Here is a 127,609-nt window from a genome sequence, read left to right on the forward strand (position 1 = left end):
GATGAGATTTTAAGAATTCAAAATGTAGTGCCAAATTATGATATGTAATACTATTGTAAGCATGATGACAATACACCACCATTACTAAACCTTTATAAAAGATTACTATACGGCTGTATACATTTTGTAAGCTACTTTAACCCATACATTCTTGAAACAATTTCTTTTATTCACAAAAAAAGAAAAGCAAAAAGGGGTTAACCTAATCACAAGCAATGACTGCCTCAGCCATTGTAGCAGGGGTTGACCACCGAAATTTCAATTTCAAATTTCAAAATTTTCTACACCTGCTCGGTCGACTGTACATTGACAAGACACCGCCGTTGTAGTCCCACCATAGCCTCCACAGGATGGGTCGGAGCCTCGTCACTGACCTTCTCACCTCTTCTCTCAAAGCCCCAGGTTTCACACTGGGTACGGACTCTTCAGAAACTTCCCTGTGAAAGAACGACGAAGGATTAGCCGACTTGAAAAATGTCTGCTTGACTTCAGGGTCTCATCTTTGAGGGGGAATAAAAGAGCTTTTGTCACTGTGTGACTCGTATTCGTGTGATTACTTAGGTGTCATTATTTGTCATATGTAAAAGTTCAGATCTCACAATGTTAAGTTCTGTGTTCCATTTTATATAGTTACCTGTTTGTCTACTTTTATGGTGACAGTGACAAAACACCACAAGCAGAGCAATCAGCATGGTGATCAGCAGAACAGCAGTAACGGGGACACTGGAAAGAGAGAAACAAGGGCAAAGAATCATTATTACCTTTGTAAATCAATTAACTAACGGTATATTTCCTGCCAATTGAATTAGAAACAACAAACTAAACAAAGCACTTAAAATGGACTGCCAGGATAAAAATGGCATCTTTTGTGAATTATGATTAAAGCAAATTGCATTATCACTATCGAAGTAGTACAATTTGTAATATTGCATTATAGGGAGAGTGATTGCTAGTACTGTATAGCTCGTTTTGATAGCTAGATCTCTAGGTGACATTTACCATTTTCAGACTAACTGTGTGGAAAATACACGACTATGCAATAAACAAATCTTACAGGATATTGACTGAAGGAACTTGTGCTGTACACTCTGGACACAACGTTGGGTCTGTCACTGGAAAACAGAAATGAGAGAAACTTAAACCACATACACGGTTATGATTTACTTTGCATTCCGTGTTCACATTTTCAGCACCCTGAATAGGCCCCTCATGCTGTACCACAGTCCAAGACAAGTGAGTGATAGAGTGTTGTGATTCACAGGGGCACATCCAGGTGCAGGGAGTGATTGTTTGGACATTGGCACCGAGCAAAAGCGAGGAAACAGACTATACAGTAATGGCAGTTTGGGAGAATAGGTCACTGCATTTGGATTTGAAGAGCAGCAATTCCCTTTCAAAAACGTGTCTGCCAATTTCTGCACAAATGCCGCTCCTGTGAAATCACCAGATTCTTAGACGAATCCGAACAAAAATCCAGCTACTGCACAGGTTATTTCGTGCTGGTAAAGGGAGTCGAAGCAAGCCAGTGAAGCTGGTTGCGCACTGACAAGAGCAGACTTGGCCATATTTCAAAGAGGAGAAGCTATTTAAGCCTCACGTAGAGCATAACGTTGGGAGAAACAGGCAGCGAGTCAACCATGCACTACCTCTTACGGCCTGGACTGTTAAAGCATTGTCTGGTCTTCAAAGTCTGCCCATGTCTACTTTTTCTTGCTGGGTGTGACCAGTACCCTTTCACCTCGGGACACCACTTCAGTGGCAGAGCGCCGATTGTAACCATGTCCAAAAGCACCCCCCTCCCCCCGCCCCCCAACCTTGCCTCACCAGTCTCGTTTCTGCAACCGTCCGCACAACCGCACTTGGTGTCTGAGAAACGGGTGCAGTTGGCCAGGATCCTCATGTCCATCCCTGCAGACGCAAACACCGTGGAGTCACTTCTGTGGCTCTGTATGCTTATCAGCTCGAGGTTGTAGAATTTACGACCAGCTAGAACACGTCACATTGACAATAGATACTGCTGTTTTTCTGGGCAATACTGCCAGTGGTAGACAGGCACTCATTTTCCAATGCTCAATCACATAGTCAGTTCGTTTTTTTAATTCAATACACTTAACATACTGTGTGCACCCAAATAGATCTGCGTTCCATACACATACAATTCACACAACGTTAAAAAAAGGGGGGGGGGGGGGGGGAGTTCAGTAAAACTGAAAGTCAGGAGATGGAAGTCAAGCATTTCTTAGCGTCACTCACAGTGAAATACTTTACCTGTGCATGTGCTGCATGGCCTTGCTGAAATGCTACTCTGAAGGGTGCAGTTCTTGGTAACGTAGAAACCTGCAAAAATAAAAACATTGAAATATTCATTAAAAAGTCAATTTGGCGGAAAACCACCCAAACCCTTTCATACAGTAAAGCTTTTTTTCAAGCAAGGCAGTGTAGATGACGCAGTCTGTAGGGAGGCTGATTCTCAAACCAAATTCTGAATCCCCCAGTGTATTTGGGGCTTTGGTCCCTGCCTCACCACCTAGTCCAGGCTCTGGTATTCTCTCCTCTCAGTCATCCCTGTCTGCACTGACCCCGCCAATGGTGGAAGGAACTTCCCAGGGTGGTCACGTAAACTAAAGACCCAAATCTTCAGACTGCATTTTGCTTCCCCTCTCATCTCACTCTCTCCCCCCCTTTATAACCTCGATTTTTACAGGGAAATCACATTGAGACTCCATGGGTCTCTTTTTCAATGGAGACTTGATTACAAAAATTGAATAAAACAGAAGTAATCTAACAGTCAAATGTTAAGGGTTACACAACATAAAATATCATTTAATTATTATATTAATTATATTATATCAATATATATTAAATAATAATAATAGTAATTCAATTCAGTTGGATCATTTACATTCAGTGATTACTAGGTCCATGATCAGGGTCCTGAATTGTTCCATGGTAATCAAAGAGTTCAGCTTTAATGTGCACTGTAACTCATTCTAGGTGCAAGGAGCACTAAATCTAAATACAGGTTTACCCAATTCAGAGCAAACCTGCAGCATCTGGAGAATCAAGCATTCCTGAAAATTACAGAGATTTAATATAAGGAGGTAGGTTTGAATAAGTCCTTTATCAGGAACCAGTGTTGGTCCCTTCTCCAAGACAGGCCTAACACGCATACCTATTGTACAAGCTCAGGTTGTGGTATTTTATTACGGTTTGGGGTTTTTATTCTTAGGACTCGTTATGGATATAATCAGTTTTCAATCACTTTGATGAGCATGCTCAACTGCTTACGAAGCATTGACTGACATACTTGGCTGGGGGTTTCTGCAACAGAAGCCTCCCTCGGTGAGAAATTCACTTGAAGAACACTTGCTGCTCACCAGGGCCGGTGTGAGGGACATGGCAATGATCTGCAAAGAAATAAAAGAAAGATCGTTTAGTGCTCAAAAGCAGCAGTAGGATCCAGTTTTAAAGGGCTCTGCACTGATCTTATCATCAGACTGTTGTGCAGACCTCAAGTCATGTATCAGGGTAATTCCTGTGAGGAATAAACCCACACTTACACACCCCTACTCCCAACAGAAAATAGGCTAAATTTGTGGGACCATTTGGATTTTGGAATCTTGTGATCTGTGTAGTTCCTTGCCTAAACATGGCTTCTGCAAGCCTTCTCTGGTCATATTCAGATTCCTCACATCGTATAGTATTCTCCACCCATGCACTCTTTTCACCTTTGACATGAAACTTTTATCTGACACTAAAAACCAATGATAACCTGTCTTTTCTCCTTAGTTACAATACTCCCAACCTTCCCGAGTTCTATATTGGCTACACTGTTAACCAGATTTGTACAGTATTTAAGCAAGAAAGCAGGCAAAAGAATTTAGCTAAATGTTCCAAATATATACTAAATGTTCAATACTACTGTCCTAACAACATTTGGGACATCTACTTAGTTGTGTCTTATGTACAATTCAGTTGTTGTTAAATGTGAGAAAAATGGGGATTTTCTGGGTAATTGTAGAAAGGAATCCATAAAATAATCGCATTTTATGTTGCATTCAGCACCCCATACAGTCTGCAAGCACTGTGTAAACATTTCTGAAAATTACAACTGCTGGAATTGGGATGCCAGCTATGCCACCCTTGCCAGGTTACGCCTTGGCGGGGCATTCCGCATACCCAGACAGCAGACAGTTCAGCAGACCACACACTCTCAACCCTTAAAACATTCATTTCTGTACCTTCTGACCCCATTCCAACAGAAAGAATTCAAAAACACACATCTACACAATAACGTCCCAAACTTAGGGGATTTTGCATTTTCTCCTTCTTCTTCTTTGTCCTGCCAATCACATCATCACAAATGCTCCAGGCCCACAAAGAATACGTCTCACCATTGGACGTTTAGGTACATTAGCCAATAAAAACATTGGATGCACACGCATGGACACAGAAGTGCATGCATTCAAAAGAACAAAACTTTGCAGCCTCGTAGCTCACTGAGTAGCGCGTTTGCCAATGGGACTACTGGACGGGTGACAGGCCCAGATTCAAATCCCTCCTCGAACTAAAGCAAACCTCAAACTCATTACACTGGCTCACTAACTAATTAAAAATAAAACATTTCAAACTATTGCTTTTGTATCTGTATAATCTTTGCGAGAAACTCATTTATGTTTCTGAAATCCAAATAAAATACAGCCACACTGTGCACAATTCCGTTTTCAGCATTTTGACAGAGTTTAACCTCAGCTGCCTTTCTAATGAGATGACAGACCGATTGTATAACATTACTATAAATCAGATACATTCTAGCCTACATCCAATTTGTTTACATAGCCTGTGCTCACTGCAAACCAAACAAGGTGAAAATGCAGTATGTTCCATTCCAGTTACTTTTACATTACTTTTCAGTTAGTTATTAAATAGCTGTATCACAATTAAATTAGCATGCTGAGTTATTCGCAATTTGACATATTTGACATATATTGTCTAACATTCAGAAAAAAAGACACAAGGCAGTATTTCTAGAACTCAGTCCCAGGCCCCCGTGTATGCTGGTTTTTGTTCCAACCATAATTGCAATAACAGAAATATAACAAGATGTTCGTTTTTTTCTTAATTAAGTGTTTTTCAAGTTTAGAGGGATTATTTACCTTCAGTGATAAGAAGCAAAACCTGCACTGCATTAATATATTTAAGAAAACATTTAAAAAAACACGTGATTAACAGCCTAATTAGAAGACTACTAATTTTCCTCAATTTTTCATTTGATCTGTTAAAATGCAATATAGCACAATAAGCACAGTGGGAACATCAGACTTTTTCATGGAAAGGTTACCTCCGTGAAGTTGGGTTTGTGCTGGTTTTGGGTTTGTGCTGTTTGTTTTGTTAAGTGCCGTTGTTTACACACTCCTCTCTTGAGCGTCTAGCAGCGATTATAGCCTAACTATCGAGATTCTAAGTAACTGGAGATAAAACTTAGCTTTAGACATGATGATAAATATGCAAACATAGGCTACATTTTGAGGGCACGTTCATGTAAACCAGATATGCGCACATTGTGCGCAAGCAAACTGATCTTCATAACATTTGCAAAGGTTTGTTACAGGAAAAAAAGTAACCCATAATATAACGATTAACTAATTTGCGCAGAATCTGCGTAGATCTGGCTTACATGAACGCTGTCAGTGATGAGAATAGCTACGCAGCACGAACGATGCTCGGAGGTAGATGACCTAGCTAGCAACCTAGCTGAGAGGCTGGATGATTATTCAGAAGTCAAAAAGTTTAGGCTACTATCTCAGAAAGAATACCGACACAAACAATCATTTTTACAGCGCAAACGAGCACAAACCCAGCACAAACGAATGACACCAATTTGGATTTTGTCATGCCTTATAATAAAACGCTTCATATCTAAATAAACATAACGGCACTTAACAAAACAAATACAGCACAAACGCAGCACGAGCGAGACTACTTTAGAGCGATTTGGACAATGATGGAGTGGGAAATGACGTCACTGGTAAAAAAAAAAAAAAAGTTTAATATCTAAAGAATAAAAATAGCACATTTGTTCCTTTCAACGGCATAGGCTAAATGAGCACAGACATAGAACAAACGACCGAGACTACTTTGGAGCGATTTGGAGTTACTTGGGGTGGAAAGTGACGTCACAGCTCATTAAATATAATGTGAAATATATGAAAAACCATAATGGCACAAATTATGATTTTTACGGCACAAATCACGCAGCACAAACGAATAATAATATTTTTTATTAATGTGCTGATCACATGGGGTGGTAACTTCTCGGAGGTTATATAGGCTAACTACTTCTGACAAGAATATGGCTTAAAGGGTTAGTAATCACTCTAAACATGAAAAGCACGTAACTGAGAAAAATTGCTTGATAAAAATTCTGGGATTGCAATAGTTGTTGGAACAATTACAAAATTACCATACGCAAGGGAACCCCAGGAACGAATTAAAGGCATTACAGCGATCTAGATAAGTTCGTCTGAATGACTTCTAAACCGCAGAAGTTGGCAATATTTTTGTTCTATCAATATAGCAGTAAGCAACAGACAATAGCTCGCTACTCACTGCGATTAATTGCATCTTGTAAATCAAAGCGTTTTCCAGCGTTTTCGTTGCCTTCGAAACAGAAGTAACCTTTCAATCAGCTATACGTCCTCAGCATTTTGAACAGTCCAGTGTGACCTTAGAGTAGCTATATAATACATGTGACTCATTTGGTCGACTCCACCTAGGCCTACGTATTTGTTACGCATGTGTTTCATTACGCCCCCGTCTTTATGAATCGCAACGCAGTTGTGCCAAAACCACACCCACCGGCTATGACAATTGATAAAACTCAAAAGTAAAGCCGCTGTCCTGGCCGTTATTGCTCCAATGCCCAGACTTCATGCAAGCAAAAAATTAAAGCCTATACCGTAGCCACAGCCTGACTGCAGTCGAGCGCAGCACATACAGGCAGGCGCCCTCTCTAACAGACGACTGGTATTATCTGCTACTACTTTTCTTTTTATTGTTAAATTACCTTTTTACAAAGAAAAGCATAATGTCAATGAAATGTTGCCAAATTGGTCCACAAATGGTATGGGAGCGTGGTAACGTTGTTGACATTTATCAACGTTATCGACCGACATTTGTCCACAACAGCGCCTCATATGCCTCTAAGCGTATGGACCTTCAAGAGTCTTCCGCATAGAAGAGGGGTTCCCATTTCATCCCTGGTTTTTGGAATACTGCATACTGGTTTACTCCTCAGCTTACTTGCAATACCTGAAGTCTAAACTGTTGTTGACAGACACTTTTGACATCGAATGAGGGATGATTTAGCCTGTTAGAGCTACAATATAACAGAAACATTCATATTACAAATAATTAATATCCAATATTCATTTAAGCACCCTTAATCAAAAAATGTTTTCAAGGGTGGCCTCAAGCCAGTCCCCCTATAAGTACGCCTCACCAACTTTTATGCCTGTCTTCATCTGAATTTTTTGCATTGAAATAAATCTGTTGGTAATATATCTTATTTTAGTGTAAATTATTCCACATGCGACGAATGGCATTTTTCTCCATTGACAAATGTACCCTGTCATGCTGACCTTAAAACAGCATTCACATGCAATACATTTTAAAAGGATTAAGAGGTAGAGCAGTCGCAATTACAATTACAATGTCCACAAATAGAAAGTACTGCATGTCCGTTCGCTTGGTTACTACGCAACCAACTGGCTCAGGTGACAACAAACATTGATTAACTATACTACAGAAAAACATGGCTTGTTTCCATGGTAATTTAAGATAAGCAGGCAGAGCGGGTAGAGCTATGACGCTAGTTATGCAGAAGTTCAAGTCATCTTGGAATGTGTACGTGCATGACCTGAGAGACTAGTGACTGCAGTTGTGTCATTGCAAGCATTATCTATAAAAGTGTTCATTTGCAACTGGGTTTGTGACTGAGATTTTGCAGGTCCAGTTTCCTAGTGGGTTACCCTTGAACAAGGAACTTTAATTTATTTTATTTTTTAATTTGCAATTACAAGATACAACAAAAGGCATCAGCAAAGTAACACCTGGACAATCACTGCACCACATAGTAACACAGATCACATCAACCACAAGCTCGACAGATGTATGAAGAAATGAGAAAAGAAATATAAATAAAATAAACAAAAAATACATATAAATAAATGTCAGATGGTTTTCATAGTAAGCTCATAGGTCTTTAGAAAATGATGTTATTCTATTTTTCTTATGCCCCGGGCGATATAGCTCAGGAGGTAAGATCGATTGTCTGGCAGTCGGAGGGTTGCTGGTTCAAACCCCGCCCTGGGCATGTCGAAGTGTCCTTGAGCAAGACACCTAACCCCTAACTCCTAACTGCTCTGGCGAATGAGAGGCATCAATTGTAAAGCGCTTTGGATAAAAGCGCTATATAAATGCAGTCCATTTACCATTTACCATCTTACTGATATCAGTTTTTTTTTCCATTGCATTTAGGAGGAAGTTCAGTTCTATTCTAAAAACATGGAGCCTAATAAATAAAAACTTTTTAAAATAAAAGTCTTTCCAATAGAATATTACAAGAATACCAACTGCGGAGTGGGTGGAATTCTCCATGGACTTTTGCACCCTCGCAGCAGATAGTGGATGGAATGAGGAGGCACTCGTAGCAGTATTCCAGCAGGGCTTGTCACTAAAGGACAAGCTGGCATCAAGGGACCTGCCCAACAGTCTGGATCCACTCATTGATCTTGCTATCTGGATCGATGGTTGCCTCCGCGAGCAAGAAAGTAAGGGAACAGGTCTGCCATGTGCTTCTGCGAGACACCACTGTCCTCTGCAGAGTTCTGCTTCATTCACTGCCTCTCCACCATTCAAATCCCTACCAAGATTATCCCCCTCACAGCCAGAGGGACCATGCAGCTGGGAGAAACCAAGCTGTCGTCCCAGGATAGAGAGTGATATGTGTGTGAGAGGCAAGGATTTACTGCGGTCAACCTGGTCACTTCCCTGTCTCCAGCTCGGTCCAACTCGTCTGGGACCGGGAGAGTTCTGAGGAGTCAACTCCACTTTCCCAACCTCTGTTTCCAACAACCTATTCCCTGTGAATCTCCATTGGCTATCCACTCAGCGCAACATCCATCCATCCATCCATCCATCCATTCATTCTCTAACCGCTTAGTCCAGATCAGAGTTGTGGTGGCAAGGGGGCAAGCAGAGCAGCCCAGACGTCCCTCTCCCCAGCGACTTCCGCCAACACATCCCAGTGGATTCAAAGGCGATCCCAGGACACGACCCCATTTGATGAATGAATTGCTTCATGATATGTGCAGTAATTGAATTAATTAAAATAATAGAGGTCTCCTTTAATGCAGACAGATACATTTAATTCACACACTTGACATGAGCAATAAGAAGGGCAGTGATATATGCCAGTTCTTTGGTCAAAAAAGAAAAGTATGTTGAGAGAAGTCAGAAATTAATAGATGATAATGCTTTTGGTTTAGCAAGGTTTGAATCACAGGAGAGCTCAGAACTACCCCCCACCCCAACCCCTGCAAAAAAGCTATAACAGTGATAACAGCCTCTCTCTCCCCCTCACTTCCCCCCCCCCCCTCCCCGAAAGTGTAATTCAAACCCTGCTTACAAGTTTCTTCATAATTATACCCCATTCATCACTCCTTTCACAAGACCTTCAACTCGGGTTTCATAGGCTTTTATATTAGCAATGGACATGAGAAGACTTGTGAAGACATGTCATTTGTCAGCGATCAAACAAAAAGTTAAAGTAAATATCACACAAAACTGGGCTGATGAGAGTTTTGGTTTACCTAAAAAAAGATTTTAGAAGAAACCTTAAAGAAAACACCAGTCACTGTAATTTGTGCATTACAGTCAGATTAGTTATTAGTTACATATCCCTAAATATTAAATACACCTTATTTTTAGTTATAATTGATCAAGCACATATTGAAAAATGATGCCTTAATAACTTTTGTAATTAAAGTGGCACATCTGATTACAAATGCCAGACAAAAACAATATGGAGGAGCCCTAATTGACTACTCCATTTCTCACATGATATTTCCATTTTCACTTGTTTATCATTAAGCCATTTTTGAAAAGCTGTTTCAGAGCTACTCAGAGAAAAAAAAACACACAGAGAGAAAGAAAGGAAAACTTCAAAACTGTGTGAGACTTTTATTTTGATGAAAAGAGTGAGAGTTTTATGGATGAAGTGGGGGAGGCTAGAAAACGAGCGAGTTGCAGTACGTCATGCTTTACAACAAGGTCCCGCACTTTGGCGTGGAAAAAATTATTAGTAAGCCAATTGGTTGTACATGAAAGATTCACTGTTATTGCTGTTAGAGATAGCGATATAGATGTATGAACAGCTCAAATAATGCCAAAGAAAGCAAAGGCTTTCAATAAGTAATCCTCACAGACATGGACCAAAAAAAAGTCATGTTTAAACAGGCAGGGAAATGAGCCTGCCGTTACGTGTTTAACAACAGCAGACAACTTTTTGTTCCTGCACCTCCACCCTTCCACACCTGAACCATTTTCCCCATCCCTCTCTGTCACCCCCTCCGTTCTTGAACAACTTGAAAAAAGCAGACATTTCTTTACTTTGTTCAGTTTTTTTTGGGTGCTTAACATGAGGCAGCTGACATCTGTTGTGAGGACATTCAGGAGTTGATCTCTGCTGTTGCGTGTGGAGAACCGGAACCTTGCATCTGGGCCTGGTCTTTCTTGGTGTTTGGTGTGTGCAGGGTCTGACATTTTTGTCTTTGGTCTTAATCTGGCATTTTTACATTTTTACCCCTGGTCCTTTGGAGTGTTCTTTTGGTTTTTGGACTTTGGTTTTGGGGTTCTTCAGACTATTTGGGAGAAACAGGCTGGTTTGGTATTTTCTTTCATTAATTTCTTTTGTGGCTGAACTTATCTGTGTCTGTAACATTTTTTTAAGGTAGTCAACCTTCATCTTTAGATTAGACATTGCATACTTGTTGTAATTTAATAAATCTCTAAATTTTAATCTGGTTGTCAGTTGTACATTTTGATTAAGGTTGATCCAACAGGTTGCTCTGCCTATCAACACATTTGGTGAATTAATAATTGATATATTTGATAACTATTGTATTGTATTTCTGAGTTTCTGTGACAGCTCAGACAGTGCGAAGGACATTGCATAACGTCAACCTCTATGGACGGCGTCCAAGAAAAAAAACCCTTGCTTGCTCTTCGGCACAAAACTGCAAGTTTAAACTTTGCTAAAGGACATGAAATGAAGCCTGATAAATATTGGGAGCACATTCTTTGGTCAGATGAGACCAAGCTAAATTTGTTCGGCTCAGATGAGGTCCAGCATGTTTGGCGTGAACCTGGCCAGGACTACCACAGTGAATGCATAATCCCAACATTGAAGCACGGAGGTGGGAGTGTGATGATATGGGGCTGTATAAGTGCAAAAGTGTTGGGGAGATGACGTTTATAGATGGCACCATGAATGCCTGTGGATATATCAAAATACTGGCTGACAAGATGACTCCCAGTCTCCAGAAGCTTGGCAGAAGAGGAATATTCCAGCATGATAACGATCCAAAGCACACTGCCAAAATCAAACAAGAGTTTCTAAAGGAGAAAAAAGTGAAAACTATGACCTGGCCAAGTATGTCGCCTGACTTGAATCCAATAGAACACCTTTGGGGTATTTTAAAGAGAAAGGTAGAGCAACACAACCCCTCCAGCAAAGACACTGGTATCCTCTATGCCGAGGAGGATTGAGTCTGTCATCAAAAATAAAGGTGGACTTACGAAGTATTGAAAAAAATAAAAGATTTGAATCTCAGTAATAAAAGATGTACTGACTTTTGTTGCATTGAGTTCCTACTGTGGGGCCTGTATTTTTAATATAGTAAATCTAAACTGTTAGTTTTTAATTTTACATAAGAGCAAATACCCTACTGTTCAACTTAATAGTAATGCAATTACTGTAAGGTGATACAATTTTGAATCATTTGACATTTAAGTGATATTGCACAGGGGTGTACTCACTTCTGTTGCATACTGTATACATATAATGTAGGTGAAAACAGACAAAAGCTGCTGAGGTTTACAATGTCTAGCAATGGGGTTCCAAGAATCAGTCATAAGCCGCGTTTCCACCGCAGGAACTTTACCCCGGAACTAGGAACCTTTTGAGGAACTCAGTGCGTTTCCACCGCAGGAACTAGGGTCTAAATTTAGTTCCGGGGGCTTTGTTTTACCCCCCAAAAGTTCCTGCTCGGGGGGTAGTACTTTCCGAAAGTACAGGAACCTTTTGGGTGGAGCTTGCAGCGCTGAACATTTCTGATTGGTCGAGTACTCGCAGCATTTTTTTGTGTTTATTTTCAGGCGCCATGTTTAAAAATATGCAGGCGCAAACCGATTTATTTTCATAATAACTTCAAATCAAACTTGTATGTTATGCGGCGCAGTAGCCTACTTTTGGTTATAGCCTGCCAACGTCTTGGAATTATAACGTGTGCTCTTCTGTTCTTTTCTTGCATTAGTATTCGTTTTATAAAATGCTAAGCATTCGTGCTGGGACAGCATATTACGTACCAAAACATTCAAACGGATTAATTCGGTTGCTGAATATTTTCTTCCGGATTTTCTTTGTTAGCCCGTTGTATTGTATTTTCTGAGTTTCTGTGACAGTACAGTTATGTGAGGTATGCGGTAGTTCTGCGTAATTCACATTGGTGATAGAGTAAAAGCAAACTGGAAATCACCTTCTGCACTTTTTGTCAGGGTAAAATAACAGGTTAATTCTAGTAATCATACCTTTAGCTTTTTCAGACTGCCGTAATTTTACTCTGCCATTCTTCAATTCCAGGTCTGCCATGTGCTTCTGCGAGACACCACTGTCCTCTGCAGAGTTCTGCTTCATTCACTGCCTCTCCACCATTCAAATCCCTACCAAGATTATCCCCCTCACAGCCAGAGGGACCATGCAGCTGGGAGAAACCAAGCTGTCGTCCCAGGATAGAGAGTGATATGTGTGTGAGAGGCGAGGATTTACTGCGGTCAACCTGGTCACTTCCCTGTCTCCAGCTCGGTCCAACTCGTCTGGGACCGGGAGAGTTCTGAGGAGTCAACTCCACTTTCCCAACCTCTGTTTCCAACAACCTATTCCCTGTGAATCTCCATTGGCTATCCACTCAGCGCAACATCCATCCATCCATCCATCCATCCATTCTCTAACCGCTTAGTCCAGATCAGAGTTGTGGTGGCAAGGGGGCAAGCAGAGCAGCCCAGACGTCCCTCTCCCCAGCGACTTCCGCCAACACATCCCAGTGGATTCAAAGGCGATCCCAGGACAGCCTTTGGATATAATCCCTTTGGCGTATCCTAGGTCTGCCCCTGACTAGGGGCACACAGGGTAGAGGCAAAAAAAACAGGTGTGGCCATCTTTGAAAGATGTAGGAGAAAGCAGGGTCCGCTATGACATGGGGCCAGTTGTTACGCAATGTTTTTGCCCACATCAGAAACAGCATGCTGTCAGTCACATTGCACATCCCCGTGTACGCACCTTCTTTCACTTCGTATTTCAACTGACACGACCCCATTTGATGAATGAATTGCTTCATGATATGTGCAGTAATTGAATTAATTTAAAAAATTGAGGTCTCCTTTAATGCAGACAGATACATTGAATTCACACACTTGACATGAGCAATAAGAAGGGCAGTGATATATGCCAGTTCTTTGGTCAAAAAAGAAAAGTATGTTGAGAGAAGTCAGAAATTAATAGATGATAATGCTTTTGGTTTAGCAAGGTTTGAATCACAGGAGAGCTCAGAACTACCCCCCACCCCAACCCCTGCAAAAAAGCTATAACAGTGATAACAGCCTCTCTCTCCCCCTCACTTCCCCCCCCCCTCCCCGAAAGTGTAATTCAAACCCTGCTTACAAGTTTCTTCATAATTATACCCCATTCATCACTCCTTTCACAAGACCTTCAACTCGGGTTTCATAGGCTTTTATATTAGCAATGGACATGAGAAGACTTGTGAAGACATGTCATCTGTCAGCGATCAAACAAAAAGTTAAAGTAAATATCACACAAAACTGGGCTGATGAGAGTTTTGGTTTACCTAAAAAAAGATTTTAGAAGAAACCTTAAAGAAAACACCAGTCACTGTAATTTGTGCATTACAGTCAGATTAGTTATTAGTTACATATCCCTAAATATTAAATACACCTTATTTTTAGTTATAATTGATCAAGCACATATTGAAAAATGATGCCTTAATAACTTTTGTAATTAAAGTGGCACATCTGATTACAAATGCCAGACAAAAACAATATGGAGGAGCCCTAATTGACTACTCCATTTCTCACATGATATTTCCATTTTCACTTGTTTACATTCTGCATGCAGTATATCATTAAGCCATTTTTGAAAAGCTGTTTCAGAGCTACTCAGAGAAAAAAAAACACACAGAGAGAAAGAAAGGAAACCTTCAAAACTGTGTGAGACTTTTATTTTGATGAAAAGAGTGAGAGTTTTATGGATGAAGTGGGGGAGGCTAGAAAACGAGCGAGTAGAGATAGCGATATAGATGTATGAACAGCTCAAATAATGCCAAAGAAAGCAAAGGCTTTCAATAAGTAATCCTCACAGACATGGACCAAAAAAAAGTCATGTTTAAACAGGCAGGGAAATGAGCCTGCCGTTACGTTACGGTGATACAATTTTGAATCATTTGACATTTAAGTGATATTGCACAGGGGTGTACTTCTGTTGCATACTGTATACATAAAATGTAGGTGAAAACAGACAAAAGCTGCTGAGGTTTACAATGTCTAGCAATGGGGTTCCAAGAATCAGTCATAAGCCGCGTTTCCACCGCAGGAACTTTACCCCGGAACTAGGAACCTTTTGAGGAACTCAGTGCGTTTCCACCGCAGGAACTAGGGTCTAAATTTAGTTCCGGGGGCTTTGTTTTACCCCCCAAAAGTTCCTGCTCGGGGGGTAGTACTTTCCGAAAGTACAGGAACCTTTTGGGTGGAGCTTGCAGCGCTGAACATTTCTGATTGGTCGAGTACTCGCAGCATTTTTTTGTGTTTATTTTCAGGCGCCATGTTTAAAAATATGCAGGCGCAAACCGATTTATTTTCATAATAACTTCAAATCAAACTTGTATGTTATGCGGCGCAGTAGCCTACTTTTGGTTATAGCCTGCCAACGTCTTGGAATTATAACGTGTGCTCTTCTGTTCTTTTCTTGCTTTAGTATTCGTTTTATAAAATGCTAAGCATTCGTGCTGGGACAGCATATTACATACCAAAACCATATTTTCTTCCGGATTTTCTTTGTTAGCCCGTTGTATTGTATTTTCTGAGTTTCTGTGACAGTACAGTTATGTGAGGTATGCGGTAGTTCTGCGTAATTCACATTGGTGATACAGTAAAAGCAAACTGGAAATCACCTTCCGCACTTTTTGTCAGGGTAAAATAACAGGTTAATTCTAGTAATCGTACCTTTAGCTTTTTCAGACTGCCGTAATTTTACTCTGCCATTCTTCAATTCCACAAAAAGACCAGGAAGCCTATGGACTAATTTATGGTGCATAGTTCGCATCTGGAGGGCACACTTCACTGCTCGGCTAGCAGTAACTTCGAAGGAAAGCAAACAGTGGCTGTACCACTACTAATTTAAATTTTCACGCAAGCCCGAGTTTTCGTTCTATTCTTGTCATTTTGCGATTAGCCTATATAGAATTGACGATGAGAAAGTAATCAAACAGCAAATTGTTTACAACGTGTGCATGTTTTCTGCTGTTGTTGCCAGTTATACATATAAATGTGAATGCATTCTGTCGCTTCGGATGTCAAGACATGAAAGCGAATGTTCGCATAAAAACATAATGAATGTGTTTGAGAGGATATATAAAACAGTTACAATCTGACTATTGGCCTATTATATCCTATTTGTTGCATAACAACGGTCCAAGTTCAACTACCCACGACAGTTTTGCTTGACAACGGTAAAATATGCCCAAACGGCTGCAGAAGAATATTTCAATTCCAGGTGATTAAATCAATAAAAATCAATAAATACAAAAGTAACAATATATAGTCATTGTTGGTAACCCATTGTATATAAGTGGAATAAACACCTCCGGGCTGTCCCGGTTATTAGAAAATAATGTAGGCTACTTCGGTGGTAGTATGGGGTTACAGAAGAAATCATATGACAGATGGACCGACGACAACGTCGCTTTTTCATACGTCAGTGGGCTAATTTGCCTAATCTTCGCGGGACTTTAGACCGCGGTGGAAACGCAAACAACCACGGGCTGAAGGAACCTTTTAGTTCCTGGTAAAGTAGTTCCTGGGACTAAAAGTTCCGGGTAATTTTGGTGGAAACGCGGCTATAGAGAGCCGTGGTGTGCATTGGTTTTCATTCCAACCAAAGTCTTCATTAAGGTTATTGAAAACATTCAAATGACAGAAATTTGTGCTGACAAATATTCAGGTTTGACTTGTTCACCATTTGCTTAATCTTTGCACAGTTATTTTTCCAGAAACAGTTTTGTTTCAAAGACCCCTTTAAATGACTACACTGATTCCAGCTATATATATAGTTAAACGAAAAGTATTGGGACATTGACATAGTTTTAATTGATTTGGCGGTACCCCAGCATATTGCATTTAAAATGAAACAATATGAGGTTAAAGTGCAGACCGTCAGCTTTAATCTAAGTGTATTTACATCCATTTCAGGTGACCTGTGTAGGAATTACAGACCTTTTTTATAACTTCACATTTTTTGCAGTTATTTTCCCTGTTTAACTAACATAATAAATTCAACACATTCATGATACAAAAAATAATTTTCCAGCAACATTTTCTAAAAATGAGACTTGTGTTTCTCATTTACATAGCATTTACTGGGAAGCTCCAGGTGATGGCATTTCTCTCTTTCTATGTGGCTTCAGTCTATAGCTATCAAATCCATGAATAGATTGATCTCTGTCAGTCTTGTAACTGGCCACTTGGTAACTGTTTTGACAAATGCCCTTCTTGTCCAGTTCAGTTTGGCAGGATGGCTCGATCTTGGCAGTGTATGTTATATATTTTTCCCACTTTGTTGCAGTGGACTTAACAGTAATCCTAGGAAGGTTCACAGCTTTGCCAGTATTTTTATAGCCTTGTCCAGATTTCTGTCTAATCAGCAGTTTCTGAAATACTCAAACCAGCCCGTCTGGCACCAACAACCATGCCACGTTCAAAGTCACTTAAATCACCTTTCTTCCCCATTCTGATGCTTGGTTTGAACTTCAGCAGATCGTCTTGACCATGTCTACATGCCTAAATGCATTGAGTTGCTGCCACGTGATTCGCTGATTAGATATTTGCGTTAACGGGTGCAGTTTGCAGTTGAACAGATGTACCTAATGAAGTGGCCGGTGAGTGTATATATACTGCATATGGGGGTTCTCCAACACTAGGGTTTGGAGTCCCTGTCCTAGGGTAAAATGACATCTGTAATTATTAATTAAATAATTATAGATTTATTTCACTATGCTTGACAAACAAAAATAAGAAAGCTTACTAAGAATATAATTAAGAATAGAATATAATTAAGAATATAATTTAAAATATTCTTGATGTTCAGGAATAAAATTCTGCATTTTTAAGTGCATGTTTTTTTTCCAATTGAGATTTTGAGCCCCACAGTCTTGTAAATTAATTAATTAATAAAAGATGTGCATTTACTGCTTTCAAAAATATAGACCTGGGCCTTGACATCTGACACAAAAGGAAGTTGCACATTAGTCAGTACATTCTATTTAACCAACATTAGGGTGAAACATTAGGTCAAAACGCCTGTAAAATAAAATACGGACTGACTAGTGCAATTGATGACTCTGCATTGGAATTTGCGACTCCTTGGTTGTTAATGTTGCAATTCTGCTGCTGCTGGCGTCAAGATTCGCAGACATATGTTCATTTCATCACAGCAGGCTTTTACATTTAATGCAATTTTGGGTGTTACACAGCTATTTTGTACAACCCATCCAAAATTAGATGGTTTATCACTGGTTGAATCCAGGAAACTTGAAATACTGGATGCAATAGAATTAGATAAAGGCCAAACTAACTGAGAATGGGAAACAGTAAATAACAGTACGGGAAACTCTCGCTCTATGGGCAGGATGGGCATGGGTCGGCAAACTCCAACCAAAATGGAGGACAGGGTGGTGGTCGGTCCTCTCACCTTCTTCAACATGGCAGCCAACCCTAGCTCGTTTTTCTCCAATCACGTGGCAGTCCTCTCCCCGGGGAGCACTTCCGGTGGCGTTTCCTGTGTTTGTAAACTGAGAAAAACTGGAACTCGGGCGAGAGATTAAAACAGCGAAATACGAGGAAACCAAAAAGGTAAATAAATCATTCAGAACGTCAATTGGTTTCAATCATGGCTTACTCTCTACGTTGTTAAATCGACTTTAAAATAGAGTGGGAAATAAGCTCCGCAGACTTATCTAAGGGGACTGTAGGTCGCACGATTTGTGTGGCTAGACTGGCGAGGGGGGTGCAGTACGCAACCATCATCACAAACGTCTTGCATTATCGCGAAATCTCGCTCGAATTGTGCGGTGCTCGTGTAGACTATCCTATTTGAGTCAATGGCGGGTCGTGTTTAGTATTCTTGCATTTCCATGTTGTAGGTCTTTAAATACGCGCGATCGAAACACATTCTTTTTTATTTTATTCGGCTAGATGGCGAGATAACGAACTCGTGTCTGTTTTTGAACGTAGAGCTGTTTGCGAGTTAGCTAGCTAGCCAGCTAAATTGCTAGCTAGCTAACGTTAACTGCCAGTCAACACAATTCAAATGCATTGTTCTACGTGGAGTAACTTATGCATTGCTAAAAGTGTGGGATAAAATAAGGGACGATGAAGATGTAGCGGCCATTATTCAAAATAATGTATCGACTGTAACTAATTGTACATTAGACTAACTGAGATAAACAGCGATGTAACCAACTGCCATATGGACGAAACGAACTAGGCTAGTGTAGGGTTTAGCAGTCCCGGCTAGAACAATAGTTAGTCTAGGACTTGACAGAGCTAGCCTTAGCTAGCTGGCTGGCTAACGTTCGTCAGCTGGTTCAATTTGTTTGCGTTAGACTAGTGTAGATAGTTGTTTCAGTCTTGACCGGCTAACTAGGCATGTGTTAAAGAAAATTAACGTTAGCAAACAAGTTATGTCGGCTAACGTTATCTTCTTGCGTTGAGATGGCAGGGTTATTTATAGTTTTAATCAGGAAATTAGGCAAATTAACCCTAACGAAGAAAAGTGAGGCTTTCTTGTATGGGCAGTCAAGGCTGCTACCTAGCTGTCACTAATTCACTGTAATCTGAATACTTGTCTCGCTAATAATATGTAGTCTAGCTAGGTAGCTAGAACCAAGTTAACCGGAGTTACAATATGTCAATGTTGTACTAGTCGAACATAGTTGTAGCTTAAGTATTGATTCGAGGCAGACTGACGTACCTCTGTGGGCAACTGCTTGTTTCCCAGAACCGAATTTAAGATGAAACTCTCCAGCAGAATCAGACAGTTTGTTTGTATTTGAAAATACAACCCACATTTCGACGTGCCTCATTAATGACGACAAATGACTCCTGAAGGTGATCCGAAAAGCTACACTCAGTGGATGGCTGTAGGCTATAACAAACTTTAGCACCTGCAATGAACTGAGTGTTAACAATAGCAGGTTACATTGTTTAGCTAATGGGACCTAAATATCAATTGTGAGGAAGAACTTGTGAATGGCGTTGTTGTGTCATATGAGACTATAAAGAAGACAGGGAAGCGGTTCTCTTTGGTTTTTGAGGCACGTTCATCTGAGTTTACCTAACGTGGTGCATTTAAAGAAAAGCAAGATAACGGCTTGGGAACAATTTGTTTTTGGTTAAGTGAACTGGGAGTTTCTTTCCTGAATCGTTTTTCATAATGAATTGTATTTTTCTTGGATATACACCCTTTTGCGAGTTAAAGAGACGTTTTGTTTCAGTGAAGAGAGCAAGCAGTCCTTATTGGATGATAGCTTGTAATTTTGTACCAGAATGCCCTTATATGTGCCTTATTTCTACAATTAGCATTTTAAATTCAGCTGATTCATTAGAAGTACTTTTATCTTTTGTATTGTTAAAGTACACAACTGTCAGTCTAATGAAATGTAAAATGACAATACCCCTATGAATGTGTGTGTGTGTGTGCGATAACATGCACTTGAGGTAAACATGCTTGTTCTTTGAATAGTGATCCTTCTGTGGACTAAAGAACTTTTTGTGATATTTCTATTCCCCTTTCATAGTCCAGTTTTCATAGCTTTGTTTAATGCTCCTTTTTTGTTGTAGTTAATTTAATGTAAGCCCTTGATACTATGACTCATTGCGTGGTTAGCCTCGGAGCTTACCTTCCTTTTGTTCTTCTTGGCCAGATCCCTGGACTTTTGTTTTTTCTTATGTTAAAGTCTTTTTCTTTTTTGTAAGAAAGTAAATGTTTATTTGTCCCTTTTGTCTCAAGTCTAGTTTTGTAGTATATTACATATATGCCTCATTTTTAAATGAGTTTGAGGCCGTAACAGTAACCATGAGTAATGGTTTTTCTGTTTGCCTTCCTTTCTTTTGTGATTATGTGCTTTAGCTGGAACTGGCTTGATTCAAGTATAATCGATAAAATTAACAGTCTTTCATATCATAAAATCCTGGAAGTCATATCATGTATAAACTGAAACCCGTGTATTGGTTAGTCACATTTACCTGGCCCCTCCCTCTTACTGTGGTTTTGCCTTCAGAAGCCAGACGAGTCTTTCGGCAGTTGTGTAGACTTTCTTGTTCCGGGGTCACGTGACATCCGGTCTTTTTCTTCCAGGGATCTGGTGCCAGATGACCGGGGTGGGCGAGTCCTCCCGTCAGACAGACCATCCTGAGTGACGGCTCTTCAGGCAGCTCCGTCACCGCCCCCCCCCCACCCCCACGCTTAGGGACCGCGGCGATGACACACCTACCAAGCAGCTCAGTCCGTGACCACATGAAATGGGTTCGTGTTCCCGCCATTACTAATACTGTGATTTTTGTCTTCTGTTCATTGAAATTGATGGCAGTAGTCCGAGCAGGCCGCTGGCCTAAATGCTCAATGCAGTCGTTTAAGGCAGCGCACTTAAACTCTGTTTGTGTGAGGGTGCGTGTGTATGTAGGAATGCTTTGGGGCCACCAAAACCCAAGGGCGGCTCTGGTAATAGTGCTGAAGTCAGTTATTGGTATCTGCCACGCACAATAACATGTTATAGCCTAGCCGACATTAAGAAGAAGCCACATAATCTTATGCTGCCAGATGGCTGGGCTGGGTTTCGGTAGTGCTTTCAATGGGAGCCCCCCTGGGAAATCTAAGCTGTTGGAAGAGGTGTGGGTGGGACAGTGCAGGGTAGTCATGCCTCTCTGGACTAAGCACATACTCGATGCACACAGTGTAGTGATGGGGACACTGTGCCATTGAAGAGGCTATCTTCTGGATTATGCAGTCAACGGATGTCCTAAAAATGGGAGTATACTTGCTGCGAAAAACGAACTTAGGCTGGTTTGTGTGAACTAAATGACGTAAAATGATGCGTTTGTGGAGAAAAGTGAACTCTGCATCGACTTCGGCCACTGCGGTGTGAATGTCCCTGCAAGCCGAGCTAGCCGAGATGTTAGCACACCGATGTCAGCATGGACACTGCCTGCAGCTGAAGTGTCTACTCATTAAAAAAAACAAAAAAACATATATATATATATATATATATATATATATATATATATATATTCGCCTTCTTATCAAGTGTACTCCAACCTTAACTCCCACAGAACTCTTCACAAATATTAGGGGGGTTCCCTGTTGTCCTTGCCAGATTCCCAGCCTGTCTGACTGATTATCCGCGAGTAGTATCCCTCTTTGTCCACCTCTGCTGGTGTAGGGTTAGCACTGTAGCAAAATGGCAGCTGTGCATCATCGAGGCGGCTGCCATACTTTGGTCACCTTTCAGATGAGCCGCACCCCTCACTGATGCGAAAACACGTTAACATGCGCTAACGCCGCTATTTAAGCGTGGTCCATTCGACCAAAAGTCCGACCGTACTCCCCTCGGTCTCATTCTGTTCCCTCCTTCCTCCCCTGACTACGCACGTTTCCCGCGGCTGTCTCCGCCCCCGGGCCCTGACTGGCAGGCGGGGTTGCTGGGCTGTGAGGCGGTTTTGTCAAGCATGGCCCTGATGCAGGCGAGCTCCATGGCCGGTCCGAAGAAGATGATGTCACCGCTGAGTCACGGGCAGCGGGAGAGCGCCGAGCGCAACGCGCCGGGTCACATGATCCTGCCTTCTGGAATGAGCTGCCCACCGCTGGTGAGAGACTTGTGGGGGAAATGCAGACCATTTATTCAGCCCAAATGTATTTTAGTAATTTATTTAAATGGCACATTGGGCAAAATCAGTTGCCTTGCCTACATTTCTGTAGTACTTGGAGGTGAACTCTTTAACTCTTGAGACAACTGGATTGTGGGTAAATGGGGGGGTACTTGAGTATTGTCATTATAGAGTTGAATGTATGAAGTGGCAAAAAAGATGTTTTTGCTCTCCTTGGAGCATAACACAAATGCTAAGAGTGCTTCACTTTCAATGCCCTGCCAGTCACATGTACACATACAGGTATTTGACCTTATCAGTAGAATTAGCATGCCAGTAAAATGCACCTGTCTTTTAAACCTTATCTTGAAAAGCAGCTTATGCAGTGATTTTTACACGTTTTCCTTTTCGCAAACTCCCATAGTTCATTGCACAATCTTTGTCATGTATTCAATCAGCAAACAACTTTAACTTTGACTTTCATGTAAAAGTAAGCATCACACATTTCCTTCACAAATCCAGTTTTAAGCAGTGTAGCTGTAGAATGAGGCTGTAGTGTTTCTGTGGTATGGTTTGTGTAAATGTTGAGGTTTTGGAGGGCTTTAAATACAGCAGTTTTAGGTTCCACTTCTCTAGCACAGTTAATTTAGGCCACCTATCTCTCAGTGTTCCTCTCAAAGGGCTTTAATCTCTTAATCACATTTTTAAGGAACTCAGAGAAACACAGTGGTTTTTGGTTTTAAGGTGCTCATCTAAATGCAGTAGTTCTGATTTCTGGACACTTTTGCGTACGCCTGTTGGTTGTGGTTGTAGGTCACTTGTCTCGAAACACAGTGATTTAGGCTGTGGGTCGCTCCTCTGTAAACACAGTGGTTTTACAGCACTCCCGTCTGGTTGTAAAGTGACTGCCTTCCCCCTGCAGCTCATCAGAAAGGAGGGAGAGTTCCATTCCTCTCGGCTGTTGGACGATAAGGAAATGCGGGACAGCGACGACATGCAGCTGAAAAAGAAGAACAGGAAGTCAGGAACGCCCTGCAAAGTGAGAGCGTGGGGGAGGGGAGCGGGGGGGGGGGGGGTGGCGAGTGGGGGTGAGAGCGTGGGGGAGGGGAAGCAGAGTGAGGGGGGTGGTGGGGGGGAGAGGGGGAGGGGAAGCGGAGCGAGGGGGGGAGAGGGGGAGGGGAGCGGTGGTGAGGGAGGGGGTGGGGAGCGGGAGGGAGGTGGGGGAGGGGGGGCACAGGGAGCTGTTGCACTATGGAGGGGGTGGGGGGGTGGAGACACTGGAAAAGAAAGGGGGGGAGGGGTTGTGCAACACAAACTTCTGTGTGTAGGTGCGTATGTGTGTATGGGGGTTGGTGGGTGGGTGCGTGGCTGCACATGTGTGTTATTTTCAGGGAAGCTTGTACTGTATATTTGGAATGTACCCTCAGTGCTTCTACTGACAGGCCACTGAAACCTGTTCTGATGAATAATAAGTGTGGCAAAAATATTAACTGGAAATATAAGAAGACAAAATTCAAAAGCACACAGGTCCCTTCAGCATACATTGTGTATTTTTGATTTTGTATGTACGCCCACACACATGCACACATCATACATGCATGCACACACTCCATATATATGAATATATAGACACAGTTGTATCACGCGAATGTACGTGCATCTGCATTAATGTGAACCATAAACTAAAATGCATATTATTCTTCAAGCAAAATACCAATGAAAAATGCTAATTGTTCATGAATCTGAAAGTGATTCAATTAAAGGCTGTGCCTCATCTTGAGGGCCTGTCATTACACGCCTGTTCTGAGCGCCTCTCTCACTGTGACTCTCCACCCCCACTCCCCCCCCCCCCCCCCCACCCCCAGGTGGTGGTGGTGGACGAGAACGGCGACTGTCCGCTCAAAGTGCAGAAGAACTTCATCTGCGAGCACTGCTACGGCGCCTTCCGCAGCGGCTACCACCTGAAGAGGCACATCCTCATCCACACAGGTGAGCGCCCACCGCCTTCCACCAGCCCCGCGCGCCTGGGCCGCGGTGCGAGCGGGGGGCGACGTCCGTCACGATTTGAGTGAATCGCGTGTACACGGACACGCGCACGCTTTGAGAAGGTGGGCTTCAGAAACACGGCGAATACTTTCGGCACCTCTGTCTATGGCTGTTCAGCATCACTGGAGTGGGCGTCTTCACTCTAGTGGCAGTCAGCGATTGCAAGCGATGCAGGTTCATTACACTGTTCCCCTGCAAAAAAAAAAAAAGAAAATGGTCCATTATTAATGTAAAATTGAAATAAATATATAATTTGAGGCAAATGATGATAATGTATGATTATGGTCAGAATGCTCTCAGCTCGCTAACTGGCACTAGCTTTTTTTACACGAGTCAGGGCTTGGTTTTTTCACAGCTGATGGCACTAGAAATCTTGGGCTGTTCGCAGTTAAGAGAATGGGTGTCAGTTTATTGGTGCTTTTTTTTATTTTAAAAGCCTTTACTGTTGCAAGACGGTCGTTGACATCTTAGGGCTCTCTACCAACATATAGGCAACATACTGCTAATTGCCATCCACTGTATGCAGTCCCTATCAAGTCATGCAATTTTAAATGAACTTCAACTTTATTTAAAATAGAACTTGCAACAATAATAACAAATCAATGAAGAAAGCTAAAGGCTTGCTAAATTCTAATTGCTGAAACTTTTAAACATTAAATGATAAACATCCTAACTGTGTGCAGATGTCAGTGAAGCTTATCGTGAAAACCAGTAATAAACAGAATCCTACCATTAATAGAAAAACTACCCACGGTCCATTAAGTCTCTCTGACTTATTTCTGCTTATCGTTAATGCTCAACATGGCCTTTGTGAAGCTCAATAAAAACAATTTTGTTGACAGCTAGAAGTACAAGAATGCAGACGTTTCAGTCAGTGGGCTTCATTCTGCATTGAATATGGAAATGGTGATACAAGTGAAAATGAGAGAAATGACAAAAGAAGGTTGTTTACTGCTGTTACAACAGACATCCTTAGCTTTATCCTTAACTGGCTGTCAGCCCCAGTCCATGAGACTTTCTGTTACCATTAAGTTAATGTGGGAAGGGCAACAGTGTAACCGATTTTTAAGTAATGGGTCGAGACGTGTGCTGCAGTACGTAGGGAGGCTGACTCTTACCCAATATGCGAATCCCCCGCCCGTGTGGTTGGGGGTTCGATCCCCCACCATGGCACTCTCTGCCTTGGGATCCCATCGCTGTCTGTTGACAGTTGGGAAGTGTCCTCTCTCCTTTTAAGAAGCAAAAACAACTGTTGAAGCGTTAGCCGTTGTTTTTTGTTTGGTGACGCTGTGTGTGTGTCGTTAGCTTTGCGGGTTAGCGGTTTTGATAATGTGTGCCTCTGTCCGAAGAGCATTTCCTTACCAGGCTTTCTGTCCTTCTAGGGGAGAAGCCGTTTGAGTGCGACCTGTGCGACATGCGGTTTATTCAGCGTTACCACCTGGAGAGGCACAAGCGAGTTCACAGCGGAGCGATGCTTTGTAGGCCTCACTTCTTTTTAATTTTTTTTTTATTATCAAATACTTTATTTGCTGGATTAAGCGTGCCTGTGCATGCACTTGGTTTAGAATGACACAAGTAGGATGAAATGGTTGAATTTTAACTAGTGTTTACCAGGGATGTTAAACAATGGATGATTTTTAAAAGTCATGGTCAGAAGTTAAAATGCTTGCATGGTGCTTTTCACAACATTTACCATTAGCCATGTAGCTAATGCCCTGACGTGCAGAAAAAGCTATTGCATGTAGCTAATGCAAGAGATTATGTAATGTTAGTCAAGTGAAAATACAGGTGTGCCCCCAGTACAGGACTTATTCATGATGCTGTTGCCCTGCAGAACGTCGGTTATAAAAAATAAAATCCATAGTGAGTAAAAGGATTGGCTCACTGATTGCCACTAGCCGTATTCATATGATTTGACCCTGCTTTCTGTCGCTAGCAGTCGTGAGCCGAATCAGTGAACAATATACTATTTAACTATTCAGTCAAAATTACAGGTGTGCTCGAAACACCAGCAATAAATGGGAACTTGTCAGTAATAAACAAACCAGCCTAAGTCCATAAAATTTTTCTGTGCCTAGGCTTACCTGTGCTTAGCATTGATAAACTAAATTAGCCGTTCACGAAGCACGGTCCGCTTTTCGTTAATCCAGAGACAGTCCGCGCACCGCCGCGCCGACGGGTAACGAAAAGCCGACCGTGCTTCGGTAGCGTTACCGCTAAGCTGCTAACCCACAGCGCTAACGTCACGCTACGCGCGCGAGCGGAGGCGCACGGGCCCGCGCGGCGTTAGCGGCTTTGATGACGTGTGCCTTTGTGTGGGGAGCGTTTCCTAACCAGGGTCTCTGTGCACCTAGGGGAGAAGCCGTTTGCATGCGACCTGTGCGACATGCGGTTTCTTCAGCGTTACCACCTGAAGAGACACGAGCGAATTCACAGCGGAGAGAAGCTTTGTACTTACCCCTATTTGATTTTTTGCTCAAACACCGCACTATGTATACAAGGACGTAGGGGAATAATAAAGCATGTGTGAATTTCCTGTACTGAAAACGAATACACTGTTGCTGAGAATATAAAATTTATGTAATTTTAGTCCAGGAAAAATCAGAGGAAAAGAATTTAACAAAAAAAAAAACATGAGTCAGTTTTAATCAGAACACTCACAGCTCGCTGACTGCCACTAGCTTTGTTTACAGAAAGAGTCATAGTTTGGCTTTTTGTGGCCAGTATCTGCAAACAAACACTTACAGAACCAGTGAAGCAGAGACCAATACAGTGCCATAAGAAAGTATTTGCCCCCTTTCAGAGTTCCTGTATTATTTAATATTTGTCATACTGAATGGTTTTCAGATGAAGTAATTTCATTAATTTAATGGAAAAAAAAAAAAAAAAGATCAAACACCCACAGCATCCATGTAAAAAGATAATTGGCATGTGAAAATAGTAAACTGAACTGGTTGCGACACCTTTAGCAGCAATACTTGCAACCAAACCCTTCCTATACTATGATATCAGTCTTTCACATCGCTGTGGAGGAATTTTAGCCTGCTCTTCTTTACGGAACGTTGCTTTAATTCAGACAAATTGGTTGGTTTTCGAGGATGAACTGCCAGTTTCAGATCCTGCCACAGCATCTTTGTTGGGTTCATGTCAGTGCCTTTGACTAGGCCACTCTTCTTTACAGCCATTCAGATGTGGACTTGCTTTTGTGTTTTGGATTGTTAACTCGCTGCATAACCCAATTACGCTTTTGCTTTAGTGCATGGACAGATGACTGGATATTCTCTTCAAGAATTTTCTGGTACTGAGCAGAATTCATGTTTTTTTTTTTTTTAATAATGGCAAGTCGTCCAGCTCCCGAGGGGAAAGCAAAAAAAAAAAAAAGAAAAAAGCATCCCCACACCATCACTTACTGTGAGATTCTGTATTTGTTTTACACCAGACATAATTGGACCCGTGTTGTCCAAAAAGTTCCACTTTTGACTCATCTGTACATGGAGCATTATCCCAAAAGCCTTTGGGATCATCCAGGTGCTTTTTTGCGAATTTGAGATGAGCATTAATGTTTCTTTTTGTTAGCAGTGGTTTCCTCATTGCTAATCCCATGAATCCAATTTTTGGCCAGTCTCTTTATTGTTGAGTCATGAACAGCTTAATACATGACCTTAGCTGAGGCTAGAGAGGCCAGTAGTTGTTTGGATGCTCTTCTGGGATCTTTCGTGACTTCCTGGATGAGTTGTTGCTACGCCCTTGGAAAAAATGTTGGCAGGCTGGCCACTCCTAGGGAGATTTGCCGCAGTTTCAAGTGTTCTCCATTTGGAGATAATGGCTGTCAAGTGAGGTTTGGTGGAGTCCCAGAGGTTTAGAAATGGCTTTGTAACCCTTTCCAGACTGCTTTTTTCCTCATCTCTTCTGGAATTTCCTTTGATTGTGGCATAATGTGCTCGTAGAAACCTTCTGGTGACTACTACACTCTTATGGAAAGGTTCATTATGAGTGAGATTGAGTCTCAACAAACCTGGCAGCAATTAAGCATGGCTGTGTTCAATCAGCTGAATTTACTTACCAATTAAATTTGTTTAATTGGTTGATCCATCATGGGTGATAGATAACTTTTTTCATTAAAATGAAATGATAACTTTAAAGATGTGTTTTGTGTTTACTCAGGTTCCCTTTGTCAAATATTACATTTTGTCTAAAGATCTGAAACCGTTCACAGTGACGAATATGCAATTATAGAAGAAATCAGGGAGGGGGCAAATACTTTTTCACGGCACTGCAAGTCGTTATTTATTTATTTATTTATTTATTTACGACCCCTCACCAGAGGCATGTTCAGTTACAATGCAGTGCAATGTAGTGTGGCGTTAGTGTTGGTTGGTTAGCGGCTTGATTACATTAGCCTTGTGCCTGTGGAGCGGTCACTAACGAGGTTCTCCGTGCGTTCAGGGGAGAAGCCGTTTGCGTGCGACCTGTGCGACATGCGGTTCATTCAGCGCTACCACCTGGAGAGGCACAAGCGAGTTCACAGCGGAGAGAAGCCCTACCAGTGCGAACGCTGTCAGCAGGTGAGACAGACGCCCCCCCCCCCCCCGGCGTGCGTTCTCCTCCACGCACGTCTGCCGTAACGCACTCGGGGCCTGATTCACTAAGGCCCGTTAGCATATTCAAGACCTTTTCGCACATGCAAAACCAGTAACGTGACCAATGATTGGTCTTGGTATTTGCTTTGCGCCAGTCGTTGGTTTTGTTATTAGTTTTGCATGTGCTAAAAGGTCTTGAATATGCTAACGGTCTCCGTGAATCTGGCTCCCTATGCGAACAAAAGCGTTTCATCACTCTGCTGATTTAGGAGGTGACTTCGTGTGACAACGACTGCGGTCGATCCGGCTTTACTGCCACCGTCAAATCACCGTCTCCCTGAATTTAACTATGTTTATAATGTTAAGTTCTGATCTTCAAGAGACCTGTTAATTGACCTGCTACACTGGGTGCTGTTAAATCAGCGGTTAATCAGTATTCGTCATCAATCAATATCGATGCTCCTTGTCCCAGTGCGTTTGAAATGGGTAGAGCGCGTCCTCGTTCCCTCGGCTCTCGTGCCCGTTAGCTTTACCCGCGTCTCCTCCCGCCCAGAACTTCTCGCGGACGGACCGCCTCCTGCGACACCGGCGGCTGTGCCAGGGACGGGCCGTGGCCAAGGTGGAGAACCAGTCCTGCTGCGACGTGAGGGCCTACTCCCAGGAGCCGCCGCCCCCCACGGCCGCCTGGAGCCCCCTGCACCCTCCCCCCGGCCGCCTGGCAGTTTGACAGACCCCCCTCTCCTTCCCGCCCTACCCCCCACACCCACACCCCACCACCACCCTGGAGAAACACAACACGCCACAGCTTCACGGGCTAACAGTCTGGAGCTCACTGGCGCCATCGCCAGGTGCTGACTGAAATCGCAGATCCGGTCATGAGCTTCCGGGAGGAGACACATTTGAACGTGCTTTTTGTTTTCTTTTCTTTTTTCCCCCTCCTTCACCCTTTTTTTGTCATCTAGTTTCTTACAATAGATGGTGGATAATTTTGTACTTCTTCTATTTGATTTCTATATTTTTTTATTTTGTTATTTCGACTTTACCGTTTGTTTTTATGGTACCGAAAGGTGGGGAATGGAAGGGTGGGCGTCAACACCATGGCAACGGCTAAAGCTAAGTTTATACATGCATATGGTGAAGCTATGGAGGGAAATTATATGTAGTTATCTGTAAAAAAAAAAAAAAAAAAAAAAAAAAAACCCTGTCAGATGATGGTAGAACCGTAGAGGTTAGGTTTGTATACCAGGCATTGGTTGTGAAACTGAGGGAGACGAAAAAGCTTTTTTGACATTTACAAATGAAAACCATCCCGTTGACAAAACAGGGCTATTGTTGGTCATAATGCCATAATGCTCTGTAATGGAAAGGAGAGGATCAGTTATCTTGTGTGGTGTGGAGACGACCCATTTAGACTCCAGTGTAGAACAGCACTGAAGACTCAGGACACTGCACCAGGAGGCAGCTTTACCAATATATGTCAAATGTTTTCTTGTTTTAATATATACAGACAGACTTACCGAATAACAAGTAAGACACAAAACCTTGTGGCCTTCATACATGCTCACAGGCGTTTGTATTCTTTTTTTGAGGTTTTAAAAAAAAAAAAAAAAAAATTGTTTTTACGTTAGCTAGAGAATGTGACTGGCAGTTATCAGTGGCGGGTTTTACAATTCCGAAATTGCGATCGCGAGACTGCCGCTTGCCGCATTGCATTATAAAGCCTGCAGGGGGCAGCAAAGGAGTGCAGTTCACAGGATGGCGACGCCCCAAATGGCACACCTCTGAGGGGAGCACGGTTTTTCCTCATAAAAAAACGGGCCACCTCAGAGCGGCAAGCCAAAATGTAGGTTTCCGTGTCGTGAAGCGAATCCCGTTGGGGCAAGCGCCCGTGGATCTCCGCGCAGCTGTCACAACCGTCACAACCGACTGTTAATAGGTTTCCTCTCTTAACACCTGTATCATTCAAGCCAAAAGGAAAGCGAAAATCAGGACACAATGCAGAACTCCTCATCCAGAATAGATGTGCAGATGTTGTGACCACAGCCGCGACCGGTTTGGGGTCTCCGTAACGCAGAGCTGTGGCGGCCTGCTCTCTGACGGTTACGCTGCAGTCCGCACTCTTTCTGCCAGAGGTGCGAGCACATGCAGCAGCAGCAGCACCGAACAGGGGCTGTTGGGGCGGGGCTGCGGGATCCGTAGGCGGGCCCTAGTCGCCGCGTCCGGTTTGAACATTCGCAGCCTTCTTTTCCGCCAGTCTGAAAACGACGAAACGCGTTTGTGAAATCCCGACCACCAGCGGCGTTTTCAGTTTGAGGATCACGTGCTGCTGCGCTACGGGCAACCCAGGGGACAGAAAGCGGGGGGGAAAGCACTGGGTGGACACCCCCCACCCCCGCTTCTGTCGCTTAGCAACGTCCCTGTCACCGAATCTCAAGGACCTTTTTTGTTTTTCTTAGTATATTCTTAAACACTGGAGCGAGAAAAAAAAGCTGGAGCTGATAATGGATGTATTGTTTTTAAACGGCTATAATTTTTAGTCCATTGAAAGAGAGACATAACCTCGCTTTAAAATGGTGGAAAAAAAGAAACAAATGACCAATACTTGGATTAGTATTGTTTTGAGAAATCAGATTGTCTTGTATTTAAGTATTCTTAGGGACCTAGAGTACCTCAGAAGATTGCAGTGTTTTAACACTGTTCTTACCCCCTTCTTACCCCTAAAACTGTAGTGAATAATCTTAATAGGAATACTAGAACAACTGTGTCTAGAGTAGCAATCACAGATTAGAGTTTTTTAATAGTCTTGCATGCAGAGCTGTGATCCTCGGTTTAACTAAAAGGATCATATATTAATTATTTGTGTAGGTATGAAGATTTTTTGCGTTTAAATAACTTTTTTTTTTTATTGTTATCGCCATTATTGTTAAAACGGGCAAACTAATATTTACCCTCATGATCCAGTTAGTGACAATGGTATGGAGTGAAGAGCAGGGCTTTCATTAAGCTGTAATAAACGCCTTTTTAAAAAAGACATCGCTTTTGGCCTTCGTTTTTATGGGGTACCTTGTTAAACCTGAATGCAGCGGTCATTAGATGCTTAATTAAGGATGTCATCACTAGCAGCGGGGCTGTTAGTGTAAATAGTGAAGGACGATTGTGCGCGCACGCGCGTCGCGGTCGCTCCCGAATGCGCCATTTTCAATCACAAGATGAAAGGTTCGAGGACCACGTGTCTCCATCAGGTAAGGTGAAAAACACCAATGCCCATAAATTCTTACCATTGTGCTGACGTTGTGATTAAGTAGACAGGGCACAGGTTTTCTTGGCCTTTAAACTATCTTGGATTAACCTTGGACTGTCTATAGTCCATAATGGTCCCCTTCCTTATGTATTGTTCCACTCATACCCCATATGTTATTTTCAGTCTAAATGTTTTACATTGGAAGTACTGAAATATAACTATTTTCATGAATTTATTCCAGAAGCATTTTTTCAGTTTGGAGTAACCTAATAATTTTCTGATAGCATAAAATGCTTTCTATTAGTGTTTTTTTCTTTTCTTTCTTCATTTATTAAATTCTTACAAATGTGTTCAAGTAGGGCCGCCAGTCTGTCTCCCCTTGTTTTCTCGCATGGTATTTCAGTCCTCCACCAGCTAGAGGTTACGATAGCCTATTCCTGAAGCCCCTTCTCAAACAATTATTCCATTTCGACCACCTCAGTAATTTGTAGTCAACTGCTTAAATCGATCAGTTGCTGTGCTACTCGAGAGCTGAGTAACAACGAAAGCCGGCAGACCCTGCAGCTCTCCAGGACCAGGAGTGATAACCACTGGCCCAAAGACATGCTTTTCACAGCATTTAAATTAAATTTTTATATCCCTGCAGGTCACATTTTGGAGACAAACTGGTGGCCCAGCTTATAAGGCCTTATGGGCATCTGCAGGACAGTGAAGTCCAAACAAAAGAACAAAGTAGCATGCATTTATACACACGCACACACATACATATGGTTAGATTAAACCCTGACTGGATTGAAAGGCAAGGGATAAATGACTTTTGGTCTAAAAGAAGACACGGGGTTACTGCAATTTAGATTCTTCATTAATTGCATCAGAATTTATTGTCTCCGGAGTGTGAACCTCGTGGCCTTCCCTCTTTACCGTCAGTTCTCCACTTCCATGTAAGGAAATCTATTCCCACAGTGGCCAGCAGAGTGCAGAAGTGTCCGTATGAAGTGAGGAGGGCCTTTTTAAGTGCTTTCATGTAGGCCTTTCACCTTGGATAAACCCTGGATAATCCCTCCAGAAAAGGTAGCATTTATTCACCCCAAGAGGGCGCTTCTCTCTGCGGCGCTGGAGAGTGCAGGGCTGCCAAGGCCATGATTTCACACGAGACGGACCATTTGTCAGGATAAATGGCTGTTTTAGTGTCGTTGGAGACGGGAGCATTATATCTACCCGCACGGTCTCCGTTGGGGCGTTGCGCTGAGGCTCTGTGAGCCAGACTGAAACTTGGGAAATGGAGGATTGATTTTTATAAGTAGTTGAAAGTTAACGATATCCCTTCACTTTTGTGACAGTAATGGCCATTTATTATTAGCAGCCAAGGCATGACTCCGGGATTCTGTTTTCCCCCCAACATTCGTTTTGAGTTCAATCACGATACAACGAGCACCAATGTCGCATCTTTCAGGGGAACTGTGCAGCCACGTGTCACAGAAGTATCAAAATCCAGGAAGACCAATGAAGTCAAAATTGGCTGAACATCCAAAGTTACAGGAATACGTAAACAAGAACGGGTAGCCGTTAAGGCCAGTCTTGGAGCCAAAACAGGTAGGTTTTCCACACCTGTACATGCAACTACAAAGGGTCATCGATTGAGTTCTTGGAGAACGCACAGTGGGACTGGGCGAATAACATTCAATGTCCTAGTCAGTGAAGTTGCAATATTAATTTGGGCCTTGAATTTAACATGAAGCCTGGACAGTGAACAGGGGTGTGTCACATGTGGTGGTTTGGGGTAGAGACGCCCGTTTCAAAATTCTATTCTTGCCTATATGTATACAGGACCACCAAAAACCTAAACGGAAGTTTGACTGGTATTTGACTGGTATGACAAATAATTTACCGGAGCCTACCCCACTGTATTTGCATAGGCATAGCGTTTACTAGCAATTAGCTGTCCTTTCTGACTGCTAACAGCATCACCGTTCTTCCCAGTTGTCAGGCTCCCAATTCACTACCATTTATTTTCAGAACCTCGCCGAAATGAATAGTTTTGTAGCACAAATCAACTGGAGGATAATTAATCGAGATTTATTTTTGGAACTGATGTGTTTCAAGCGTTTCATTTACTTTTAAAGGGAAAAGAAGGTCCGGCAAAAAAGTTTCGTTATTTTACCTACGTGATGTATCATTGTGCACAAAAACAAAGTAAATCAAACGACGGCTTGCCGTATTTCTACGCAGTAGCCTATCTAAAAATAGTTCCTCTGTTTATTGATAACCTAAACCTGAAAACAGCTTGTCAACTCACAAAAAAAGGTACCTAAAAAGTTATTGGTGTATTATCCTCTGTAGATTAATTTTGGCGAGGTCTCGAAAATGAATGGAAGTTCGAAGCCTGCCAACCGGGAGGAAGGGCTATACTGTTCGCGGTCCGCAGGGACAGCTGGTGTTTTTTTCATGCTTGCAAATACCATTTCGGTAGGCTGCAGAAAATAGCTTTTATATACCACAGTGAAATATCCCTTTAAGAAGTAAACGCTGAGCCTTTTCCACAAAACCTAAAAGCTTTGTGTTTCTTCTTTCTACCACTCACAACTGAAATTTTGAAAAGCTCTATTTAAAAACAAACAAACATGAAATGTGCATTGCAGACAGGCTACCCATTTCTAGCTTTTGGGAATGACAAATGAGGCATGACACTCGCTCTGAGGAACATGTGAAATGTTTTTATTAATGTGAAAACAAGCTTTAAGAAATGAAACACCCTTCTACTACTAACAAATGTAAATATAATGTAGGAATTTATATTTATAGGAATAATGGCCAAATAGGCCTATAACATTTTAACAGACTATAACACATTTGAAACATAGGCCTATAAAATATATCACATTCAGAGATTTGAAGCACGTGCGTGGAGCTCCTCATGCAGTACGGGCGGAGCTGTCCTTGGAAATAAAAAGCGCAGTTGAGTGATTTTCTGAAATAGAGAGGGGATTTATGTTGCCATGAAAACTTGTTGCATGGCTAGAGATCGGATTAGACAGGTGTCATTCAACTACCTTAGCCCAACCCCCTGCCTGATTGACCGCTGAACTTCAAATTGGATTCGCTCGAAACACAAACTAAACTTCTTGCCTCTGGTGAGTGGCGAGGTTAATTTCCAGCCCTTGTTATGAACATTTTTCAAAAATTCTCTTGGGCGTTTTTGGGGCCTCTCTGCTGGTTGGCCCTGTTTCATTTGAAAATTGAGACGGCACGCCTATGGTTGGGGGGGGGGGGGGGGTCAGCACTCCATCTGCTGAATTTTTTCACTAGATTAAGTTGCAGTGTAAAGTTGGGCAACCAGGCATCACAAAGACATGCACCGCCCTTAAGTTCCAATGTCTTTAGCCTACCTGACAGCCTAATCTGTCTCAGTTTTGCTATACTATGCAAGTGACAATAAGGTGGCCGTATAAATGTCTTGGTTGAGCCATTTAGACACAGCTCAGGGTCCACTCTTTATTTTTTGTTTTAGAGAATGACCACCCAAAGCTGTGCCTTGAGCCAGCCAACAGTATCTGGATCACATTTCAGACATTTGCCATCTGTTCCTAGGTCATACCGGAACAATGAGAGATTCGATTTCATTTGCAAATGAGCCAGTGCGCACTTTAGACTAATGTTAGTCATTTACGTGCTATAGCCCTGGTTATAAGCAGTGCTCTGGAACCAGCATTAACAGTAGCGTACATCCTGTGGATGAAAAAGTCATATGTGACATTGAGGGAATATTTTCATCGTTTGGAGGATCATACAGTTCCATTATACGTTTAGATGCATTCTGCATACTGCCCAGTAAGTGAAAGGTCCACCACCAGCTTTGATCCCTCAAGCTTATATAATTTAAAAATAGCAAGCTCGCTAACTCTGTAAGATTGCAGTTTATAGGCCAGTTTTGTATTTTATAAACAGACATGGTGGATTTCTCTGTTTCCTTGCCCTGCAGGCAGGCTGGCAGGCTATAGCCACAGCTGGTTTACTCACTAGCTGAAGATGTTCACAATAAATACAACTCATAAATGTGCTTTCTTTCCAGTTTTTTTTAGCAAGCTGGCTAAATAAAACTGCAGTTTATGTGGCAATGTTACAGCTCTTCTTTTTTTAACCTGGCTTTCTTGATATATCAGAATAAAAACCAATCAGTTCCTCCAGCTTCCAGTTGGGGGCAGGATGCACCAGGAGCAGGGATGCAAGGTAATTTTAACACAGCAGATGTACATTTCAGCGCTTCAAAGGCGTCTGTACTGTAGGTCCTTCAGGGCTGCACATGAAATCTTGATTTCATGCCCTGTATGTTAGAGTCTTTGTTTTTTTCCCAGAGTTCCTGAAAAAAATGTACAAGTAGGTCGGATGTGACTGAACGCACCAGCTTTTATTCATTCTGTCTGGAGCACAGATAAGCCTCAAAAGGTGAAGTGCTGACGGGTGTGGTGCCATCATTTTGCATCTTGAAGGGAAGTAAACTTTGGTAGAATGAGAAAGACGGTTGTATTTTTTGTAGAATCAAAATGAATTAATCAGTGAAAGCTCTCTAATACCCATGTTGCCAAAAATACATTCTGAGCCTCCCCCCCACCACACACACACACACACACACACACACGCATACCATGGAAACACTGGTTTTGACGAGTCACACCACTGATCTATATTTCAAAACTGCCTAACACCAGCATGCCTCTTATTCACTGTTCACATCAATTCACAACCGAGCAGCAAATTGATGTAAAATTCCTGGCATTTTTATGGGAACCAATATAACCTGAGAAGTGATAGACTAACACCCAGTAAATCTCGGATCTGATTTCATCTCGCGGGATGGTAAATATTAATACGTTAGTAAATGTATTACTAAATATAGGGCCAGGGTGGCCAAATTAAGAAACTCCAGTAAAGGTTACAATAGGCATGGAAATGGGAATTTCAATGGTATTTAAATATAGTGCCATGGAAAAGTATTTGCCCCCATCATTATTTCCTCTATTGGTGACTTATGGTGACTACTTCACTCTGATGGTAAGGTTCAATATGAGTGAGGTTTAGATTCAACAGGGCTGACTGCAGTCAAGCCTGGCTGTGTTCAATCAGCTGAATCTAATTATCAATCAAATTTGATAGATGGTTGATTGAGTTACTGATATGGGTGTTTGATACTGTAACTTTTCTCATTAAGTAAATTAAATAATAATAATAATAATAATAATAATAATAAAAAAAGAAAATGTGTTTTGTGTTTACTCAGGTTCCCATTTGTCTGAAACATTCAGTCTGACAAATGTGCAATAGAGGATATCAAGAAGGGGCCAAATACTTTTTCACAGCACTGTATATTACAGTGTGTACTGTCTAAAATTCCTCAATCTGGAAACCCTGTCTGCCTCATAAAAGTGCTATCTATGTATTTACTAAATATCAATAAGGAATATAATGCAGTTGTTAATGCTTTATTATTCATTGACGCTTGACGCCTTAGGCTAAAGTGTTAGCGGAGGAATATTGCTGAAAGCGTGGGAATGCTGTGTATTTGATGTGCTGATACACAGGAGATGGGCTCGAGACATCTCGCATGCGTTTAGTGGTGCCGAGTATTACGGTTCTCTGCCGTAGTTTGTAATGAAACCGCGTTATTGCTGTATACCGGGAACCGCACGGAGCCGGGACACGCTACAGGGACCCTGCAGCGCCCGCGCGGTCCAAATTCCATCTGTTCAGCAAAAAAAAAGAAGCAGAAAGAAAAGATGCGGAGGAGAAAGGCTCTCCCGAGGCTCGGCGCGGTTATGCGCCGGTAAATCAGGCGCTGGAGCAGATTATCGGCCACGGCGCTCGCCGGTTTGAGAAACGACACGAAACAGAACACCGCCCCGGGAGGCTCCGGAGGAGTGAAGCGCGGCGGGGGTTTTTTTTTTGGCCGCCGCGGCGCTCCGCGGTAGCCTGGGCAGCGTCAGGGCCGGTCTGCGGCGCCCCGTCGCGCGTGCGTGTCTGAGGCGCTCGCCGGTCCTCCGGTGGAGGAGCGCGCTGGCCTCTCCGGGAGTCTGGCCTCGGGGTTAATGGAGCGCCTGCCCCGTTTCAGGGGTCGGTTTTCAGCATTACCCAGCGCGAGTGTGCTTGTCTTTCATTCCTAATCACCCCCCACACCCCACACCCACGACATCGCTGCGCTTTCTCTATCTTCTCCCAAATCTGCCCCCTCCTGTTGACGCGGGGTGCAATCAAACATCCGGAGTGCGATGAGATCAGCCTGGCTGGCGGGAGCTGGAGGGGACGCGCTCCCGCCCCGTCAGGCCGGGCCGTTTCCCCTGATTTGCGGCGCCCCCGGGGCCCGGCGTGCTCGATGCGGTGTCATCGCCAGCGAGGGGGGAAGTCTCGGGCCGGGCGGCGCAGCGCCCCTGCGGGGGGTTAGCGGGCCCCTGTGGCTGCGCTCCGCTCTGTTTACGCGCTGCGGTCTGCGCAGCCGAGCGATGCGACGCCGTTTCAGAGCGCAGGTTCCATTCCCGTTCACGCTGGGCACGCTCAGTCCATCACTTACAGCAGATCCTGTGGCTCTCCAGGACCATAATGGAGGACCATAGCAGTACATTACAGGCCTTTAACAGACTCTTATACAGAGCGACTTACATCGCATTTACATTGCATCCATTTGCAGCTGGATATATATGAAGCAATGCAGGTTAAGTACCTTGCTCAGAGGTACAACAGCAGTGTCCTACCCATGAATTGAAACTGTGACCTTTAGGTCACGAGACCAGTTCCATACTTATAATACTACACTGCCGCCCACTGTACCACTGTACCCTCTCAGTTCAGCCACCTTAAACACAAGGAACGCTGCAGCTGCAGCACACAAATGCCACCATTGCACTTAGCTGAGGGCAAGTGACTGCTTTCAGCCATACGCTGAACAGGTTCCAGCCAGACAGCCAGCGCTGATCAAATGAGAGGCTAATATATCACTGATGACAGCTGGTAACCAGTGGCTGGTGGTTGGTAAGCAGGTATGCAATGCTAACCCGAGGAACCGTAAACAACTTCAGCTTTCCTACTTTGGCATAACACAAAGCCGAAGCCTCCCAGCTAAAGTTGGCTGTTGGCATAATACATTAGCTGAACTAACATTATCATGACTAGATAGCCTAGCCTGAACTTGTTGCACGTGCCTTTACTGACTGAGTCATTCAGAAACCGCATCCCTAACACTTTCAACCCCACCACCCTGCCCCAATTTATAACTGAACTACTAACTGTTCACTTCAATCCGGCAATCTGCTCCAAGTTTAACAGGAAGTGGATATTTTTGCCGATTGCAGCAACTTCCTCCTCTTTTTGAAGAGATAATAAAACCTCTGCTGGGACAAGATGAGAATTCTCGCCCCCCCCCCCCCCCACACACATCTTGCGGGAAACGGCCGCTGCAGTTCTGAAGCGTTTGCGGCCGCAGATTCTCCGCTGCCGCGCCGCTGCCAAATGGACCGTTATGAAAACTGGCGAGAGAGCGCGAGGTACGGTGGAGGAGGTTTTTTTGTCTGGGCCTGTTTCTGGTTGTGGTAAATTAAAATTCAGACAGTAAAGCAATTTATATTTAATTTACATCTTCAATTTCACCGGGTAACTTCCTTTTTTCTCCTCTTGGATGGATACAAAGTTGTCATAAATTAGCTATCACTCCCCAGGTGCCCAGCTGACACACACACACACACACACACACACACACCTCCTCCAGTGGACCCCCTCCCCCACCCCTCCCACCGCCACCGTGCCTGAAAAGGTCTAAATCTAAGAGCAGCTCCTTGTTTAATGTTTAATTAATAAATTAATCTGCCTCTCTCTAAATGCTCCGGTCTACTCCCTGTCATCCATCATCGAGCTGTCAGCCGGCCTCTCTGTGTTAATTAACAGTGATATTTAAGTGAGCAGAATGTGTTCTGTGGCTGTCAGCGTGTCAGCACACCTCATTAACATTTAAACCCACCTCCAGCCACCCCCTCATTCCAACCCCCCCCCCCCCCCACCACCACCCATCTCCAAGGACACCAGCGCACGCAGTGCAAATAGAGACAGATAATTGTATTGTCTCCGAGATCTAGTGCACGCTGATCTCATAATGGCAAAAATGACTTATATATGCGAGGCGCAGCTATATCTGCCACTGTTAGCCATCTGCTTGTGCTTATAAAACCTGACATGCTACCTCTGCATATGGAGGCCGTGAAATGGACTTTAAAGGGATGCTTTCAGAGATGCCACACAGCTCCACGCACTCTCCGTCTCTCTCTCCCACGACAGACTAAAAGGATCCCTGATTGACAGTGATGCTATTACTATTGCTATCGTCGTTTAGCGGATACCCTTGTCTTTTGCGACTCGGGCTGTGCGGAATGTAAACATTTATCCGCTGCTAAAATGGAACGCACAGCCGAGGACCGTGATTTCATTTCCTTGTCCCGCGTGCATAATTTCTTGGCAAAACGAAAAGGCGAATTCGATAATCAAATTAGCGTTTCCATTTCCTTGTTTGAGTGCGCATCATTTATGCCAAGGTGAAAAATTTAAGTGCAATAGTCAATTTGATGGTCACTTTTTCTGTGGACTGCCAGGACAGCCCTGCCGTAACTCTGACGCAAATGCAAATGCGAAACATGCTTTCATTTTCATTTGTCTTTTTTATTTTTGTCCTTAGCTCTCCACATGTTGACTACCTGTAGCGGGCTTTTTCACCTAAGCGGCTAGAGATGTGTGAGGAGATGGACGTGTAACATTGCTGGCTAACTATTTTTTCTGCATTGCTGAATTTGACCAGGGTGATTCATTGAGAAATGTATATGTAACAGTAGTTTTGCAGACCTTGACATGAGAATAGCTACATGTTTATATGATGCGTAGTCTATTGTTCAGCACTCTAACACTGCCAAGCAGTGACACTTAATGGTTTAGTTTCAGAAATCATGGTATGGGACATGATCAACTGGAGTTCGGCTCTTGCCACCGCTAAGCTTGTTTAATTAAATACTTTTAAAAGCTACAAAAATATTATGTGCTATCTGGGATGTAATTGGTCTTCTCCTGCTCTCCAATAATTTGTTGTGGACAGAACCTAGTCTAGCTTTTAAGGTGCCATACACTACAAGCACATTTTTCAACAAACCAGGACTGCTCATTTTTATAGTGATGAGAAATTGCTAATACCACCTTTGTGTTCCCATACTCTGCAAGAGTGAAATTCACCAGTGCAGTAACACTTTTGGGCAACAGGGGGCAGCGTTTTCTGTTCTGCCTACTCTGGAAGCACCGCCGTATGCCAAGAATTTACATTAGTGCTGTAAAGAGGTTGTTTACATGAAAAAGATTAACTGCAACTGCTTTGCCCGGGGCTAGAGAGAGTAATCGGGAAAATGAGAACAAACAAGAAAAAGATGACAGGAACACACGGATTAAATTCAATCTCGCAGAAACGTCGGCCCCTCGGAAACCCGAATCAGAACCTTATCACGGCGAGCATTGGCTGTCCGCTTGTTTACCCTGCATTGAGATGAATGGGTCCGTGAGAGGATCTTAAGAGAGTCATTGAAGTGTTTATATCTACAAACTAATCTCCATTAAGAATGGCTTCAGGAGTGAATTAAGCTCCTCCAACACATGCGTAAATATGGAGGCGGTCTGGCAGCTTCAGCAGGTCTGAGTCACAGAGGCCTGTGCGAAGTTGCCACATAAATTCACATTCAAGTAGCTTTATGGCCAACTCGGTGGGTTCCGTGGTAACTAAACTTGTAGTATATTACGTAGGGCATTCGCAGAGCATTTTAGAACCCATTATGAATGGGCCATGAATGGAGGTATGAATGTTTTCAGAAAATAATTCATTCGGAAATAATGAACATAATCCATGCTGTGAATATATTTTCATCCGCCATGAAAAATGCAAACATTTTCTGGATATAGAGCATATGCCTTTCTTTTTTCTTTTTCTTTTTTTTACTGTAGGCTTGTGTAATGCCAAAGCAGTAAATTAGTCAAACAACAACTGGTCCCCTTACAGAGGACCAAAAGGAGTATATTAATGAATAACTGCAATAACATAAGTAATGTTCACCTGAAATGCATCTCTGGCATATAGCTATTCCCTTGGTGCCCTATGGGCCCAATTAAAAGTATATTAATGTTTAACACCGTGAGCAAGCAGAAAAGGTTTATTTTAAAAATACATATATAAGCTCACCAGCCCAAGGCATGCTGAAGTCTCAACTCCAATTAATATTTCATTACCTCAGTATTAGAAGACTTAAGTAAGACCAGAACACATTATACACGGAGTTGCATTGTTGCCATTTGCCAACATGTTGTTTTTCATATAATATTAATTGGGTTGAGTTGTGCAGGATTGCTACGGCCAACAATTCCTTTGAGTAGAGTCTTGGCAATTGCTTATTTTAATGAAAAGATATAAATTAAAGGCATATTCTAAAGATAAAAGTCCCAGTGCAATCGTTTTGAAACAGGAGATCATAAAGGAAGAAATCCCTAGCACATAAGAGGGAAGACATCCCTTGGGATGTTATAAAAAAGGCGGCCATTTTGGCTCACTCCTCTGACTGCAGCAACTGCCTTAGAGACAAAATGGCTTACAACCTGGCAGAACTTAATAATAAGCTCAGAGCTTATATTATTCTGCTCCTGTAGAAAAATTACTGAGATACTTGTAACTACCTGCTTCTTCATTTTGAAGATTGATGAAATGATTCATAAAGCCCATATTATAGGTTTGCCTCCTTAATAACATTTGTACACAGTAAGAAATCTTCCGTAAGAAGAACTGTATCGGTCCAACCCCTGGATTGGAGCTCACTGAATTTATTCTGTCTGATAACCACACCATTTTCAAAGCTATAATATAATTCTCTCACTATAGCTGTGCCTCGCTAAAATGTTTCAGTATCAATATAGCAATAATGATAATAATAATAATAATAATAATGATAATAAATGCAGATAGACAGGGCTTTTCATAATCTCCAAGTGCTACACATGCAATGAAGGGGTGAAGCTCATCTCAACAACAACTGTTATTAAGAAGGCAGACCTAAAATATTGGCTTTCTGAATCATTTAATCAACCTTTAAAATGAAGAAGCAGGTAGTAACAAGTACCACAGTACTTGGCTGCTTTGTCCTAGAGTGCTCAGCGCACATCATCATCTTTTTCCCTACATTTAGGGGACTGTCTACATAGAACATTTTTTCTTGGTTTCATGTTTATTCTGAAACATTGCTTATTTCCGAGGTAGCATTTTTTAAATTCACCGTTGTCACCTTTTTATTTTGTTAAGGTGATGTATGCTTCACAACCGCAAGGAAAGTGCGTGCCTCTCCTCAAGCCGGACCCAGGCGTGAGGCTCATTGTGATTAGTGAAAAACACCGCGCCGCAGCAGAGGAGAAAAGCACAGGCCGGGGATACTCCAATCTGGCCCTGGAGGCCAATAGCGCTGCTGATTTTTTGTTCTTGCCCTCTAATCAGGGACTGATTTAGACCTGGCGCGCCAGATGAGTGGAATCTCTAGCCAATCAGTGGCATTAATCAATCAATTAACTTTCAGGTGGAAAGGAAAGATTAACTATCAGGTGGAAAGCACTAGTGGCCTCCAGGGCCAGATTTCAGTGTCCTTGGTGCGGGCTATGTTGAAGGGTGTGAAGAATGGTGCAGCCTGTGTTGGGAGGGGAAGGGAACGGAATGAGCCAGCGGTGTTTATCTTTCTCTTGCAGAGGTACGGGGTGTGCCGTTTTTTGTTTTCGCTTTAAAATCAGTAACCAATTCAGACCCAAGTAACCAGGTGAAATGAGTTATAAACTGTAATGGACTGCTTTAATCGATCAGCTATGCTCTGACTAACACTTGGGTTGCTTTCACATACAGTGATTTTAAAATGTACAGTACTCAGTTCTTTTAAAGTGAACTAAAAGTGATCCAGCTGCAAATGAACGCAGTATTTTTTGGGTTCACGTTGTAAGTGGGCTTGGGCTCAGCTCTTTCTGGTCCACTTTAAGCACTGATAAGATCGCAGACCACCTGTTGTTCACACCACCGCTCCTTTAGAACTCAGACCCTACTGCTGTAACATTGGATTATGGACTGGGGTTGGCATAAGTGTGGCACGCAAGCATGCATTCACGACAAAAAGACTTAATATGCATGCAATTTTATGTCATAACAGAATACCTACCGAAAAATATGGAGGCGCTGATGGTTGAGAGGCGGAAAGGAACCTAGTATGAAAAGAGTCTTAAATTCTGAAAATGTTCCAAAGCAAAAGTTAATACTATTGGCACGGACTTTGTTTGAAGGAAGAGGAGCATGGCGAAGGCTCTATTGGAGGAGAAGAGAGTAAAGTAGGGCAGGGGTGCACAACAAGGGCTGATCCATTTCAGGTTTTTGTGTTTTTCTCATTAATTTAGCTCAATAATATCTTGATCTGACATTTTGAATAAGCACCAGCTATGGCCACAGACTGCAAGTGTGTCCTAAAGATTTTACTGTGCTCAAGTGAGTGAGTCTGAGTTCATAGAGCTGTCAGAAAATTAAAACTAAAGTAACCGGTTGGAACTAATAAAGACCTGGACACCGCTGAGGTAGAGTCTTCTGGGATAGGAGAGTGGTGTAGGTGTCTGTCTTGGAGGAGAGGAGAATGGTATTGTCTCTACTGGAAAGAAGACAGAAATGGCAAAGACCATTAGAGAATTAAAACGGTGTAGGTGCAGTTACGGAAAGCTCGGTTTTGGCCGTCGCTTCGGTTGACCTCACTCTAATGAGCGAGTGTTTGCCTGATGATAACAGGATGAGTTATAGGTTAACATTTTTGTGTGCCCAGTCATGCTGATCAAGATCCATTAAGATATCACACAGACACCCTCCTTGTCTACGGTTACCCTAATTGACCCTCACACATTTTTAATCGGGACACAATGGGCCCAACACCTGTTATTCAAACACATAATCACCTCGACGACTGTTATTCAAACACTCAATGACTCCCAACACCTGGTTTCAAACACGCTCCCACCTCAAACACCTGTTTACTCGAACACAGCGTTAACCTCAGCGTGTTTACTCTTCTCTTATTATGGGATGGCCGACCCCGCTATCAGATGCCGTCGCCAAGCTCAAACCTGGGTGGAAAAGCCCGTCGCTTTAGCTTCTCAGAGCGCACGGCCAATTTACACATAGCTGCACCGCCGTACGGCTTCACCGCCGAGCTTCTTTCGTCTCCTGTGAGGGGAGAGATGAGCTATTGTGACTGTGCCACACTCTTGCCTTAAACGCTGTCGCGCGACACTGTGTCACGCCGACGCTATTTCGCACGGCTGCATGGGAGACCGCGAGCCCTCTTCCCTCTCCATTTCCCTTCCTCATAACTCTCCCTGACAGGCACTGACGAAATCCCATACCTACTTCATCACCTGCTATACTCCGGACCTACAGAAGGCTCCTCTGATTGGCACAGATGAGTCGTTTTGCTCCCACAGAAGACGGATGGTCGTAGGAGGAAGCTAGCTTTCTCAGCCAGATCGATTGCCTCTGTCTAACAGCTTTGCTTTATAGAAGCCTGTGGCCATTTTCTTCTGTTAATAACTGACAATACCGTGGCTTTTCAACTTTTTTTAGACGAATGTAGTTCTCACAACTGCAGAAAAGCAAAGTAAATTGGCTCTTAAAGTTCATTTTGGGTAACCATTAGAGGACCGAAGGAACAGTTTCCCTTTTAGTCTTCTAATTATTTATAGCGGGAAGCTTCAAGTAAAATCATTACTGTGTTTCACATAAATTTTAAGTGTTGCATTAGGACTTCCACCAGCCAGCTTTAAATATGTATCATTGCAAATACTATTACGCAGGGGTGAATGGTTCTCTTGTCTTTGTACAATTGTTTTGCCCTGATATAGGGTAGCTTTCAATGTCTTTGTGAAACACTGGTTTATTGTTATATTGATATGACCATTTGAGCCGTACACATTTTGAAATAAATGGTATATACACCGTTAATATAAATAGTACATACACTGACGTATTTGTATAAATTACAATAACACCATTGCTATAAGTGCTATACTCACCATTGCTATAAACAGGATATGCACAATTCATAAAATGATACAGTACACACATCATTAATGTAAGTGGTATATGCGCCATTGCTGTAAGCAGTATATACCCTTGGTATAAATGCTTTGCACAGCGCTCAGTCTTTTCAGGGTCCAGACCGAGGCAGCGCGGAGCTGGAGCGCGTCAGCGGCGCTGGCGGGGTGCTGGGCGGCCCAGCGATTGGGCAGGGAGATTTATTCCGCGGGAGAACCATCCACTCTCCCCCCCCCCCGACAGGCCGGACACCCCCTGCCCCCTGCAGCCCGGGTATAAAAATCACTTTTCCCCATTGACGCGCGCCGAGCCTCGACAGATCCATTAACACGGCGCGGCCTCTCGCGGCGCCATCAATCTGCGGCTAGTTGGAGTCCGTCACCGCGCGGCAGCCAGCGCTGCGCGGGCCGAGGCGGAGCTGCCGCCAGCGACGCCACGCAGGCCTTCTGCGTTTGATCCCAAATACGCTTCACGCGATGAACCAGACAGTTAACATTTATCCCCCCCCCCCCACCACATTTCAGTGTTCCACATTTAGCCACATTTCAGTATTCCACATTTAGTCACATTTCAGTATTCCACATTTAGCCACATTTCAGTATTCCACATTTAGCCACATTTCAGAATTCCACATTTAGCCACATTTCAGTGTTCCACATTTAGCCACATTTCAGTGTTCCACATTTAGCCACATTTCAGAATTCCACATTTAGCCACATTTCAGAATTCCACATTTAGCCACATTTCAGTATTCCACATTTAGACATTTTCAATGTCCCCTTTTCAATAAACTACCGGTAATGCCCTCTTAGGGAGTGACCATAAAACTCCCTTAATGTCGTGTACAAGCTGAAACATCCTCGTTTGATGTGTAACCCCGTAGTGCTGAACATAAATTCCATTTTAATTCTTGCACGAACTCCCGCATCGTAAACATCGCCAATGCATGATCAAAACCAGGCACCGTAGGTAGATAAGGTGACCTTTCGGAAACCTATCTCTTTATACGCCATTTTCCACATGTTTATCAGGCTTTCCTCTCATTGGAGCACTTTTTACATGGCTCCCTTATTCAAAAGTTGCTGCAATATGAAATTACAAAAAAAAAGAAACCTAAACTTCAGCCTGCAGCCAGGCGGCCCTGGGGAATGATAATAAGTGCCAGGCTTTCTTTTAATTGTTTCCTGTTTTTCAAGGCGGAACCATGGACTGGCCTGCCAGAACGCAAACGGGGGCATCGGGCTACACTGATACGTGCTTGTACGTGAGACACGACAGTTCTGTGTAAATCACCTCTAACTACCGCAGAAGCGTACCGTGGAAATGCCTGCAGGAGTCGTTTTGATCGTTACCTCAAACAATTCAGAGGAACGACGGCTAAGCAGGCTCCACTAAAATAACATGACTTGAACGAGACGCCAAGACCCAATGCAGAAGATCACCTGAAAAAAAAAGGTTTGGACGAGCTTCGAAGAAAAGGAAAGTAAGTCCAGCTTCTGTGCCGCAGCGAGCCGGGAGCGTTCCGTGCCCACTGTACAGAGCGCCGTCCAATCAGAGCGCGCCGGCGGGACCCGGCTGCCACCGCTCCGTCAGCTGGCGCGGCACGACGCACTGCGTCTCCCGCCGCCCCCCCCCCCCCACACACACCCCCCCACCCCCGAGTCGTTACACGCCGAGACGCCGGCCAAGAAACCATTTCCTGGCCGCTCGTTTCTTCTCATTTCTCCGTCCCCTGGCCACATTCCTCCTTCCAAATAAAAAAAGAAAGGAAAAAAAGGAGATAAAGGAAAAGCTTGCATTTGATCTTGAGAGGGAAGGATGTATTAACAGATTGAGTTTGACAGAGAGGGGCTGGCCGGGCCAATTTTCCGTTCCGGGGGTCACGGCCGTTACACGGGGCTTTCTCTCTCTCTCTCTCTCTCTCTTGCGTGCTCTCCCTCCCTCTCTCCGCTTCGCGGTGCCCCGCTGTAGGCCGGGGCTGGCGGGCCGGGCGCGCAGGTGGACGGGCGCGCGCGCGCGAGCGAGCGAGCAGGTGAGCGGACGGACAGACAGGGAGCCAAAGTGACTTTGGCACTCGCCCGCCATCGATCAGCCGCGCCGCGCGCTGATTTACGCCCGGCCGTCAGGAAGACGCTTTGCGCGTTATATTTCACGCGCCGCTCGGCTGATTGCAGCAGGTATGCGGCGTGGGGGGAAGGGGCTGGGGTGTGTGGGGGGGTGTGGGGGTGCTTAACAGAATAATGGCATTTCCGCAGAGGAGAGGACGTGCATATGCTTGAGCCGGGCAAGCCAGCGAGCGGGCGACGCTCCCCCAGAGCTCGGTGGGGAGAATTTAATTTTGCACCGTGTCATAAAGCCCCAGCTTCCAGCGCTGCGATCATAAAGGGCGTAATGCGGTTTCACGCTGTCATTTTAAGCTGTTATTGCGTAACGAGGGGAAGCAGAAACAAGGGCATTTTAGAGCAGCGGGAAACCTGCGGCTGAACAGACGAAGGCAGGCCCCGGGGTTAAGGAGGAATCAAAGCTGGATGCCTCTCTGCTGTTTGGGCCAGCCCCCTGCCACACCCCAACTTCTATTGTAATAGAGACACTGTGGTTAATACCCAGGATGGAATCAAGAGGAATATTCATTTCTGTACGCTCATCATTGTGGTTGCTCACGGTAGGCCTGTTTGCACACACTGTGGGAGCAGGGAAGACAGACCTGAGGCAAGCTGCAGGGGTTTCCAAAGCAAAGCGGCCCAGGGAAACAGCACATTAGCCAACCCCACGTCCACTGGTGAGATTCAGCTCCGCCAGCAGCAGCAGACGTTTAATTTGTGGAAGATTCCATAGGAGGAATGGAGCTTTTTCAGTGCTTCTCTCAGCAAAGCAGCACAGTCTTGTTCTGTTTGTTTATCAGTGGAGCAAGCAAATATTTCACCACTTGTGTAGCACACCGACTCTACATATGATAAACAGTACTGAGCCCAATATTCCACAACAGGAATATTAACATGTAAAAAGCTTCATTGTGAATTGCTTGAATGATATGTTTTTATGCTTGTATTATATTCCATGGTCAAGGTGACAAGGGGTACTGGAAACAAAGTGACTTAAAGAAAACCCAAACTAACTTAACCTAAACTAACCAAAATTCATCTTCATGAATTCATCTGTGCCCATGAGTAAGGCGAGTGACTTGCAATACTGAATGAATGAATGAATGTTTTCTCCTTCCATTTTGCAAACCGCAGTTGGAAACATCTCAGTACCACCAACATGATGAACAGCGCAGCCGAAGTATGCGCTCTCCGATGCACTCTTCCACGAGTTGACAAAGGCGTGGCTAATCAGCACATTCCTCGCTGACGAAAACTGGTAACCCGTGGGCACCTGGTCCATTGTCAGGAAGCGTTAATACTGGTATCCCAAAGAACCTCCCAGTCAGCCATTTTTTTTTCAAAATTTCAAGTCAATTATCAATAATGATTGTTACATCAGCATTAGAATGTTCAGTGAAGAACATTCTAATGACATATCTGTTATCTCACACCTTAAAGGGTTAAACTCACCCTACCCTTGGTGGAACAAAGCCAGTTGTCACAGCCAGCAAATGACATATTCCAGACTCAAACTTGCAATGTGGGAGGGTGGTGTAATTGTCATAGCTTGACATGGATAAGGATGACTCAATAGTTAATGCCTATGAAAGTAATACTAAGGAGCAACCACACAAATGTGGTGATTGATCTTGTGTGTAGGCAGGAGTAAGCAGTTACAGAAGCACTCAACTTTAAAGATCTTCTTGGATCAGCAGCACTTAAGCAGATAGCGAGATTTCATTGGCCGAAATGATATACTGGGTCATGCTAGAACAGCACGCGCACAGCCACGACCGGGTCAGCGGAAAGCAGACTCGTTATGTCCTCTTCTCATGAGCCAAACTCATGCTCACAGTCAAGAGATGGACGTCTGTCATTCTCGGTTTGATTTACGGTCTCTGAGAAACATACGCTAAATGGATTAAATCAATAACATTCATTCACTGACTTGGCTTGCAACATTTTTCTGCATATGCATAATCAATATTCATTTGTCAAAAGCTGACATCCTCATGCATGTATATAGTATTCTTACAAAGGCATTTTTTGCATGTGCACGTGTGCTTTTTCATAATGTGTGTCTTGAAGTAGGAGTGAATGCATTTCCACAAAAGCAATTCGAGGGGAGTACTATATGTGGCTCGAAAAATACTGCAGCTTTAAATCATGTCCCCCTCTTTCCCTTACGGCCTCCCCCCCTCCCTCTCCACTCTCTCCCTCACTGGTCTGAATCTCGTCCTTTTTTCATGACGTAAAGACCGCGGCATACCCCCCTTTACATCGGGGACTGGATTTTTACGACTGCAACCTGACGCCGCTTCTGTGTCCTATCAATGACAGGGCTGTAATTCACTTCAAAGCCAGCCAGTGTCGAATCACAGCGAGCCTATAAATTTGGCTGTCAAGATCGGGCCAATGAGAGGCGGGCATTAAATCACCGCTGTCAGACCGGCGGCCAATGGTGAGACGGCAGCAGTAAATCTGTCAGGAGCGAGTCCGTTAATGGGCGCTGCGCTCCTGCTGGGGAATCCACGGGTAAGGGGGGTGGGGGGTGGGCCGGGGGGGAGCTAAGAGAGAAAGAGACGCTTTAAGATGAGAACCATACTGGCGAATGCAATATTTTTCCTTCGCCTGTCTTAAAGGCCACATGGAAACACATAGCGCAACTTGGATCCACCACACTTACAATTTTCTGATTGAAACAAGACTAAACACGACCACAAGAAACAACAGCGTGACTCTTGATGCGTACATCCACAGAGACACCAAAAAAAAATAAAAATTAAGAAACAAACTTTGCCACTAAATCCTTCACTTTTTATCGTTGACTGCTACTGAAAGTACATTATAAGCGCAGCTGTCATTTTTTGCCTCTCTGTTTAATGCTCTGTCACGCATGTTATTATCTTTAATGGCGGTACCGTTTGCTACGCTGCGCTGCGTGCAAACCGGTAATATCTTTACTGCTAGCTGTGGCGTTTAAAACAAAAATAATTGACGGGTGAGGCCTCCTGTCCTTCAGACACTGCCTCTGTTGTGTGTCCAGATGTGACTCAGCTGCTCGCCAATGATGTCCAGTCGTATTATCAGCGGGGGAAACATCTGGAATGGGGCTTCAGTGCTTGTGTGTTTCAGGGTCAGAGCGAGAACACTTCTCTTTTCTGGCTGCGTTCAAGTACAGGCCTCTAGACTTCTTTCATCGCAGAACTGCTCAAAATAGCATTTTGCTTTTTTATTATCATTATGATTATCACACAGTTGTTATTATTATTACTATTATGTATCTTATTCATTATTATTTATTAGGCCTATTAGTTATATTTTATTGCTGCATTTCTGCAGGTCTATCCCTACTGGACCTCGGATCTATTCCAAAAGGGTCAGAGGTCACCTGCCCCTGACTCCGCCCCTACATGCCAGCTGTTAATGGAGCGCAAAAGAGTGGGGCTTGTAAATTTCTGGCGAGAGAAAGTTATTTCCATTTGCCCCTGTGGAGGCTTGTTTGAAAACAAAAAAATGGGGAAATGGAAATGGGATCGTGTTTGGGCACATTTAGCCTACATGTTCCAAAAAGTTTTTTTTTTTTAAAAACCGTCCTTGATTACTGCTGATATACCTGGACTTCAGCCAGAATGAGTCGCACAGAATAAGGGCATATTATTTAGGGCAGCTATTTTAAATGAAGCGGGTGGTCACATTCATAAAGGACATTGAAATGGCTAATCCCAGAAGTCTATGCCATGTTATGCAAGCAGAAAACTTAAAATACAAAAATAAAAATAATGAAAGGAGACACAGCATATGCACCCTGCAGTGGAAGACTGTAGGCCTTGTGAAGTAGGAACATGTAAGACTGGAATGTTCCCATCCTCACTCAGCCACCTCTGGGCTCTGATGAGCCTAAAGTAAAGTATTGAAAGTCTTTGCAGATCACACATATTTTAGTTCACTGTAGTCAAGTTAAGTTGAAAGGACAGCCTATTACTTGCAGTTAACTTCTGGGCATAGTTTGGAAGAAATAAGTTATTTCGAAACACTTAATATACTCACTTTGCTTTGTTGAATGTGTTTTGTCACTAGCTACCATCCGTATTTACTTGGCGAATGAAGTTTCCCAGACGATGTCAGATTTCACCTGCAGCTACAGGTAAGTGATCTGTCTCAGAGCTGCCCACTGGCATAAACACTTCCGCATTCAGTTAGGGCCACAACCATCCTTGGGTCACACAATTCACTATTTTCATTTTTATTTATTTATTTTCTGGAAGACTCTGGGGCCGCAACGTTCTTGTTTAGGGCCACTGAAACCTATAGGGAGCGCCCCATATGCTCAAAACGGCACATCGGCCAGTACAAATACGGCCCCTCCAGCATTAAAGGCATTCTCAGGTGGCTGAGCCCAGGTTATATCATTCAGGGGCCGACAGCTGGGCTTGCGCTGTTCAACTGCTTATTCCTTCTTACAGATTCTATTCAGAGCATGCATTAAAAAGATTTCCCATGTTTATTTATAGAAATTAGCTATGAACTGTGTGATATTAAGAGTGATATTCACTTAAAAGATGCATAGATATTATTTAGTATTCTGTTTTGAGTAATGCTGGCATTGTGAAGACACAGCCTGCAGACACAGGCAGTATTTTGGGTGAATTTTAATAATGCTTTTTCCATCTCAATGACTGCAGAATTTGGCCCCCAGGCAATTGATTTGCCCTGGCCTACGGTATAATTTCAGGCCATTAAAAGCTGCTCTTCCCAAATTCATTTTCTGTCACATCTCTGTTTTGCAGTGTTTCTCGATACAACAAAATGCAGGATCGTTTTTTTGCTCTGTTTATGAGAATATATGACATATATGCAGTGATGGGGCAATATAAATAACCCAAGTCCTCTAGTCAATACACGTTGACTACGGTTCGGAAAAATAAGGTATTATATTAGCATTTAGCACAGCAGTGCTTAGCCTTTGCTAAGTGAAGTGTGATAAGCGGCCAGAAACTTGAGAGAGACTGAAAGCTTAGAGAGACTGACCCAGGGATGTACCTGTGGGTAATATAAACAGGAGGAAAGCCCATGCTAGACTGAGGTAGTTTGAGTCCAGGCTAATGTAAACAAAGAATTACAAACATCTCCATGGTCTGGGTTTAATGTTCCATCTGGTGAATAACTCTATCCTGAAAATCATATGTATTTCTGGTGAGTAAGAAAGTACTGATATATGTGTGCGATTAGGGGTCAGATTGAGAGGCATTTTTCTCCCCGTTTTTTGGCTGCCAATACAACAACAAAGAGCTGTTACAAAGATCACCATGGGAGTTTTAATGACCACAGAGTTGGAAACTTGGTTTAATGTCTAATCCCAAATACAGGAACAAAATTAAAATGCTAATAAAACATGCTGAGTGGTGAATAACTTAATGAAACCATTCTTATTAAATGGAAAACACGACAAAATCTAATTTGAAATATAACTGCAAATGGGCCGCTTGGTGCACTAGCATTCTTTGTTGCTCATTTAATTATTTCCTGTGGGAACAAATATTATTCTTTTGATTTACTTTTACTTTTTCCTTACAGAGCAAATGCAAATACTACATATACTTTGGAAGTAAACGTTCAAAACAATGTGTGTTTAATGCACGAATGTTTAGTTATCCCTTTTATTGGTTGTCAGCCAACCCTCCAACCCTACCCACCCCATCCGCCCCAGCTAAACCACTTCGTTTCAGGACATTTTTTATTGTGGCTATTTATAAACTTAACAGATCAATCAAATGACCTCCAGTACTTCGGCTTGCACCTCTCTGTAGGTTTATTTTGCTCTATCTCTTAAGCAGTAATTGCATTCTTACCGATTCAATAATAGCCTGTACAATTTCCAATGGTTAGAATACATGGACTCATCTGAAAAGACATTAAAATAGTTTTACATAGCTCAGCGGCTCTGAATGTGAATGTGATACGTGACTATAATTCGTATTTGTAGGCTACGTGTTTTTTCTAGGAACGCGCCAGTATGGTTTCTGTACTGAGTTACAGCCCGAGAGTAGAAAAAAGGAGCATTTGCTGTGGTGGTGTTGTTTTTGGCACTGCTTTCCTCCGGAGCTGAAATGGCTTTCTATTCCACGAGAATCAATAACCTGTACCCACGAGGGCGACCACAGCCGTAAAGCATAGCGAGCCGCAAAAAGATGCGGCAGATCACCGTCGACTGGCCCGGGCCCCACATCTCGTAAAAAAGCCCCCGAACAACCGTTTCACTGCGGCTCTACGCTCTCATCTCTCCACAAACAAGCGCGGGTTGTGGACCACGTTCGCGATTCTCTGCTGATTTCAGGGTGTTTACAACTTCGAGCAAACTCACCTAAAATGAATGTCTCTCCAAATGCCCTCTGCTGCGTCGTATTAACTGCGTTTGTTAAACTTTCACGAGACATAACGCGCACAGAGTAGCGACAGTAGCTGGGTTGTAAACCGGCTAGCTGTATGTGCATCATTGCCTGGTAGGCCTCCTGCCTTCTAGACTTTCTTCAGTTTATTCTTGACATTATTCTTCACACCAAAACTAGCTAAACAGAAAATCACTTATCTAAACGGGCCTACTGTTTTAAAATGCATTCATTTATTTATAACAAATGTCTAAACTTGGGGTGTTCAACCTTTTCCGAAAAGGGCCAGTGTGGTGAAGGTTTTCAACTAACTGACTAATCAGAATGGTCAGTCAATACCATGATAAGTCGAAAGGTGTCTTAGTGCTGGCATAAAATAAAAATCTGTACCACTCAGACTGATCCTTTTCAGATGTTTTTCAGACTGAAAGGAGAGAATCTCTCTCTCTCTCTCTCTCTCTCTCTCTCTCTCTCTCTCTCTCTCTCTCTCACACACACACACACACACTATCTCACTGTATACACACATCAATTATAAGCTTGTGGCCAACACGTTCCTGACAGTTTTATGATGTGTTATGTACAGCGTGTCAGCCCGAGGTGTTTTGCACTTTTATACTCATTCTTGTATAATTAATTTAAATTACCATATTGTTTTTTATAGCTATGTCGTCGTAATTAGTGAATAAAGAGCAAGTCTTTGCACACAGAATTTTCTCCATTTTAAAAGCAAGGGTATTACGTACATTTCTCACACCACGGTGCGCTATAATCTCACAGTAAATGTCCTCTTGAGACATTCAGGATATCTCTCCAAGAAAGTCACACATGCATGCTCGCATGAACATACACCCACATAGGCACATGCACACAGATATGCACACACATAAATGCATATGGACAGGCGTACAAAGCTCATGCAGAGATGCCTGTGGACAGACATACAGATGTACATGGACTCACGCATACCATACATACAGGGATGCGTGCGCTCACATACGCACACACACTCTCTCTCACACACACACACCTTTAAACAATAAATCTCTCCTAGCATCTGGCAGCCTGTTCCGTTCGGAATGTGCGCTGATGAAGCCGTGTCCGCTCGGGAGCCCGGCGCGGCTGTCAGACGCGGTCTCCCCGCAATGCCTCGGCCAAAATCCTGATTAAAGACTGAGGAAGAGAAGTGAGTGAATCTTTCCACAAATTATACGCTGCGTTTGATGACAGGAATACGACCGGTCCCCCTGCACCCCACTGCCTGCCCAGGCACGCTGGGATCAGCTAGTTACAGTACTTTACAACCAGGAAATGCTGAAGCCGGAGAAACATTCGGCGCAGCCGTAAGCTACGACTGTGTATGGCCCGCAGTCTCTAACAATACTTATCAGTGTTGCCTTCTCCAGGGCACTAACTCACTGTGATTCACCGCTCCGCTGCCGTTATTGCTTAAAAAAGAAAACTTTGGTCCATGCAGGCAATTCTGTGGAAAATTCATTATTGTTCCTTGGGATTAGTCTGCTGGCTCCATCGAGTCTGTTTTAATATACATTATTCCACGTGTAACAGTTAGCAAAAAAATAAATGATGTTATTTTAAAAGAAATGGGATATGCTGCTTTAATTCCGTTGTGGGGATTTTCCATTAAATGCTTCTAAAATTACTTTTAGAATTACGGGTAAATCGCACGAGAAAATGTATTTTTATTGTGCTGCGCTGTGTGCTTCTGTTGTTATTGATGCCAAGATATTCACAGACCATTTCTGACAGAATCACTGGGAAGCGCACTACTGACACAGGATATACACTCTGCAAAGCTATGCTGCCTTCAATTCAATTCAATTTTATTTGTATAGCGCTTTTACAGAGAACTGTCACAAAGACGCTTTACAGAGTAGCAAGGCAAAGACATAGCAAAAAGAGCAAACAGAGCAAACACCAGGCCTGAACTCCCAAATAGCAAGTACATAACGTAAAAAAAACTCCCAGTTTCTGGCCTTTATCGGTATCCCTTCTGCTCCCAGTTCCTTTGTGCCACGCTGAGCATCAGACCCAAATAGGTATTTCACTTGAGATCCCTGACACTTTTCAATGAAGCAAACGTTAATACGTAAAAAAGCACTGCTCAGAATATTGGTGAAAATATTCATGTTCTTTAAAACTGTCAGTATTCTTCAGGAGTTTTACAGTGGTTTATAGGCAGTTCACTTTGTGGGTTTAAAAATATTTTTTTTCAGCTTTAGGGTATGTTTTCAATTGGCCTAGTTTTCTGTGCTGTGAAGGATATTTTTGATGACTTTTTATATCTTACCAGATTGCCTGCGCCACAAGAAATGGTTCCAACCAAAGATAAGGTTAAATGTCTTCTTTTTTTTTTTTTACTGAATAATTGGGTACCATCAATGTACAAGATGTTTTTGGTGTTATTTTAATTGTATTTTATTTCTTTAGACCATGAATCCCTGGATGCCTTGTACACCAGCCATTGTACAGCTGAAAGGTTGTCAGAAATCTGTACATTTCTAAAATATCTTCCATCGCACAAGTTTGTGGGTCAATTAAAGATATACAGAATAACTAAAACAATATTAAAACCCCCAGAAAGCAAACTATCATTTTAAGCAATTTAGGTATTTCAAATTATTTCATGCAAGTCTAGTTCATATACACTCGGACAAAAATACATTTTGGAATGAATCGTGTGCTTTCTACCACCAGATGGCAGCATTGTCCATATTATGATCTGGGCCGGCAAGTACTTTAGCTTCAATGAAAAACTTCATTGTCTACAACATGCTGTAGACGACCGTTCGCATTTAAATAAGACAGTGGTCTACTTCTAATCTGTATTGCCACAATCTGATACAATGAGTCAATCAAATTTAAACAAAAAAAAAATTTGCCATTGAAATTACACACAGCAAACTCGTCAAAGAACATGGTTTTATTCATATCTGAACAGCATTTTTTTGTCACATCTTGGGTAACACAGCAAAGAGCAGACTAGTGTTTTGGGCAGAGCAACCGGGAATGTCATGGAGGCAGATGCAACACGTACATGCTAAACCAGGAAGCCAATGGGTGCGACGTGAAGTGGAAAGAACTTTGTGTGATATCTGGGGTTATATTTTTACCTCTGGGGGCTAAAGGCTATTCCAGATGGGACTGGCACAATGTACAATACTATGTGCAGAATGCAGACACCATGCAAGGCAACAACAACATGGCCTGACCGTGAAGTCACATGACTGCTCATGGACACACATTGATCTTTGCTACAACTGAACATTAACAACGAACAGAATTTTGCTTCTCTTCAAATTCTCCTTTGCTGTGTTCCTCATCAGCACGCCCTGTTATCAATTTTGAGACGGCGTAGACGAGCATGGGCTCTACTTAAAGACTTGTAACCGCTTCTGATCACATCGTAGTCTACAAATCAGGCTTGAAGAGACGCACGAGGCGGAGGAACGCACTTCATGTGCTGAGGACTGCAGAGTGCCTCATCGTTCAAAGGGGTCAGTAACACACGATGAGATGCCATTGTCCAGGCTGACTGAAACTCTCCCTGTTCTGAGTGACAACAATGGTGCCAACTGCATCACCCAGCAAGGCTGCTGGCCAATGGAAAGGCCCCCAATTCAAAAACCAGACAGTGGTGCCCAATGCCCATCCGTGCACTGGCCACTGCCGTAACAGGATGGGCTGGCTGGCAGCACAAATGTTATGGGCTAGCTAACTCATTTTATATGGATTTTGGCTGAAGGCATTTTGAATGAAGGCACCAAAACTCAATGGTGATGCCTGAGGGTGAGGTGAAGCACCATTTTGATAAACTGTTGCAGAAACAAGGCTGTGTTCAGGGGGTAATTTCACACTTCACAGATGACACAGCATCCATCCCCCTGCACAACAACAGCCTGCCCAAGTCTACCAGGTATTAGCAAGCGTGTTGAATGCAGAAAAGCTTATTGACCCAGGTAAACAGAGTCCTCGGTTACTGCAGTCAGCACTGCTGAATAACAGAATGCCTCTTCCCAATCACAACAGCTTGATCCTCACGATAACATGATTTGTGAACACCTGCTCTGCATACACTGATTGGAATTGATCAACGTGTACAGGTTAGTCTGCCAAAAAAAAACGAACACTTTTTCAGCTCAAGCTGTGAGACCCCCGGTCTCTTGTTGAATTGTTCTAGACCATCCGCAGCAAAGGGAGAGAGGTGTCATGAACTCAAAAATGAGTGTGCTGGTCAATGCATTATTCCTAACTTGCTTTGTGGAGGAAAACGTCTTTTGATTGGCTCACACCAGTCAATTACTGACACCTGGTAATGGGAAAATGAGGATTAATTACAGCAAAAATAGCTGGAGAAACAAAATGCTATCAGCAATTCACAGGCATTAACCTATCGTTGCCTTTTGCTGAGGAGAGACAATCTTTTGTTTGGTCGCAGTTCCTGCAAATGTGTGAAGCCATAATAACGCCACTAGTGGAGACAGTGGTCTGGTCCTAACCATGTGAGAGGAGGTTTATTTCACATAACTGTTCCAACAGCCTTCCACAGATTACCCAGCAACACGCACAAACTTGTGCTCCCTGATCCTCTCCGCCAACAGGAATGAAGAGTTTAAGAAGACAAGAGAACACACAAAGAAGTAAAACAAACCACAACGAGGTCTCGTGGTGATTCTGATTGGGTGAACAACCAGAGCATTCAGTGCAGTGATGGGAGGAATTAGAACCGAGAGGGAATGGGCCAATCACTGGATGGGGGGTGGGGGAGGGATGGGCCAATCACTGGATGGGAGTGGAAAAGGCAAACACTTTTTTTTTTGATGATGCCCCTTGGAAGCCATCGAGGTCCAGTTCTACCGCAGCAGGGACCACTTGATCTGCTCCTTTGCGGACTGAAGCACCTGCGACAGAGAGAGAGAGAGAGAGGAGCTTGTGACTCAAAGGCAGGACAGCAACAGACTGAAGCAGTTCTGACAGAGGGAGGCAAGGAGGTGTCTGCCAATGGCTGCACCTATTGGGCACAGCTTATATTAATCTAAAGACGGCTGCGTGTTACATTTACATTTTAAGCATTTAGCTGATGAGGACTGACCTACAATTAGCGCACAAAGGAAAGGCCCACATTCGTAAATCACCGGCATCCCAAGTAGCAATTAATGAGAGTGCAACGGTCGGGCCATAACACCCAGGCTATAGCTAATCCTTTGTTGCTTGAATTAACACGTGCAAGGGAAGGTGGAAGGGGACGTAAATTAAAAGGGTTGCCCACCAATCTTGGGCCTGGTCACCAAACGACCCTCCCATAGACTTCACCTCTTGTTAGCAATGTTGGGGATACAAGTTTTTCCAATACTGAACAGACTCAAATCTGCAACCAGTATAACAACAATAAAACTATTCAAGAATCCAATGTCATTTCTTTCGAGTTCACATAAAAGAATCCAGTGAATAAATACAATCTATTCGCCATCTACAACGATAAAATAAACGTTGGTGTAGATTAGAAGATATCTCGGGTCAAAGTACAGGAAAGGTGGCCAACTTTGTGACCGTGAGGAGGAGAAGCTGAAGTGCATTCTGGGTGGCTGTGGGCAAGAGGATCCAATCAGCAAAAAGAACAAAAAGTTCTAATTAAACCTTTAAAGAAACCGGAGTTGCGATGCCCACAGAGGAAAACTGTGATTAATTAATCAATTATATGAAATTCTTTGAACGAGAGGCAAAACCATAACCATAAAGCCCCTGGAAGATTAATGGTCTACGGAGAGGGGACACCTACAGCCTGTCAAACACCTTTCAAATGAGCCCATCAATCAGCGGTCCGCGCGCGCACCTCGACGACCGCGGAGAACCGCTGCTGGGGAGCCGCGCCCGGTCGTTAGCGACCGCGCCTAGCGCGTGGCGGGGCCCGGGAAATAAATCATTAAAAATCTAATGAAGACCGTCCGTCACCCCTCTGGAGAGCGTGAGGGGGGTGCAGGCGCGCGTCGTTCCACACGAGCCCACCCTCCGGGACAAGCCGGAAAACCTGGCGTTTTTTTTTTTTTTTACAACGGGGAACTCAGGAAGAGCTGGTCGCCCCCTACAGTCAGGGGTGGGGAAGGACAGCCGCGTTTGTGGACTTCATGGCAGCTCCTGTTCTTAATTACTCCATCAGTCCAATCACTGAAGTCATGACATTTTAACAATTATCAGTCAGAGGCGGGTAAAATAGGATCCGTTCCAGATCCGTTCCTGGATTCCAGCCAACTTCTCTTAATTAGTTCATTACCACAATCATTTATGCGATCCGACAGGTTACATTTATTTATAAGATCCTCTTTGACAGGCGAAGACTGTCCTTGTGTCCCTATATGAATGGTTTTACTGTGGTTTAATCTCTGCAAACTGCTGTTGGTGTATAAAGACGCTACTTAGTTGCAATCCTATCTCTCCACTTCTCAGACAGCGAAAAAGGAAGCCCGGCGGCCTCACCTGGGTGACCGTCTGCTCCGTCAAAGGCACGTCATCCCCCTGCAACAGAGAGCAAAGCCTGAGCCCTGAACCCTGACCCAGCGCGTACACCCAGCGCGCGGCGGTGCGGAGCGGAGCGGAGCGTACTGCTTACCCTGAGGGCCACGCGGTGGACCACCTGCTGGGGATCGCTCTCCAGGATCACTCTGCGAAGGAGGACAGAGGGAGAGGGTCACAGGTACGGCCTGCGCTGTGCCCAGGCTGCAGGAGCGCAGGCGCGGCGTTCCTGCGTCGCAGCGCGCAAATCCCCTTAAGAGGTGGGTCAGCGGCAAGCACACTGGCGCCCTCTGTACGAATCTGAATTTGAACTGTGCAGTTCTTCAGGTTTTTTTTTTTTTTTTTGGTAAACTGTAGAGCAGGGCTGCCCAGCTCTGTTCCTGGAGATCTACCGTCCAGTAAATTTTCACCCCAACCCTAATGAAGCGCATCTCATTCAACAGCTAGAGATGTCATTGAGCAGCTAATTAGTACAATCAGGTGTGCCAAATTAGGAAAACCTACAAGACGGAAGATCTCCAGGAACAATGTTGGGCAGCCTTGCTGTATAGCAATTGTCAAATAATTTGAATGGGGGCCCAAAGGACCAACATTGTGAGTTCAGGGATTTATTTTTATTTTATTTAACCTTTATTTACACAGGGTAGGTTCACTGAGCATGGATGCTCTTTTGCAGGAACACCCTGCTTCACACTCATACATATTCACACCTGGGAGCTGCCCAGTACAACCACAATCCTCTATTGTTGGCCACTGAGCAGCTCCACTAGAGGGAGAGAACATTTTTTAGCCAATTAAATCAGGGGATGAATAGGTGGCAAGTTTTTGTGAGAGCCAGATCTGGGATTTTAGCCAGGACACCGGGGAACCCCCTACTCTTTGCGAAGTGTCATGGGATCACAGAAATGAACAAGAAAAATTACAAGAAACAGTCAATACCAGGGCAAAATGGCAGAGAAATGGAATGCCACATTCAGACAGCATTTGAAATGGATGTCATTTGACTTTTTACACACTTACAAACTTGCTAAAACACAAGAGCACACAATTTGTTTAAATAAAATGCCAAATATAAAATACTGTAACTTGAGTTTTTATCCAGGTGCGAAAAAGCATAACCTTCATTTTTGCATTCACATCAACCCAAATGTGAACACTTCGTTTTCACAACATTTGGCAGAAATACATTTAAGGAGACCTCAGTTATAATGACACTGTTGTATATTATAATGACGTTTAAAAAAAAAGTTTTAAAAAAATGACTATCAAAAGTCACGAGAAAGCGCAGAGGACCGTGCCCACGTTGCTGCGACAGAGAGTTTTCCCCCCCGGGGCATGATGGGACTCACCCTCCGTCCACGATCTCATCCACGGCCAGGAACAGCCCCTCCATATTCTCCAGCAGGGCTCTCTTCTCTACGTTCTTCCTGCAGAGCGACAGGGAAAAGCCAGCCACGTTCAGCCACACTCACACGCGTCAAACTCTAAACGTGCTGAAATGAACGCATCTCGCGGGGACCTACCTCAACATCTGGCTCAGCGAGTCAAACAGGCAGTTTAGCACAGACATTAACATTAACTGCAAAAACAAAAACAAAAAAAGCAAAGGTCAGACAACGGTCAAGCTACGGGACGACTACGTTTTCAAAAATCAAACGATCGACGCGACGGGCTTACCTCGTTCTCGTGCGAGCTGCCGATCACATAGAAGTAGAGGTCAATGTTGCTCTTATAGACAACGGTTAGGCCCTCTAGCAAGGCAATTTCACCTGTGGAAACGTAGGGGAAAAAAGCAGTGAGGAAACTTTGAGGGCAAACACCACAAAATGAATGATGCACATTATGGAATTTCAGTGGCCGACATCAATAACCAATATTTATAGCACTAATTGTTTTCAGATGTACGTAAACCCTTTTTGTGGCCAATATCAGTTAAGATGGTGTGGGGAAACTGCACAGAGAAGATAAAAGTGAGCTGTTCTTGTCATCATACAAGGGCAAAAACCCCATAAAAGAGCTATAAATGCTATAACAGCTACAAATGGGTGACAAATTAAAGGAAAAACCGACATAAAATGTCTTAATAAGGTGTTGGTCCACCACAAGCCACCAGAACAGCTTTGATACGCCTTGGTATAGACTCTACAAGTCTCTGGAACTCTACTGGAGGGATGGAACACCATTCTTCCAAAAGATATTCCCTCATTTGGTGTGTTGATGATGGTGGTGGAGAGCGCTGTAAAACACATCATTCCAAGATCTACCATAGCTGTTTGATTGGGTTGAGATCTGGTGACTGCGAAGGCCATAGCATATGATTCACATAATCTTCAGTCTCATCAAACCATTCAGTCAGCCTTTCTGTCCTGTGGATGGGGGCATTGTCATCTTGGAAGAGACCACTCCCATCAGGTTAAAAATGTTTCATCATAGGATAAAGGTGGCCACTCAGAATAACTTTGTATTGATTTGCAGTGAACCGTGAACAAGTGGACAAGTGGGGACAAGTGGATCCAAGCCATGCCAGGAAAATGCCTCCACAGCATAACAGTCACCAAAGCCCCTCACTGTAGGGGATAAGCGTTCAAGCCTGTACCATTCTCTTGGTGTACACCACACATGCACTCGCACACTTGTCGAGAATATGGTGAAGACTCACCTGACCATATCACTTTTTCCACATATTTTTGACCAGTGCCTACAGTTTTTGGCACCACTGAACTTTCAAATGTGCATTCATCTTTGTAATGAGGGGTTTATGCACTGCAACTCTAAAATTATATCCCTCTCTATGCAGTTGTCGAAGGTCTGTTCTTGCTGACACAATCTGATCATTGATATTCTCAGACACCTGAGGAACAGTTGCTCTTCTGTTTATCCTTACATATCACGGTCACTGAATGTGTGCTTTTGACCACAATTTCCAACCCTATTTACTTTCCCATAGACCTAAATGCAGATGTCACTTTAGCCACTGTGCCTATTGAAACACTAGCCAGTTGAGCAATCTTTGTGCCTGAAGCTCCTTCCATCCATGCCCCAATAATGAACCCTTTTTCAAAGTCACTAAGCTGCTTTCCTCTTGCCATCTTGATACAAAATCGAGGTCAACTGGGCCAGCTCATGGTTTTTATACATGCCACAGAGCATGACAGGATGTTGCTTGCTTACTTGCTTCCATACAGGTGTACTGCATGATACATCTGCATTCTTTATGTTTCTCCATTCATTTATTCAGGTTTTTCCTTTCATTTGTCACCCATCTGTACAAAAGTCACTCTTCGTTAGCTAATGTGCACACATATTAATACACAAACAAATCGGACTTTAGTCAGTGTTCCCTCCACGCATTCGCCAACTGAAATAACCTACTAGTCTTCCTAATACTAATACACTTTTTCATGTAAGGGGAGCCACACCTACAGCAGATGTTTAACTTTGTTTAAGTTTCAGTTCGATTCTCACATCAACAGGTATTTTCAACAGAACTTCCAGTCTTAAACATGCTACGAGGAAGGAATAACTACACACATCAGAAAGAGGGATAAAACAGTGATGGGAGACTGCCGATTAGACAATCATTTGAGTCTTACTGTCGGTGCGGTGCGTTTTGTTGAATATGTTCTTCTCAAAGGCTTTCTGCTCTTTCACTGTTGGGTAGGTCTCATCATAGTACTGCAGGACAAAGTATAGAACAGCTTAGTTGTCAACTCAATACAGACTATTGAAATCAATACAAATCATGCATTCAATACAACACAGGAACCTGTATGGTTAAAGAGTCAAACATTGACTGTCGGCTGTTCTCTCTGTCAGTGTAACAACTGAATGCAGATTTACTATTTTAATGCTAGCAATTGGAGTGGTGACTTCCTTCTCATCACAAATTCTTGAAAGTATTCATTAGGCCTTATAAAAATGTATCTGAGCAATATAGGATCAGTTTCTATGCACGTTTAACTGTTTGTTGTCTGAACCTCCTTTCCTTAGTGCCGTCCAGTACATACACCACCACTGTATCACATAGCACATAATCAATGCACCTTCAGTTTTGAGGTTGGAAGCTCAACGTTATTAATTTAAAAAAAAAAACTGCATTACCTTTGCATACAGTCTCTCGCCATCGTTGTCCAGTATGAGGACTGCCTTTACCGTGTACAGAGACGGTTCCTGTAAATGAAGAATTAAGAAGAATGTCGCATATGAAAAATCATTACATGTAATGGCACTGACAATGACAAGCTCGTGCTAACTGGTAATATATTCTGGAACTTGAGTGTAGTTAAAACAACCCAGATTCCTTGCTAGTTAATAGTGTTACTATATTTAATCGTTAGCTAGCTAGCTAGCTCATTACGACTCAGACAACCGAAGGCATACGGTCTTTTGACGACCAGATAATTATCCAAGCAGTACTTCGGACAGTAAGTTAACGTTAGCTAAAGGAATTACAAGCTAGATAGCGTGAGCCACCTTTTGGCGAGCCATCCGATTCGCTTTTTCGAAATTAATTGACACTGATCAGCAAGCCATAGTTAGGAACCGTAAGAGCATTTGACTATGTGTGATCCTAAAATACTGCATGTTGTATTTCACGTGAAAATGTAAGGAAGACACTGATAGCCATTTTCACTTCCGTGTCCACATGCCCCATTGCTCGCCTCATAACATTACGTACATAAACCGGGGATTAGCTTTCTCCCTTAGCAGGCCGTGCGTTTAACTAATATCGTATTATGTCTCGGCCAGGTGGGCACCTTCTCCCCGGATAGCAACAAACGCTACAACAACTCCATACTTGCATTTACACTATGTTATACATATCCAAAATATGCCAAATATTACTTTAAAGTACAATACCAGAATCAGCGCGTCCATTTTTCTTTTCGGCCGACGTGGAATTAGAAACACATTGTAAGTTTTCCGATTGGATAGTGGAGTACGTCATTCAACCCTGTGCGTACTGATTTGCTAAAAGAAGACGAATCGCCGTTTCGGTGCCACGACGTAATATTTACGTCGTGGCACCAAACTTCCGCTTCCTCGTAGCGACCAGGGATATGCCTGATGTCGACAAAAACAAAGCATCTCTGTTGCTCGGAGGTTTTTACCAGGTACAGCGGTGTTTCGGTTACCTACACACTCTCCCTTTGCAGATGTGCGTGCTATTCTATGCTAACTACTAAGTACCTTTCAGTATTAAGCTCGAAAAAAAGCAAGGTGATCAGGGGGATGTGTGAGGTGGCAAACAGCTTACTTTCTGGACAGAGCCTGACCTCTTGAACCCTGCGCATACACACAACCTATTGCTTCAAATGGTCTGGCCTCTTGTCGAAGCAGAATGTCTGCAAAAATTCTCCTTAGAGCAACCTTATGCAACCTGAGAGGTGTGATTGCTAAAATATGCTACCCTCTCCTTTACCTGACTGCAGCCAGTCCCACTCTCCTGACCCACATCACATGCTGACACCAATGTGGTGTGCAAGGGTTTTGAGGAGGCAAAAAGCCTTACTACATGACATGGGAGATGCAAACCCTGGACTCCACTCCAATTTGCAACAGCATTACCATGTCTCCAAAAGGCCGGGGCTCTTGCCAAGGTTCAATATCTTGTTAAAATGCTCTCCCAAATGACATTAAGCTGCCTGACAGGTGTGATCCCCACCAAATTTAACTACTGTGTCATGATATTAGCATACAGTGCTTAATGCTGTATTGTACCACGGTACACCTACTTACAAGCTAAACACACAACGTTTAAATAGTTTTAAAAAACTATTTAGATGGTAGCTAACATATTCAAATGAATGATTAAATAAAATGTGAAATATCAGTAAACTGCACTGTTACATAGGTCTATAATACCATTTGTCCACAAACTAATTGTAAAAAAAAAAAAAGAAAAGAAGAAGAGAAAAGGCAGGGGCTTTAGATCAAGTAGCCTAGACATATATGTTTGATGATTTAGTGCACAGATCCAGAACATCTCAATGTACTATTTGCCTTGTGAAACCTTGATTTTGACCTCTCTATAACCAAAACATCAAGGAAATACGATAACCAAATTGATGGCAGCCTCTGCCCAGCTGTTCAGTGTAGCTCCTTAACTAAAGATTAATCATAACACATGTTCTCAATGAACTTTAACTGAATCAGCAAAGGGAAGGCTCTGAATCATCTGAATATGTAAAGAATGTTTTGGCAGTGTGGAATCTTGTTCTTAAAATGTACTATTCTGTGTTTGGTGTAAGTTTGTCCATTGTGTATGTAGACACAGGGTGAACAGACAATTTTGTCTGATAGTAAACACTGATGTTTAATAATGTGAACGGATTAGATGGGTCTTCGTATATTCAGGTCTGTGTTGACCTGTTAAACCTTTGGCAACTTCAGTAATCATTAAACACTAGCCCCCCCCCCCCCCCCCCCCCCCCCCAATTAAAAGACAAACATTAAAGTATGCTGATAAACTGTACGTGTCCAGTCCACTCTTTCGCCGTAAACAATGTAAATAATGCAATTTTTATAACCATTATTTCTTTAAATGAATCATATTAATGTGATATTAAACCTAATTTTCTACAGGTATAATTTTTCATACTGATAGACTTCAATTCCCTCCTGTAAATATACCTCAAGCTAGAAGAGGCAAATCAATTGAAATCCATATACAATTGATTGTACATGGGTTGTGTTCTTTTGGAAACAACACATAGACACTGAAATGTCCTTCAATTACATATAAAGTAAAAGAAAAAATTTTGAAATGCCATTTTTCAATGGGTGAACACAAAATTGGGCGAATGCGTTTTTTTCACTTCAGATCATGCGATTTGCATTTGCCATACAATTGCGGCGAGTGGCTTGCCGGTCACATTCTGGTCAGCCAGGGGCAGTAAATCTCGGGTGCGCTGAATGTGCGCGAGCGGGAGGCCAGCGTGGCGGCTGTCGGGAGATAGTGGCGTGAGGTTTTAGGGGGGCCCCCGAGGGCAGATCAGCTGGTCTTGCGTGACCTGATTCGCCAGCTGCACCGTCATGCCTGTTGTGCCTCCAGCTTGCTTGGCAACCCTCCCACAGCTGCGGAGGCTCAGATGTGCTCAGCCTCACGCAGGCTGTCTGTTCTCGTCTCACCCCATTCAATTTTTGTATTCACACCGAACCAAAAAGAAAATATTTGAATGTTTCAAAACAGATGCTGAAAATTGGACATTTGTAATTGTTTACCTAAAATAGAAGACCCACCCTATGTATAATACATTTTAACATTTGTCAAGTATTGGTGGCAGATTGTATCAACCTCCTTTTAATTATTAAACATATTTTTAATGGATAGATTTCCTCAGACATCAGTGCAAACTCTGAACTTTAATGCTAAGCACATTTTTTGCATTTAACAGAACATGATTACATCATTGTTTTTTCAGTACATTAATACTTCTCATCCTCATCCTTTCTATGAGGAGTCAATTAGCTTACATCAGGGAGCTGCAATAACACCCTGAGTCATGTCAAATATGTTTACTACACACAAAAAGCAGTCAGTCTCAAACCAGTAAATTTGAGACCGGGATACTCATGTATGAATTCACATGAGCAACGATAACAGCCAATATAACCTCAAACTGATATTTTTGACATATGTTCCTCAAATAACAAGTTGAATATTCTTTGATTAGCAGGTTATTAAAATTTTTATTGGAATACATTTGACACAGAATATGGCTGACTGCCAGCAACAATGCAGACCGCTGTGGTTTCATTAGGTTCACATTAAACTGGCGCATCCCAACCTTCTGTGCCATCAACTCTATAAAACTTTTTTTCTCATTAATCGTCAAAATAACACTTTGAAGCCTGAAAATATTGGACGCCATGCTGTTCATGACTCTTGACCCTCAAAAGTCCTGATCCAACTCAAATTAAATCTATTATGTATTCATTAAAAGGTCAACTAATGCATTTGTGGGTAGTTCAATTATGTTTAGTACCACAAGGATAAATTATTCGATTTCCAACATAAACCAAATGTAATTATTTTTTAATGATATAGAGAGTTCAAGAGATGTTTTAATTATTTCAGTACTAGTCCAGTGTAGTACTTCACTCTAAATAGTTCAATTGAAACATTTTTTTCACTAGAACTATCCCTTCTTTTCTCGTTATTTCTATTTCTTGATGAGTAAATTGTGCACCGACCCATTATTTCATAGATTTGAATTATTATTATTATTATTAATAATAATAATAATAATAATAATAAAATAATAATAATAATAATAATATATTCTGAGCTCAGTTTATTCCCAGCAGACATTGATGATGAAATTTCCATAATTTGCAGCTGCCTGTGGAGCCTCCTATAGGACATTTTGCAAAGTCACATTACCTTGGCCAACCAAACCTTCTTGGTGCTGTCTAATTTCTCATTTTCTTTCTTTCTTGATCCCACAATTTTCGTTGTTCTGGTAATTTGGAGTCCTATGCCATATCTACAGGTCTCTCACAATGCTGCATAATCTTGTGTCACTTTATGACCAACTTAAAAAAAAAAGGAATCAATTTTAATGAAAGGTCAGTATTAACAATGACATAAAACCTTTTAAAACCTCCCACAATAGACACTCACAGAGCTACATTAATATTTATAATTATAAAGACATAAATTAACTAATATAGGCTGTCAAACAGTTTTCTTTTCTATTACCCATGTTCCAAGTGAAATTATGATTATTAAATTACACTTATTTAATTAGTTTCTTAAAGTTCCACAACTCTGAGTAACTTTGAGTAAGAACGGACAACAGAAACTTCAGTCGCAAATGCAATTACCATTTGCTGTTGAATTCTGACAGGGTTATTACTGGTTGGCAAAAAAGAAGCAATAGCAAACTGTATATTATTTTTTCATTCTCAATATGGGAAAACTTTTGAAATCAAACTTATTAACATTTGTGTTAAATTATGGGCCGAACAAAGAAAAAACATTTCCATTTTTGTTTTGACAAATTATGCACACTTGAACAAGTAAAGGCAAACACAGAGTTTGAGCTTTTGGCATTTATATGCTCCCATTTATTTGCACTAAACTGAGGTTATTTTTCCCTGCAGGGAAATTATATTTGTCCCAGCATGCTGTATGCAACATCAATAAAACAGTACAAAAGAGAACTTTATAAAATATAAAGACTGATTTAACATATAAACTACATTTAGTAGGCAAACATAATGGTTCTTCCAGACCTTGTTGAAATATTGTAGTGCATTTTGTTTTCCAATTTAGAAACGTTCTGAAGGCTGTTGGAAAAAAATATGCACCAATTTAAATCCATGAAAAATTGTATGTATCCCTTTAAATCCATTATGTTTGTCCTTATCTAAGCCAGTCAAGCACCTCTTCTGATTTTAACAGTACAGGCCAAAAGAACTAGGCCACCTGTGGTTTAAAAAAAAAAAAAAAACCTTAGGCAGAGAATTCAGTTAATTTACTTTTTTAAAAACATTTCCTTAAAAATAACCTTAGACACAAATTTCCTCAAAATAGCCTCCTTTGGCTTTAATTACAATTAAGAAATTGTTGGAAGTCTATCCAATAATTTCACATATGGGAGTGGGAGGAATGTGGAGGGATTGTTAAATTGACTGACATCTTATCTAGCCTAAGCTTGCTGTCTAAACCACAGGTGCAGCCTCTGTTGCTAGACCTGCTCCAACGCCCAAGCTTCACAGAGCTGCCAACAAACACCTGGGGTGGCTCACACGGTCTGGGATGCCCTTTACTGAGACTTGGGTGGCAGGCCAAATGAACGTCAGCCTGATATTGACAGTATGGAGACCAGCACAGGCATTTTCATTGGTTCTACCCAGGCCTCACCACAACGTAGAGGGCACCTGGTGCTATAGCGACAGCAAGCTGCTTAAAGACATTGCAGCAGAAAAGAGCCAGATGGAAGCCAACCTGTAACTGCAAGTCCACCGTAAATCATTACTATCCAGTGCCTTTCCAGTCTTATATTCCACCCTACTCTCTCCCAGATCACACTTTAATGGACCAGGGCTGCCCCAACACACCCCACATCAAGCTGCTTTCGAAAATTGAGGGTGGTTCCAGTTTCACAACTAGGCAGAAATTCCTTTCCCGATCGACCAGATCAACCAGCCACTGGCGCAAACTGGAGCACTCCTGGAGGGCGAAACTTAGCCACTCTGGGTGCGGTAGGAGGGTCTGGCACAAGAGGGGGCAGAGGTCCAGAGCAGCCAAAAGCCGCCTCTCAGACCTCCACACCAAAGTGTTCGCCTGCCTACAGGACCTCGGGCACCCCTGCTCCATTAACGATCTCTACTTTCAGCACATCGCAACAGGGGCATCTTTCTGGTACCACACCAAGGAGGTATGACATGTCAGACCCCCAGAATGAAGGAACCACACACTCAAATGGAACTAGGAACAGCCAGTTGTGCAGACTATTCAGAATTCACTGAAGGGCGCGGTTTGAAAATAGTACCTTTGTGCCAACAAATTCTGAGCAAGGTATGAGCCAACTAATGTAGTTTCATGAGTAACATCCGAACCCAGGTCAACTAAACACCACAATTTTACATTTAATCCATTTACATTAAAAGCTTTGCTTTGTGTTAAATTTAGTTGGTAAAGGTACAATGTGAAATTTTTGCCTCAGCATTTACTAATCTGTCATACATTTTATGGCTCCATCCTCCCACCATTGAATTGCACACTTTTTTTTAGGAGTTAAGTATTCTACTGCCAATTTAAAATGGGGAAACCTTAAAAAAAAAAAAAAAAAACACACCTTTCAATGTACACAATTTCCCCAACATCAGCTTAGCAGTTAGTATCCCGGCAAGGGACTCATTGCAGTATAAAGCCCCATTAAACCAGACCATCAACCATAGACTACAGCTATGGCTCCCAGCTATTCTATTGGAGGCTCATTGCAAGACATTATCATGGGGTTGAATAACTCTAAAATGGGGCAAAAAAACATTTAAAGTCTGAGAAGGATCAGCAGGACCACGCAACACAGGAATAATTTGTCTCCTTTGGGAATGTAACGACAGCCATGAACAATACTAGAAACATGGGGGGGGGGGGGGGGGGCTGCGTATTTAGTACCGCAGTACATTGTATCCAGTCTTAGAAACGGTACTGAAGGTAGTCAAATCTCACGCTGCATTATTAATAATTTTATTCATGTTTGAGCATGGAACTGTAAGGTTGCAGGGGTTTGAGTCACCTGATGAACCACAATAAAAAACAGTTTATTAAAAAATATATATATATACTTTATTACAAAAATACAAAATTACATGAGCAAAAGGCTATCCAGCAGCCTTCATTGTTAATAAAATTAAAGCACCCAAGCTCCTCCAGTGTCCATAATGAGCCTGAAAATGAAGGACAGGTTAATGTTAGACTGTTAACTGTACCATGAATTCAGTGCAACATTACACCGATCACTTCCAAAGGCTGGCTAACTACATAATTTACTGTACCAGACACGGAAGGAGAAGGGAGGACAAAAGCCCCACTGGGTTCTATACAAAGCCAATGAAAGGAAACCAAGGACACTGAATGGGACACACAGGCCCCAGCAGTGCAAATAGCACCATTTACTAGGACTATGCAACATGGATGATGCTGAGCTATGGCAAAAGCTGTAGTGCACCATGGGATTTAGCACTAGCACAATGAGATTTAATCCTTGAACCCTGCACAGTGCACCATAGCACTCATACTGGGGGGTGGGGGGGATCTAACAGTTCTCCTGAAAATGGAAAGGGGTGGGTTACGTACCTTCTTTGCCAACAGCTCTGCCAACCGTGACATCACCCCACGAGCAGCCTCCTGATCAGAAACCTAATAAAACAAAACACCGACCGTCAGCAACAAGCGAGGGCTAACAAACATTCAGAAGAAACATTAGCAAGGATTAGATTTGTCAAAGCCGTGACACAGTTCTAACTAAACTGCAAACAAAACGATCTTAAACACGGTTCAGTGCCAGGCCTCATACCAAACTACTCCAACTAATTTGCATGCATTACCACACTAGCAGTAAACTACATTTACTGGTAAAATATTTCCAACCAAGTTCCCAGAGGTCACTGGGTGCATTGGCAGCATTTATGTGCAATGACACTAGCAGTAAGTTTGTATCAACCAGGCAGGCTCTTAACAGCAAATCACTGGTCAGATCCAATACTTTCCCCACTTCCACCCTTTCCCGTGTCCTTTAGAATGGGACACAAGCCACAGTGGGAATCGATACTTTTAAATGCAACTTGATGTACATTGTAGCAGTTTCACTCCAAGCAAACCTGCTGTCTGACACAAACCCCGCCTCCAGTTACTCTGCCGTTCAAACATTACAAGTACAAAGTTGAAAAATCTGTTCTTACCTACTAGCATGGTATAAAAATACCCTTTTGTAGCTGCTGCTTGCTAGTCTTACAAGAGCAACCTTCTGTACTCAAAGACTGTCCCCTGCTTCTCTGGCTCCTTGCGAAGATCTTGCTATGTCTCTCCCTCAGCTGGCCTCCAAGGCTAGCCTCACGCTCTGCAAGTAAGCTAGCCTCCAAACAGCCATGGTGACTGCGAACCAGCTATGAACCTGGGAGCAAGTCTGCCCTGCATTCAAAACACCCTCCCCCCTCCTCTGTAGAGTACTAAACCAGATTTCCTCAAGACAGATGCATGCCTGACTGGAATTGCAAGGGGCTGGCCAATCAGCACTGAGGCACTACAGTTGGGACTGCTAATGCTGTACAGTGCATTTTCATCCAAATGTTTTTACTAGAATGAGCAGGAATACTCATGGTTGCCGATTGGGGGCTGTACTGTTAATATTTAGCTAACAGTTAACAGAACAGCTGGCTATCTGAAATTGAACTTTGACACAAACAGCCCCAACCACTACAGAACCAACTTTTGGCTGCATGTAAATCTTCATCTGTTGAATTAGAATTGAGAGGTCCAAATGAACTAATTTACATCTGGCTGTAAGGAACTACGATCTCACCCCTGACTTGAAAAAGTTAAATGCACAATGTAAAAAAGAACTGAAAGATGGTTTATTTCAACTTGATCTCTTGCAGTTACATTTAAAAAAAACCCACCATATTGGTGTAAAGGGGAGAAAACAAAACCAAAAAAAACACATAAAAGTAAAATGCACAATGTAAAAAAGGACTGAAAGATGGTTTATTTCAATTTGATCTCTTGCAGTTACATTTAAAAAAAACCCCACCATATTGGTGTAAAGGGGAGAAAACAAAACCAAAAAAAACACAAAACCTGGGAATGCTTTACACTTCACAAAAAAGCAACTATAAACTAATCGTGCTTGACAGCATTTGACAAACACTTGTTTGTTTGAAGCCCCACCCCTCCCACATGATTTTTTTTTCCTTTTCTTTTTCTTCTCTAGTTTATTGTACATGTCTCTTCATGTGACAGCTGTAAACTGCCACGACTGTGCTTGGCTGAGCAGATCTATGGCTGTAAGCCTGTCGTTTCCCTGTCACCTCTCTTGCTCTCCTCTCCTAAGTACTGAGTCCTGTTGAACAATACGGAACAACATTGTTAAACCGTGCAGTGTCCTCATTAAGAAAGCTACATCATGAGATCTTAGGCAGGAGCAAGCCTTCGTTTTTTTTTTTTAACAAACTCATGACTGGACAAGAGCCAACCACAAGAGCGGTTTTCAACCGCTGTAGTGTTGGAAACTTGTGATCAAAGCCTTTTTTTTGCCGAGTGGCCAATTTTGACCAGGATGATGAGATGGTGAAGGCTTGCTGCTGGATCCCCCAAATTCATTGACTTCACTAAAAACACAACAGTTGTTCTAATGAGTAGCGCACAATATCACTGTTTGTAATGATAGCCCTTGCCACTGTCTCCATTGGGAAAGCCAATAGTCTATACAACTTGTACTTGGGAGTAGTCTGAAGTTGGCGCTAGGATAAGCTATGTGGTGGAAATGACAAGACTAACAGGCTAACCGGGTGGTTGCATTTCCAGCACTTACCTTTTGTTCAGCTAAAACCGCCGACCTCCAGAACCACCGCCGTAGCCCCCACCGCTGGAGCCGCCACCGTACCCACCTGCGGAACGGCCAGCGACCTTGTTCATACCGATTCAATTCCACACACCGCCCGCCAGCCAGCCAGAGAGGCTTTCTGAAAGGTTTTGGCAAGAAATTTATTTTGACTTACCGCCATATGGGCCCCCGCTGTTCCTGCCGCCGCCGCCGCCACCACCACCACCACCGAAGTTGCCTCCCTTCATCGGGCCATAGCTGGAAGATGACTGGGAGTTGTAGTTGCCAAAGTCGTTGTAGTTTCCACCACCCCCAAAGTTTCCTGTACAATAACAATTTTTTTAAAAAGTCACCAAAAAGTGTTTTGTAAAAAGTATCTGAGCTCAAATCATGCTGTGGGGGGGACGAACACCTGAAAAAAAGGAGCAAAAACATTACTCACCACCTCCAAAGTTTCCGCCGCCACCACCGCCGCCGCCGCCGCCATTGTAATTGTCGTACCCTCCATTTCCTCCATAACCACCACCCTGGTTGCCATATCCTTGTCCACCACCGTATCCACGGTTACCACCGTAGCCAGGGCCTCCACCGTAACCACCTAAGGGAGAAAGGAAACCGCACCTATTAATCACAGTAACACATACACGTTCCAATACCACGCAGCTCTAATATGTGATGCTAACAAGTGAAGAGGCTGTGTAAAATGCTCACCATCGCCACCAAATCCATTATATCCATCTCCACCACCATAGCCTCCACCTCCTCTTCCTCCAAAGCCACCTAAAGAGACAACACAGCTCAGCACCTCAAACCTTTTTGGAGCTAAAGAAACTGTTCTACAACAATGGCGTTCATAGCTTCCATGCTAGTTCAGTTAATACGTAAAATATTCTGCGAAATAATATTTAGGAAAAAACGATCAACTCCTAAAACCGTATTAATGACAAGCGCTCATTTCAATTCAGGCAGGACCATGTGTTAGTTATAATACAACAGTCCTGGACCACGATGGCAAAAACCAATTACCTCCATATCCACCTCCTCTGCCGAAGTTCCCAGCTCCTCCACCACCTCGTCCTAAAGACAAAGACTTTTGAGCGTACACACTCACTGAACATGGAGTTTTTTCCCCCCCCAGAAGCACACCAACAAATACTCCCTTGTGTTTAAAGCAAACAAGCCTTTTCAGCAAGGGGTTTGCTGTGGCACTGATGAACGCACACTGCCTTACCCCTCATGTTCATCCCTGCGCTGGTCATCTCCTGCTTCGAAAGCGCTTTCCTGACTTCACAGTTATGGCCGTTCACGGTGTGGTACTTCTGGACTGGGGTTAGGAAAGAAAACGAGGTTTCAAAAAACAGCAGGGCAAACGCCTAATCTACATCCCAGGTAACAAAACATTCTCACAATGTTGCTTCCATGTCGTGGCAATGTTATAATATTGACAAAACATTTGAGTAACATCTTGAGAACACTGTGTTAGCTGGGATATTCCTCTAGCAGCACCTTAAATAAACAATACACAGTGACAGCGCGGTTAGCCAATGCTGCACATAAAACATTTTTTTAGCCGATTTGTCCAATCCTATCCATTTCCGTGAGAACTGATCTAGCCTATAGCAGAATGGCATTAAAATTCACTTACTGACAATCCTGTCCACTGAATCGTGATCGTCAAACGTGACAAAGGCAAAGCCCCTCTTCTTGCCACTGGCTCGGTCTGTCATGATCTCGATCACTTCAATCTTTCCAAACTGATCAAAGTAGTCGCGCAGGTGGTGTTCTTCGGTGTCTTCTTTGATCCCCCCAACGAAAATCTTTTTTACTGTCATGTGAGCACCCGGCCTACATGAATCCTGCAGAAGCAAAACATGCATTTTCAATTAATCCAGAACATGCTAAACAGAACTCTGACCTTGGGTTGCGTGCACTGAACATCGAGGCTGCTCACCTCTCTGGACACCGCCCTCTTCGGCTCCACCACCCTGCCGTCCACCTTGTGTGGGCGGGCCTCCATGGCCGCGTCCACCTCGTTGACTGAAGAGTACGTGACAAAGCCGAACCCCCTCGACCTCTTTGTGTTGGGGTCCCTCATTACCTGAAAGATGTACGAGTGTGAATGGTCGCTCTGCACCAAGTCTGCACAAAAAAAAAGGTATTGTCCCCACAAAACATTCACTCACCACGCAATCTGTAAGTACACCCCATTGCTCGAAATGGGCTCGCAGACTCTCGTCCGTCGTTTCAAAGCTTAGCCCTCCAATGAACAGCTTCCGGAGCTGTTCTGGCTCACAGGGGGCCTGAAAAGGGATTCTGATTTCAGTGGACGACTCATCATGTTATAGCCACATAGTAGCCACAAATCATAGTAGCCACAAATATCAGGATAAGATTCATTCATAATTTGTGCAAAACCTTAAATTCAACAATCTAAACCCACAACTGGAGGAGCACTGCAGATGACAATCCAGGAACCTGGAGTACAAAAGCTGCAGGCTGGAACTCTGCACGCATGGGGGTGGGGTGCAGCTCGTAGGCCATTAGCGTGCGACGCCATGTTTGAACGCTCTCGGCCAGCTAGTCTGAGACAAAAGACTTTCTACTGCAGCCGAGCGGAAATGTCGATAATCTCGAATAATTATACATATGAAAAATGCCAACGAGCACGATACAACATGGTATATTGGAGAAATTACAGAAACTTTGCTCTGCAGCTTTTTCATCAACCACGGGGCCTGTAAAGGTTGTGAAATGGCGGAGCAGAAGATTCCATCGCGCTGCGCAAATCAGCCATTTAGCTTCCGATAGCGAAACAAGAAATGTAGAATTAAGTCCAATTTACAAATACTGTTTACTACAAATACTGTTTGTTTTTATATGCTTATAAACGTCAGCGTACCAAGACGGACTTCATATTGCATTTCAGCACCGTTACCTCGCCACCTAATGAAATGGCCTGTAACGTTAGATCAGGTAGCGTAGTTGACTCAGTTAGCTAGCCTGGTAGCGAACAACAAATAAACTGCATCGTCTTTAAATGCAATATAATTTCCCACCTTAACCATGAATTAGCGTGCGTTTTAAAAAACGAAATTATGAGCCGAAACATTATTGGTTACAACACCGATACTAACCTCTTTAGACATATTTTAATGTTTCCGATTACGACGTCAGACGCAGAGAATCCAAGGTCGCGCCTGGAGTGAAGGCTCTGGAAATCCTGAATATAATCCGCTTTTAGGCCCGCCCCTTTGGTTCATCAATTGGTTAGTTCTTCCCGCTAAGCATCGTATTCTACAAACTGATTGCACGAATGGTTGTCCGTCACGAACTGGTGACGTTTTAAACCAGTCTGCTTGAATAATTTTCCAAGACCCATGACCGCAGCAAACAGCGTGGTCGCTGGTCATAAATCAATAATGTGAAAATTCGGAAGCAAGTGGACGTTGTATGAGACTCTGAAAGTATTTAACAATTATATTCTTACTGTAAATGCACATCTTTACTATTATTTATCTTAACATTTCAGCCGAAGTGAAAACTTCATTTGAAATGTTTTAAGTACTAATTTTATAATTATGAATTTGTGTGCAAGGGAGACTTACTCCAAGCAGCAGATAGGTAATTCACAGCAGCCATGTCTTTCTTACCAGCATGTTCAGCAAGATACGTTTCATGAAGCATTCTCAAGTTGAAACGGTGCTAAACTGAACATCCAGTTGAAAAATGAATTTATGGCCTGTTTTCAGTGTGAAACAGCATAGAACATTGTAATATGAATAGCAGGCTTTATAAGCAACCAAAGCATTTCCACCAGTCATATTCTAAAATGAATAGTTCACTTGCTGGAATTATTTTGAAATTACTTCATTTTTAGTGATTGGCCCAGGCAATTTTTGTGTGAGAAAAAAAAGGTTATTGTACAGTCACATTTTGCATTCAGAGGTACATGAGAATATCACCTTATTATATTTCCAAAAAGATTGTTTAAAACTTATTTTCAGTTGGAAGTATTTCCTATGGCATAATGTACCCTGAGGTCCCTGCACTCAAGGAAAGAAGTACAGGCACAATATAAATGGAAATTTATGTTTATAATCGTGAATACACAGTATTACATGAACAGGTTTATATGTACAGCCTCTGGTAAAATAACATCACCGAACAAGCACGCTTTGGAGTTACTTAACGTGTTCTTTTTTTTGCCTGTAAATACCCCTATTCCAGGCTTGGCAACAACAGTATCACTACAGTTTAATTTGAACATAATAATAATAATAATAATAATAATAATAATAATAATAATAATAATAATACTATTTCATTTAATTTATAATGCTATTTCATCAACAGTCTTAAAATGCCACCTGTTTTATGACTTATATTCAGAAGATTTTGTGATTAAATGTCATGATTGGGAATTTGGTAAGGACATAAAGTAACTGAGGAAAACACTCATGCAGAACCTTCATTTTAAAGTATCAGTCTATCTGGAGAAAAAATAGTTTCCACTTTGTCCTTCTTTTGAAGTAAATCAAACCAAGTCCACTGCAACCAGCTACTAGCACAAAATGGATCTAGGGCTATAGCAATTGATGTTACTGTGAACACAGACAACTGGCCATAAGGACATGATTTTTTTTAAAAAGACTGAAGATTTAGGTAAAAATAAATCACCCATGGTACTCCTACTAATTGTTTGCTGTTATCAGAGATGGTAGCACACGATATCTATCTTTTGTGTCCATCACCGTACAGTTTTTAGAGTGAATGCCATTTGAAGCAGTTTAGCATGAGGCATATAGCTTATTGTAATCAGGGCCCTTCAGCAACAGGAGAAAGACAGCTGAAATGGATGATTACAGACTGCAAATAAACCAAATGGAAAAACAAGGTGGAACATGATGTTAATGTTGGAAAAGTAGTAAATGGTTAGTAGGCTCAGCCTCTTGATGAGAACTCATTGGTCTAACACAAGGGAATGCATTACAACACACATTTAATAACCAATATGAGATCATTTATTGACCTTAATTTGATTTCAGTCTTACTTGGGATACCAAGTTAGATCCTGCTTTTAAACAACAGGATAAGTAGATTAAAATCATTCACCATTTACAATTTAAGCAATTACACAACATAAATTAACATGAATTAAACAGTTATATAATTCTGTGTCACTGCCAAAAGGACATGCCTGGACTGTATTATAATATTATAATATAATTCACAGGCCGTCCTATTTCTTTTAAGTGTAAGACATTCCAACAGCTATTTTCTTTATTTTATATATACATATATATATATATACATATATATATATATATATATATATATATATATATATATATATATATATATATGCACGCACGCAGACACTAATTAACATCAGGAAATGGGCTTGACAATGTGAAACACTGAGCAAGCCATGTTCATTCATGAAACAGACGCCTTGTTGCACCGCTTTTGTTGTTTTATTTATATGCATAAAATAACTGATAACATTATCTTCTATGATGCAGGGGCCAATGAACTATTCGTACGCATGCGCGATCCGCCATTGTGTATTTTGGCGGGCGCGTATCTATGTGGCCAGGAGTGGGGAGAAAAGGAAACCTCAGTTAGTCATTCGAGACTAGGGGACGAAGTGGCAAGGAGCAGGTCACGCCGGACCGTCATCTTTAGGTGAGTTGAATTAATCTCTAGACTGGACACACCTGTAAATGGGAGAGACAGTACGGTTAATTATTACAGATTTAATACACTCCATTGATGAAACTGGCATGCAACCTTACGTGTTCAAAGCATTACTTATGAACAGATGTTTCGAATGGGTACAGAAAAAGACATGGGGCTCGAGGATTGCACAAGGGAAAGTAGGTAGGGTGAGTACAAGTGAAGGAAGTAGATTGAGTGACGGTTGGGAAGACCAATCAGCTGGCGAAATCGGGCTGGGTGACGCAAAACCTAAACGAATTCACAAATCATCGAGGAGGAAGAAGGAGGGATTTCCTGCAGTAGATTTATTTCATTGCAGCCATGTGTGTTTGTTGTCTTCGTACAGCTAATTGGTATATATACTCACGATTTCTTTTAATGTAGATAGCAAAAATCGTCAATAGTAATGCGGTCTGTAAAAATATATTTGTTGTAACTATTAAGCAGAAACTTAATGCTGACCGTTTCCATTTTGTTGGTAGCAAAGTAACATTAGCTGTACACAAACCTATACCTAATGCTGACTGGCTGGCTAATTATAGCTGCCCATGTACCGAACGTAAGTTATAGCATCATCATAGTGACTACCAAATGATGGGGGGACCCATGCGAACTTAATAGCATACACAGCGAGATAAGTGGCCTTGTTTAGTCAAGTGTGTTCAGGTGTTTCAACTGTGACAATGGTGTACATAGTTGCATGCACAAGTATACACGTATGTGCTATTGTGCAACAATTCTCATGAGATTCGCGGAAAATGCATGAGCTTTTACATTTTCAACAGTTCGTCGCTTGATAGCTAGTCATGGGCTGGGCAAATGAACAACCTTTAGAAACATGGCAATTGAAGCACAACCTGTCGAAAGGCATGCGTCCATGTGGCATGGGAAATAGTTCTTGTCTTTTCACTGGTGGTGGTGTGGTGGGGGTGGAGGAGGTGAGGGGGTTGGAACCAGGTTGGAATGTACGGTTTAGTGGCAGAGGGGGAGGAGCAGTCATTCTAGCGAATAATAGGACGGTTGACCAGCTTAAGGTTAAAGCGGTAATTAGTATAAGATCTAACAACACCGGGGGTCCTGACGTACGAGAAAGACCAATCTAAAACATAATTCGTTTCAGGGCACAATATTAAAAAGTTTACATCGGAAGGGCACATTTGTGACATCAGGCAATTTTTCCAAGTGTTATCTAGACTCTTATGTTGACCATCCACATCTGCAGCTGTAAGTACTTGATGCTCACGCAGGTGAATTAGGGACTGCTGTTTCACCTGCGTGAGCATCAACAACTCTACGGTCCTTTTCCCAAGAAGATTGTGCATTATACAAATGCAAGAATATTTTGTTTTACATAAACTATATAAATGTGTGAATCACAAAAATAACACTAATATAACACTAATAATGGTTATCTACTCCCATAGCTAGAATATACTGTGTACCCAGAGATAACAGTCTACTGGCAAAGCCAGAATGCATTCCTGGAGAAAAATAAGAATGCATAAACAGATAATTCTTCTCTGGCAAGGACAGGGTGCATACTAAAGGACCGTTATCATTTACGCTTAAGCAATTTAAATGACATTGATTGTTTTTAAGTCTACTCTTTGAGAGTCTATATCAGTTTCCTGACGGCAAAATGTGATTATATCTCAATTGATTGGGTTTTAGACCCTTCTTGTGTTATTGCCATGTTAGTTTTCTGACTCCTTAGGTAAAGTTTAAGTCTGATTCCACAAGTTTAAGGCAGGGCAAAATGTTCGGGGATGGACCGTTCGTAAGATTTGAAGTGACACCAATAGCACAAACTGGCCTTAACCAAAGTGTATTTTTGTTGTTGTTTGTTTTGTTTTTGTTCTTAGTGTCTTGCGTGAGCGCAGGCTTTCCTCCATCAAAGCGGCTTCCCGTGTTGCCCCGGCTTCGAATCAGAGCGGCCCGCCATGGGAAAGAAGACACCGAGGCGGCCTGAAGACGAGGCAGGGTCTTCGGAGGAGGAGGAAGAATACGTGGTGGAGAAAGTCCTGGACCGGAGGGTGGTGAAGGGGAGAGTGGAGTACTTCCTCAAGTGGAAAGGTTTTTCAGAGTAAGCATTCCATGGTTCTACAGTGCTTCCATTTAAGGAGCATTTGCTCCTGAACACTTTTTTTTTTTGCTAGCTGAATGAATAATTTAGGAGCAGGTTTACTAATTGGGATGCATTAGAGTGCTCCAAAATTTTGCAACATAGGAGAACATGTGCTCCTTGGAAAAAACGTTAGTGTAGCAGTAGGGTGCAGTGTTTGAAGAACTCGGCTTGTACCTTGGGCTTGAAAATTGGAGAGAGAATCCCAGGCGTGGCCTCACTGTGGTACCCTTGAGCAAAGTACTAAACCTAAATTTCTTCTGTAAGTTATTCGACTATAGAAATGGGTCAATTAAAAAAAAAAAAAAAAAACATGGAGTTGCTGTTGCCAAGAGCATCTGCTAAACAAATAGATAATATCCTTGGGGTTTTATCTAGTTGAGAGGATCAGCAATTAGGACGCACATTCAGTTTAATTGACACAGAGGGGCAGTGTTACAGATGCACTGCTGCCAAATAGTTCTCTATCACTGGAATGATATGCAGTGGGATTTCTGTGTGCACAGAACGGGAGCAATTAGCCTGTATCATATATGCAAGAGGAAATAACCAAGAAACGTGGTGAGAATGTGCTGCAGCATCAATGTGTTTGTTTCTGCTATAGCCGTTTGTGCCACCAACGGACTCACTACGTAGCATTAACTGCAATGCAGCCTATAGTGTAACTTAGGGGTGCCCAACAAGGGCTAGCCCATTTCAGGTTTTAATGCCATCTTCTGCTCTTAATTATTTAATTGGCTTGATCATATCTTGATCTTACATTTGCATAAGCACCAGCTACAGCCATGGACTGCAAGTATATCCTAAAGATTTTATTGTGCTCTAGTAAAGGAGTGAACCAGTGTACTTTATAGAGCTTTTCGTAAAACTAAAACTAAGGTAATTTGTTGGTGCAAAAACCAGCATGCAGACCAGCCCTCCAGGACCGGAGTTGTGCACCCCTGGGGTAAGTAAACGAAAAACTGCGAAAGTATTATACAAATGCGTGACCTGAGTGGCTAACATTACACATCTTTGCAGAAAACACAACACCTGGGAGCCAGAAAAGAACCTGGATTGTCCTGAGCTCATTGGCAATTTCCTGAAGACTTACAAGAAGGGCGGAGATGGAGATGGAGATGGAGATGGAGATGGCGCCCAGGCCAATAGCGCGGCATCGTCAGTGGGGCGGTCCTCTGCCACCAAGAGGAAGAACTCCACTGAAGAAGAGGAGGGCGCCAAGCTTAAGAAGAAAAAAGAGGTGTGTCCAAAAGGGATAGGAAGACCATGGACGTTGACTGTGTTTACCTGTGAATGTTGCTTGTTTGCTCAGGCTTCCTGCCAGCCATTGAACACATTGAGAACTTGGACAATGTTGAGTGCAGAAGATGCTTTGTGTGGGTTTAGGAAGGAGGCGGATTTTTCGTACCCGTACATATCCTGTACAATGAAAAACCAAGCCCCTTAGCTTTAACTTTAAAAAACTATTTTTTTAAAGGTCCTTGGAACTTGATTAGAGCGGTGGTTATATTTCCCAGAAGTGACAATTGATTATTTTCTTAATATTTTTAAAAAGTTTTGAACCTGATTATAAGCATTACATTTTAATAAACTCTATTAGATTATTGTGACCTGTTCAGCAGATAAGGACAGGGTGGGCGCGTATCCTGCCCTAATTAATATTCATATCTGTTTGAGGCGTCATGTATAAACCATGCCTTGTCACTAGGTTAGAGCAGGTTGTCTCGTGTGGTAACATTAGACCACCAGACAACACAAAAGAAAGCAACATAAGCTAGGCTTTACCATCGTATAGTTAAACCTGCAGATCGTTCAATGTGTAATAACGTTGTAACACTGTGCTGCTGTACACTAACATTAGACTCAACAGCAGTCTCAAACTCCACACGTTGCACCCAAATAAAGAAAGGCTTTCTTTTCGGAAAAGAAAAAAGTGTATTGATTTTTCTGCATCCAGAGATGGCGCGATGCTAAGGCATCCTGGACCTTTTAAACGAAAGTATACAAGATCATTCATTTAAAAAGGGTCCTTGGAAAATTGTCTGTGAAATACCATATTTTTCCCCCCCTCTCCCAGAATGAAAAGGCACGCTTTGCTTGGCGCACTGTGACTGTAGGTACTGCAGGGAAAGTAGTATGCGCTAACAGGGCTTTTCGGCTGTTGTCTTTCTCTGCGTAGGACTGTTTGATTGCACGCGGGTTCGAGAGGGGTCTGGAACCGGAGAAGATCATTGGTGCCACAGACTCCTGCGGGGATCTCATGTTCCTCATGAAATGGTGAATGCGATACAGAAATGATTTTTTATAATGATAGCTTATTATAGTATATCTATTATATTTAATATATTGGACTCATTTGTGTGGGGATGGCATGGGGAATGAGCACCTTTTCCCTTTCAGCAGTAACTTTCGTGAAATAGTTTTCATGATTTATTCACAGAATAATAATTCCATAATTCTTTATGACCATTATAGAGCGCCTTCACAAAAGCTTTGCCCTCATTGATTATTTCTTGTTTAGCTGTGCTACACAAGTAATTAAGGTACAACTGAAATTAAGTATTTAGTATAGTTTTCTCAAGAGGTCTCATTTTGACCTGTGTTGATTTTTGAATCCACCTGTATTCAATTACATGACTGCAGAATAAATATCAAAGACTTTGTGAGGTCTTGCAACTGAAACAGCAGATCAGTTATGCTGTCAAGACCAAGGAACTGCTGCTGGAAATATGAGCTGCTGTTAGGAGGCAAAAAGCCAGAGAAGGTTGCCAAAAATTGGAAAAATTGGCAAAGCTTTGGACAGCCTAGGAGCACCATGAAGTCCATTGTATCAGAACGGACAAAACACATCCCATCACCCAGGCAACACCATTCCTACCGTCAAGGATTGTGATGGCAGCATTTTGATATGAGAAAAACGAGAATATCAGTATTATGGAATGGCTCACCCACAACCCAGATGAACAACCCATTGAAAATCTGTGAGAACCTCAAAATGGTTGCCCGCCAAAACTCTCTCTCTAATTTGGCATAGTTGGAGCAAATTTGCATCCAGGAATGGGAAAAAAATTCAAATGCCTAAATGTGCAAAGTTCATACATGAACAGTTACTTGCTGCCAGAGGTCTGTTTATAAAGTATTGACACTGGGGGGTTAATGCATTCAAATTTTAAGGTTTAACAGGACAAAATGTTTATTTTCTTATTTTTATTTTATTGGTTTATTTTTCAGGGACAATGCACACCAATCAACAGTCAAACTGTAAATGAGCCAGAGTTAGCCTGAATGGCTAGTTTTCATCTGCTGTACCTGGCCAGATGTTTAAAAGGCAGCCTAAAATTTCAAATAAAATAGAATAGTGAATGTGAAAAGTTCATGGGGGTGAATACTTTCTGAAGGACTGTATATTTGTTCTGTTTAAAGAATTGCAGAATCAGTTTTTCAATTGGCAAGGGAACAAGGCAAAACAAAAGCTAAAAAGTGTGGAGGTTTCATCCAACCAGACGTCTGTGGATAATGTGGTATTTGACCTTTTGCCTGTTTGCCATCCACCAACTTCATCCTCCTTCCCCCAACACAGGAAAGACTCCGACGAGGCTGACCTGGTGCTGGCGAAAGAGGCCAATCACAAGTGTCCGCAGATCGTCATTGCGTTCTACGAGGAGAGGCTCACCTGGCACGAGGATGGAGACAAGAAGGAGAAGGATGCCGTGACTGCGTGAGGGTGGAGCTGCCCGAAGGAGCCTATGGAGTTGCCCCAAGCGCGTAACCTGCCCGGAGACGGACGTGTAACACGCTCAGCTCCGCCCTCTGGAACGGAAAAGACAGGTTTTTTAAAAGACTCAAAACAAACCAACAACAGAGGATGCTGCTCTTTTACAGTGTCCGTATATTTCCGTCCCATGTTGAGATGTGTTGCAATCAATTTGAAGGGCCAGCTTTCCATTTTGTTGTACGGCCTGTATTAGAGGACGAAAAGCATGTGGCTTTACAGTTTTGTTCTGAGAGTTGGGATGGACATTTGATGACTGAAGTTTTCTGAGTTTTCTTGTCTTGTAATCTCGTTCTTTCTTTTGATACACAAGGAATAGATTGTGACCGTGTCTGAGTTTGACTGTGTGTGACCTTTGAGAAGCAAGCGATCTTGTTTTGGGGACGAGGTATACTTTTATGCATCTTTTAACTGGACGCATGGGTGTAGAAAGGGAAATATGGGGTGCTTGTGGCATATTTTCTTGGTGTCGACTGGTTTGTCAGTGATTCTGGGAGAGTACTGCCCATCAACACCCTGGGGGATAGAATTGCTTTAGATTTTATTACTTCTTCCTCTGTCTTATGTACTATACTGTTTATGTACTTATGTACTATACTGAGAGTATTTTCTTCTTCTTTCAGGGTTTTCCCTACATTGCATACTTTGAGAGCACTGAAACTAAGTGTGACACAAGACAATATCAAATCATATTTCAGAATGGAGAGAAAAGCTGTTGATGAGCAGGAAATCTTACTTTGATGTGTGCAGCTTCAGGAGGAAAGGGTAAATCCTGGCCTAGTTCTGAATCGTCAGCTTTGCTGTCGTCTGAAAGATGCTAAGTGCCGTGTGTCTTTGGCCCTTTAGAAAAGCAATAATAATTACCGTGTCCATTGGAATTTCACGAATTTGTGGGATTCTTAAACTACGGCTTTTAAACTGCAATTTCAGCGTGAAAATGGCCACGTCGAACCATGCATTTGCCACGCCCGCTAGTGGCCTTTTCTGAAAAGGAGCCGATAAAGTTGTGTACATAAACTGAACATATAATCTATGGTGTGTGAGTTTACTGAGCGACCTCTACACATTTTGAATATCTATGCGGCGTGCCACTTCAGGTTGTCCTAGCATCCCTTTTCTGTGACAGATTCAACAGGGTTTTTAGAAATATACGATGTTGATTAATGGTGCTGATTAGTAAAAGGCATACCTGTACCAATATGTAGTTTGAGTGTTGCCATCTTTTTTCCCTTTTTTATGATGTGTATGCCCTCCTGCTATCCTCTGGACCCTTTGACATATCTTTCAGACATTTTAAAATATTCATGTTATGTCTTTGGAAGTGTCCACACGTAGACTGCCTGGCACTTTTGATTTTGTATGTTCTTATCAAATTGTAGTAAACCTCATTTTTAACAGCGAAATAAATTGTCTGTCATTAAGTCAGAGGTGGCGTCTGTCCTGTAGAAAGTGTTTGCATTCTTGTGTTCAACGTTCCCTTGGACATTTGGACTTTCAGATTTTGCAGGACTGAATATAGACCGTGAAAATTAATTCAAATTAAGTAATTCAAGTATTTTGTAGGGCTTGTCAATAACTGACAAGTAGCCCTGTTGCTTTTCGAAATGTGGGGCCTTGCTCAAAGGCAGTTTTTGCAAGTCTTAGAAAATCTTTTGTTTCTTGGAATATACCCAGCAGAGGGTGCCAATGTCCCAAACTTTACCCGAATTACGCATTTTGCGTGCACACATCTTATATAGCCTGGAGACCTGCCGCAAATTTTTTTTTTTTGCTGTGATTTGGACAACAGTCCTCAACAGCCCGTCGCCTGTTTGGGGGTGCGGAACACAGTCAACTCTAAACGGTGGTCTACTCGCTTCCCAGATTTGTTCATGCAGAGCGATTCACAGAATGCATTGCAATGCACGCGTGATGAGTGGGTCCTCTGGTGCTCAGCTGCTATTACCCTGCACACATTTAGCATCTGGCCAGGGCTCTGAAGCCCATTTCCCCTTTTGACTTATGTGCCCATCTCATGCCATCGTAGGTAAAATTATTGTCGATAGTGCCACCCTTAGTGGAAACTAAGGGCATGATTAAGTTGCATAAATGCCCACCTACAGAACTGCTGGGTCCTGCCAGTCTTCCTTGGCTCAGTTCTACAGGTTCCAGGTGTCCAAATACCAACTCTGCCTTAAATGACCTTCGAGTGAGTACTCTTTTACACGGTTTACTGGCCCCTGTTTTAAATGCTGCTTGGGCCAACTCCTAGTGTTTGATCTAGCGTGATGGGATTGTGTTGCCTTCATAGTATTGTATTGCAGTTTGCATACAAAGATGGCAGATATCACATCATGGAGGATTACGGCATCTGTTTGTTTTTGGGTCCCTTTCCACTGTTGAATTTGTTAACAAACATAAACAAAATGGATATTGAAGAATGACTAAACTGTAAAACAGACCTTAGGACCTCCATCATTAGATCTGTGCCAGAAATATATGAAATATCTTCATCTTTTTACTTGAAATGAATATGAGCAGTGCAGTTTTCCAGTGTGTAAGTTAATGGACATGACTGAATTGTTATAGTGAGTACAAACAATAGGAACAGGAGCTCGCCAGAAGGTGGAGCTGAACGGCTACTGATCTTTCAGGAGCACAAAGTGTGAGATAAATCAGCCGTTTGTTGTGCACTTCCAACCACCGGCACGTGAAACCTAAACTATTTAATCCTGTAGGCCGCTTGGAACTGGTGTGAATTCTGCCTCATTTAAGATACTGTTGGCTTCAGTGCTCGGTTTCCCATCATTCCTTGATTTATGACATCGCAGCCATGTTTTGTGGATTGTTGTGTCCAATGTGTCTACTGACAGGTTTTTTTTATTTTTTATATTGCTTTTGACCTCACTCATTGGAGGCAGTTTTGATGCATTTAATTAGAAACGAGCACATGGATTAAAATATGAATCGGTTTGTTTCTTTCTGACCACTTGAGTGAGAGGACACTGGGACTGACGCCTCCTGAGAGAGCATCGTTTGTCCTCCATCCATCTTTAGTGACAAAGCCATCGGATGCCAGCGTCCCCCCCACCCCCCCAGAGTGCATCTATTTCTAGATTAGTAATAGAGTAATAAAAAATATTACTCAGGTGACCACATGGCGCATATGCAAATCTATTTGTGTGGCCAAGGGTTTGATTTCCTGCTATGGTGCTTTCTGTACTACGATACCATCTCTATCTGTAACCCTCTGATTATTCCCTGTTAGAACTAAGTGAAAAAAATTCATTAAGGTGACTGTCAGTTCTCCTAAGGACCAGTTCAATGTCCATTACTTTTTTGACTTGCTGCCACAAGTTAAGTACTGTTTATAGCCAACATGAACACAGACTATGATTCTGAGTGGTAATTTGTCGAATTAACCTGTATACCCTTGGTGGTTTAATGTATGAAAGATTGCAATCAGCTTATGAAAGCATTTCACTAATGAAGGCCGCATAGAAGAACATTTAAATCTTGAACCGCTCTTCTTAAATGAAGAAAGTTGAGCGTATATCAATATAATTACATTATCTCAGTGAAAACACTGTCAATTACATTCAGTTTTTGAAATGAAATTGTAGAAAATTCTAAAATGTTTAACAATAAACTAGTTTAACTTGTTAATGCCAAAGAAAACACTCAGAAATGTTATGTCTTTGTGAGGGTAAGTCTGTTCTGATGCTATATCAGTATGCTTTCTGTGGGTAATGGCTATATGAATGGCGAGCGAATTGCAAGTGTAGTTAGACAGTAAGTGCAGAAAGTGCCCGTGGAGTGTGTGCTGGTTCCAGAGCGCCGGTGCCAGGCGGCTGCCCTGTGTGGAGAGTCGAGGCGGAGCTGTGCTGCCATTAGCCGTGTGGCTCGGGACGGGCAGCGGGCTGACCTTCCCCCCCGGCGTCAGTCAGAGTCAGACGGGCCGGCGCTAGCCCGCGCTCGCGAATGGCTGCGCGTGGCGGCCCGGGACGAGCCAGCGGCGGGCGCGACTCCCGGGCACCGCCTAGCCGGGCGGCGCCGCGGGGGTGTCCCCGCACAGGCCATCTCCTAATGACTGGGGCGAGAGCTAGCCCCACCGAAGTGGGCCTGCAGGGAAGGCTAGCCGCAGACGGAAAGCTCTCCATTGATCCCCTGCCTGCCTGCCTGCCCTCCTCTCATCGCTCAGCGCGAGCCGTCCCTTCGTTTGAGCAATCCTAGCACGGCGCTGGAGGAGATAGGCGCTCGTTATCTCTCCCCTTCTCTCTTTATTGATTCTGCACTGGTTGCGGGACTATTTTCAGTTTGCTGCATTCAGACCTAACAGGGAGATGATTCCAGAAATATCGTGGCGTACAAACCCATAGGGAAAAATCTAATGCTAGACCGAGGGACTGTTCTTCCCTTATTGTGTCTCAATTCTCGGGCTTCAAACAGAATGGAGTGTCACGTTTTGATCAGGGCTCCCGCCTGCGTCGTCTGCGGCGTTTCGGCTGTAGGTTCTCCTGCAGGAGAGGCCGACTGAGGCGCCGCCCACCGCGGCGCTGCTTCCCACTCGCATTCTAATAGGCATTAATAGCGAAAGTTCTCCGGTGCTTCATAGCGAGCTGATAATGTGAGCAATTAGCGGCGTGCGGCAGGTGGATAAATCATCTCTCCGCGTCCCCTTGTGTGCGGAGAGAGAGGCCGCATCCATTTCCATTAAAGCGCTCGGTGATCAATGGCACCAATTACCACGCAGCCACGGAGGAGGGTCAGACGTGCCTGGCTGGCACCGCGCGTGGCGGGCCGGGCCCCGGCGCGCCCGCTTACACGCTTCCTGCAGCGAGGCCGTCTGTCCCCGGGGGGGGACGCGCTGTGCGTTCGTTCACCTCTTTACGATTGAACTTATGGCGAAGAGGAAAGACTTTGTGAACTACGTTGGACTTTCAGAAATCCAGATATCCGGGAAGAGCTGACCTCCTTTGGTGCAGTGTTTGTAGTGCAGGCACTCAGCACATGTAGGTATGTACATGCTTTTACAGCGCAGTCCGTAAGGACTAGGACAGTGCCACTATTTTTGTTTTCCAGTACTTTGGATTAGACATGAAACTGTGTTATACAGCACCCTTCAATGTTATGGTGACGGCAGAGCAAAATTAGCTATTTTTGCTATATACTTAAGGCATTTGAATTTGAGCTCAAAATATGAATATGAGACAGAAGTATGGACTATCAGCTTTTATTTCATGGTATTTACACTCACCAGCCGCTTTATTAGGTACGTCTACCCATACCGGGTAGGACCTCTTGCCCCCAGGGCATGGATTCAGCAAGGTGCTGGGAGCATTCCTTAGGCATTTTGGTCCATGCTGACTCAATAGCATCACACAGCTTCAGCAGATTTTTGGACCACGCATTCATGCCACGGACCTCCCACTCCACCTGATCCCAAAGGTGCTCTATTGGCTTGAGGACAGTCATGTTTGTGGAACCAGCTTGAGATGATGCTTGCTTTGTGACATGATGCAGTATCCTGCTGGACGTATCCATTTGAAGAAGGGTAGACTGTGCCAAGAAAATAGTCCTCACATCATTACACCACCACCAGAAGCCTGTACTGTTGACACAAGGAAGGATGGATCCATGGATTCAGGCTGTTTATGCCAAATTCTGACCCTACCTACAATATTATTCTTCAATATCCATCTACATGTTGCAGCATAAATCAAAACCAGGCAATGTCAGACCAGGCAATGTTTTTTGGATCTTCGATTGTCCAGTTTTGGTGATAACATGCCCACTGCAGCCTCATCTTCAGGTTCTTAGCTGGCAGAAGCAGAATCCCCAGCATGCTGGTCTGCTGCTGTAGTCCATCCGGTTTGAGGTGCTGTACATTCAGAGATGGATTGCTACACACCACTGCTGTTGAAAAGCTACTGTGGCCTTTCTGTTAGCTCTGCCTGTTCTCCTCTAACCTCTCTCATTAATTAGGTTTTTGTTTAACTGTGAAAAATCCAAAATCGGTTTTCTGAATGACCCCACCTTATGAATTATTGATAGAAAACCCTTTAAAAATGTATTTCAGCACATTACTTTTTCAGAAATCTATTTTCATTTGAAATGAACATTGTAACGATCCAATCTAACTTGTCTACACTACTACATTTTGCTATGGAGGTGATGTTTAGACTACATTTCCCAGGCTTTTGAAAGTACTGATTTTTAAAATTTAAATGATATCCTATTAAGAAACAATTGTTTCAGAGCGTAAAATAAAAAGTAGACACCGCACAAAACATATTTATATTTTTCTTCTTAATTCAAATACAAAACTGGAGGTGGGCTAAATAGGTACAGGTACCTACTAGTTATAACCTAATAGTTATTATTATTACTATTAATAATAATAATAATAATAATAATAATAATAATGATTTTTAGAATATTATGTTGTTGTAGTTATAGTGAAGCCAATTGAATTATAGACAGCAGCTGTTGCGTGGAAAACTATCTTTGCTATGCATATTTTCCCTTTCCTTTCATAGCAGGTTGAGGTCCAATGACTGTCTGACCTCTGTGCCCTGAACTGGTCACAGCAGACACACATCAAAACCCTCCAGCTTTTGTCTGATCCCAGCACTGTGCAGCTTCATTACTGCGGCACAGAAGCTGTGTGTGTGTGTGTGCGTGCGTGTGTGTGCGCGCATGTGTGCGTGTGTGTGCGCGTGTGTGTGTGTGTTTCCAGCCAGCGAGCGTTTGAAGTGACAGCGTCGGCACTTTAACGTCAGCAGGGTGTGAGAGGGCCAGCCTAAACGAGAGGGCAATGCCTTTGCTTCCCTCCATAACCGTGCAGCGGTCTATTGTGTGCTCTCTCGCTCCCTCCCTCTGTGTCTCTCTCTCTCTCTCTCTCTCCCCCTCTACCTTTCTCTTCCTCCTCTTCCCCCAGCCGTTTCAGCTCTCAGGCTGTTACTGCATGGCTGCACCTCCTCTCAGTGGTAATGGAATTTTCCAGAAAAAGAGGCCACTGCTCGCCAAATGGAATGCAAAGGTCACCAGTAAATTTCAGCCCCTGAAGAGCATGTTGTCCCTGCACTGGGGGAGAGGGAGGGTATTTTATGGGGTGTGAGGGGGTGTATTGTGTCTGGGCGGGGGGTGGCAGGGGGGTTTGGGTTCTCAGGAGTTGTGGTTCAGTATTAGTCAGGGAGCTTTGAGCCAGGCCCCTGGCATGCTTGTGCTCTGTGTATGGGGAGAACTCTGTGTGTGTGTGTGTGTGTGTATGGACAGGAGGGTGTTGAACTAATACTTATTGACTAACCAAAGAAAGGGGCAGTATTAAGATCTTGACTCACTGTTGCACGTGCAGACACACACGTGCAACAGTGAGTCCCTTTTCGCTTTAATTCGATCAAAAGAAACCTACAATGTTGCTACGCATATATGGACATAACCTGTACTGTGTGCCTCATATTTTTATCATAAGGAATTGACTGGATGAAGAGGCCATTTCAAACTGAGTTCAGTCAGCAGAATACCTGGTAAAAGAAGAGACCCTTGGATTGCTGAAAACCAGGCTTGGTGGAGTGCACTTCCTTCCTGGTGCTGCCTATATGGGCTGAATCATTCAATCAATCACTGAATCAATCAAACTTGTTTTTCATAGGGTCTCACACTCCTCTCTCTAATGTATTTGGAATGATTGACACGAAATTCATAGCTGTATGAAAGTCTTTGTATTCCTAATGCTCACAAGCCCACATGTATTGGTCCTGAGAAATGTTTTTAATTAGTTTTAACTTTTAAACCATTGAAACTGAATTTACTCAGGTTCATTTAGCCATTGTGTGCTAGCAGCTCCCAGAATGAGCCTCTCTCCCTTGTGACTCGCCCACCTCTTTTTCTTTTATCTCCTGCTTCTCCTTTTTTTCTCCGGTGCGGAAAGAGCAATTATATTTTTATAGCCCCGTGTCATTGCTGTGACCTCCTCAGACGGTTTGGGAGTCCGCGGGCTAGCGCGCGTGCTCTCCGAAGCGTGCGCCGCCAGCTGCTCCCTCTTAACTCCGCCATCCTCCAGCAGAGCCGCCCGGGCGCCGCGTCGCGGGAGCGCGCCTTCGCGGGGAGGGACAGAGCTTCACCTGCAGGTACGCGAGGGAGAGGCGCAGGAAGACCCCCGCAGGGTCGGGACTGACGGCACGGCTCCCCGGGCAGTGTCACCGACCTGCTGCAGGCCGCAGCGTCTTCCTGCTCCTGGCGCCTGGGTCCTCGTGGTTGCCATGCGGGGCTAGAAACTGCGTATTTCCTGACGCCCCTTCCACACACACACACACACACACACACACACGCACGCACAGAAAGCCCTACTGCATTGGGAACAGAGATGGAGACTGCAGTACCGGCATATCGATGCAGAAAAGGTGTGCGCTGTGACACAACACACCACGCTACCGCTAATCACACAACCATGCTGCAGAACACCAGAAGATTCTAATGCACGCTGCATTCTAATACACGCTGCATTCTAATACACGCTGCATTCTAATACACGCTGCATTCTAATACACGCTGCATTCTAATACACACCGCATTCTAATACACGCTGCATTCTAATACACGCTGAAATACGAGCATTATTTCTGCTTTGTGATACAATTATGAGGCAGCGTTATATCATGACACAGTGCCAGAAAATGCTAGATGTTTTAAAACGTGATAATAGAAAGCATATTTAGGATTCTACCAATAAAAATAATGTAGCCCACATGCTTGATTTTAAATGAGATGAAAGCATCAACCCCACTGCAGCAAAACTGCATTTGCGACTAGATTAGTATGTCTGCTCCGCGACGCTCTTGCAGACAGACGGGCACAGACTCGAGCTGACGAAGCAGAGCAACAGTGTATGAAACATTTAGTTAAATGGCCCTAACTTTGCTTGCCTCACTGGTAAAGGATGTGATTAGAGAATTCATGGAGACTGTGATTCCCAGTTAGGTCCTAAAACTGATCAACGACCCGATGCACTTGCAGGAATTAATATAGACTCCAGCCCGTCTTTTCCCCAGAGTAAAATTCTGTCTAGTTATCATACACAGTCGGTTGTGTACATGCATTATGCAGGCCTGCCTGAACAGAGTCCGATTTCTGTTCATAACCAGTGACTTGACTGTCGAGACGTCCAGTTCAGTTCAGACACGAGCCCAGGTTTTTAAGTAGCCGACTAGGGGGAAATCTGGATTTAAATGCCTTAAATGAATCTCATGCAATAAAATTGTTTTTAGATAGATTAGGCTACCTGAAATGTTTGGTGATGTGCGACAAATCATCTTCTCTGTATTATTATTTGCCTACTACATGATGCGACTGAGCATAGAAATTATTTGAATCATAATTAATGATCATTGCAGTTGTTACCATTGTTCTACCTTTTATTATTATTATTATTATTATTATTATTATTATTATTAGAAGTAGTTCATTGTGAATCTGTCATGATAATTTTTACATATACAAAGACACAGCAGTTGCGGTTGGTCTAGTGGACTGCTCCACTAGCACACAGACGCTGAGAGAAAGTGTTGACTACTGCAGGTTTAATTAATTTGCTGCCAGGGGCCGTATTTTATGTTCTGTATTAAGCAGGCTACCAAATTCTGTGCTTGTCTGCAGGCCCTACTGTGCTGAGAAAGATTTCCTATCTGTTTCACTAAAGCATTCATTCGTTCATTTTCCCACTCATCCGTTTGTCAATCCAACAATGATGTTGCATAACTTTTTCAACCAGCCTCCTGAGCATGAGATGAATATAAAACTGGAATCATTGTTCTGTCTCCTATCCGCATTGGCCTCTTCTGTTACACCTGCCGTTAGTAACCGTGGTAATCCTGAACCACCGTAGAGACCGTGACACTCTACGACTGCTGGGAATAGCTTTGAAATGCAGTAAAAAAAAAAAATGATCTGGAGGCCCAACGTACGCTGTGTGGCAGACCGATTTACTGTTCGGTGGCTAATTTACTGTAGGACCCGTTCTGTTTTATGGGTCATTTTTGCATGGGCATGTGCAAGCATGCGAACGGAATGCCGTATATATTAGCATGGCAGGTTTGTATGCCTTTAAAAATTTGCGCATTTGTGCTCTGCAGATAGGGACCGACAGACAGAGATCATTTGTTATACCAAATGGCTTCCTCTTGAACATCCAGAATTGCAATTCATTGCAAGGCTACTATTGAAATATACACAATTAATAAATAATTAAATCCTTGTGTCCCACGATTGTAAGTGCATAATTTATGAAATGGCCCGGTTTTTGCAACAAAGATATTTCTTACAAGTGCAACAGATCACATTAAATATGAATGTAATTATGGATGGGGAGAGGGTCAATGTTTTCCACTGGGAGTTTTAAATGAACAAAATAAAACAAAACAAAACTAAACAAAATGCCAGAACTGGCGGTATCCCCAAGGTCAAAACTGCTTAGAAGCGGTCAGCCTGCTGCACTATTGTACCCAAGCTAACTGGGTTATGGACTTAACCATTGAGATACAGAGCTGAGAAGTATAGCCTTTTATCTGACATTTTTATTTAAAAAATTAGTTATTAAAACTAATATAGAGGGAATGCTGTTAACGTGGGATCTTTGTTGTGACCTTTAGCTATACGACAGATTAAATACTGGAAATTCCTTTTCTGAAAGCAGGTTTGAAGTAACACGGATGCAGTGCGAATCAACGCTATGATATGGAACCAGAAGTCGATATCTCCGGACTGTGGTACCTGCTGACAGGACCCTGTTATGCCAAGCTGTCCCCGTGCAGGCGAATGTGACTGTTGCATCGGGCGCGTGGCTGGCGCCAGACAGTGACAGGTTCTCCAGTACATAAAGCAGGCCCGTGATCCATACAGCATACGGGTGCAGGCTTATACCACCACCAATTTGGGCCCCCCATAAACTTTAATGTGCGGTTAAGCGCCGGAGACAAGACATCCGTCTTCTCATTGGTCCTTTCCCGCCCGGCCCGAACGCGGCGAGACCAGCGAGCGCGTGGCCATAACGAGGAAAAGAATGAGGGAAGTTTGATCGCTTTCCTCGACCCCCCCCCACCCCACCCCCCCGCCCCAACCCCCCCGCCCCAACCCCCCCACCTCCCTCCCGCCCATATCCAGCCCCCCCCCCTCCTCTCTGAGCCAGAGGGAAGAGTTATAGCTGCCATAAAAGGTAGATAATGCATTGTTAACTAATTCTGTCTGCTCAGTGCTGATATATCCTTTGCTCTAAATCTCTATGACTGTAATAAAATGCAAATGCTAATGCTTGCCCTCCATGAGCTCTGGATAATTTTTTACGGGTGCAGGCTAAAGGATTGAGGAGGGTTCAGTGCAGGATAGACAGATGTAGGTGCACGCGGCCTTGTGGATTTAGGAATGGTCTCGTGTTCACAATGTTGCAGGGCAGGTTCAAATCTCTTCTCTTGTACCACTGGGAAGAGGTCTTCACTGAAGTTAATTATACAAATTAAGACTGCAGTTCTAAGATAATACAGTACCAGTGTTTGTGGGGTGGATGGATGGATGGAATTTTTCCATGCCTTTCCATGTTTATATTTTTGCTCCAAAAACACCACTATTTTTTTACACTGGCCTTGTGTAAAATTCCTAGTTACATGAACTAGATGGATTTTGATTTTGTTTTTGAATGGAGTAATAAAATGTAGTTCACAAAACTACTAATATTTTACTGGACCTATTGGTCTTGCTAGCTGAATTGCATAAATATGAGTTAATATAACTTATTTTGGGCTGCTGTGCGAGCAAAAAAGGCTTGTCACCAGAGTTCAGAATTTTAATATAAAGAGCCAAATTTGAGTGTACTGTATTGTTACAAACAATTTTGTAGTTGAAGGAGCCTTACATTTTTTAAGTGTATGTATTTGTGTGTGTGTGTGGTGGGGGGGGGGGGGGGGGGGAGAAGGGTTTGTCAATATATATCCAATCATTTACAGTTTAATAACCAAAGAAACTCTTGACTGTTCATAGCTAGTATGCTAAATTCATTAAATCCAGAAAAAAACTCACACATGCTGCCTTCTAACAGTGGCTCTCACAACTTTTGTTATCTTTTTTCCATATTACAAGATTTTCTGTTTTTTGTATTAAAAAAAAAAAATTACATGCAAGAGAAATAGGGGTCTTTAAATCATGTGCAATTAATTGTTAATGAGTGCTCTGTGTTTTGATGAGGAACAAGTTCATTCGGATTTTGAAAGGTGGATTCCTTACCGTTCAAATTGTGCTCAACCAACATTGTACCTGCTTTGATGCTGAGTGTTGTATTATTATTAAGACATGGGAAAGATATCCGGTACCTCTCAATTAGTAAGCGGTTCAGCTGCTAAAAGCCAGAATCTTCCTGTTTCTCCTCATGTCTGTGGAAACCAATTAGAATAGCAGGCAACACTTGGCACATATAATCATGCTGTGCATATGCAATCACAATGAGTGAGAATTAAAAAAAAAAATTTTGGTGCAAGGTGAAAGAACAAAATATATATATTTTGTTCTTTCATTACAGTACCGTGCATTACAGTAACCAGACATTCTTTGCTATAACAATGCAGTACCCTTTTACATTCAAATTGACGCAGTCAGTGCCAAGTGCTCCTACTTTAACTCAGGAGGCCTGAAAGGAAGAAGGACAGAACGAGAAAGAGGGAGATAACGAACTCACTGAAGACAAAATGGGCCAGAGATTAACTGCAGACTACTTTTGTCAACTCGGATTGGTGTCACATTTGACGTACCCCGCTGGGGCTTCTAAATATTGATCCAGCAGTAGCTTTCAATTACGCAATGCCATTCTTCAACGTCTCCAAACGACTGAGAATTTGTGTCCTGTCATAATTCTGGGCTCGTCTGAGTGCTGTAATTGGACCATAAATTAATTTGCTAAAAAAGAGGAGATAAAAGACTGATCAAATTAGAGCAGCTTAATCATTCACGGAGGCACATCCCTCTTGCCCAGAAGTGTTTTATGGGAAACTGCCAGGTGCAGTTAGGAGAAAAGAATCAGGATTCCAAAAATCAAGTTAGCACCTTGCCTGTATCTATTATATGAAAGATTGGAGTGCTTACCTGAGTCCGGAATCGGCACCTGGCCAGCTTCAGGAATAAAAAATGCTTGCAGCTGTGACTGAGGTCGACGGCTTTTGATTAGAAACGACAAGCCGCGAGGCAAATGACAAGCTGAGATGGTCTGAATGGCCTGTCCTCGTCATTACGCATTAAAATGGCACATTAATTGTGTGAGTATGCTATGATTTCAGGACAGGGCCCTCTGAATGTAAGACCAATTACCAGGCAAATGCAGTTCCAGTCGTTATTATGTTACATGTTATCTAATGGTAATTGTTGTACAAAAGAATAGGTTTATAGCTGTAACAGAATTACAAGATGAACTCGAGATGAAGTCACGGGACCGAGATAAGAACTGATAAAACTGATGCCCTGGGGGAGCTTTGCAAAGAAAAAGTCTGTGCAACTTGGTTTTGCTGGGTGTTTGTTTTATTAAATGATGTAAACAATTACTGGCACAAATTATGCATTTAAACAGTCCTACCGTGGAATTATCTGATATCACAGGGTCAGCCTCGTCAGGCTCGTTATAGCATACGCTAATGAGCTTGACACATGTGGCTAGTCCAACTGAAACCTGAATGAGCTGTACCCCATAAGCACAGTCATGTAGCTTCTCGGGACAATTACGTGAGTTTTTGCTATTCTTTTATCATCCGCAACGAAACCAGTCTTTTTTAAACATAAAACCGCGCTCAATGTAGCAAAAAAAAAACAAAAAACAAAAAAAAAAAAAAAACAAACAAAAAAACCCCTTGCTTCCTTGTTTAAATGTTGCCTACCCAACTTTTAATCCTATGAAACACCAAGACATACCAATCTATTTATAAAATTATGGGTGCTACAAGAAAATGGCCCACAGAAGCAGGAAAAAAATGCATTCCTGGAAACGGTGTCTCAATGGAAAACAAAATACTTCCATGTCTATTTTCACAAAATGTAAAAAGTAATTTTATAACGAGCCGAGGGTCTTGGTGATGAATTGTGGCTATAAATGTAAAAGAAAAGGATGATGGATTTTTGTTCTCCAAATTCTCTGAAAGTATTACAACATTAAATGTTTATATCCGTCATTGGGGAGGCTCAATCTTATTGGTCCTTCTGTGCTTCGCCAGTGCTGTCCTCTGCTGGTGAACTCTGGAACTGTGGGCTATTTTCTGCTGAACTACAGCACTACAGAATGACACTTGTATTTGGAGATGTGGCTTACACATGGTGTTGTAATTGTTTGCAATACGGCACTATAAGCACAATGTCAGTTTGGGACTTTAATTCTCCATGGCGTGCACAGCCGTTTCTGACATATTGTGCCTTAAGAGGGCACATGAAAAGTGTTCAATGAAGAAAAACGAACAGCTTGTTAAAATAATAGAATTGCAGTTGTGGTTGAAATGAAAACCAGCATACACAAGGGTCCCCAGGACAAAGTTTGAGAACCACTGCACTGCTCCCCACAAGGAGTTCTTCTGGAACACTGCCGTCCTGTCACATTTTCACCACTAGGTGTCAGCACAGAAGCAGCCTTGTCATACAGATAATCCAAAAATAAAGGAAGCTGCAGGGCTTCAATTTAAGGTTCACGATTTGGTCCTCGTATCCTGGTGATGCACACGCGTGTTCCTTATTTATGCACGTCTCATAATAATCTAAAAATAGCCTGTACTGCATCCATTTTATATTTTCTGTTTAACATAAGCTTATGGATATTTTATATGGATTTTCAACAACTGCAGCCCCGCAGGATATGGTAGGTTATAAAATGCAAAGAAGCAATCTGCTGTTGGCACATTAAACTGGCACATTCATTGGCCATTGGCAGTCCCTAACTGCTCATGAAACCCATGTAGGGTCAAAACCTCACAGGAATCAGTATACATTCTTGAAACCAATCAATAGCTACTTGCAGATTGTTAAATTTTTGCCAGAACAATTATTATCTCACAAGACCATCCAAACTTGTTGGTGGGTGCACTTAAACGAACTAAATTCAGGCAAAGAATTGTTGTGCATATTTCTCATTTGTACAATGTTTAATTGTCATGTGCGCTGTTGTAAACCTCAAATCCTATGGTTAAAAGCTGTGCCACAATGTTTGCAGCCACACTATACAGCAGCCTTTTCTCCTCCAAACAACTGAAGCTCAGCTCGGAAAACCTTTGGAAAGACTTGGGAATTTTGTTGGAAGTGGTGTGGGTGGGCCAGTAGGGGGCGCTCTTCCCTTTGTGCCAATTATAAATTCATGTAGTACAGTAAAGTACACCCACATGTACTGTCCTCAGTAATCTCTAAGTACATCAGAAGAAGGATGTGTATTTCTTTGTATCTGGACCAAATTTACAATTCGTCACTGCACTGGCATATGATACAACAAGATTTATTTTGAAGCAAGCAGCACCTGTCTGATTTCCGAGAAGGGGGCCATTACAGCCCCCTCCAGAAGATTCGGGGACCTGCTTCCCTCAGTAGTCCTGCTAGCCACACATTTATCTGCTCATTTCTACCAGTGAGTCTCCTTTAATACTGCCGTCTGGGAATCTCTTTTACTGAAAATGCTTTCTTTGGGTGAGAGCCTTGAAGGCTTTTGGGCGGCACTTTCATGAAAGCGCTACATTAAGTTGCTCTTTAAATGGGACTGGTAGACAATGAGAAAAGTAAACGTGATGTGTCTTTTATTACAATTTATTGAAACCCTCTGAAGAGTATTAACAAGAATCTTATGTTTCCTCAAAATCTTAAAAGTTTCCTAGTTTGCATGAGTGTTCCTGACTGCTGTCTCTTGCAGCAATGTTACAAAGGCTAACATCCCATGATACTTAAGTATTGCTAGGTTTATGATTAAGTTTGCCGACTCCAAGCATAACTGTATCTTCCTTAATATGCCCACTGTAACATTTTAAAAGCAGATAATCTGCTCTCCTTATTTTGTTGCTTTACTTGGGCAGCAAAGAAGCAGAGAGAAATAGAGCCTATGGAGGGGTCTCATACATAGCCTGAGAACCAGCCTGCACCACACCTCTTTCCCCACGGCATATGTTTAACATTTATTGAAAGAATATAGGATGAAGGGAACAACTGGGTCATAAAGAAATAGGTTCCACTCACATCATTGCCAAAAACGCACATTAACTACAAGGGGAACATAAAAGGGAAAATTGGCCAAAAACAAATTCATATGTATCGTGCAGAAATTATGCTACATATGAAAGTGCAGCATTAGTAAGAACAGTGTGCTTTCTCTTTCCTCTTTTGTTCTCTTGCCTTAAGTAGTACACGACTGCTTTTTTCCTTGTAGGCATGGGAGAGATCATAGGAGATAAGGCCAGTGATGCTGAGAGATCAGGCACATCTCAGGCCGTAGGTAAAGGACCTGTTCGGCTTATCACTGGAGACGAGGTCCACCAGAGTGGAACAAACGCCATTAAAGCTCACAATTAGTCTTCAATTTCCTCCCACTTTCAGACACTATGCAATTACTGCGCGCTGATCTTTATTTACAGCGCGGTGCCCGAGTAAAGTGCTCTAAAAACCAAGCTTCTGAATTAATTACGATTAATTTTTTTTTTCCGAACGCGCCAGCGCAAGCCCATTAAAGTTCAGCACGCAATTAGACCCGGGAGGTGGTTCCTACTTTAAATTACGTGTGCACCGCTTGGCTGCCGCTCCGAATTCCTTAAGCGTCCCGACAGCAATTACCGCTCTCCCAGTTCGGATAGCCCTCTCTCTGGGCAGTGGAGATGGGTATTAGTAAAGCCCAAGTTACTCTGATTGAATAAAGTGTGAGGGGGGGGGGGGGGGAAAGGGAGGGAGAGTGAAAGAGAGAGAGAGAGAAAAAAAAGAGGGGGAGGGAGAGTGAAAGAGAGAGAGAGAGAGATGGCATTTCCCTACACGTGAAGCCAGAACATTCCAGTTTGATGCATCTTATCAATATTCATGATGGGTTGTGAACAGGTACAACACCGTGGCAATGCATACATTCTGAAAGATCTGCACTCAATGTCGTCAGTAAAAGGGATAGTTCACCTTTGAGTTAAAAACCTTTTTTGTTGTTGTACGTTTTCACCTGGCTCAGATGGTTTTGCTTTATACTTACAGAAGTTTCTTATAACCAACCAGGTGTACCGTGGCAGGTCTAGGGGCATTTGAGCACCTGAGTTGTAATTCAAGTATATGCACTTCAAGTAACTTCAAAGCAACTTGTACAGCAACATTAGTTTAAATCTTTTGCTGAAAGATTCAACTGTTTCAGCATACTGAATTCATCAGTGAAACTGTGCATTCGGAGTGATGTTTTTGGCAGCCAAAATAAAGAAAAGCATGACAAATCATCTGAGACATTATTCAAACTCAAACATGCTCACATATGTGAGGAACCCTGTGAGAGAGGTGACTGGAGGCCAACCTCCCTGACATCGTGCCTTGGCAAAATCCAGGAGAGTTTTTTTAATGGACAAACTCAAGCCAATAGTCCATCAAGAATGCAAAAATCTGTAAGGAGATGTACCAAAGGTCAACACAGGTAATGCTCTTGTCAGAGCCACACACACCTGGCAAACAGAAACAAATAAACTATAGTACATGTCCTTCTAGCAGGTAGGTCTGAGGCATTTGACCATACTGACCATACAATACTCCTCCAGCATCTGGGCCTGTGTCTGAGTCCACCACATGAGGTGAACCTTCACAGCTAACTCCATTCCCTTGTAACAGTTACCACTGAATTAAATTTACCATTCTATTTTGTTTGCTGGTCATGCTGATTTCATTAAGATGGATGTATCAACAAGAAGGAGAGTGATTATCACATTTACCAAATTTGTGGATTGTTTTTAAAAGTAGAAATAAGCTTTAAATTTATTCTAATAAATTATAACAGCCAAATAACTGTCGACTTGTTCGCTGTGAGTATCCTTTCAAACCATAAGCTAACGTAAGCAAACATTTATGTGAAACAGAAAACAATTAAATAAACTCAGGAGTTCATAGGAATCCAAGAAGGATCGAACATACTCTAGAGTTTGAACATTTTATTGTTTATGTTCACATACTGACCTTCATGTTCACATCTGGCAACACAGCTAAACACAGGATGGTAGCAGAGGGTAACAACAAATGACACAAACAGTTCACAGGGGTAACGCCTGGCTTCCCTGGGAGGGGGAACCTTGCTTCACTTTTTCTGCACCATATGTCCATCCATTTGTCTGTCAGCCAATGGAAAATGACATTTCCCTGGAACGAGAGGCTCAGCGGTGGTGCGAGCCGTATGAAACAGCGAGCGGTTAAACTGGAAAAGGCCTGTTGGAACGAGAATACGCGGAGTTAAACCCCGACTGCGCTCTGGCGAGGATACAGCAGGGCAACGCATGATTGGGCCACAGACTTCCTGTGGGGGGCAGGACATCGCCCGCCTCAGTGAGAAATAAGAATAACCCCAGTCATCCGGGCACTCAGCCTGGGACAGACGTGCAGTTTTCCAGCACGCTGGCTGCGCAGCTCAGCTGGTGGACTGCAGGAATGCAAACACCCAAAACTGGCAGAAAACCGAAAAAAAGGAGAGCAGAGTTCCAATCGTTAGGTTTAACGGATGCGAGTGACCATTTGCTGGAAGTGCTCGGCGTTTATCAATTCAAATTCTTTATCATCAATCGAACTGCGCAACCAGATGGAACAATAACCAGAAACGAGTCTGGGGCTATAGCACCAAGGATATCTACCCCTGCACAACAGCACCATTGCTGCATTTGGGAGAAAGGAGGAATGCACATGTTCTATTTTCCCATTGGGACGTCCTTGTCCCAAATTGGCTGGGAGCAAAAGCACATCAGTTCTGCATTACCATGAACTGGGAAAATGCTAAGCAATTTGTGCAACAGACAGATGGTCTTCCGATCATCATTCCACCCCAGTTTCTACATATTCAGTCAAATTCAAATGAGCCTTACTGCTATAACAATAAACAGGACTCTCTAGCCAAAGCATCTCAAAAACCCATAATGACAACACACATATTTTTACTGACCCTCATTAAAACACCCCACCCCTTAATCAATGAACTGAACACAAACATATCAACAAATAGTAAAACTACAGATTGGACAGGTTTGGACTGGTTCACTGCACACTATTTCCTAAAAAGTAAATATAGTTTGGATTTAAAATATGAAAAAGATGACTCAGGAGTTATAATTCAGGATGTGACAGACTACAATATTTGGAAGCTAGAATGGCTTGTTTACCTTCTCCCATATATATTTTTTAATTTTCACAAACTCTTTCCAAAACCAGATGCTTGCATACACTCACTCTTTTGCAAAAATAAAAAATAAAAAATAAAAAAACCACTTCCACTCAGTTCTATATATAAATCTAGACTTGTTGACATCCCACACTGCAGATATCCAACTTCTGAATCTACAGTGTGAACAACAATTTCACATCTCATCCTACTCCAGCCCTACTCCCTCATCTGATCTCCGGATTTCAACTACATACCCTGATATGACAAAACCTATAGGCCTGCTGAATATGTCCTACGAATGTTGCTGAATTTATTTGCTCATTGTCACAATGCACTCCATGTGGATGAATGACTGAATGAACGATTTCATTTGCTTTTGATTTTTTACATGCTATATGTTAACAGTTCACACATGGAAACTTACTGGTTTAAACATGTAAATTTAGTTGTTTAAAACAATTTCTTGTAGCCTATATAATGGCAGGTAAATGGATCCGTGCCAGTTTCCTTGAAAATTATTTTTTACAGTCTCTGGTTTAACCTAACATAGCATATTTTCTTTTACCAATGAAAATACGTGAAGATGCCAACGTAAGCAATCACGCGTGCGCACTTTTGATCCACAGAAGAGTGTCACCACCTGTTTCTCACCTGCTAGCTCTGCGGATGGCGTCTGCAGCAAGAACCGGTTGTAAACGTGAAACATTTAAGAGAACACAATAAACGTGAAGACTGAAGGTAAACGAACATGAATGACCAGCCGCATTGGCGATCTACGCTGCCAAGTTATCGGTAAAAATTAATTTATATGGACAATGGACGTCAGCAGTTATTGATAAACAGTTACCATGGCTCTGTCAATAAGTGCTTTGATTCTTCCGCTTGTTCACACATCAAAAACTAATAAAAAGTAGTTTCGTAGCCTAGGCTATAGTTACACTAAATTTTTTCATAAAGTAGCATAACGCATAAAAAAACAAAAGATTTAGCCTATTCTAAAAATCGCACAAACAAATATTTAGGCGCCGTGACTCTTACAGAAAAGTGACCCGTAGAGTTATCACATAGACCTATTTTGTAGGCTAGGGTGCCTGCTAACATAAAATCGTAACTTCTGAGATCTGGAGTTCCTAATGACTTGTCTTTTCCCTCACAACTACGTGAAAATGCGTGTCAGATGTGTTTCCACGACGACGGGAATGGTGAGCCCATCTGTTTCCCATCGTGTTTGTGAGGCTCCTGGCCGAGAGGCTGAGGGGAGAGTAACAGGAAATGGCAAGTGTTATCGGCGGGCCCACGTAGGCTATACTACCCGATAAACCTGGAGGACTGCCAGTTCGCAGCGTCTTGGATTTCTTAGTGCTAGATTTCCGACACCTGCTTTCCCCCCTCCACATAAATCCAGTTTCTTATGATTCGGGGCCGCATCGTAGCGTCACTGCGAGAGAGGGGAGGCAAGTTTGAGGGACAGTCCCTCCTGGTGAGCAGCACTTGGTAAAAATCCCCGTTACCGACATTAATTCACATCGGCTTAAGTGTAGCCTACTCTTTATAGTAGCCTAAGCACAGACATTTCTGGTAGGAACATGCCATGCTATCTGTAGCTATTTACCCAGTGCTGTGTTTTCCGGTGCAATATGTAGCCTAGGCCTACTTAACCTCTTTTTCTCGCGGAAAATACACAGCAATATCGAGTAGGCATATCTTCCATTAACCAAGTGCGTCATTTTCCAGCGTTAGCATAATATTTTCAAATACCTTTTACATTTTTATTAAATCAGCCAGAGAAAATAACCAATGAACGCCATTGTCCAGGGCTGAAGAGTAGGCTACAGTAAAAGCAATAGTTTTCTTATTGGTCCGGAGGGAAAACGGCCACTTATTGTTCCATCAAGACCACTTCCTGCAAATGGCTGGAAGTGCCTTCCAGGTAGGCTACGGTTCTAAATAGAGCCGAACAACGCTTCAGCCCTCCTCCAAACTGATACTGTGGGGAATTATATGCCCCTTTACAGGCTACTGGCATGATCTGGATTTGATACCAGTTGTAGAGCACATCCACAGAAAGGAACCGCAGTGTCTTAGCAGCATTAGCCAGTCAGGAGCCCCAAACTGTAGGCTGATAATTAAAAACAGCCCATTCTCTGCTCTTGGAGAAAAATCTACTCTAACGCAAGCCCGTATTTTGGAAATATGGACTTTCATTGTTGTCTAATATTCCCGCCGGTTAAGGGGAAGCGTGCTTATGATAGGGCAAATAGGCTTTTGAAACAGAGAAGGGTAAAATTATCATTTAATTTACCGTGACCTTTAACCCGTCTCGTGTAATTAACAAAAATGTCAATTGAAATAAGGACTACCCATGTGGGACAGATTGAATAGTTACATAATTACATATAATTTAGGAGTATTGCATTTTTGTGCTTCACATTAAGTAATCTTAATTATAACGAAGAGATTGGGCTACATTAGATACTTTTAATTATATGAGAGACAATGTATTTCGGTCTTGGCCTTATGGTGATCTTTCTGCTATAAATAACATTTCCTTGTTAATTAGCATTTTAAAGGTCATTGTTCTGCCGCTACTGTTGCAGGCTCCCGAGCCCCCACTATTTTTCATTCGAGATTTCCATCTTTGATACGCGTAACTGCACGGCTCCCTCTGGTGATAGATATGGGAAGTGTCTGATTTTTCTTCCTTCTACCTGATTGAGCTGTCTATGCACATCTATAGGCAATATCGCAATGCCAAAACGGCCAGTAACTACAATACTGATAACAACTAATGTATTTATATTACCTGAAATTTGGAACCATTTCTATAAATGCTGCAAAATCATACGAATCAAAACAAACAAGCAAGTATAGTAATGAGAAAAATGCAGTCAATACTGTGAATTGTAGTAGTGTTGTAGAGAAGCCTGAGACGCTTGATGAAAATTTGGTCAGATAACTTTATATATTATATGACTTGTCCAGCATGCCAACATTAGCCAACCATATTACATTTGCATGCATTAGCCTATTTAAACAGACAATTTAGTGGTGTTTTGCTGACGTGCCTTTGTGCATGCATACATACATACATACAAACATACATATGAGTGTAAAATGAAGGCTATAATGTGTATGTAGAATTTTCATTTGTAATAACTGTATTAGGTGGATTCTAGCAAAGGGGATTTAGAGTTGCTAAAAGTCAATTTCTTCAGTTCTACAACACAACACCTTAAACTTATTAACATTTCATTGCAGTGTGTACTCAAAAAGCGAACATTGTATAATACCGTAACACTGCACTTGTTGACGAAAGCTTTCTGCACTAAATAGGGATGGTTCATCCCATTTAGTGAGCCCACAGTTAGCCTATGACCATTCACTTGCTAAGATCAGTCAATGTGCCAGCATCTCCAAAAAGTAATTTTTGTGTAAAAAAGATAATGTTGACTACTTCCACTGTAGTAACGAGACACAGAAGATAATTGTTTTACTGTGGAGCCTTCCCCCCTCAGCTTCAAATAATGAGGCGCTGAGCATCGTTTCGTGTTACGTTCTGCAAGCTTGTTCATGCATATGGCGGTACAGAACGTTCTCGTTACATCTGACGGAATCCAAGTCGTATGACCTCACATTCTTTGAGTATCATCGTTCAGCACCGTCAGTTTATAGATATTACCACTGGAGGGCGACATTGCATATTGGCTGCGATATGTGCTCACACTGCTGCATTTATTTGCAGTGCTTCTATGATTTAATTTAAAACCCGATATTGTCTTGCGTTTTATTTCTGTTAATATTTAAGTAGGTCACAGTGGAGCAGTCTGTCCCAGTTACAAGTAGGCTATAATACCAGTAGCCTGTACAGCTTAACATTTCTCCTTTTCAGTTTGTGTCCCTTACAGCGCAAATATATATAGATTTTTTTGACAAATTATTTCAGAGAAAATTGACAATTTGAAGGCAGAGCCAGGGAGAAGAGGCAAGCCAAAGTCATCTTTCTCTGTCTGCATGTGCACTATAATCAGTGATCTTAGGTGTACACCTCATCGGCTGGCTCACACACAACTCCGGAAGCTGTTGCAACATGCAAGCATGGAGCAGCCTTGATCTTGGTAGTCAGATTTTTCATTTGTATGAGACCAACCAACCTATCAAAAGTACAGCAATACTAAATCAATTTCCCTCAGTTTTCCCCCAATTTTGTTGAAAGTTATAGTCTTGTGAAACGAACGAGTTAGCATGAAATACATAAGGATACATAAGCATTCTTTTCAGTGTGCGCTGTCGGTAGTCCTATACGACGTGCATGAATGTGTCTTATGCATTGTCATAGGAAACCATGCAGTGTCCTCGCCCTATCAAACCAGCATAGTGCCTCAGGGCACGGAGAGGCAGAGTGATGGAAGAGAATACAATCCTTCAAAGTCCTCGCTGTCATTCCGGAGTTCCATCAGAGGCCTGCCTTGTCTCCCATCACCTTCACTTGAAAGATCTGACAAGATGAAAAGGGGCTGACAATGAGAAAAACATTTAACTTCCTGCTTAGAGGGTAAAAGGAATGATGTGTCACTTAAGACTGCCATGCATTTATCATTGTTTTCACTGTGACTTGTCATAGTTAAACTTCTCTCTATAAGGAACGTTATGTACAGTGACTGAAAGGTTGTGTTGCATATACATTTTAATGTAGCACATAAAGACTACCGTAACAACAACAAAAATCACTACAATACAAAAGCACTTAAGCGATATTTGCTACTTGAACGACTCGTTCTACTTTAACTTCAAGATTGATTCCAGCCTATTGAGCATCATTAAGAGCAACTCCCCAGCACAACCCAACCTTCTGACCTCTTACCACCCAGTGGTAGAATGAGTTTCCAGTTGTACTCAGAACTTCAGAATCTCTGGGCATCTATTGATTCAGCTTGAAAACCCACCTCTTTAAGCTGCGGCTTGAGTCATCAACCCAGACTCACCCCTCCCTTCCAGTACTGCCAATGTTCTGTGTAAATAATGCTATTAAGGTTATGTTTACTTAGAAATTGGATTAATGTTTCTCCTCCAGCACGGCACTTATATGTGGTGATATTTTGGTTACTGCATTGCTTTTGAAAAGGGTGCTTTGCTTCATGATGTTTGTGTTATAGTCATTATAGCTGTGTATCAGTTCGGGTGTTCATCAGATGTTAATATATGCGATGCATTGTAAGTCGGTCAGGGTAAGAGCACACGCTAAATTAATTTAAGCGCAATTATACAAGTAAATATAAATGGAAATATACCTGCAGACTAGCGCCATTTACCACGCAGGTCACCAGGAATGCAGTGGATCCTACTGCATTGCTGGAGTGCCTGGGTTGACTGGTGTAAATTTTGGGGTGGTGCTGAGGAAGGGCCCCTGGACACTTAAGCATGGGAAGCCCCCACCACGGCCGACTGTATCCTGCTAATGGCAGTCTCTCGCACTGCCATGGCAGCCTTTTGATTGGATGGATTCATAAAAATACACAAGCACAAAGACACATACAGTACATATACTGGGAACTTGGAATAATTTTTAGCATGCAGATTTTCTTAAAAAGTTACGAGATAGAAAATGGGCTTGTAACCCAGAGCTTGCAGTTCTGATTCTTAGGAAGGGCACAGTCGCTTTACCCTTGAGCAAAGGTACTTAACCCCTTTACGCAGATGCCAATCCTCACCTATTTATGTAGTGTTTTATTTATAACTCAGGGTGTGAGCATCACGGAGACTTGGAAATGGCTTAAATGAAGCTAGACACATCTACTATTTGCTATACTAATTTGTTTAGTTTATTTTCATAAAATAGTTATTATTAATAAGTGCCACAAATACAAAAAGAATCTAAGTGAAAATGCAAAAGTTATGTTGTTCTCCTTTAGTTTGCAATGAAATACTGAGGGTCACAAATGTAAAACATGTAAAACAGGTAAAACTATACATATTCTGGACCATAAACTCCAAGGGTGATACGCAGAACTGCTAAAGATCTATGAAGCAGAATGTAAGCAGTGCACCCTGGTGTCCCTTAATGTCTTCATATTTCACAGAAATGGCTAAATTGTACATTGCTGTAAATAATAAAATAATCATATTTCTCTACAATTCAACAGTTTTGACTCATGAAACTCACATTTACATCCCTTTCAAGTGGGAATTACTATCTTTTCATCAGTATAAGGGGATAGATATCTATGGGTCCAAAACCTCTCAAAAAAAAGAATAAAATGCTTTTTGTCTATTATAAAGCATTTAAATTTGTCTTTTTTTTTTACTAGAGCCAGTTAGAAATATTAGAATAGGAACAAATGACATAATGCAAAAGCGTTGGTACATAATCATAAAAATATGTAATCATACCCTCCTGTCCTTCAATAAAACACCACATTTTCTGTACTCCACAGTCTGTAATCTTCCTTTGCATGCCCAGGAATGACATTTCTTTGTAGTGTGTTTCACGGCATGTATCAGCACACAGTAAATTTGAATAACTTACTTTCCATGCCCATGGAAAAACTAATACCCCATAATCTACCTTTTGTAGAATAAAAAGATAATATTCCACCATCAGGAAAATTCTGGCAATGTTCCAGCTTCACAGTGAATCGGTGCATTATACATAACATATGACTGAGCCACCTATGAGTTCTTATGCTACAGTATGTTAACTGTCCTCATTTGAGAACAGCCTCTTGAATGACACTCAATTTAATTGTGAATGGTATAAATTCTGACAAGGCTGGCTACAACAAGCCACTACGATAACTATGCTATGTAAAAAGTTGTGTAGGTCGCACTGAATGAGTGCGTCTGCTAAATGCCTGTACTGTCTATGCCACTGTGATAGCTAACAGCCATTAGCTAGCCCCCAATGCAAACATGCTCAGCATTATTAGAAAAGGCTAGCTGTTGCCGATTATGACCACTGTGAATATAACAATATAAAAAATATGGCAAAGACAAAGGTGGAGTAGAAAAAATACTGTACATAATTGTAATATTTAAAACAGTGAGGATGTGCCTCGGCTATGCAGAGAAGTTTTCAAGATTAATAATATTTTCCAAAAATTGAAGGAAAATAACAATTATGCCTCGCAGGGTGTGTGTCTTTTCCAGCTAATGCTGTGGCTGAATGCGAAGGAATGTCTGTAGTCTTACCTGATGCTACCGGCATGGGATTAATTTAATGTTATCTTGTTTATCTGACTGCAAAACAATGTTTTAACTTTTCCTCTTTGCTAACAGTTATACATAGAAGGAGATTGCAAATGAGGGACTATAGCCTCTTTCCGCAGTACTGTGGCTCTATACGTATCGCTATATATCTTGGAAAACATGGACGTGCTTCTGGTTTGTGTAGCCGGCAAGGAAATAATGTGTATCTTGCAACTGCACTGGTGTATAGGTGATTGACTATGGGGTGCAGATATCCTGAGCACTAGGTGTATGTTAGGACCCTAAAACCACTAGGAGTGCAGTGATAAGAGTCAAAGAGGAATGCCAGATCAAGGCAAATGCAATTTATTGCACAGTATGTTCAATAATGGCAATATACAATGGTGCAAACTGTGAGTGTAGTGGAATGGCTGTATGTGAATTGCCCACAGGAGATTGTGTTGAGGCCACTTTTCCCCTTATATATCCAAATATTAACGAAAAACCCAACTGAAAAGCCATAACTCATTAATAGAAATGCCACTACCATAGGATGAGAAACAACAAGCTTGGTTTAAACATAAAATTATTGAAAATGAAAAATTCCTTTGTGATGCACAAGGAGGCTGGAAATTGTTTACAAATGGAGGAGAATGGAGATCATGCTTCAGTTACAAGGGCTGACGTAGGACCTGACGACAGAATATCCATGATCTCTTAAACACCAAGGCCACTATTGTACCACCTCAAAGGACAGCACTACCAGCTCTGTGGCGCCTGAGGGTGAAGGCTGAAAAGGCAGCACTCCAGAAATGCATTGCTGCTTTAGAGGACAGCCGTGCGATAAAAGCCGAGGAGGAACACCTGTTCTTGGCAAAGGAGAAACTTAAGAGAAGGAAGGCACAGCTGTCAGTGGAAATTGAATTGGCAGCCACCAGTGCAAAGCTCGCCATACTGGAAACTAGCGAAGTGGGAAGTTCCAAAAAGGTGTCCTCTGATGGCATGAATTCATATTGCAGTAGACAAATGAAATCGCAAAGTTCGTACATCTTAATCAGACCCACTTCCGCAATAGTCCGTTTCAGCCTCCATGGTCGCACACCCTGAAGACTACATGCTCAGCATTGTGAACTTCCTCCACAACGGTATCAAGAACAACTTGCACAATGGCATCAACTCACCTTTTGATGCAGCAGAAGGCAGAACTTTCATTGGTCAGAAAGAAACAGCAGCATTTAGTAGCATTCAGCAGGACCATGTGACCCACAGTGCTTCTATAACTCATACTTCACATGGGACCGCAAATCAGCAACATTATTCAGTGACACTATTACAGCCCAACTGGTTCAGTAGCAGCACTTTGGTAGAAATGCAAAAAGTGTTCAATGGTGACCTTCTCCAATACAGATGATTCATCAGTGCTTTTGAACAGGGGATTGAAAAAAAGCACTAAATTATTTCAAACCATACACTGAAGGTCAGCTGAGAGAGTTAGTCATGAGTTGCCATCACATGCCAGGGGATCAAGGCTATGTGCAAGCCAAAAAACTGGTTAAAATGCACTCTTGAAACAAAATTAAGTTTGGAGTCGCATATATGGAAAAGACTTTAGGGTTGGCCTACCTTAAAGACAGAGAATGTTAATGCCCAGCAGGAATTCTCATTGTTTTTAAGAGGGTGTTGTAAGATGATGGGAGATCTGCACTACATGGAGTAGATGAACATATCACACCTAAGGCATGAGGTGTGATAATTCATGATGAAATTGGCATACAAGCTTCGGACAGAATGGAGGACCGTAGCATCCGAGCTACAGGAGTGCTGGGGAAGCTGGGCCTTTTCCCAAGACTTGGTCAGTTTCATTGTGTGGCAGGTGAAAATTCTGTCTGAACCCCTCTTTGGAAACACGCAGGGGATGCATCTTCTAAAGCCTGTCAAACGCAAGGTTAACACAAAATTCTTTGACAAAGACTGAAGCTCTGCCGCTATTATCACTGCTGAAGATTTAAAGTCTACAGCTCAGCAGCCCCATGACACTCCATCAATTGGAATCTCTGACTGGACATTTCTCTAGAGAGAAATGTCCACAGTTCAGAAAAGAAGCTCCAGAAGAATGTGGTTTGCTTTAGCTGTTCGAATTCTGGACACATGAGCAAGGAATGTAGCAGTCATCTCACCTGCAGGGTGTGCTGCCTTAAGCATCCAACTATATCTCACACTACATCAAAGCCCAGCACATCACTAGATCAGCCAGTAAGTAATGCCTTCATCTTCATGCAGACCTGTGCTCAAACTGGGGAAGCAGGATTGCATTCTCTCAGTCATTCCTGTGCAAGTAAAGGCCAAAAGTGGAAACACGATTTTGAAAACATACGCTTTTTTATGTTGTCATGCAAAAGACAACATGTTACAAAAGACAACATAGTGACCTAAGAAGACCATAAAAGATGGACTTACCTTGAAAGATTCCCACTCTGGGTGCTGAGGTGGAGTTGCTGATTGACACCAAAGCCCCAAAGCTCATGGAATCTTGGGAAGTCATTAACAGCAATGGCTACAGTCCCTATGGTGTAAGAACCCTTTTGGGGTGGGTTGTGGATAATCTGCTAAGAGGTGGCGAGACTGAAGTAAGCACAGTGTCAGTCGTTAGTTCCATTTATGATCCCCTAGGATTCCTGTCACCACTTACTCTGCCTCCCAAATTGATGTTGCAGGAAATGTGTTTAAAGAAACTTTGGGTGGGATGACAAAAATCCCTAAGCGTTTTCACTGAAGTGGCTGGCAAATCTGTATATGTTGTCAGAAATGAATGTGGACCAGTGCATCAAGCCAAAGGATGTTAGACAATCAAAGTATGCACAGTTGCATAACTTTTCTAATGCCAGTAAGTGTGGGTATGGGACTGTGTCTTACTTGAGGTTGGACAAAGACTGCAAAGAGTTAAACCTTGCCTTTGTGCTTGGCAAAGCTAGGGTTGCCCCTCTAAAGTGAACAACAGTTTCCAGGCTGGAACTCACAGCTGCTGTTTTGGCTGCTTGAGTCGATAAGATGCTCAGGAAGAGTTGCAGCTGGAGTTGGTCTTCTGGACAGACAGCATGACTGTTGAAATATGTGGCTAATGAGACCAAGAGGTTTCATACATTTGCAGAAAACAGACTGACCTTTATATGTGAAGCGCAGATGTTTCTGAGTGGAGACATATAGGCACAAAGCTGAATCCTGCTATTGAGGCCTCCAGGGGATTGCAATGCAGGAGATTAAGGGCCCCAAATTCCTTCTAAAAGAGGTAGAAGACTTGCCGAAGTCCAATATGGATCAACGTGCAATCTTTTGATGATCCTGAGTTTAAAAGGAACAGACAGAGTTGAAGAGGAAATACAGAAGAGCAGATCAAAGGTCAAGGCTCAAACATTGGCCCCAGATGATCTTTCCAGAGCAGAAGCTACCATTATTTGATGTTGCCAGCAAGAAAGTTTTGATGAAGAAATTTCTGCTTTGGAAAGTGGAACCTCTGGTGTTAAGAGGAGCAACATTATGTACAGGCTTAACCCATTGCTGGAGGATGGACTGTTGAGGGTAGGAGGATGATTAAGGAGAGCAGCCATGCCTGAGGAGGAGAAACATCCTGTTATCCTGTCTAAAGATCAGCCCAATGATTTTCTTGCCGGAAAATCATTGCTGATTGTGTTGCCTGTTCTCGTCTCCAAGAAAAGTTTGAAGAACAAAAAATGACTAGTTTGCCAGTCAAAAGAATCCTGCCAGGTTTGCCACCCTTCACCCTTTAACGGTGTTGACTACTTTGGGCCATTTGAGGTCAAGAGTGGTTGCAGTCTGGTGAAGAGGTATGGTGTTGTTTTTACTTGCATGTTTAGCAAGGCAATGCACCTCCAGGTGGCGCACTCATTGGACACACAGTCAAACATAAATGCAATTCATCATTTTATGTGTTGCTGAGGTAAAGCATCTAACATGAGAACCGACAATGGCACAAATTTTGTTGGAGCAGGAAGGGAGCTGAAAGAAGCCACTTCTTTAGAGAATATCTCCCCTTGCTTCAGGAGAGGAAAAAATGGACAAAGCCATGCCAAAACAACCTGTTTTGGGGAATCCCATATCAAAATTTTGTGAGCACGAGAACTGTGTGATCAGGAGACTCCATGGGGAAGAGGTATGTCCCCATGAACTCACAGTGGAAAACCCATAAATTCATTGCAGTCTGTGTATTGCTGCCAAAAATATTTTGACTGGAAAGGATTAGGAATGAGATCATATTCCTGTGAGTAAGAGGTCTTTGAGGGGCTCAGAGGGAATGCTGTTGGCTAAGTACCGGCACAGCACAGTTTAAAATCTCAGGCAGATAGCACTGTACTGGTCAGAGGCAAGACATAATTTGCCAAAGCCCCCATTAAAAGCCATGTCTGAAATGTTCAAGAAGCACAGATCTTCCTGGTCATTATAATGTGAGATGGATGTCATCATCAACACCATGGTAGTGTTTATGGAAAAAAAATTTCTAAGGGAATGTTATCCTAGGTCCAATGCTGTATTAGGTGTACTGTATATAATTAGGTCTTCCCTGTGAATGGTAAACATTCTGCAAGTGTATGTGCTTGCTGTCTCATACCCTAGGTGGTTGAATATAATGTATGCTTTGTGTATTTTGCAATGGAATGGGAACTCTAAAGACCAATGGCACTGCTGAAACCATTGCTTCAGAGATCTGTTCAGGTCATTGAAACTGTTTCTGCATTGTCATTTTGTTATTGCCTTGATTTTACCAGGTTGTCGCGCCAAAATAGTAAACCTCTCCCGCGGGCGACACCCAGGCAAGGCAGGGCAGGCCAACAAGATCAGATCAAAGCCGAGGACCACAGAGAAAAAGCAGACAAAACAATCTTAAAAAAAACATGCAGTATCACAAGACGTCATTCTATGCAAGGCTTTGCGGTGAAATTAGACAGCCATTTAAAGCATGTACCTTGACGAGTGAAAGTGGTATGTGTTCCACCGGATTGGCTGACAAGGAATCGGGGAAACTCCAGCATCACCTTGTCCATGCCCTTGCACAGGTGACAACAACGCAGCTAAAGTTATTCTGCGCTCAGAGTCACGCTGGGAGATGGACGGCTGTTTGGGGTGGTTGTTGAAAGCCTGAGATGTTATTTAGCTAACCCCACACCATTGGGTAGTTTGATTCAGCAGGTATTCTGCCAGACTGGGTTGCATAATACTATTGTACACATACACAGTTAACATAGGTTAAAATAAGCTCACTGCGACTCTGCCTCTGAGCCAAAGCAACTCTGACATACTGTGACAACACCATTTTAAGAAACAGATCAACATCAAGTAGTGATTTTGGCCTATTTTAGAGAACATTCATTTGAAACTAAATTCTATGTGCAGTAAACAGATTTAGGTTTAATTCCTCTTGAACTCAGTAATTTCAGCAAATTAATGAAATCTGATTAATTCATTGAAAAATCCTCGTAGAATATTGTGGGCATTTTCCATTCATTGCATATCAACTAGTATCCCAGATTTACTAAATTGAAATGTAATTGACCCCCCAACTTTGAAAAGAGAAATCCATTAATTTCAAAGTCTTTAGATGAAAATTCTAGGGAGAGAAACCGGAGCAGAGTGGTCTGGGTGTGTCTTGCTTTGATCTCAGGCCTGGTACTGTGCACTGCTTGGATTACAGTGCTTGTGGGGGGAGGGGGGGGGGTGTTGCTCTTTTGGATAAAGTTAAAGATCAGATCCAGTTCAGAGCTGTGCCAAAACTCCACCATGCTCTGGGCCACTCATCTTCCCCTCTCCTGTTTGCTCTCTCGCTCCGGTGAAGAAATATGGCCCTCAGACCTGTTACATGTTAGTTTAGGAGATAGCGACGGTATAAATTATGCGGGAGTCTCTGGATAACCTTATTTATGTGTCGTCTGTCAGGTGTTTAGATGTTGGAGCGAGAAGTGCGGTTTAAACCACTTACTCCCCAATAAATCAGCTCGTTCATGCACCATGTGTGAGGACTTAGAGGATGTGCATGTGCATGCATGCATGTGTGTGAACGTGTATGCGTGTATACAATATGTGCTTGTTCTTGTCTATATGTGTGTTTACATATTTATGGGTGTCCATGCATGTCTTCCTACATCTGTATCTGTGCGTATGAGTGCGTATGTATGTTTGTGCATGTTTTGTTAACTGTATGCAGCTCTGCTTGTATGTGTGCCTGTATGTGCACAACCACACGTGCATGATGGGGTGAAGGCAGGGATTATGTATGTATATGTGTGCACGTGTGCGCGCGTGTGTGTCTGTGTATGTGTGAAAGGTCTTAACCATGTTAAGTCTCACGATGCAATGAAAGTATATTTAAATAGTCACCTTGAGATTGGTTTAGGCATGCTGAACTACGGTGGTCCACAACGATCATCACACTTCAAAAACAAAAGCACAAACATAAAGGGAACGCATTTCCCTTAATGTGTGTGCTTTAGTTTTTTGAAGCGCAGTTGTTCTTGTGGGCCACTGTAGTTCAGCATTGGACATTTGAAAATATGGTGTAATTCCTTAAGATTAGATTTAAAAGACCAAATTAGAGATGGGGTGCCTTAAGTACCGACTGAGACAGCCTGAACTTATGAACAATAATGATGCTTACTTTACTGGTATTTTAATAATAATGCTATTTTCTACAAAAAAAATAATGATATCACATTATGTCTATTTTATTACATTAACATTTTTAATGAATTATTTTGCCCTCAAAGCAACAGAATTCTACCACTCTTCTTGTGTAAATAACATGCCACTTAAATTCTAACCAGTCAGCGGTGTGACCATTGAGTGGCCTGCCAATCAAAAGTGACCTTGAATTGAATATTCATACAAAACATGCCATGTCAGACCTCCAGCTCTCATGTTTAGGAATTTCACATCAAAAATAAATTTTTTATATTTTAGAAATTTTAAAAAGTTTTTCAATATTCATATTGTGGCTTATTGAACACTCTGCATGCAATTAGATAGGTGATTGAGCAGAGGTCTATAGTAGAGAGACATTTGGATGAAAAATCTGTTTTGTTCTCCCATTTAGTACCTGCAGGGGGTGCTGTGTGCATCTGGCTGGATGCTGTGGCTTGGCTCAGTGTGAGTTGGACTTCAGGAGTGTCTGTCCTTCAAACAGCCTAAAAGTCAGGCTCCTGTGCATTCTCTCAACATGGTCAAAAGTTGGCTATTTTCAAAAATCACAAGGGGATTGGTAGTATCTCAGTCTTTAGACATAAATAACTCCATAATAATCTAATCTTTACATTTCAGAACACCGTGTCACAAGATTACACACTTGTTTGAAATCCATACACGTGTGTCTGGTGTGTATTTATGTATGTCTGCACGTGTGCGCATATGTGCGTGTGTTTACATGTGTATTTCTATGTGCACCTGCTCGTGCATGTGTGTGCACACACAGGTATGTGCACGCGTGCTTATTGATATGTGCAGGTTTATGTGTGCGGGCAAGCGCCATTTCTCCCTCACATTTCCGCTAGTCTCCGGCTTACTCATTCTCCTTCCCTTTCAATCTCATCCTCAATTTCCTCTTTCATCGCTTTGCCAAACCCCTGCCCAGCCCACACACCCCCTCCCCCCACCCCCCCAAACTCCTTTTAGTCTCAAGCCATAAACCCCTCTCAGGGGAGAGATGTAAATCTGCCTTTCTCAGGGGGCCTTCCTGGGGCCACGGCTCACCAGGCTCAGCAAACCCTCAGTGCGGTAGAGGAAGTAAAACTCTTTGCACACCGCCAGCAGATTCCAGCTCCTCACAAACTGCTTGCAAATTGCTCCAGGCAAAACAAACAGGAGGGGGAGGGGGGTGGGGGTGGGGGGTGGGGAGGAGGCACTAACGCCACCTGTCCCAGGCTGCGGCCGGGGCCTGGGCGTGTCCCAGACTCCCAGCGTCTGAGTGTCGGGAGTGCTGGAGCCTCCTCCTCCTTTACGGGACGTCCAGACGTCTCTGTGTCCTCCTTTGAGCCCAGCCATAGAGTGCCTCGTTTACTGCCATTGATTACAGGCGCTTTTGTTCCTAAGATCAATCGGATAGCGGCGCTGGCCACAGACAATTGCCTGCAAGCTTCTGGAAAAAAAGGAGCTGGGGCTGGGGGGCGTGGGGGAAGCAGAAACGAAAAGCCCGGGGCCACAGGATGGGCTTACAGCGATGCTTGCGGTGCAGTGGGTTTGGTGCAGCTGTTCAAATGTGTCATTCCTTTTTGAAAATATTAACGAGGAATGCTGAACAATGGAAGGGCAGAGTGTGATAAAAATGCAAAGCACCATGTGAAATTCGAAGCAGCAAGTGACAAGAGTTTGCTTTGGAATTGCTATTATGCTGTCCAACTTGGTTGAGAACAGCAAATAGGAATGAGCCTAGGAATTCACAGACAAAACTGAGAGTCTGGGGGTGCAAAAGGAATTTATGAAAGATATGTGCGTTTTGAACACCAGGGGGCAACATCGAGCCATCTTTTGCACTAATTGCCAGCTACCTGCTATCAGAACCACTTTAAAGGTATAGTTCACTTTCTGGAGACTTTCCATGTTATCTCAGTATTAGTCTCTGTTTTAGATTGGTCCGAACACAGTGTATGATAATGGATATTTTTAGATATTTACTGGGAATAATGGTATCTGTGGGTTTAAAGTAATAATAATAATAATAACAATAACAATAATAATAATATACTTTGAATGATTTCAGAGTTACTTGTAGAGCATTGTTATGTTTCCAGAAGGTGCAAATATGGATATATTAATTGCATGGAATTTATTCATGGTTACAAACATAATTATCAATTTTGGCAGTACTTCCTTCTTCAAGCCCAGCAGCTGTCTCAGGTCACAAGTAGATGTGAGTGGGTATGTATTTTACAGTTAATCAGGTAATATATAAATGTTCATCCTCTGAGACCTTGTAAATCTCCTTCATCACATACAAAAATGCCTGGCCCAATTAAAAACATGAACCAAAACAATAGAATAAATCTTTAAAATCTCAAGAGAGTAAACTATCCCTTTAAACCTTGACTGCCACCATTTAATTTGAGGTTTCGTAACATTAGGCCATGCCACCTATATGCAGTTCACTTCTCACTTTATCAGTGAGGAAAATCTTCAAAGTGATTATTTTCCAGTAATTGCACTTTTCAGCTTTTACTCAATAGTTTGAGAAAAAAATCAAAGAGACCTCAGCAGTAAGAATTTGGCTGACACACTGTATGGGCAGAGGTGATCCACCTTCCCGCAGGTCAGCCCACTGCCATGACAGATGAGAGCTTATGACAGGAGTATGCAATAACCTGCAATCAACCAACTCCCTGCCATCCATCAACGTCGTCCTCAGAACTCTGCCTGTTTCTCATACACATACACTCAGACGCACACACATGTACATATGCACACGTGCGTGCGTGTAAGCACACAAAAACACACGTATGACTCTCGTACATATGTAGCTACACACAAGCATTCACTTACATATGTATACATGTTTGTGTACATGTATATGTGTAGTCGGTGTGCTGTGCCTGTTGTGTTTGTGTAGCACTGTGATCTGGTGCTGTGGTTTTAAAAGAATGAGAAGACTGCCTAGGGTCTTTGGTCTTTACCCGGTTGAAATATAAAATACAGTGGTGTGGTGTAGTGTAGCATCAATACGATGGGCTCGCCCCTTGGACGGATGGAATAGACCCTGAACAGAGCTGTACACTCAAGTGCTACTGTACCCACTGTGAAGACACTCATGTGCACGCACATAAAGCCCCCCCCCCCCCCACAATCAAAAGAAACGTGGAGATTTATATAACAAAAATAGGAAATAAAAAAGTGATTTGGTCATAATCCATACAGTTTGTACTGTAGTAACCTGTTACATATGCATATGAAAACATACATATATGTACACACACTTACATATACACACCTATGCAATCACCCATATATGCATACTTGGGCACACACATACACACAAACATGTACACACAGATCCAGAGCAAAAGGATCTGATTGAGAGACCAAAGACTGCAATCTCGCAGATGCTGACATACATACCAGGAATTCCTCTCACAGGTGTGCAGCAAAGATTTAAAACCTCTTTCCTGTCCTTCACTGGGGATAGTCTCTACTCACAAACAACTGATAAAATGAACACATTCATGGGGTAATATAATAACTGAGGTTTAGGGAAATGTTTGAGCTTCGCTTTGAGTGCCGTAGAATGTTGCTATAGTGAAAAGGATTCACTACTTGAATCGATTACGTACCAGAACGGTCGTTTCCCAGGCATGGGTCATGAGCAGGAGCTCACTGATATTAGGGCAGCCTGTATCCCTCAACAATGCACGGTTCATTACCTTGAGACAAACTGTATTTCTCTGCCGTTTTTCCACATCACAGTACACTTATTATTTTCAAATGCCCAAAGAACATTGCACACACGCTGAATGCAAATGCTATTTTATCTGGATAACGTAACGGCAATATTTTACTGTGGGGAACATGCCGTTACACTTCAAATAATCGCCGCGCTCGAATAAACACATCCTGAAATATATAATTAATAAAGCCAGTTATTTCAATAGAGGCCCAACATATGAGGGTTTTGAAACGTCGCAGAAATTATTCGAAGTGATAAGGGACCGTCAAAAATGCGTTAACAGATTTTCTTAGCATGAGAACTTCCTATTATAAATGTAATTTATCAAATCAAAACGCTGTAAAATGATAATAATAGTTGAAGTGTAGAAAGTGTACATTCGCTACGCCACCTGTTCTCTGCCAACGGGGAAATTCTTGCAGCATCTGGGGAGTCTAACCGTGGCAGACACTGCCGCAATCTCTCACAGGCCATTGCCTATCGAAGCAATATCACAGCGCATTGGATTGTTCCACATCACGTGAAAAATTATAGGGTTGTAGTAGCCTTTATAGCCACTGGGTGTCGCAACAAATCCCCTGAAGGGTCAACTGCACCAGATTGTTATTATCTAGATATTATGAATGTCAAAAGAGTGCCTAGATAAACTGAGAAATAGAAAAAAGTGGCAATACCAGAAAGGTTTTTTTATTTCATGAATAGCTAAATGCAAGCTTCTCCAGTCCATTAAGAGCAAAACACAGCTGAGGAAGAATCAGTGATGCGCTGATCCAGCTGAACAAAAAGCAGCAAAATATGTGCCAAAAAGAAAAATGACTTGTGTAAGTTGGGTTTTTTTTTTGCCAGGGTAACCTGTTTTTTTTAATCCTATATTATTGTTTTTATCCTCAATTACTGCCCAAATAGTCATTTTTGTCCTCAGTTTTTGTTAACATGTATCTCATAGTGCTGACCATTGGTGTACCATAAACAGAAGAAAGATTTTGAAAAGACGGACATAATTTGTGGATCAAAACATTTCAGCACGTTTAGGTGTACAGGAAAGCATGTGTTTGTGTGTGTGTGTGTGTGTGTGTGTGTGTGTGTGGGGTGGGGGGCTTGAAGGCCTTGAAAAAGAAGCCTTTTGAAACAACGAGAAACTTTTCTTTAAACGCAATTTACCGCTTACACCATTGTGGAGCCGTTGCTTATCCATTACCCATTAAAAATGCTGCGCTGCTCTCTCAGGCCTTTGGGGGGAAAGTACGGTATGAAAGCTTCGTTACAAATGAATGTAATAGTGACATAATTAAGAAGCTCCATCAATCAGTGGGTTTATTATTGATGCCCTTTGAGGGGGATGTGGAGGGCTCACAGTGGGTGAGCACGCACGCGCCTGCTCGCCGCGAACATTAAATTGGAACACTGGAAGGTACACCCGTGCCGGAGGGCACGGAACGGTCCCTCGCCCCCTTGGAACCGCTGTTTCCTAACGCACCCGCAACTCCAGCGGAAGAGGTGCCGTCGTCGGGCGGGGAACGGCGAAGGCGGCTTACCGCCGCGCGGGCGCCGCGGCGCGAGCAGGGCTACGCTCACGCGTCCGCGCGCTACACGCTACGCGCCACAGAACGAACGTGACAGCGAAGGTCGGGAGCGTTCAGCACGCGCGATCGTACACGTACGTACGCAGGCGAGTACACACACAGAAATACACACGCGCACACACGCGCGCGGACGGGCGGCGGCGGCGGTGGTGTTCGGGAGAGCGGCGGACTGCGGGACTGGCGGTGACACTGATCGATGGTCTCTTACTGCTTCCTCAGGATTACCAGCCGAGTTCAACGGGAGGGGAAGGTGATTCATCAGTGTGAAGGAGAGAGAGCGAGAGATAGAGAGAGCGAGAGAGAGAGAGACAGAGAAAGAGAGAGCGAGAGAGAGCAAGAGAGAGAGGGGGGTGCATGTAGCTGCACACATGGAGAGAAAGAGAGAGTGGGGATAAACAAGAGAGAGGGGCCAAGAGATAGAAAGAGAATGGGTGGGGGGAGGGGGGGGGGTGCATCCAGCTCCACACATGGAGAGAAGAAAGAGAGAGAAAGTGAGTGTGTGTGTGTGTGTGTGGGGGGGGGGCACATTTCATGGACTGAACAAACAGAGGGGGCGAGGAGAAACAAAGAAAGAGAGAAACATCCATATACACACATGGAAGAGAGCAGGAGGAAAAGAGAAAGAAAGGAATTGGGGAGGGGAGGGGGGCTTCCAGATGTACAGAAGGACGATGGGAGGGTAGAAGCCGTGCAGAAACAGGGGGAGTTTCGTCAGACAGAAAAAGGACAGGGAAACAGCGTGGTCGTGAGACCAAAGGCTGAAACAGTGCGGTGCGTATGTGTGAGTACCAGGCACCGCTGGATACACGCCATACACACCCCCACTCACACCTATACTGGAGGACTATTCCCCCCGTACCGTCAAAAAATAGGCCAGCAATTTCCCCCGGCAGCTGGAGGCGCGTTCAGTCAAAGGCGCTTGTATATTGATATAGACACCCTGCCAGTGCACCTGCTCCTCCGCAGAGTAATTGATCACGTAACTCCCTGCTACAAAGGCTTGCGTTTCCGCGCGCCGCTTCCCCTTCAGGTGCGCAGATGCACACCGCAGCGCGCCCGGGGTTATCGCTGAAGCCGTTGCCTCATCGTCTCAGGTGTTTGCTCGCTCTAACCCCCGCGCAGCCCACGCCCGTCTAAGGAGAACTACGTCTGAGGCAGATATAGACCTCCATATTGAATTACGTTTCTATGTTAAATTTGATTTGTGCCCAAACGGCTGTGGATGTGATAAGTCCCAGCCGGACCTGATTCTGACTGAGTGCTGACACTGGTCTTGCTTACCACTGTGAAATATTTTGGCATTTCACCATTTTTACTGGCCGGTTGATAGCTGTCTTCTGTTGCTGGCTTTACATCAACTGTTTGTGATGTACATTTTAAATTCTGTCTTTGGTTTTATTGGACAACTGAGGCTTGTTACCTTAGCCTTGGACTGAGACTTGGATAAAGCCTGCGATGATGTCATGCGTCTCTAACTCCCTGCTCCGGGGGCATGGTTGTCTGCGGTCAGAGGTCAGGGGTCAGGGTCTGGTCACTGCACAGCTGACTGAAGATCCTTCCATTACACAGTATCCTGATTCAATATACTGCTCAGAGAGAGAGAGAGAGAGAGAGAGAGAGAGAGAGTGTGTGTGTGTGTGTGTGTGCATGTGTGTTTGTGTGTATTTTTGTGCGCACGTGTGTGTTTGCCTCTTTACAACTGTGCAAATCAGTGAGTATTTCTGCTTGCACATACATATGAGCATATGCATGTTTGAGCACACACATGTGTATTATGTATGTATGCATGTGGGTGCGTGTGATTGCATGTGTCTGTGAATGCAGGTGTGTGTGCGCGGGTCAGTGGGCTCTGTCAGTGCAGATGCATGTGCACACTGGTCCCTTGATGGG

The 127,609-nt window shown here is 42.8% G+C and overlaps 5 protein-coding genes and 1 long non-coding RNA gene across 12 annotated transcripts in view; 4 read left to right on the plus strand and 2 right to left on the minus strand.

The window, feature by feature from the left end:
- The first annotated feature begins 18,344 nt into the window (after window positions 1-18,344).
- Window positions 18,345-32,145, plus strand: znf740a (zinc finger protein 740a). 4 transcript variants are annotated; one of them, XM_035387883.1, is made up of 9 exons: window positions 18,345-18,477; window positions 20,984-21,151; window positions 22,315-22,488; window positions 23,411-23,527; window positions 24,354-24,477; window positions 25,917-26,012; window positions 26,889-26,984; window positions 28,981-29,099; window positions 29,668-32,145. In XM_035387883.1, the coding sequence occupies exons 2-9, from the start codon at window positions 21,107-21,109 to the stop codon at window positions 29,839-29,841; spliced, it is 945 nt and encodes a 314-aa protein (XP_035243774.1). In that variant the 5' UTR covers window positions 18,345-18,477; window positions 20,984-21,106; the 3' UTR covers window positions 29,842-32,145. The 4 variants fall into 4 exon arrangements, with proteins under 4 accessions (XP_035243774.1, XP_035243775.1, XP_035243776.1 ...); XM_035387884.1 differs by lacking the exon at window positions 26,889-26,984; XM_035387885.1 differs by lacking the exon at window positions 25,917-26,012.
- Window positions 32,146-33,031: 886 nt separating this feature from the next.
- LOC118210745 lies at window positions 33,032-61,649 on the plus strand. Its single transcript, XR_004761906.1, has 3 exons — window positions 33,032-33,948; window positions 52,672-52,738; window positions 61,446-61,649. It is a non-coding gene; the product is annotated as an uncharacterized LOC118210745 (long non-coding RNA).
- copz1 (COPI coat complex subunit zeta 1) lies at window positions 57,906-66,504 on the minus strand. Of its 2 annotated transcripts, none has more exons than XM_035387152.1 (9): window positions 66,372-66,504; window positions 65,613-65,681; window positions 65,105-65,186; window positions 63,189-63,280; window positions 63,035-63,090; window positions 62,861-62,938; window positions 61,609-61,660; window positions 61,476-61,514; window positions 57,906-59,902 (listed from the first exon to the last, which is right to left on the minus strand). In XM_035387152.1, the coding sequence occupies exons 1-9, from the start codon at window positions 66,387-66,389 to the stop codon at window positions 59,855-59,857; spliced, it is 534 nt and encodes a 177-aa protein (XP_035243043.1). In that variant the 5' UTR covers window positions 66,390-66,504; the 3' UTR covers window positions 57,906-59,854. The 2 variants fall into 2 exon arrangements, with proteins under 2 accessions (XP_035243043.1, XP_035243044.1); XM_035387153.1 differs by lacking the exon at window positions 66,372-66,504 and adding an exon at window positions 65,985-66,137.
- A 6,287-nt stretch (window positions 66,505-72,791) lies between these two features.
- LOC118210743 (heterogeneous nuclear ribonucleoprotein A1-like) lies at window positions 72,792-78,817 on the minus strand. Its single transcript, XM_035387151.1, has 12 exons — window positions 78,703-78,817; window positions 77,752-77,868; window positions 77,520-77,666; window positions 77,214-77,424; window positions 76,800-76,892; window positions 76,595-76,645; window positions 76,280-76,348; window positions 76,011-76,166; window positions 75,744-75,890; window positions 75,557-75,632; window positions 73,324-75,085; window positions 72,792-72,914 (listed from the first exon to the last, which is right to left on the minus strand). The coding sequence occupies exons 1-10, from the start codon at window positions 78,712-78,714 to the stop codon at window positions 75,568-75,570; spliced, it is 1,068 nt and encodes a 355-aa protein (XP_035243042.1). The 5' UTR covers window positions 78,715-78,817; the 3' UTR covers window positions 72,792-72,914; window positions 73,324-75,085; window positions 75,557-75,567.
- Window positions 78,818-81,100: 2,283 nt separating this feature from the next.
- On the plus strand, window positions 81,101-88,607 carry LOC118211958 (chromobox protein homolog 5-like). Of its 3 annotated transcripts, none has more exons than XM_035389570.1 (5): window positions 81,101-81,253; window positions 83,149-83,369; window positions 84,429-84,648; window positions 85,588-85,685; window positions 86,989-88,607. In XM_035389570.1, exons 2-5 carry the CDS (start codon window positions 83,227-83,229, stop codon window positions 87,128-87,130), a joined length of 603 nt encoding a protein of 200 aa, XP_035245461.1. In that variant the 5' UTR covers window positions 81,101-81,253; window positions 83,149-83,226; the 3' UTR covers window positions 87,131-88,607. The 3 variants fall into 3 exon arrangements, with proteins under 3 accessions (XP_035245461.1, XP_035245462.1, XP_035245463.1); XM_035389571.1 differs by lacking the exon at window positions 81,101-81,253 and adding an exon at window positions 81,567-81,639; XM_035389572.1 differs by lacking the exon at window positions 81,101-81,253 and adding an exon at window positions 81,688-81,845.
- Window positions 88,608-125,459: 36,852 nt separating this feature from the next.
- smug1 (single-strand-selective monofunctional uracil-DNA glycosylase 1) overlaps window positions 125,460-127,609 on the plus strand; it is a 16,209-nt gene continuing 14,059 nt past the window's right edge. The window contains exon 1 of the mRNA XM_035388555.1: window positions 125,460-125,495. Within this exon, the coding sequence (XP_035244446.1) occupies window positions 125,460-125,495 (36 nt within the window). The remainder of the gene's footprint in view (window positions 125,496-127,609) is intronic.

Source organism: Anguilla anguilla, chromosome 13, assembly GCF_013347855.1.
Source record: "Anguilla anguilla isolate fAngAng1 chromosome 13, fAngAng1.pri, whole genome shotgun sequence".
Lineage (NCBI taxonomy): Eukaryota > Metazoa > Chordata > Actinopteri > Anguilliformes > Anguillidae > Anguilla > Anguilla anguilla.

Excerpts from the sequence above, each read along its gene's own strand:
- znf740a (XM_035387883.1), top strand. The coding sequence starts at position 21,107 with ATGACACACCTACCAAGCAGCTCAGTCCGTGACCACATGAAATGG. Across the intron at positions 21,152-22,314 it reads TCCGTGACCACATGAAATGG|GCGGGGTTGCTGGGCTGTGA; the intron begins GTTCGTGTTCCC and ends CCTGACTGGCAG. Across the intron at positions 23,528-24,353 it reads AGTCAGGAACGCCCTGCAAA|GTGGTGGTGGTGGACGAGAA; the intron begins GTGAGAGCGTGG and ends CCCCACCCCCAG.
- LOC118210743 (XM_035387151.1), bottom strand. Across the intron at positions 76,349-76,594 it reads CAGAGGAGGTGGATATGGAG|GTGGCTTTGGAGGAAGAGGA; the intron begins GTAATTGGTTTT and ends TTGTCTCTTTAG. Across the intron at positions 75,633-75,743 it reads CAGCGGGGGCCCATATGGCG|GTGGGTACGGTGGCGGCTCC; the intron begins GTAAGTCAAAAT and ends GCCGTTCCGCAG.
- LOC118211958 (XM_035389570.1), top strand. The coding sequence starts at position 83,227 with ATGGGAAAGAAGACACCGAGGCGGCCTGAAGACGAGGCAGGGTCTTCG. Across the intron at positions 84,649-85,587 it reads AGCTTAAGAAGAAAAAAGAG|GACTGTTTGATTGCACGCGG; the intron begins GTGTGTCCAAAA and ends TTCTCTGCGTAG. Across the intron at positions 85,686-86,988 it reads CTCATGTTCCTCATGAAATG|GAAAGACTCCGACGAGGCTG; the intron begins GTGAATGCGATA and ends CCCCCAACACAG.
- copz1 (XM_035387152.1), bottom strand. Across the intron at positions 63,091-63,188 it reads GCAGCTCGCACGAGAACGAG|TTAATGTTAATGTCTGTGCT; the intron begins GTAAGCCCGTCG and ends TTGTTTTTGCAG. Across the intron at positions 62,939-63,034 it reads TCGCTGAGCCAGATGTTGAG|GAAGAACGTAGAGAAGAGAG; the intron begins GTAGGTCCCCGC and ends GTCGCTCTGCAG.